This window comes from Struthio camelus, chromosome 18 (genome assembly GCF_040807025.1).
Source record: "Struthio camelus isolate bStrCam1 chromosome 18, bStrCam1.hap1, whole genome shotgun sequence".
NCBI lineage: Eukaryota > Metazoa > Chordata > Aves > Struthioniformes > Struthionidae > Struthio > Struthio camelus.
Genome location: NC_090959.1, coordinates 16,602,632 through 16,724,527, shown reverse-complemented (window position 1 = coordinate 16,724,527; position 121,896 = coordinate 16,602,632). Strand labels below are relative to the sequence as shown.

At 43.1% G+C, this 121,896-nt stretch overlaps 3 protein-coding genes across 10 annotated transcripts; 2 read left to right on the top strand and 1 right to left on the bottom strand.

Annotated features, from left to right (window-relative positions):
* The first annotated feature begins 3,310 nt into the window (after positions 1 to 3,310).
* On the top strand, positions 3,311 to 60,709 carry NKAIN4 (sodium/potassium transporting ATPase interacting 4). 3 transcript variants are annotated; one of them, XR_011135374.1, is made up of 8 exons: positions 3,317 to 3,470; positions 32,655 to 32,792; positions 33,942 to 34,022; positions 42,727 to 42,924; positions 50,414 to 50,474; positions 53,677 to 53,761; positions 58,428 to 58,515; positions 58,964 to 60,709. XR_011135374.1 is itself a non-coding variant. In XM_068912883.1 (7 exons), the coding sequence occupies exons 1-7, from the start codon at positions 3,417 to 3,419 to the stop codon at positions 58,971 to 58,973; spliced, it is 627 nt and encodes a 208-aa protein (XP_068768984.1). In that variant the 5' UTR covers positions 3,311 to 3,416; the 3' UTR covers positions 58,974 to 60,709. The 3 variants fall into 3 exon arrangements, 2 of the variants coding, with proteins under 2 accessions (XP_068768984.1, XP_068768985.1); XM_068912883.1 differs by lacking the exon at positions 58,428 to 58,515 and having other exon boundaries at positions 3,311 to 3,470; XM_068912884.1 differs by lacking the exons at positions 53,677 to 53,761; positions 58,428 to 58,515.
* BIRC7 (baculoviral IAP repeat containing 7) lies at positions 60,072 to 83,291 on the bottom strand. 5 transcript variants are annotated; one of them, XM_068912862.1, is made up of 10 exons: positions 81,619 to 82,843; positions 80,781 to 80,932; positions 75,642 to 75,720; positions 70,004 to 70,532; positions 67,716 to 67,815; positions 66,389 to 66,470; positions 66,248 to 66,293; positions 65,005 to 65,223; positions 63,964 to 64,035; positions 60,072 to 63,490 (listed from the first exon to the last, which is right to left on the bottom strand). In XM_068912862.1, exons 2-10 carry the CDS (start codon positions 80,816 to 80,818, stop codon positions 63,288 to 63,290), a joined length of 1,368 nt encoding a protein of 455 aa, XP_068768963.1. In that variant the 5' UTR covers positions 80,819 to 80,932; positions 81,619 to 82,843; the 3' UTR covers positions 60,072 to 63,287. The 5 variants fall into 5 exon arrangements, with proteins under 5 accessions (XP_068768963.1, XP_068768966.1, XP_068768965.1 ...); XM_068912865.1 differs by lacking the exons at positions 75,642 to 75,720; positions 80,781 to 80,932; positions 81,619 to 82,843 and adding an exon at positions 82,854 to 83,291 and having other exon boundaries at positions 60,072 to 62,584; positions 63,280 to 63,490; XM_068912864.1 differs by lacking the exons at positions 80,781 to 80,932; positions 81,619 to 82,843 and adding an exon at positions 82,854 to 83,228.
* Positions 83,292 to 83,615: 324 nt separating this feature from the next.
* YTHDF1 (YTH N6-methyladenosine RNA binding protein F1) lies at positions 83,616 to 100,503 on the top strand. Of its 2 annotated transcripts, XM_009670853.2 has the most exons (5): positions 83,616 to 83,822; positions 84,241 to 84,265; positions 85,832 to 85,911; positions 90,770 to 92,296; positions 99,012 to 100,503. In XM_009670853.2, the coding sequence occupies exons 1-5, from the start codon at positions 83,796 to 83,798 to the stop codon at positions 99,036 to 99,038; spliced, it is 1,686 nt and encodes a 561-aa protein (XP_009669148.1). In that variant the 5' UTR covers positions 83,616 to 83,795; the 3' UTR covers positions 99,039 to 100,503. The 2 variants fall into 2 exon arrangements, with proteins under 2 accessions (XP_009669148.1, XP_068768961.1); XM_068912860.1 differs by lacking the exon at positions 99,012 to 100,503 and having other exon boundaries at positions 83,659 to 83,822; positions 90,770 to 92,451.
* The last annotated feature ends 21,393 nt before the right edge of the window (positions 100,504 to 121,896 follow it).

Here is a 121,896-nt window from a genome sequence, read left to right as displayed (position 1 = left end):
TACACACAGCAGGGATCAGTATCCCTGCTGAGAATCCTTCAGACCCCATCCAGAACCACTTAATCATGAGCAAATCTTATTGTCATCTATCCTGGACTCTCAAAGAGACATTTTGCTAGTCAAAAGCTGAGGATGAGGTTATACTTTGTGAAGCCAAAAGTTCAGAATACTGAGTAGTTTTAGTTTAGTTTAGTTTAGTTTAGTTTAGTTTAATTTAGTTTTGGTTTTCTTTTTGGCAAGTTTACAGTTGTAGTTGTTTTATTTAAGAGTTAAACTCGCAGGGTAGATATGTAGCCCTGTGGCATGCCTGCAGGAATTCAGGCTGAGTCAGGGCTTCACACAATTTTTAGCAGATGCTGTTAGTGGCAGCTGCTGTGCCAGTGTCACGACTGGTGACAGTGACTCCCAGTGCTATGCCAAGCCAAGTACCACTTTAAAGCAGTACATGCTACATCACTGGTGGTATACTGCACTTCAGTGATGGTACTGTATTTTGGTAGCCAATAGACTTGCCATCCAATGGTCCCTTACTAATCCATCTACTAATTATACCTAATTACAGGCGAAGCTCTACATGTTTTATTCACTGGAGTCCCAGTTCTTCTAAGTTAATATTTTTTCGTTCTGAAATGAAGGATTTTCTGGAGGTCTGCAGGAGATTTTTTAATTGGCCTGCAAAAAGTAACCAAAAAAAGCAAACTTCTTGTCAGGAGACTCAAATTTAATGCACCTCCGCTGGTGTCCATGATCAAAAGAGGCTGAAGACCACAGTACTGAAGTAAGTGTCCAACTTTCAACGTGCAAGCAGCCCTACTAAAATCAGTGAGGCTATTTGGATGCTTAAAGGCAGATACCCACTGAGGCGAGGCCTTCTGCTGTACCAGTGCAAACAAGAAATTGCGTGAATAAAGACTACAAGATCAGGTTTCAGGCCTCTCCCTTTGAGATAACAGTTACCTTATCATAGCAGTTTTACCCTTCTTAGTAGACTAAGGAGATTGAATGTGTTTTTCAGATGCAAGAGGAGTCCTAACAAACACATAGTTGTCTTCTACTCCCATCTTAGTTTATCGAGATAAAAAAGGGGGGAGGGAATCCTATCTGTGTCAGTAGCAGTATCTTTTGCTGTTTCTCGTGTCTCCTTTGTATTACAACTGAGTTGGAAAATAACTGCTTGTGGGAGGTTTTCAGAAGCAGGAGTCCGTACAAAAGATGCGGGAAACCTTAAGAAACTGTACAAAGACCAGGTACTAACCTGCCCAGCTGCAGTCCAACCTTTTACGTGCTGTTCCCAGCAGTTTCCAGAGCAAGTAACACAAACCAGCCTAATCCCAGCCTGCTCTTGGCAGTCTTGAGCTACTGTTTTAATTGTCATGTCAGGTTGCCTGACCCTACAGTGCAGAGTGAGACTTCTCTGTTCAGTTAACAAGGAATGTTTCATCTGCATTCATTAAAAAATAAACTGATCTTTGTTCCTCTCACCTCCACCATCCAAAATCCATCTTCCTGTGAATACAAACGCTGCCAAAGCTGCTTCAATCCACAGCTTTCTGGGTGAAGTAAATTGGTTTCTTCTCTGGGTGTATTCCTTTCACCTATAATATGTGTCATTGTATCTGACTGCGGTAATTGCTGCACTGGTTATGCTCAGTGCACAGGTCAGATAATCAATATGTTTTACCATTTAAAACCAGAGGGATTTATGATCATTTTAGAGTCTGTCTCCTGATCTTAGCTATTCAGAGTTTGTTTGTTTGTTTGTTTGTTTGTTTGCTCTTTTTCTCCTTATGGCTGAGTGAATAACAATAATGTTGTTAATATGAGGTTTTTACGATTCGTAGCACTTTGGGAGGAATCCTACTTCCTTAGAGGCCAGCGATGCTTTGCTGAAGTAAAATGATAGATCCTCTATCATTTCAGGTACCATCTCATTTTAATACCACTGTGATGAGCCGCGTTGCACGCTTACTTAAAGGAATAGGTCATTCAAGATACCAAGGTCACACCCTACTTTGGAGGCAAGAACAAAAACCCTGACTTGCCTCAAGGGAAGAAAGAACAATCTAAGAGTAACAGAGCAAACTTTGTCATGCAGCCACTGAATTCACTGGAAATTTCAAAGACACTACATTGTGAACAAATGCCTCCTTTCCAAAGCTTCTTATCCTGTTGTGCTGGAGCTTAGCAACAAGTTTGTCCCAGTCACAGCGTATGTGTGACCTACCCCTTGGGCCTAACTGAAAATGCGTGTGGCAGGGAGGAGTGATGTGATCCCCATCTTCCCGACCCTACTCTTCCTTCTTGGACTCAGGGATGTGAAGGAGGGGGATTACACTTTCCTATGCACAGGACTATGCTTTCATGGCGGGAACGTGTGCTCATTGATTTGCTCTACCGTTTGCAATTTAAGCAGACTGACTTGCTTTGCTGTAGATACAGCAGGATGTGGTGATTGGTGCTTTGATGGTCTTCTGGAAGAAGCTCTTTAAGGAAAAAGAGGCATGCTCCCCTACATCCTTCTGCTATTATTCAGGTGTGATTTATACCCAAACCTGGGTAAATACATTACAATAAACACAAATGTGCATTTTAAACGCATTCCTTGTATTATCCCCCTTTTGGAGTGTGTCTTCCATGCACATTCTAGCTGACAAAATTCATGGGAAGAAGCGTTGCATTTCAGGCAAGTTTTGAGGCTAATGATTTTAGGGTGAGTAGGCCTACACCTGCACAGGGGGCAAGATGATGGGAGTAAGCGTGTGGGGAAGAGAAGGTCCCGATTCCCTTCCCCTCAGGACGCCCTGTAGGCTTTTTGTCTGTAGCCCTCCTGGTTAGCCCATAGCAGGCACCCCCGGCCAGCAGCAGAGCCAGCGCTGTCTAGGGAAAAGTGTCACATCAAGACGACACGGGAAAAAGTCCGGGGCTGCCCCACGAGCACTCGCAGGGGGGAGAAGGAGCTGCCCCCGGCGGTGCGCGTTTCGCCTGGCCCACCCTCCCGGGGAGGAGGGCTTTTGCCGGCGGGGCTCCCCTCTGCAGGGGGAGCGGGAGCATCCCGCCGGGGGCGGGGAGCGCGGCAACCCCGAGTCAGCAGCGAGAACCACCCCCCCCCCGCCCCCCGCTCCGGCAACCCCCTCCAGGCTTTGCGATCGGAGCCGCCGGCAGGGCATTGCCCTTTTAAGCTGTGGCCCCACTGCCTCCTCCCCGCCGCCGCCGCCCCCCCGGTTCCCGGAGGGGCTCCGGCAGCCGCCGCGACCTCCCTCCCTCCCTCCTTCTGTCCCTCCCGGCGGCGAGCGGCAGCTGCGGCCGGGCGCGGGGCCGGAGAGCCGCAGGGCGGCGGCGGGGCCGCAGCGAGCCGGGCTCCCCCGCTGCCCCGCTCTCGGCCGCGGGGCAGCGCGGCGCCGCCGCGCTCGGGGACCATGGGATGCTGCACCGGGCGCTGCACCTTGATCTTCCTCTGCACTTTGCAGCTGGTAAGTGGCAGCGCTGCCCCGGCGAGCGGGGCCCCCGGCAACGCCGCCGCCGCCGCCGGAGAAAACTTCGCGGCGGACGCGGAGCGGGTGCGGCGGGGCCGGGGGGGTCCCCGGGGCAGCGGCCGGGAGCGGCGACGGTGCTTGGGCTGAGCGGGGTGGGCTTGGCTCCGCGGGACGAGGGAAGCGGGGGATTTTGGCTCCCCGGGACGGACCAGGAGCATCGGGCTGAGAACAAAAGCCTCCCGCACCGCCGTGCCCGCTGCCCTCCCGGGCGCGGGGCGGCGGGGTCACCGGGGCCGCTGAGCGCTCCGGTCCCGGCTGAACTTCCAGCTTGGCGTCGGCTCTCGAGAGAAGGTGGGCTGGATGCCAGCCTGCCCTGCTAGGGACTCCAGCTTCCCAGCTTTGCTACACGGAGGTATTTACTGGTCTTCTTAAAACTCGGGAGTACATTTAAAAAAAAAGTCCTTAATTTATAAGTTTGCGGTTTATCTAAAATATGACTAAAAAAATCAGTCCGCCAAAGGAGTCCCAGAAAGCTTGGTGGCAATGTTCGAAACCAAATCAAAGTTCATACGTGCCAAAACATATTGGTACCTTCAGCTTCTTCTATGCAAAGCTGCAAAAAAGGACTCATTTAAGGCATCTGTGTCCCTCCCAGCTTGTTTGCACTGAAGGGGTCTGTGCAGATTTGGAAGTAATTGTTTAAAATGTTCTCATGATGAAGTGCTTTTATATCGTGTGTCTATGTATTTATTACATATATATAAAAACTTAACGATGTTCAGAAAGTGTCGTCCCTTGTGCGCACAGATTCCTAGTCCTCATGACATCTGCATACATGTCAGTGCAGAGCAGTGATAAACAAAGGTCTGGTTGTTTTATGAGGGTCTGTGCATCTAGCTTGGATGTGGAGGGTCCCCTTCTTGTCAATAGCTAATAGGCTCCAGGGCTTCTCCAGCCTTAAAAAGGAAATGACAGCAAGTATATATTTAATTTCATTTAGTTTATCTGAATTGGCTTTATTTTGGGCTATTATCAGTGTGGAGGGAAGGACAGGCTTTCTTCTAAGTTCTGTTGAATAATAAGCTAGTGCCAAGGGGTGATCTAGTTAAAATGCTTTGTTTTGGAGTTGTTTACTGTCACACTAGTTTATTTTCTGTGAGGAGGCAGTGAGTGGGCACTTTCCTAAAGGTAAAAGAGACCCTCTCATTAGAAGAAACTGGAATCCGCTAGTTTTTAAATGTAAAATAGCCTAAAACTGAAGGGGAATAGGGTGGGAATGCAATCCTATTAACTGTGACTAGCACAATCAGAAGATGTGGATGGAAGATTGGACTTGAAGTTAAACAAAATAGGGAATAGAAGTCTGTTTCGTTTTTTTTTTTTTTTACACAAAGAGTATCAGCAGGCATACTTATGAGTGAGTTGAATGGCTGGGGAGTGTAGTTAGTCTGCCGGATTATTTCTTTGATTTTTCACCCATGATCACAGAAGAAAGGAGCTGTATCCTGTGTTACGTTTGAAATTGGTATCTGAACACTCACTGTCTCTTAAACCCGTCAGTATGTCATCCTAATTTAAAGCACACACACACACTCTCTCTCTGTCTCTCTCTCTGTCACACACACACACACACCCCCCAAAAAAAATAGAGACTAAGAAAAAGAAAAAAAAAAAACACGAGCTGCTGGTGCTGCTCTTATTTCTGACAAGCGTGGGAGTTTTCTTGTATCCAAGATACAGGGACAAAGAACCCCTAGCATTTTATTTTCGTTAGGACCCTCCTCCTTGAAGAAAAGAATCAGTTTGGCTCATTCTTAAGCAAGTTTGGATGCTTCAGACCTAGAGATTTCCCATGGCACTTGCTAGGTGAGTTGGTAGAGATGGAAAAATGTAAACTATGGGGAGGGGATTCCCGGAGCTCTGCTCCGATGGGGGTGAGGTCAGGAGATCCTGGCTGGTTCCCAGCAAGTGTCTGGGTGAGTGCAAGATGAAGCCTGATTTTTTTTTTTTTTTTTTTTTTTTTTTTTGCAAACCTTGTCTTTAAATGGTCACATCATTAACACATCAGTACAGCCAAGTGGCCTGCAGGGCTAGCTGCTGTTCATAATGGGTTCTGTTAATACAAAACACTGAAGTGATCAGGCCAGGATCATCAATAAATCATGATGACATGAACTTCCTTTGTTCTTCTTACGTCTCTGCTCTTCTTCATTTGATACTTTGAACTCTTCATATTCTTCCCTATACGTTACCAAGCATCATGTCTCCCACTACTGAAGTCCCAGGGATGAAATCCCAGCTCTTCTATGGTCAATGAATGCTTTGCCTCTGACTCGGGGAGAGGATTTCAGCTGTAGGACTTCCAACTCCAGTTTGCAGTGTACCTTATGTTTCTTTACTAGAAACTCTGTATTTTCATGTCTGTTTGTCTAGGCCTCATTGGGGCTTTTTATATATGATGAATAGAAAAACAAAAGAACCCCCCAAAAAACAAAAAGAAGAATTCAGGTGACAATGGTGTTCAGATATTGTTTTATTATTAGGTGTAAGTAGTTGAGCGAGCGTGTGGGGGAGTGTTTGCAAACTGCAGTTTAAGTATTTGTCTGGAAAAAAGGCAGAAAACAAACATATTAATCATCGCTGTATATGCTCTCAAAGAAAAAGTTTGTGATCCAGTCAGAGCGCAGAACAACATGTGAATGCAATGACCTGCTACGCATCGCGAATACCAACTAGATCCTCAGCCCCCCACAGGCTGAGAGCTCGTGGCGGAGACAGGCAAGGAGAACCGTACGCGTCTGTCTGAAGAAAATCAGGGCTGACTCCCCAGTGGTCTGCTAATCAAGAGGTGGGGAAGGGAAGGCTGTAGTTTGAATAAATAATTTGCCAAGTTCCAATTTTAGGTTATTGTTGCCTTGAAATGTCCAGGTTAGGATCTTGCCGTTTAGCTGATTAGTGCTGTAGAAGGGAGGCTACAAGAAGATTCTGGCTTGGGTTCCCTCCCTTTGATCCCAGTGTGTATCACTGTCCTAAATCCTTCCATTCTTCCCGATCGATCCCTCCCTTCAGTGGAACAATCTGGGTGAACTGCCAAATCAGGGCCACCCTGTAGATGAGCTTAGTCCCAAGTGAAGAGCTGTTTGGAGTTTTTGCATCACAAGAGTAGTAAAAAAAGCCACCACAGCCTCCTGCTCAGGACCTACCAGCAAAGGGGAAATGAAAAATGCGTTTCTGACCCTATCATTACGCTGGTCAGGTTAGGGTGGATGGTCTTTCCTATTAATTTCATATAAAGTTGAAACATTTCCATGGATATGGTCACCTCAGTTCTCACTTTGTCTAAACATCTCTGCCATTTAGATGCTAATGCTACCTACAGGGGCTTTCTAGCCCTTGCTCACGCCTCCCAGCCATCTACCTTGGTGCAGCTGGCATATTAAGAAAGATTGGTAAAACTTAACTGGGGCATAGGCCGCCTCAGTAGAAAAATAACACCTGGACGCTGCAGAAGGCCTCTGCAGAGAGTTAAGAAATGTGCCCTATAGAAATTAGTGTTGAAAAAGGTTTGTCAAGGGCAGGATTTCGGAACCTTTGCAGTATGACAGAAAGGGTGTTGCACCAGCAGGGCCAAAGAGGACTGTGGACTGGGTGGGTCATGGTGAGAAACCACAAATATTTCCCCTGAGACCCAGCCCCCGTTTAACATATCATTCCCTTGCTCCTTTCCCCCCTGGCAGCGTGAGATTGCACCCAAGTGGTATATTTCCTAGGGTAGTAAGTGATTGTGCACTGAAAGCGCCATGTGAATTTATTTCCACCAAGCTGAGCATGGAAAAATTCCCCATTCCTCCCTGTGCCCTGTCCCAATAAATCAAACAACTGTAGTTTCTTTACATTCTGTCCATGGATTTGAGAGCTCAGATGCCAAGCAAAGCCTGGAGACAATTTTACAGATACAATTATAAATCCCCGTAGAATAAGGGGTTCTAATGGAAAAAGTGACTAATACTTCAAATGAGCACAGAAGGCGGTGCCCCGGGAGAGGACTGCATATTGAGACTAACCAAAAGTAACTATATACCTTTATTTATTTATTTTCCCATGCTCTCTTTCTCCCTCACTCCCTTCTCGCCAATACTTTTTTTAATCTCTTACAGAAGTGGGTGACCAGTTCTGGAAACTATTTGAAACCAGCACAGATCCTTCTCTAACAACTCTTTCCTGTATCTAAGTGGCCATGTCAGTTTGATCAAGACATAAAGTGATGAACAGCATGCTGGGGGGTCAGGGCAGAAGGGGATCGTGGCAGATAGGCCTTTGGAATTGCACAGCTTGTTGGGCAAGACAGAATCTGGGCAAAAAAAGCATGAGTGAAAATAGGTATGCTCGGTCCAATAAGCACACTCCCCTTCTTTCCTAAGCTCCAATGCTGATTTTAGGTCCTGATATGCACCCCCATATTGATAACATTTGCATTCACAAATGGACCCTGGCTTTCTGCCTGGATTTTGGGGGCTCCATCTTCTTAAAAGAATAAAAGCCCGAATTCTTTGGGGAATTCCAAACTGAGTGCCTGTTTGCTGTCATTCAGACTTTCCTTAGGGCATGGCCAATGTCTGATTCCCTGCAGGCTCCCTAGCCCACTGTCTGCTAGATCTCATAATCAAGCATTGCTACGTGGGCCTGCAAGAAGGAGGTAAGCAGAGCATCTTCCTACCCAAGGTAAGGAGCAAGCAGGATTACAGCTTCTGCGCTTTGGGGGCTGTGGAAACAGCTTTCTCTTCTCTGTCGCAGGGACATTTTGAATTGGAGGCAGTGTATGGGAGGCAGAGTCCATCTCAGCCCTCCTCTACAGCTGTCTCTGGAACTGGGGCAGCTTGATGCATCTCCTGAGGGAGTTTTGAGCTCACACAGCTGTGGTATGGCTGAGCGCAGAGCATTAAAGGAAGAGCAGGTGCAAGGATAAGCACAGTGTCCCCCTCTTCATCATGCTGATCAGAACCAGTCCACAGTTACCTTGTGCTCTCCCCATCTGTTTGTCGTCTTCAGATTTTGCGCTTAAATTATAATCCCTCTGGGGAAGGGACTATCTTTCGTGTATATGCACAGCACCTAGCACAATGACTGCTTGAACCTTTCCTGAAGTCCTTGAACAGTGCTCTAGTCTCAATAATAATATAAGCCTGAAGACTACATTTGACAGATGCTGTCTTCTCTGTGTCTGTTCCAGACAAAGGAAAAGTAAAGCTGTGCCAATAATAGAGCTCGTCAGCATTTTCCACTGAAACTGACTTTCAGTAGAAACCTGGGGATTTGACTAAATGAATATTTTCATGAGAAGTATCTGCTTTCCATAGACAATTCTGTGTTTTTTTTTTTTTTCCTCCACAGTTTTGGCCAGAATATTTTGGCAAAAAATCAAAAATGTGCTGGCAAATGTTTGCTACGGTTGCAAACATTTTAAATTTTGGAGTTGTGGGGCTTTTCTTACAAAAAGTTGAATTTTTGCATGAGGAAATCTTTTCTTTTTTTCTTTTTTTCTTTTTTTCTGAGCAGCTGGAGTCAGAAACACTGTAGCACAGTGGTCTAACCCAAAAAGCTTCTGAGCAGCACGAGGGAAGAGGGTTTGGGGGTATGCGCAGCACAGGGTATTTCAAACGTACCCCACTGCAGATTGCACGTTGCCAGGCAGTCCACATCCAGGCTTCCCGTAGTGGTGGCAGAAATTGCAAATGATTCCCAGGAATCTAGTTTCTTTGTGTCCTCTGACCAAACCTATGCAGTGTTTTCAGACCAGGAAAGAAATATGGCAAAGACCAAGACAAAAATCAGCCCCCTTGCACTGCTTTTTCCTAAGGTGTTTTGGCAGAAGTGTGGTTTGATTCTTTCATGATCTGCTAGTCCGTTCCAGACAGACTGGGAGTGCAAGCAGTGGAATTGACTGGCAGGAGTTTTCTTCTGAGATAGTCTTGCAGTGTGGTTTAAACTGTGTGCGGACCCGTAAACTTGCCTTGCAGGATTGTTTTTTCTAACAGAATTTTAACCTAGCTAATCTAAAGAATACTGATGCTTATTTTATCAAATTTATAATGAAACCTAGAACCTCACTGGGAAGTGTCCCATAGCCTGATTTTATACCATCTCCAAGAAATGTAGAAGCCTCTGACCCTTCTGTGCACAGAGGGTGAAGCTGGCCAGGCTGTGCCCTGGCAGCGGTTCTGCTCTCCTTTCTTCTTGATTCCCACTGTTTCCTGCTGAACTGGATCTCACAAGTCCTAGGAGTAACAGGACATTCAGCATGAAGGAGGTGGGTGGAATTGGGCCGACTGAGAGAAACGGACAAAGATTTTTGGCTTTGATCAACTGATTTTTTTTTTTTTTCTCGCACCTAGACCTAGTGAAAGCTGAGGGCAGGATAGTACTGAAGTCATCTCTTCTTTGAGTCCTGGCTCTCTGTTTCAGCTGATGCAGTATCTTTGACTGACCACTTTCTGATTTATCTGGGCCACGCTCTGCTGCTTGGCCTCCCCTTTTTCTCTGTATGAGCACTAGGGTCATGCAGGAGGGCAGGGAGCCGTCGTTCCCCTCGCAGCGAGCCTCTCCCGCGGCACGGAGCCGAATCCGGTGTGGGGTTACGGGAAGGCCGAGGGGCCAGACGCGCTGCGCCTGCCAGCACGCCCTGCACAGCGCGGGGACATTCCCGGAGCGGGGCTGACGTTGCTCCATTGTGTGCTAATAATATAAGGAAACTAAGATCACTTTGGCTAGGGTGCAAGGTGGAGCTTTTCCAAGAATCTGCTATAGGGGCCCTCAAGTAGGAATTCTTGGAGGATAAACTAGATAACAAAGGCCAGATTGTGGTCTCTTGTTCTCCAGAAAAACTCTGGAATAGCCCATTGCTCTTTGAACACTTAAAAAAATGCATATGATACAGCAAGCTCCAAGAGCCCCAGCTGTAGCATCCCCTTTTTCCATTAGCGTATCGCTGGCTTTGAGGTCAGTGGAACTGGATCGTTCTTTCTAATAAAGGAGAGATAATTTGTGATTTAATGTCCTTATGAGTGTGAAGTTCCCTTTGTCCCCACTCCTCCTGTGTTGGACTAGATGTGATGACTGCACCTAACAGTATATGTTATATCTGCATTTTAGTTTGGTAGAAGATAGTTTTCAACAAAGTATAAATTTCCACAGATTTTTTTTTTCTTCTCAGAAGTAGCACATTCTTCTTCCATTCCCCACCTCTGGAACATGAGGGGAAAAAGGACATTTCTGGCCAAAAAATAAAAATACTCTGGCATTCGGCAGTGTTTGCTGAAAGTGATGGGGGTTTTACTGTGCCAAACCCCAAATATTTTTAACTTTTGAAAAGTATTTTCAAGAATCTTTCCCTCACAAAGCTAAAATCTCACTTAAAAAAATCAGATTTTTTGGGGAGGGAGGGGGAATTTTGTGCTCTGACACATTTATATTTTAAATATCTCTGACACTGCTGTGTCAGGAGCTCTGTTATAGCTCCTAAATATTGGAGTTTAAGTGGAGAGCTCCTCAAAGAGAAAACACAGGCTTGAGCATTGCTGCAGTGTGTTGGCTGGCTGAGTTGATCTATAGTTGATCTATCTGTTGCTGTAGGCCAACACTTTTGATATTTTTTTTTGTTGAAGAAAACTCAGTAAATAATGCCCTGCAAAGCTGCTAGTCTGCAATATTTCATAATCATTCCAGAATCATAATATTACCTTAAATTTCATGAGATTTCAATATAATAATAAATGACTTCTGCTTGGCTAGTTTATTGAGCTTTGATGAGGGTCAGAATTTTATTTCATCTTCTCATAGCCAGTATTATTACTAAATATAATAGTAGGGATTAGAAAGGCAGGGATTAATAGTAATTAAAAAGTAGGGAAATAATTGTACTAAAATAATAGTAGGAAAGTAGGGATTAATAATAGGAATGATAAAAAATGAAATCATTGGAATATCTAACAACAATTTTTGAGAAAGGGCTTCAAGAAGGATGCTGCTTCTCATCAGTGTATCACACCTGCATTTCATGACAAACACAGAATGGTCAATGGTGATGTTTCTCTGGCTTCTCACTGGATTAGCTGAGACCAGGGTCCACTTCTGAAAGTCCCTTTAAGGTGAAGAACACCAAGTTTAATTTCATGTCATGTTCTGAGTTTCATAGACCAGAGAGGGACAAGCAACAGTTCTCAGCTGGGGTGAGATCAAAAGATCCTCCCTGGACTTCACTGTAGCTCATTGACATCGACTGTCTTTTCCAAGAGATACTTTTTTGGTCTCATTTCCGGAAGGATTCAATTGCCATTTTCCTGGTGTCAGTGGCGTGTTCGCAGCACAGCTGCTTCTGTGTCAGGATGTTAGACACAAATATGTTGTTTATCAGGAAAGCTCACATTCCAGATTTTCTCTCCAAGGTGAGGACTCACAGAAATTGAGAGCAGCTTTTCTGATCCCCCTTCCCCCTTCCTCCTGGACACTGTTTGGATGAATCTAGCTTTAGTAATTGAGGTGTCAGATTCCCTGACACCTTTTGGCTGAGAGGATGATGGTGTGGCAACGGTGACCTCCACTGCCATCTGCCATGGCTTAATGAAAATATACTGTGGGAATCAAGGCGACAGCTTGCCTCCGTCACCTTCTTGGAGAAAGCAGACGTCAGGAGTCGTTGTGCCAGCTTCCTTTGCCACCTTTCAGCAACTGGCCAGCTCAGCAGGCTGCTTTCCACCTGCTCTCCAATCATGCTCAGGACTGTAAAATATCCCCTTTCTCCCCTATTTTTCCTTCTTCAGTTCTTTCATCCAACACTAGAAACTCTAGAATAAACAGGTTGTTCATCATTGTTTCTTTGCCAGTGGGGCAAGGACACAGACATCCCCCCAGGTGCCAGTTTTCAGAAGTTTGGGAGTACAAATTGCCACCTCATTGCTGCAGCAGGCAATCCTCACTGCACCATCAACAGGATGGAAGGGCTGTGTGTGTATCATCCAACCTTCATGTCCTGCTCTGCATTTCGGGGTAGATCCTCACCATGTAGATTTATTCCCCTTTGCACTGCTCTGAGAGGATACAGGAAAGGCAGCTGTGGACTCCCCTGATGTGAGTGAATCTGTGCAGGCCTGTTCTGTGCTCCCCGGTTGCCTTGAGAGCCCTGTCAGCCGCCCATGAGCTCAGTCACCCAGGTTTAGAAGGCTGCTACTCTGTGACGGGATTGCTTTTCTCAGCACAGTTCCCCAAGGCTATTTCACTATCGTTATGTCATCCTGGAGCGATTTGGGATGTTGCTGACTGAAGGAAGATAGGTCAGAATTGGTGAGTGAACAAAATAGACACTCTCCTTCATTACTGAGCGCTTGGGCAACCAGTCATCCTAATGAAAGACATTAAAGAACAAGAATTGAATGTTACTGAGGAGAGTTTGGTTAAAATTCCGCTCAAGAGCTAACTGCACTTAACAAAATGAATCGTGGTGCTTAGATGAATACACAGTTACAGTGAGTACACAAACCTGGGAAGATGCCTCCTCTGACCCCTCTCTGGGGAACAGGGACCTACCTATTCCTTGTCCATGGTGACCCTTACAACAGTCTTGGACGCATTAAAGTGACTGGTGCTGAATTATTTTTTTATCCAAATGCTATTCCCTGGAGATAGTTCATCTGTAAGCACCATTTCAGCTGAACAGGGAAGGTGAGATAGAGGGCACTAAAGAAGGGGATAGAGTATTTTATTACCCACACAGAACTTATAAAATATTGAGTGTAACCGTGCATGGAGTGCTCTGTATGGTGCGTTCATCCATCATGGATAAACAGCCTCGCCGCAATTAATAGTTTGTCACTGTCTGTCTTCAACTCTACTTGAAAATTATCTCCGTAGTAACTAGAGCTCGGTCTTAGTGCTAAGAAGGTTAACCTACCCGTAGATCAGTAGAAATCTAAATCCAGGTTGGTTCTGTTCTTATTTACTGGGTTTGGGCATTATTTCTACAGTGCTACAATAAAAATATTGTCCTGTGTATTGTTTCGTGGTGGAAATGGTCCTATAATGGTTTCTTCATATGGAGAGCATGTTGGGTTGTACTCTAAACTCTACAAGCAAACTTTTCTTCTATGTGAAGCTCAGCAGACAGATTTTTTGTGTGTGTGTGTGTGTGTGTGTGTGTGTGTGCGTGTGTGTAAGGCACGTGCCAGGGTCTTTCCTTTCTTATTACTTGTAGTCCAGATCCTCAGAAGGCCCTAGCTCCATGCCATGGTGTTGTTGTAGTCATGGGTACCTAAAAGACTTGTTTGCTCCCTTAAGAAGGAATTACTAAGTGAAGCTGGGCTGGAGAGAAACTCCTCTTGACCAAAGACCCTATGTCAGCAGGACAACATAGAGCTGACCTGGCCTCACTGGCTTTGACCTTTACTTAAAGGTCTTGGGAGATGCGGAGACCATATATATTTGTTTTCCAGCTAACAGGCTCAGAGAGCCAAGGTCTAGATATATTTGCTGATTAACCTTGTGATGAATGGCAGCAATCTGAGATGTTAGTCGTCAAGCTCGAGTGGACTGTTACGCTTCCCCCGAAACCAAAACACCTTTCAAGTTCTGTGCCAGATATCCTCTATTTAACTGTACCTCAGAAGAGCTACTCTTGCAGTGCTTCCCTGGGGACTGGGAAGAGAATGGCCAAATCTCTGGACGGATTTGAAGGCTTTGTACATGTAGATAGCTTGAATGAATATCTAAGCTGTTGGCTACCTACCTAAATCAAACCCCGTTCCTCATTTCCCATGACTACTAGTAATCCGTTAACAGCATATTTCCATGTGTGAGATAAGAACGGGCTCTGACAGGCGGCTGGCATCTGTAAGTCCAGTAGACAACGCGCTTTTTGTGATACCATTGTGGGAAAGACAATATACCTGCTTATATTGTATAGGTACAGAATAAAGGGAGAAATCTGATTATCCTAATTACTCAGAAATGCTAAATATGTTCGGAATACAGTTTGGCTAATTAGTCTGGGAGATTGCTGGCTGTTCAGCAGGGAGGAGAGCGGGTGTTGGGAGAAATGTAAGGGGAGTTCACAGTTGTGCTGTTATGTGCCCTCTGCTTTTGAGCATGTGGAGAAAAGTGAGCATGGAGGTTTGGAGATGTGATTGCCAGTCTTGAAACAAATTACAGAGCTGTGGAAGAGTAATTCTTTTTTAAATGTATGCCACTTCTTAGGATTCTGGGCCTTCAAATCTCCCATCTCATCATTCTGTGAGGAAACATTCAAAGGAAGGATGGGCCTGCCTCGCTGTGCAGACAGCTGGTGAGAGCCCATGCAGCCCATGCAGCTCTGCATGCTCTTTATCATGCATTTGTGCTGATACAGATATTCTCAAATGCTCTCGGAAGCCTGAGAAAAAGTGATGGTAGCTGGTTTTGTGAATGGTGCTGCTTCATTTGCATTTAATTGGCTTGTTTGCATGACAGAAGCACGTGTTAGAAGAGGTCTTCTGGCCCAGAAAACTGAGGTGCTTTTTTCCAGAGATGCAGAGGAAGTCAGGCAGCTTCTAGCAAGGACAGTAGGTTGGTTCATGATTAGTACATCTCAAGGTACTAATCTCCCAGGTCTCTAGATCCAGAGAACCATGCTGGAGCATGCCTTTGACTCCGTTCTGGGCATACACACATGAAGGAAACCATGACAGTGCCCAGGCAGGTTGGTGTGCTCCAGGATCTCCTCACACCAGTATGAGGTCAAGACAGCCCACATGCACAACTCAGTGCATTCTTGGATCCTCCAGGCTACACAGATTTTTGTTATCAAACCAGAGCCCAAACCCAGATCTTCTGGATGTAATCAGTGCACAAAATACAAGCTCATCCGTTGTTTCTTCATAACTATATTTCCACATGCTTTTAAGGAATCCTGCATGATTTTCAATCCTAACTCACCTAGCCAGCGACTAAAGTCTACCTCAAGCTTTTCTGGAAAGGTTTTAACTTTCCCAGTCTCAAGCCACTGGCTGTATTTAGTGCGCTCAGGATCAGTCCTGCTATCAGTTTGAAACAACACGAGCTGGGAAGCTAGATAGTTACAGGAGCAGTCAGACTTCCAGGGCTGCCACTGAAATAACTTAAAACTGAGTTGTGTGACAGCCTAAAAGAATAGATAGGGTAATATAAAAACCCTGCAAAGGCTTCAGACAATAAAGACTATGTCTCCTTTCTGATGAATAATGGCTCTTTGTTTTATTCCTTAGATGACAGGGCTGCTACAACTGCTGAGAACTATTCCAGTGCTAAATATATGTCTGTATAATAAAGGCTCTGCAATCTATGAACTGGGACTGAATGGATACTTGAGTGAATCATTTAAAGTGCAATGAATTTCTAAAGCAGCCCATAGTGACAGGAGGTAGAGGGCATAAACTCCTTTGCGGAACACTTACCCACAGGATGCTTTCCTTGAATGAAAAGCATCCCAAGTTTCACATCTGCCAAATCTTTTCCTCGTGGTGGCTCCCATGGCTATGTAAAGTTCCTCGCTCACAGTTTTGGATGCTAGCCTACAGACAAAGGGCATTTCAGGTGGAGTCCCAGCGTTTGATGGTGAGACATTACAAGGACTTTCTAGCAGAAATCTTGGGAAAACTAGTCCTGGCAGACTGAATGGGAATGGGAATGTAGCAGAAAAATCCTTGTCCAACTGTAATCCTAGGCTGAGAGCTCAATGAGATTTTACTAGGTCATATCAGAAAAAATAGTGGTCTAGAACCTGCTTCCTTAAGGGGAGTAACGCTGCTTATTACTCCTGCAGGGTATTTAACATCAGTGAAAGAGGCAATAGGTGGGTACTGTGATCACTCAAAACAGTGGAGTTCAACCCAGTGCTTTTCCAGATTAAACTTCCTTGAAATAACTTAATGGAACAACAAGGATTTCAATTTCCATAATGTGGATTAGCACTTTTCTATTTGAGCTAATCCTTGCAGACAGACCTGCGGGCAAGAAGATTAAAAGACCTGGAAAAACTAGTCAAGAAGTTTGGTGTAGGGACAGGCCAGAGCTGCAGTCATTCTGGGGACTGAAGAATTGTCTCATACTTAGAAGGGGAGCGATAACATTAGGAGGGAGACAGAGCTGCTGGGCAATGTGTGGATGAAGCTTTTTAACACATCTTAATAGAAAGCAAGTCTTTGTTCCCTTCTCATGGCTAGAGGAGATACAAGAGTTCATGAGTGCATTGCTTCTGAGCTACCGCCCCATGGTTAGGAGTTCAGTCCGTGCAAGGTCACCAAACTCTTGCACTGCTGTCATCCAGTCCAGATTTGTCGTGAAAGAACTTCATTCTCCTGAGCTGCCAAAAGTGGCATCTATTGACAAGCCTCTAATTTAAAGGGAAAAAAAAAAAAAGAGAGGGAAAAGAGAAATTCAGCTTTACTGTTGAATAAACCATGAGCCATTGAGGAGCTGCAAGTCAGCAGGGGAGGGGCAGGAGCCGATCTGGGAGAACAGCGCAGAAATGAAGGGAACGCAAACGTCATGTGAAAAATGAAGCACAGGAGGGGCCTGGCCATTGTGAGGGACTCTTGGAAACTTAATTGGAGAGTCGGTTGGTGGGAGGCCAAAAGATGTATACAATAAAACAGAGACACTCGACTGGACTGGAAATCCAAACAAATTGAGTAGCACAACAGAAGAGATAAATTATGCCCATAAAATAAACAATGGCTGAGTGACATTGTATAAACAGTTACATATAATAACACCACTGTTTGTCTCAGCTTTCCTAATTGGAAGGCTGGGCAGCATCCGATGAAAACTCTGTGTTGCACATTTTCCTTTTATAATGAGGAAGATTTTTTCCCTCCCCCATGACAGCCTCCCCCCAGTCCTATTTAGTAGCAAACTGAAAGGTCTGGTTTCATTCCATTTTCCCACAGCAAACTCATCCTGGCAGGAACTGCATTAAGGAGGACAAGTAGAAAATGATAATGAATTGAGGACTTGCTCTTATTTCACCTTGTGACAAATCTATCCAGTGGGTGACTCAGGGAGAGTGATAAGAGTATGAACTGGGCTGCTGCTCTCCTTTTGATGCTTGGTCATGTGGAAAATAACCCCATTCCAGCCCTCACTCAAAAGGCTTTCCTTTAGAAACGGTGTTTTTTAAAAGGTAGTGAATCCTTATTTACACTATTGGAAAGCCAACGGCTAACCTGCATTAGTATGAATGTCACAGAATCACAGAATCACAGAATCACAGAATCGTTTAGGTTGGAAGGGACCTCTGGAGATCTTCTAGTCCAACCTCCCTGTTCAAGCAGGGTCACCTAGAGCATATTGCCCAGGATCACATCCAGACGGGTTCTGAATATCTCCAGCGAAGGAGACTCCACTACCTCTCTGGGCAACCTGTTCCAATGCTCTGTCACCCTCACAGTGAAGAAGTTTTTTCTCAGGTTCAGGTGGAACTTCCTGTGGTTCAGTTTCTGCCCGTTGCCTCTTGTCCTGTTGCTGGGCACCACGGAGAAGAGGCTGGCCTCATCCTCTTGACGCTCCCCCTTCAGATACTTGTACACGTTGATGAGATCCCCTCTCAATCTTCTCTTCTCCAGGCTCAACAGGCCCAGCTCTTGCAGTCTTTCTTCCTAGGAGAGGTGCTCCAGCCCTCTAATCATCTTGGTAGCCCTCCGCTGGACTCTCTCCAGGAGTGCCATGTCTCTCTTGTACTGGGGAGCCCAGAACTGGACACAGTACTCCAGGTGAGGCCTCTCCAGGGTTGAGGAGAGGGGCAGGATCACTTCCCTTGACCTGCTGGCAACGCTCTGCCTAATGCACCCCAGGAGACCATTGGCCTTCTTGGCCACCAGGGCACGCTGCTGCCTCATGTTTAACTTGTTGTCCACCAGCACTCCCAGGTCCTTCTCTGCAGAGCTACTTTCCAGCAGGCCAACCCCCAGCCTGGACTGGTGCATGGGATTATTCCTGCCTAGGTGCAGGACCTTGCACTTACCTTTGTTGAACTTCAGGAGGATCCTCTCCGCCCAGCTCTCCAGCCTGTCCAGGTCCCTCTGAATGGCAGCACAGTCTTCTGGTGTGTTAGCCTCTCCCCCCAGTTTAGTATCATCAGCAAACTTGCTGAGGGTGCTCTCTGTCCCTTCCTCCAGGTCATTGATGAATACATTGAACAAGACTGGACCCAGGACTGACCCCTGGGGGACACCACTAGCCACAGGCCTCCAACTTGACTCTGCGCCATTCACCACAACCCTCTGAGCTCGGCCATCCAGCCAGTTCTCAAGCCACCTCACTGTCCACTCATCTAGCCCACACTTCCTGAGCTTACCTAGGAGGATGTGATGGGAGACAGTGTCAAAAGCCTTGCTGAAGTCCAGGTAGACAACATCCACTGCTCTGCCCTCATCTACCCCGCCAGTCATTCCATCATAGAAGGCTATCAGATTGGTCAAGCATGATTTCCCTTTGGTGAATCCATGCTGACTACTCCGGATCACCTTCTTGTCCTCCAGATCCTTAGTGATGACCTTCAGGATGAGCTGTTCCATCACCTTTCCAGGGATGGAGGGGAGGCTGACAGGCCTGTAGTTTCCTGGCTCCTCCTTCTTGCCTTTTTTGAAGACAGGCGTGACATTGGCTTTCTTCCAGGCCTCAGGCACCTCTCCTGATCTCCAGGACCTTTCCAAGATGATGGAGAGTGGCCTAGCAATAACATCCGCCAGCTCCCTCAGCACTCGTGGGTGCATCCCATCGGGGCCCATGGATTTATGGATGTCAAGTTTAGACAAAAGATCTCTAACCGGATCCTCCTCAACCAAGGGAGAGTCTTCCTTTCTCCAGCCTTCCTCTCTTGCCTCCAAGGTCTGGAATTCCTCAGGACTGGCCTTAGCAGTGAAGACGGAAGCAAAGAAGGCATTCAATAACTCTGCCTTCTCTGTATCCTTTGTCACCAGGGCACCTGCCCCATTCAGCAGCGGGCCCACGTTTTCCCTAGTCTTCCTTTTGCTATTGATGTATTTGAAGAAGGCCTTCTTGTTGTCCTTGACATCCCTTGCCAGATTTAATTCCAGCTGGGCCTTAGCCTTCCTTGTCGCATCCCTGCACGGGATGAGAATGAGAATGTCAGGGGTCTCATTTCATCCTCTACTTGGACTGAAATGCAAAAGCAGAGTGAATGCTACATAAAAAGTAATAAGGCCAATGCAGTAAATACAATTGAGAGAACTTGTTCAATCTTAGCATTGTTAGTGTGAATCTATATTGCTAATAAATCTCTGATCAGGATCTTCTATTTCATAGCACCCTTTCTCAAGTATACCACAGCCGATATCTACATGAAAACAGAGCTGTACGAGTAATGATGAGAATGAGAGAAATAGAGGTGTAGTGACATCCATCAAGGTTAATAGTCATGCTTTGAACCCGAGGCTCTCGGCCTCAAAGCACTTATTTCTAGCACTGGATCTAGTATGAAGCAGAGATGTGCTGTTACGCTTTAATGACTACCCAGAGCAGACTGAGCTTCACAAGCTGCTCAATCAAACAGTGAAACAGAGAGGCTGAAGTTTGGCCTCAATGTGCGCCTAAACTTACCACGATCTCAGCTGTACTTAGGTACTTATTTGTTTGATCCGTTTGAGCAGTTAATGTGTCTCAGTTTTCTTGCTTTTATTGACTTAAGAAAAAGAGAGCTGGAGCTCTGCTTTCCCTTCTGTAATGCTCTAGTGGAGGTCACAGCTGAATGAAGAAGCCAAGGAGCCGGTCAGTGTTCCCCCAACTCCAAAAGCTTTGGGGATGCGCTGCTGGGGCCGTGCCAAGGGTATTAGCAACTCTGGAGAAGTGGGTGGCAACTTGGTCAGGATCAGTCTATGGAGGGACACAAAATTGGCTTTGCTTCCTAGCGTGACTGGAAAACTTAAAAAATCCCTAGTTTAGAGCTCTAGAGGGAGGCAACAGAATCTAGATTTGTTACCTGTAATTACTAAGGTAATTAATCAATTATTCAAGTACAATTGACTTCCTTCCAGTGAAGCAATCAGAAGATGAAAATCTATAGTGATTGATTCATTTTCTAGCCACTCTACAGAAGGGAAGTTGTTTGTGGGAAGTGTGGTTATTGGAAAATTCCTGCAATGGCCTGAAAGCCTCCGAGAGCCCCTATTTGTAACAAAATAGTTGTTTCCTGTTTGTTCCAATTTAAAACTCTTCCTGTCAAAAGCATTTTACTGGAACCAAAAGCCGGATTGTTAAATGTCTTGCACGTCCAAAATGCTGTTTTCTCCCCAGTTCTCTCTTATGTAATGCTTTGGTGACAGGCATGGAAGTTTGTTAGTATTTCTTCACTAATATGTGTTTTTCAACTGAAAAATGGTTACATTTTTTTAAACTATAAATTGCCAAGGGAAATTTTCTTTTTGTCCTTTTCTCACTGAGATACGCACATTTTCATTTTAGGTTGTTGGTTTTTTTGCGTAGGATAATTCCTGCAGGGTTACTAGTTATGATTAAAAGTCAGCTGTCACAGTTTTGGGTCTTTTTATACTGATGACATCCCATATGATATGCAAACAAATCACTTGGGCCATTTGTACTCAAACTCCCGAAACACCTCTGACTTCTAATTTTCCTGAAAACTTTCTGCATATTGCCATGATGTGCAGAGAAGAAAGTCTCCTGGGTCAGTTTTGATGTATAAACCTGATCACTTCTGCAATATTAGCTCATCTGCTCTGTCCTGACTTCCCAGCTGTTTCTTAGACTAAAGTTACTTCCTCTAAACGTGGAGGGCAAGGTAAGATTAATAGCTGAAACAAGCAGCAGTAGGGGGCCTGGCAGGTGAATTTGCTCGGCGACTTTGCTGGGCATTGCTAGGATTTGGTCTATATATCTACGTGCCATGGCAGGGCTGAATTCTGGAGGATGCAGGCATGGAGGCAGGGTGAGTTTACTTCTCTGTTTTGTGATATGACAAAGAAGGGAAAAGTGAAAGGGCTGGTGCTGGGATCAGCAATGGAAGGTCCCCAACCTGAAATGCTGCATCTTTTTATCACTATAGACACTCTGAGATCCAAAAACACCACCGTTACAATGATAATATGGTTTCTGCTGATGCATTAGCATGAAATATTAAAGAAGCTTTTTACAAACATAACCGAAGTCTCCAGCTATCGTCTGTGTAAGTGAGGGTATTATTCCTATTTCCATTATAGAGATGGGAAAATAAAAGGTTAACACTCATGCAGTAACTGGAGCACATTGGTGGAAGCAGTGGGAACAGAGCCAAAATGAGGAGACTCATCAATATTTGGAGGTAACACTCCTTTGGGGTTGTCTGGGTGGCCGAGCCAAGCTGGGTGTCAATGAATCGATACCCAGCCGCAGATAGCATCCGTGTTGTTCCTTATGGGCTTTTCTCTCCCACTCAGTTAGGCCCAGTTTTTACAAAGTGCTTCAGCACTTGACTTCAGCTGGATGTACATTGTACTTCAGGTCAGCAGATACTTACGTGCTTCACTGAATGACAGCTTCTGTCTTTCTTAAGGAGCTGCTGCTCATGGTATCACAATGGAACAAAGAGCATCGTATGTAGCCACCGGCAAGCGGAAAGGGAAAGCCATAAAATCATGGGAAACCCATCCCTTTGGCTTCACATGCTGTCTTTCTCTGACCCCCACAACTTCACAGCTATGCATTAGGAAGCAGAAGTGCTAAGAGCACTTTTCTGTATCCTGGTGGCACAGATGAAGTCTTCGTTGCCTCTTTGCTTTTCATGAGAAACAGATGCCCTATGAAAAAGGGTCCATTTGTACAGTAATTACCAATGGAAATTTCTGAGCGGCCACTCTCTCATCCCTCCTGCTGCAGCATGACTACAAATGGGCTTTTCTTCTCGGAGCAAAGTTGCAGTAAGACTGTGGCAGATCCCAGTTTCCTAGATTATTAATAATAACAATATCATTTTTTTCCTCCGCCATTTCTCACCCACCCTGTGCTTCCCTTTTAATGAATTCTCTTCTGTTGCCGTAGACTGCGCAGTGACACCAGCCTGATTTGTAATGTAAATAGGCAGCCCAGTGTAAAGGCGACCTGCAAGAGCACCGCAGGGCTCTAATTATAATTTTCATTAAACTCCTTCTGTTTACGAATATCCAAGCAATCTGGCATTGCAGCAGGAGCAAGAGGAAATTAAAGCAACACCACTGCTTAGCGACAGCTTCGGGGAGGGGGGGACCCAGCTGTTGAGCAGAAACTGAAACAGGGCACTGCTCTTTCCTATGGACAAAGTTTTGTCAGCTTGGGCATTCATCCCCTCCCTAGCTTTACCCCAGTTGCAGAGCTAGCACGCGTTTTTCCTCCTTGGCCTGCATAAGTGTTTTACGCGTGATCCATTCCTGACCTAATTAACAGGATCAGCTGCTAGAGCTCCCACTAAAATGTGCAGGAATGAGGCAGCGGGGAGAGCAGCCGCTGACTCGGCCTGGATGGGGACAGGGAGGTGAGGAGCACATGGAGAGAGACCATCAAGAAAAGGGGAGAGGGGGGAGCTTTATATAGCATAGCCAAGGTCCTAGGGAATTTCTACAAAAGACCAGTGTCGCAGAGACCTTTTAAGCACACGCACTGGAAAGCAACCTGCTGATTTCAGGAGTGCTGTGGCACACAGACCTATGTGGAAAGCGGGGCTTTGCTTGGCATGCTATATGTTGACTAAGAAACTCCCATCCTTGAGTTCCCCAGGGTGAGAAAAACAGCTTCAGGTGTTCTCAGAGAGGCATTTTTCTAACTCACAGGTTACAGCTGAGCCTTCATGAGGAGAAAGTCCTGGAGATGCCAGCCATGAATTAGATTTGCAAGGGACATCAAATGTGAACAGTTTGCCCATAAAGCTAAAGGTACGGGAAGTTCTCGGTGACGCTAACACAACGAGTCTTACTCAGGCTGTGTGTGGACAGGATGGAGGAAGAACCGAGCTTGCCTCTTCAAGGCTGTAGCAAGAGTTTCTTCCTTCTTTGGGGAAACTGCCACTAGAATACTTAAGGCTATGAATTCAACCTCGGGGTAACCAGAAGCAAAATAAAAGTGCAGTTTGCAATAATTGCCTATAAAATAGTAAGGATATCAACATTTTTGTCTAAATTTGGGGGAATGCAACTGGTATCACATGGGCTTCATGTACCCTTTGAGTTTCCATCCAACTCCTGAATGATTTTGAAGTCTTTGTAGCGCACATGAGAGCTCCCAGGCACTTGTGAGCTGTTGCCAAACAGCTGCTTCCACATCCATGAGACTCCAGAGAGCTGCAGCACTAGAAGACAAGCTGGGTAGTCCCGGACCAAACAGTGACAAGTCTTGTCAGTGTGTTTGTTGTCTCCCTTCAGCATCAGGGCTCCAAGACCAAGTTGTTAGCTGGCTTTTTTAGGTAAGCAGACAGTGCTTAAGATAATAGGTCCAGAGAGCGTAAGGTCAGTCCCTTTAGCCAGCCGCCTACCCCAGCATTGCATTGCACCAGTGCTATTGAATGGAAAATGTTACGATGTCTGGACAAGCCCCTTGCTAATTTTGGTGTTCAAATATTTTCATTTTTTCCCCACATCCCCGACATGTGACCAAACACAAACTTTGGGCAGCCTTTCCTGGCTGAGCAAGGGAAGAGATCACAGAATATAATGCCCTGTTGGTGGGAAATAAATCTCTCTATTAGAAAATTAAATTCCTGCTCATCTCTAGCACTGCTCTGCCTCACAGACTTTATAGTGTTTAGATGGCCTCATAAATGGTAGCGGATCTCTCCCGAGAGATGGCTGGTATGTTAATGGCACATCTTTAATATACTTGACTCAGTGAAATTCATGCTACTGATGGGAGAAGGTACCCCCTCTAGAGCTAGGGTTATCCAGCAAGCCAGGATACTGTTTGTGGGGAGCAGCAAAGACATTTGCCCAGAGTCATCAGTATGAGGCAGCCCAACTAGGTGGACGAAGATAGGAGTATAAGTCATCCAACAGGCGAGGAAAAGCCAAAACTGCCACAAATGTGCAGCTAGTCTGGGATAAGGCTGTGCCTAATAGCTCTCACAGTGCATCTGGCTAACAAATCTTTCAGGCACTTGTTGAAGAAGGAAACTCATTATTTTAGTATTGCAACAAATCAATATCTATACAGTCATGTTCCCTTCATTCCAGTGCCTCCCTCTCTGTTGCAAGGCTTTAGCTGGAGAGCCAAAGCTGAGCTATGAAACTGAGGGAGGAGAAAACGCTGGGCCCAGGCAGGTGGGGTGGATTACAGAGCACAACAGATTAATTTAATTATGTTTGGGAAACTTGGGTTTGAGCATTGATGTAGATTACAAACAGAACAAGTTTGTCATTCTTGTCGAAGTGCTTTTTTGTCTGGATCACAAAGGCGCCTGCTTATTCATTTAGTGTGATTGCTAATCTCAGCAATCAGCAATCATACACAGCAGCATGCAGTACTTAGACCCTATCAGGAAACACAAGCAGGAGTGAAGGAAACAGAGTAGCTCAGGTATCTGATGCTGCCGCAGAGACATCCGTCTGCAACCGCTCAGGTCCAACATATACTTGAGGGCAAGATGTGGTCCAAGAAAAGCAAACAGGCCAGAGGCCACGTGGGATGTACAGAGTACAAGCCTCTCCAGGCATGTCACTGACCCAATTTGGGAGAAGTTTAGGCAACATAGGCCTTCCTCTAGATATAAGTGTAATTCTCAGGCAATAGGGCAATAGTTTTTTATGCAAACGTTCTTCCTGGGAAGCAATCATTTTCCTGGGAGCTGCATTCTGAGCACCTTCAGACAAACAGACCATATTGGGTGACCTCTTTCCTCCTCTGCAACCTGATGTACAAAAGCTAGCTAATTCAGCTCTGCTGCTGCCTACCCTGTTCAGAGGACTGCAGATCAGGAGAGCGGCTGCAAAGCTTGTGCTGCAGCTGGGCATGTTCCATGTTGTGGGACACCGTGGACCATGGAGTCTTGCTGGAAAAAGTAGTACCAGCTACTGCCTTACATCGCAAGACACAGATAAATATGCTTCTGCACCACTTCAGTCTCATCCCTTATGTTTACCAAGGAGCATGCCTTTCCTGGAATGCTAAGCAGCATTCAGACATGTGGGACTGAATAATTACATATCTTTGTAGCTAGGATGTTTCTGAAAGGCATTGGCAGCGGAAAGTATAGGGATGAAGGTCAAAGCACCAGCACTCCTGAGAGCATAGTTCTCAACTAGCACAGTGACCCTGGAGGGGAAACTGCAGAGCAGAAGGGTGCCCAGCCAGAAGGACAAGAGGTGCAGTGAGAAGTGAACACCGAATTGTTTAACAGCTGATTTCTCTGGGCTTCAGCAGGGAAGTTGTGCTGAATCACGCTGAGGGAGGTTAAATCTACCCAGCTGTCTGTCCAGCCCCTCTGCTGGACCTTAACTGGGGCAGAAGAAGAGGTATCTGATCCTCAGCTATCACTTTTATCACTTTTATCACACTGCACAGTCTGAAAGCTGTTTGTTGGAGCATAAAACCCTAGGACCCGCTCCTCAGTACAGGACTGTGACCTGTAGCAGGGGATTGGGGGCTCACAGCTAGGGATAGTAACTTCTCCAGCTACCTTGCGGGAGCCTTTCATAGACATTTGTCTTGCAAGCTGCCAGAGTGACAGAAGGATGCTTCTGAAACATAAGTGATTTAAAGATATAAGGTCTACTTTTGGAGATATCTCTAATGTCTGTGTGAATAAAGGCTGTTTAAATAGCTCCTGAGGAAGAAATGGACCATACCGAGTAGAGAGCAGGGTTTATTGTATCCAGTGGCCATAATGACCAAACATGTCTTAGAGACAAAGTGACAAACGGAGACCTCCTGTTCAATTAGTCTCTTGACCTCTGTGGTTCAGTGAGGGATACTGGGAAAGGAGCTGTGGATCACAAGGCCCCAAGGAAGGTTTCCTTGACAACACTTACTGAAGAAAAATGAGATTTCATGAAAGCAGTATGTACTAGCGCAATAGGTGCTTTAGGAAGAGACAAGGATGCGGTGCCTAGCAGAACTAGCCCCTCAGTTAGGGGGCTGTGAAGTCGTGGCTCAGTGAACAACTACTCTTTTTCAGATACATTAATTGAACAGCTATTATGGCCATTGATATGTATTTAGAAATACAGTCACTGTGATAAAAGCAGACTTATTATTTAAAGTAATAATTTTCTACCCACAAAAATCCTCTCCACCTTGCTATTCAAATTCTGGCATACAGAAGGCAGTTTTCTACTCATTACTAATATTTTCACTATACTGGGGCTTGAGTTTAGTATTCTTTATACCTTGCATTGTTTCACTATTTACAAAAGCAAGAAAACTGTATAAAAGACTATAGTATAATAATAAGATAACAGATCAGGCGGGTGTCTAGTATTGCCAAGTATTTGCCAATACTGGTTTGGTTTGAAAGAACCAAAAATGAAGATACTTGTGTTCAAAACCCAAAGAGATATATTTTAAAATGACACAAGATGTTTGTAATTTCCTCCTGCTTTTTCAGCTAGTTGGAATCCTATTTTTGTCCTTATTTCACATCTTGTAGGGATAGCAGTGCTGTGACTTTGCCCTGAACTCAAGTCATCAACCAATACTTGGCCAAAATATCTCAGGAAATCAGTGCAAATTTTCCCCTAAGAAAAGATCAGTGACCTTTTTCAGTGAAAGTCTTGGCCACTCCGATGATGTTTGCGCAGTGGACAAATAAAAAGCATCTTCTTAAAAAGCAAAGCCATTTGATGGGATATCAAAAGCTGAATCAACGAGTCAGGAGTCAGCCTTGAAAGAAAATCACAGGAGTGCAGTGGCGAGCAAGTGAGCAAAAGGAAAGTAAATATGGGGGTTTAAGTCACAAATCTGTCCTGTGTTTTAGCTGCAAATTAACACACACATCTTCAGGGATCCAAGGCAGCTATGTACATCCACTGAACAAAGGCAGCATAGGAGTTTGAGCTGTCTGTGCTTCTCTCTGTCCTTTTGGTGTTAAAAGACAAGGAGATGCAGAAGAGTTTTAAAGTTGCTTTTTTATAGTTCAAGCGGAATTTTTTCTAAGTTTCTGGATGAAACAGTTCCATTTATTTTTTGCAAGGGGTGTCTCCCTTTCCTGGGGAAAATTCTGATATGTCAAAACCTGAAGCCATCAGTTATACCTTCTCAAACTCACTTCCTGCAAAGTCTAAAACTTTTGTGGAAGAGGTTTTTTTTCTGATGAGCTCAAATCACAAAGACAGGTCGAAAACAAAGACGAACTTAAAATGAACTCCCAAGGCTAAATAGCACTGGATTTTTGGAACGTTTATCTCCAGTAAGAACAAACCGTCAGGCTGACTGCAGGGTGAGCTAGAAGACCTTGACCAAGGCCACAGTGTTCATGTGTGTTGCCTTTTAAAATTCATTGTAAAGCCTCACACCAGCACCTGGAGCCATTAGCACTTTGGAAAACTGAAACTGAGATGATTCAGTGAATTTACTGAAGAAATCTTTCTACTAAGACACTACATACAAACATTCCATGTCCCTTTCTCAAGTCCTGGCTGGCCCATAACAATAGGATCAGCCTTTCTCATTTGCTCCATTTACTGCACACTAGTAACTTATCTCCTAACATTTAGATTAAAAAAGAAAAAAAATCTCTAAGTCAAGCTAAGGTAGGAAAATGTAAGAGTAGCTTTGCCTGCGGGAACTGATACAGATGGATATATGCACGTGTCTGTCCAGGACATCCTGTCTGCATATCTGTACCCATCTTTGGGCTTTTTGTTCATCTTTATTACATTTGTACAGTCATGTCAACATCTTGCAAGTGATACTCGTTATTTTTTGTACCAATTGATTTCAGAAATGCAGTGAAAGACACAGACGCAAAACAAATAAGATTAAATGCTTCAAAAACATAATAAATTAAGAAGAGCAAGTCTAGCTGGTAACGTGGCCTTGATAGTAGGGTGTAAAGGACATAGAGTTAAAGGATTACAGGTGACTCCGACTTGTTCAACAGCTTCCCTTCTTTCTGAGTAGCGCGGAGGCACAAGAGGAACAGGGTGGACTATTCAGCTTATCAGCATGACAGGAGCAACAGAAGAGAAAGATGAGGCTATTGGGTTGGAGAAGATTTGGGGAACCAGAATTTAAATAAGCCCCCTCCTCCAGCCCATAGTGAATCAGCTCAGACCGTTCTGCTGGCATCAACATCCAACAGTGACACTGTCCTGCCAGAGCCATCACAAACACAGTTTGAACAGTTTGAACCTTCCACAAAGATACAGTTCCACATTTTAAAATGTTTCCTAAGATCATTTTCCTGTTCTGCAGTAGGCTCCACCAAGCAAACTTCCCCTCCAACTCAGCTACAGCTTCCCTCCTTGGTGAAGTTTTAATAGTGTGAAGATCTTGAGCATGTCTTGCCAGCTCACAAAGGCTTTCTTTGTTCCCTCTGTGTGAACTATATGGTTGGACTTTCTGTAAACTGCACAATAGCTTCTCTGCCTTTCTTATATTTTGTAGCCATATAAATGAAGGATAGCCCAACAGAGAGCTTTGGTTTGTTTTGTTTGCCTTCCTAACAATTGCTTCACTTGATTATTTGCTATTCCAGTTTCATTCAGATCAGCAGAAATGAGGTTTATTTCAGGAGAGGAAAGTCTGCTGTAACAATTCTGATTTTAGTACTGCAACAAATCATTTAACTTAAGGAGTGGAAGGTAAAAATGTTCTATGGCCTAGAGAAGCAAAAAGAGCAAAAGGAATCCTACTTTTAATAAGAATAGTCATAAAGAAGAAAAATCTCTCCTCCCTGATGGAAGGGTCCTGTCGGCTTTGAATAGGTTGAAACCAGTACCACAATCTGTGAAAATTCTCTTTATAGCCAATACCTCTAGAATATAATAGGATTTCTCAATAGAACATTGTGAATCATCATAAAGAACATTACAGCAAGAATATTGTTCTACAGTAACTCGGTGGCAGCAGCAGAGAAAGATGGCATTTCCCCTGCTCAACAAGATAATCTCGTAAGCTCCAGTTCAGAGTGATTCAAGAGAGCTTCAGTACCAGGTTACACGTATGTCATTACACATAGGCAGGGGCAAATTCACTCCCTGCCCTTTCTGGGCCAAATTCAAGGGACCAGATCTGGAGAGGAGAACTACACTTTTTACATTTACTGCTTTGTTACCAATCCCAAATCAAGACTGTGTTAGCACAAGTATCAGCCCTGTTTTCCTGCAAATCTCAGCAGCATTAAATGGGTATGCTTTGTACACATAGCACTAGTGTAATAAGTGAAAGGATTGTTTATCTGTTCATTTTTAGCAAATGTTCTTGTATTTATCCTGGATTCTTGGAGGATTAGGAGCAAGCTCCGGCTAACTTCAGGCTGCATTTCTGACAGCTGGATCACAGCACAGACTCATTGCTTGGATGCCAGTAATACACTGCTAGAGTTTCATCAGTAACATTTGAACTTGTCATCAACGTACATCTTACAGAAAATTGCTTTTATTTTTACAAAAGAAGAAACAGCTTGCCTGAGCTCTTGCGTCACACAAAAGGGAATCGACCCAGGCTCCTTCTTCCCTTTGCTGAACCAAGAGGCAGGCTCAGCAGGTGTCTCTGCACCAGCTGAGTCACGCTGGCGGCTCCCAGGAACACAAAAACATTTTAAAATGTAGGGAAAGTGGAGAAGGCACCTAAATCAGGATAGAAGCAGCCTGGAGACAACAGCAATAGCAGTAAAAGATAAAAAAGACTGGCAGGTCCTGAAAGAGGTCTTCTCACCCCAGGTTGCAGGGTCTCACCTCAATCATCTCCAGGACTATTGGGCACCTCCCACTTCACAAACCAATGTTTTACCTTGTCCAGACCAGCCAGTAAACATCATTACTGGAAGGAGATATTGAAGGCCAAACTTCCCCCTTTCAGATAACCCTAACAGCAACTGTTCACTTGTGAGAAGGAAACACTTTTCCAGACATGGATGCCTCGACTGTTGAGAGCAAACATTCGTGGCAAGAAGGCATGGGTAGAAAGGATCTACATGTATTCATTTTTTCAGGGTCTAAAGGCAAGAGGCGAAGCTGAGCAGTTCATCCCCTCAGCAATGGTAGGGTGTTATCTCTTTAGAGCATACACCCATTGTGTCCCCTCGGCTAATTGATATACCAAAGTGCTGTCCCTATAGGGCACATACTCCTGTGTTAATGTAACACACAAAGCCAATTAAATGCCTGATTGGATGAAGTGGTCACAGTCAAGGACCGTGCCAGCCAGCCAGTCAGGATTCAAGTTTTCCAAACATCATTAAGTTATGTGCGGTAATCCCCCTCTAAAAGATTAGGCATTTAACCTATTACTGCTGTTTCTGAGGAGATACAGAAAATCTCCTGTGCTTGGTGGGAGACCAAGCTGAACGGTGCAATGAGCACCGCTCGCCCTGCTCTGGCCTCGGAGGCGCAGCGCGCTGGCTGCACGCAGCCATCCAACACATTTCACCGCATCTTCCAGGCGGTTCGAATTGATCAGAATGGGGCAGTGTGTGGTGCTTCAAAGGCAAAACTAAAGACTTTGCAGAAAAGACAGTGTTTGAGATGCCTCCATCTGCCTCCCCCCTTTTTGCAGTGAAAAGAGATGTTAGTGAGGGAAAACTGCTTACCGCGGCACTGACTGATCGCCCTTAGCCAGGGATGCTATGTATTACTTTGAAATACAGATTTTGTTGAATTTCCAACATAGTGTTGAGAATTGCAATGCTTTCTTACCCCAAGAGAGGTGTGAAGATGATTTCACCACTACTTTGGGAAAAAGGAGGAATAATGGTCATTTGACAGATGTGGCTTCCCTCATTGTACAGCTTCAATGGGGTTTGCAACCACTCACATCCTTAAGTGTTTAAAGCCAGTAGAGAAACTCCAGTGCTTGGCACTCAATTGCCATTTAAAAGCCAAGCTGGGACAAGATGTCATATTTCACAGCTGACTACACGCTGGAGATGAGGATCATCCATGGTTAATATCTAATTAGTAGTTAAATTAATATTGACTATCAATGGTAAATTGTAATGATTTTTTAGGTGAAAATAAATATGAAATGTCATAATGAAGTCCCAGTATACTACTATGATAATTAAACACACTTTGAAATCTTATCCTGATAGGAAAATCTCCTGCTGTGCCTTAGCACTAGCAACATCCCTGGGTTGGGGTGGCGGGGGGGGGACGGGGAAAGGGCTGGGGGGAAACGTGCAGCGTATTAGCAAAGAGAAGATCTCTCTGTGTGAGGCAGGGCTCCCAGGGAAAATCTGCGCGTACTCTTCTGCCCCCTCCACTCACTGTTTCACCTGCAAACGTAATATTACAAGGCTTTAGGGATGTAAGGGCTGGCATGAAATTTCATGTTTATTTTGCTCTTATAGCTGCATGCATAACAGTATAAAGCCAGATGACCAGTTACTTGTTTGATACAGAGATGATGGTCACAAATCAAAGCTCACATTTATGCAAATATGATTTGAAAATCAGGCCTAGCACTTCAACAGTAATCGAGATTTATTTCCAGAATATAGTATTAGCCTTGAACCAAGTCCTCCTGGAAAAACCAATGTGTTTGCAGAATTTATTTGCTGGGTGGCAGCATTTTCTGCTGGGAGAAGGTGAAGGAAAGAGTTTCCCCCTCCCTCTCACCCTGATGCGTATGTGCTTGAGAGCAAGAAACACGATTAGTATTGGGAATGATGGAGTGGTGCTGAGGGCTCTAACCAACAAGCTCTTGAAAGTCCTGCTGCAGCCATTTGAGACATTGCGGTCCCCAGCTGCTCACCTCTGTCCTCTGCTGGGGCTACCTTCCCTTTGCAAAGCGCACAGAAGAGAGGCTATGTGCGCACTTAGACGCTCCAGCTTACTGGCTCACGAGGAGGTGGGATGAGCGCAAAGTGGAAGAGGGGATGCGCAGGCACATGTCCTGTCCTAATGACTCTGCACAAAGGCAGCAAATTGCACTGGGAAGGGGGCAACATCTCAGCTGCTGCAGTGATTTGCTCAGCGAGCACGTCAAAACCTTGAGCAAGAATGTCATGAGTCCAGAAGCTGTAACTCTTCTCCTTCTCCCTTCCAGCTTGCTGCATTAGAGAGGCAAGTGTTTGACTTCCTGGGGTACCAGTGGGCCCCTATTCTAGCCAACTTCCTCCACATCATCATTGTCATCCTTGGCCTGTTCGGCACTATTCAATATAGACCTCGCTACATAGTAGTGGTAAGTACCATCTGTTTTAAGAATCAGAGCCGCTGACAGCCATTCACAGCCTCTGCTCTGGTGGGATATGGCAAGTGATGAGGAAGTGAGCAAAGCCCTTTGGAAAGTGGGCACAAGCATTGCACACAATTTTAGCAGGAGGTGTCTGGCTGTGCTGAGGAACACATTGTTCAGTATGCTGCATTTTTGCTATACTTACTCAAAACTTGGAAGACTTCAGATATTTAATACTGGTACCAAAGTAACACCTAGATGCTATACAACGGGGAGGGAGAACTAGATCCTGAACAAACGCATAGCAAAAGCTCTTCCACTTCCTCCAGGCTTCTGGCACTGCATCTCTTACCAGGCAAGGGACCTCCTGCATATGGGAAAGTGCTCTGACAGTAGAGGAGCAGCATGATCATTGGGTTTGCCTACACATACATCACTTGTCCTTGTAGCATGTGTGCTCTTTACAGCAGAAGGTGTCCCTATTTTGGTGCAACACTCCGTAGGCTAACTATTATTGGAAAATTATATTTTGCATGTCTGGTGGTAGCATTCCTAAATGGAAGAGCCCTCTAGATTCAGCCAAAGCCCCGAATAGTTTTCTGTTCCCCTAATTTTTCTCCCTGCCTGTCCTCCAGATCAGACACTATCATCCCATCAAGCTGAGCATGGCTCCCCTCACAGTCCTCCTCCTCCCCTCCTCTCTGTCCTAATGAACAAAACAGCTCTTTCCATTCCAGCTTCCCTCTTCAGCCTGCCCAGAGAGGGAACAGGCCTCCAAAGGGGAAACCTCTGCATAGCTCTATTGAACCAGGCACTGTGATTTACCTCAGTTGCTAGATGCCAGCCTGTCTTAGAGACTAAACTCATTGGGCTGAAAGATGCCGCTTAGGAACTTGGCCCCAGTGCTGCAGGCATGTCACGCTGCCCTGCAGCCACTCGGCTCCTGGATTTAGGAAGCAGATCGGTATATTCTGCTCACAAGAGAAACATGGGGATGTTGAAACTCAGGCTGGAAGAAAAAAACAACAGAGGAAGAGAGAGTGACTACAATGCTAACTCTGGGCATTTAAGTGTCCCCAGCTGGATCACATATATATGAGCTAATTGCAGTGACTTCCTAATGTTTATTGCTTCTCTCTCCCATTCCCTTTCTAGTATGCCATCTGGACTGCAGTTTGGGTCACCTGGAACATCTTCATCATCTGCTTTTACTTAGAAGTGGGAGGACTCTCAAAGGTGAGTAGGAGTTTTATGGATGAGTTTACAGCCTTTACATCAAAGGGAATAGAGCTTAGCTGTGAGGGAAGGTAGTGATTGGCAGGCTGCTTTGTGCTTAAAAGTGAGAGGCAGGGGGCTAGCTGGGAGCAGGTCTTGCCTTCTTGCATATGGAGGGGGCTGACTTCCTTGGGGATGGAGGAGTAGTGCTTACTGTCTGGTAAAAATAGGGGGAGGCAAGTATTTCTGATTTCTGGAGTCCTTCACCAGTCAGCATAGCTAATGGCTGGAATAAGCCCTGTCTGTCATGGGGGATAAAGTATATTTGCTTTTAAAGGTAAGAGCTAGCCTGGTGGTAGAACTATCCTGAAGGGAGATGGGGTTTGAGGGTTAATTTCCAGTCATTATTCAGTGGTGGCTGAGGAAGGGTACAAGCTAACTAGACTATGGCTGATCCCCCCCTGTGATAACACCTTTAAAAGAAGGTGTGTGACTTGGATGGGAAGGCCCTCAGGGTGGGAGTTAATGTTCTCTCTAACAACCTGTCCCAGGGAAGAGCTGCAGCTGGGGGCTCTGGCCCAGACCAAGTACCTTCCTGTAACTCCCTCATTGACCTTCTCTTACTATTTTTCTCTCTCCCACCCTTGCCAAAGACCTAGCACAGCTGAGTAGCAGGGATAGGTGTCTGATTGTGGCTGCCCCAGGCAAAATGTTTCCTATCGCACCTTTTGGAAGAGGATCCTCTTCCTAGGTTGAACAAGAGAACAAACCAGAGGGACCTTTTGATGGCTGGCACATCTCCTTCCAATGCTGCCTCGGAAGAGATGCAGCTTTCCTGACCTTCTGTAATAACAGTGGTAGTTACCTTGGCCCTTATCTAGGGATGTTGTGAGTTAATATTTGTGAAGCATTTTGAAGATGAGAAGCTAAGTATTGCCATCTGCTTAATGAGGGTGAGTCAAAAATAATAATAATTATGGGAGGTATGCCCTAAATTACGCCTGGGCTGTAAGCAATGATTTACTAAGTGTTGCTGTAGCTTAGCAGACTTAGAGTGATTATGGGATACAGGTTCACTTCAGAACACTCTATATCTGGCCTAAATTCCCAGGTCATATGTCTAAGTTGCATTCTTAATTGGAACTGCACTAAGCTTTGTTTTTGTTTTTTTTAATCAAGCTTACAGTAAGTTGTGAATGACAGCATAAATCTTTTGCAGATAAGAAAATTTAACTTCTTAATTAATCTCAATTGTCCATCACAAGTATCCTTAGACACTTTGAGGTAGTTCTTGCCTAAAACAGGGGTGATTATTGGTCTAAAAGCTCAGCCTGAGATGATCTCAGCATTGGCTATAACCAACTTAAATAGTTAAATAGGATTTTTTTTTTAAAAAAAAAGCTCCCTTCTGAGGAGAAACTATTGGCTTGATAAACTGCTCTGGGAGCTTCCCTGACAGCCAGTGTTTGCTTCCAGATAGCCTGTTTCTTGTGTTTGCTAATCCCAACCTGCCCTGCATCACGTGGGGTTGCTGTTCTGCAGTTCAAACAGAGCACAGTAAATTCCACTTTCTCCACTCCAGAGGAGCCTCATCTCATAACCTTGCTGCGTTGTGGCTCATTCCAGCAAAGCCAGCACATGGAGAATCTTTATTTAGCCTACAGGATGACTCTTGTGGTTGGGGACTTTTTTAATAGGAATGGGCTACAGGATATGTTATTGTCTCAGTGGCCTTCCCTCTAGAGATGTAATGAAAAATTCATGCTGCTAGTTCGGTGGCAACTGGCAAAAATAATAAAATAATTGTGCTGGTTCTGTGACAGAGTGAAATCATTCTGCAGCCTTGTCTCTATTCTTCATGAGTTTCTTTTATGTAAAAAGGCTGTCTAGTGAGGGAAAAAAGCACGGTGCTGCTTTCTTTCCTTCCTCCCCGCTCCAACAGAAATTATTTGCGTCCATGTGACCTTGCTGTTCAGGCGTGCCCAACCTCCTGGAAAAACAAAACCTCACTTCCACAGGAGAACAAAAGACATGCTTGGAACCGGAGTGAAGGTTTTCATAAGATCGCGTGGCATTTTGCAGGCAGGCTGGACTTGAGAGCAGTACTGGTCTCTCCTTGCATGTCTAGAAACCTGATCCAAAGCCAGCTGACATCTGCAGAGTCTTATCGATCTCAGTAGCTTGGGATCCAACCCCAAGATGACACCTAGGCTTGGATAAGCGTGTGTCAAATAGGCTCTGGGAGGTGGCACGGGCAGTGTAATACTGGCTGGGGTGGGTGGTTATAGCAGCAGTGCTGCAGAGGAGCAGGTACTTCTGTGTTGGCTCAGAGGCCCTGGGAGGAAGTTGTCCCTTAGCTGATAATTACAAGCTTTGACTTGTTATTAATCTGGCAGTAAGCAGGTAGGTTGCAAATCTTAGAAGGAAGAACTTTGGAGGAGCAAGGCTGACACAGGCTGGTCAGGTAAACACTAAGTCATTAACCACTAGACTAAGCATGAATGTGCTTGGGAGTTTTTCGGATCGTGTTGTGTTTCCATGCTAGCCCCTTCGGGACGGATGGTTCTGCGGAAGGTCTTCAGCCGCGGGGTTTCCCCCGTGGTTCCTGGTGAGCCTGCCGGAGAGCTGGGGGGGGTGGCGAGCAGCGTTCTCGCCCCCCGTGTTCCTGACAAGGGCAGCCTGCCACGGAGATCTGTCAGCAGCTAGCTAATGTATAATGACAAAATGCAGGAAGGGCAGTGAGCTAGAAAGAAAGGAGTTTGTTAACTCGGTGGCTGGTAATGACAGCCCAGTGCAGCCGAGACAGGCGATAACTCAGGTCGGGTGAGAAAGGGGAGAAAGAACCCAAGTGTTTCTGCTGTAACAAGCTTAGGAAATGCCTGGAGAATTGAAAAAAAATGAGGCAATTGTGACATGCCCTTATTGCAAATAAGTCTTTGTGCTCTGGCGCCTAGATCTGATTTCGCGACAGAGGGTGCATGTGATGAGGGCAGGGAAGTGCCGGGCACTACAGACCAGAGGCAAGCGAGGATGCTTGTTCTTGTGCCCCCTTTGCTTTGGGTGTCTGATGCTCTAATAAACAGCAGCCAGGGACTCCATGCTTGTGGGGTCGCTGAGGTGAGGGGAATGACCTCTCCTATGTCAGCCTGTAAGCAACTCAGCAAAGATGTCTAGAGACAACCTCCGAGTTATAAATGCCATATCATCAGTAGAAAATGGGCTGGGAGATATATATTTGTTGAACTGCATCCTATGGGGCTGGCTATTAGCCTTCCTTCACCAAACAGTTGCTCTTCCACCGCCTCTTTCCTCCTTTGCGTTGTCTGCCCTTCACCTCTCACTCTTTCCTCCTGTCTTTCACAACGTTTCCTGAAGTGCTCCTTTACCCACCCAGTTTCCTCCAGCAGCACTCACTCTCGCCTGGCCAAGGAAACCCTGAGGATGGCTGTTCTGGCCAGCAGTGCTCTGGCTAGTTATAACTAGTGGTTAGTAGATAGTTACAACTTTGAACGAGAGCAGCTCAGGATAGAGAAAGGGCTTTCTTTCCTTCTATTTGCATCCATTCTCTACTTTTTGAAATCGCTAAACTGACAACTGTGCCCTAATTTTTACTTTTCTATCCTGTCTTTTTTTAATCTTGAAACTTTTTCATAGTAAAAATAAGAGAACATGAAATACAGCACAGCAGAACTTCATTAGGTGAGCAGGAGATAAATGGATCATCAGAGAAATGCTTAAGAAAGCACTTCCTCTATTGCTGGAAAAGCCTCTCTAAGCATGTTAGGCTATGCCAGCTTTCCTGTAAGTGCTTTGCCAGTGAGCAGGCAGGAGAATAAGCAATCTGGATTTGGAAGGTTGCTTCTCTGCACCAGCCATGAGATAGTGATGCACCTCTGAGCGGGTTTTGGTGGCGGCGCCTTGCTGTCTCTCCTCCCTCGCGGTTCTGAGCACGCTTGCAGCATCGGGGTGAAATACTGCCTCTCTGAAAGTGCCGCACCACTGCGCTGTCAGTGTAACTGGTGGCACTCGCAGATAGCCTGCCTTCCAGACTGCTGTTTCTCCTCCTCTCGTCTGTTCATGCTCTCTTTTTTCCTTTTTGTCCATCTGGCCATTTAGCTAGGTGAGCTGTTGAGAGCTATCTCCTAGGTATCTGGACTGTGCTTGAAAGAACACGTTAAGCTTCTCCCTGTCTACGCCAGTGTGAAGCACACACCTCCCTGCAGCTCCCCCAGCAGGAATTGTCAGCCTGAGTTAATTATTAAAATCCTGCTGGTAAGACATAGGAGCATCTGTCTGTCCAGCTGCCATGCTGACGGACTCTTCATCGTATATTTGAGAAGCATTCAGAGAGCTTTCAGGAATCGGTGTTGCGTATTTCAACCTACTCCTCTTTGTCTTTGCTCTCTGGAATTATTCATCCTGGAACGGGTGTGCGTGTGTTTCCCCTCCTCCCCCTCTTCACTCTCTCGTGCCTGCCCGGTGCTTTGATGTGAATCCAGAGCTGTGGTGGTCTAAACCTCCTCTTGAAATGGAGACAGCTCTTATTCATCAGATGGGGATTTGTTTGTATTCCAGAGGAGAATCTGGATGGCATATTTGGGATGACTTTGTACCTGAATAAATACTGTGTGGAGGAGAGATATAAGCACAGTTCATTACAACTATCCCTCAACTCCACTTGCATTTAGAAAATAGAGGTCTGGGATTTGGCCTTTAAATGCTGTGGCATCGTCAGCAGCCCTGCTGAGCACCTACGAAAGTGTTTCTCCGGTCGCCTTGGGGCGATACAGCTATTCGGCACACGTGACTAAAAGATAAAGATTATATTTTCCATTCTGATAATAAACGTTTCCGACTCGAAAGATGTAAGATGATTCTGCCTTCAAGCTCTGGGGGCTCCCATACAGGGCTCCATTTGTTTCCAGAGCCATTATAGTGCTGGCTTGCCTGATAATTAAGGAAATACTGGGGGAGGAGGTTCACAAGGCTGCTAACAAGAAATAAAACTGCTTCTGACAGGCTTTTCCAAAAGCTTTTTGAAGAGTGTTTTAGAAAGGGAAGCTTTCCAAACACAGCTGGTTCTGTGGGTGTCAGAGCTGGGTGCAAGTTTCCCCAGAGGAAACAGGGGGTTGAGGCTGGGACTCTCTAAAATGTGTGCGCTACAGTTTTAGTGCTGTCTTCTTCCTTCCCACACGGTGATGCCAAATGGATAGCAACCAGGTGCTACAGCAGTTCAGAGTGAAATGTGATTTTTGGCTGGCCTTCAACATGCTCCTGAGAGCAACTCTTTGCTCATATTTCTCTATGGGCTGAAGGTTAAAGAGGAAGCGATAGCCCTTCAAATAGCAGCCTGTCAAGGGACAAGGGGAGAGTGGTTACATCCAGATCACTCTCCCTCCCTACAGCAGGGCTTGCTCGCTCCTGGGACTGATTAGTCCCTTCCAAGCTGCTTCCTACTTCTGAGGGGATTTCAGTGTGTTTAAGCTTCAAGTGCTCTACAGAGAGGTTTTGGTAAACAGCTGTTTCCTAAAATTTCTTGCTACCAGTTGTTTCTTTCTCTTTTCCTCCTGGTTTTAGTACATTGTTCCTGCTTCATAGTTTCATTTCTCTCCAGCCCTCTCCTCACAAATGAAGCTGGCAAACTGCAGAAGGCATCCAGGGATCATTTTCTTGGTCTTCGAGCAAGCACTGAACAACTGGAGATCAATTGAATGTTTTCCTTAAATGCTCTTTTATTGTGATCCCATCCGTGCCAGTATCTTCCAAGGAGACCCAGCCAGGGATGCAAGCAAAGGAATGGCATTGCGCTGCATGTTGAGACCCCTTCATTTGCATTGTCCTCTTGCCCTGCAGTGCTCCAGAAAGATGCCTCTTCGAAAGGTGTCTCTGCGTGGTGAACCCAAGGGCATCCACGATCCCCGTGTGCAATTGGCATTCGTGTTACATTAGTGAGCTGTGAGAGGGATGGCTCGTGTGTGCCAGGCATCGTGGTGCCTCTAGAATTCAAATATGCTCAGCTTTTCCAAGCTGTTCTTAACTGGAGTATATTTTTTGCACAGAGCTGGAGCATGATTTTTGGCAAAAAGCAGTGAGTGCTGTTTAGGACCTACTGTTCCTCCACCTGCCTACCTCCAGCCCAGTATCCAGCACCCATCCTTCTGCTTTTTTAGGCTTAATTCAGCTTAATTCAGTGAATTTCAGCTTCTGCAGAAAAGTTAAGCCAGAGCCAATCCTGTAAGGGCTGTCAAGAGGGAGATTCAGGAAGGAAAACAGCCTGTTTCTTGTTTTGCCAGCTGCATATAGATGTGTCCATATGGGGGTAGCAAGGAGAGGGGAAGGATGCTGAAGGGACTCTTTGCCTCTGTGAGGCAGAAGGTCTGAGAAAGCGCCATCTGCACGCGGGAGAGAGATGCCCTGGAGACAGGGAACAGGACTGCTATAGAGTAGCTTTGTTTCTGAGTGAATTAGGGGAAGTCCTGGGCAAAGAAACAGGAATTGAGTCCTTTCTTAAGAGAGAGGATTCTGTCCTTCACTAACTGAAGCATCCAGTGGCTTTTAAGAGGGAGAACAGCAGAGCAGCTTGGAGGGCTGGCTGTTTCCTGGAGGAAGAACTTTTTCTGGGGAAGAACCACCTGTCCCAGGACAGGCAAAGTTGGGAGAGAAAGCAAGCGTCTCAGAGAAGATGCAATTTATTGGGTATGTGGGAAATCTGTGGGCCACAGAAGAGCAATGCCCAGCAGAAGGAGCAGGCCAAAGACTTTTCTGCCAAAATCACAAGAGGCTGCAAGAGAAAACTGTCTCTGGAAGTCTTTTTTCAACAGCCCAGTGCCTTGCACGGTGTACCATGTCCTGTAGCTGCCAATCTAATTGTTCCCCATAGCCTTCAAAATGCTGACAGCTCCCTTCAAATTCTCAATTGTTAAAAGTTTTCCCTGTTGTCTTTCCTTTGCTATTAAGGCTGCTTTTGCACTGGTGCCACGCTTCATCCCCCATGCCCTCCTCCATCTACTGTAAAACACATCCATCCCATCTGTTGTGGGGATTATGTCAGGAGTTTGGCAGCTGTCTTCTTACTTAATTGTCCACATTTCTTAACATGTGCTTCCTGCAGCATATTTTAATAACAGCTCCACAAACTGTTATTCAGTATTTGCTGTGGATTGGAGGCTATCTACACAATGTGCAAAGGAGGGTAGCTGGTTTTTGTTCACAGGTTATCTGTCTATCATTCAAGCTTGCTGCTCTTGTAATTCAAGTTTGCCCCGGTGACAAACACGGACATACAGAGGTGTCTCTGCAGGCCTACCTGGCTAGGTTCCCTGTACTGGCAATGGAGATGAGTCACATCTCCAGTGATAAGTCAGAGCAGGAGCCTAGATTAGCCTCTTGTTCCCCCTTGACTCTACGTGGAGCTAAGGCAGAGGAGCTTCCCACATGAGTTTTTCCAAGTTAGAAAGTGTGACTACTCCCAGCTCTGAGTGCTGCTACTCTGGGAGCTGGGCCCTTCCCATAGGGACTGAGTAGGACCCCGGAATGACCAGTGCTAAGTAGCATATAGGTACGTGCTAAAAGTCTTAATAGTGGTTAGATTGGATACGTATATCCAGTGCTTATTTCTACCCTGTAGAGTCACGTAGATTCTGTGCCTGATCCATTTTATAATCTACCCTACCCTTGTAACCCCCTACCCCTCTTTGTGGCTGTAGTCAAAAAGGGTTGTTGATTCTACCTCAAAGTGAACAGAGAGGCTTGCTAGGACATCCAGCACTTAGCACTTATTGGTGAAGTGATGCAGCTGAGCTCTTTCCTGCCCTGTTCTAATTTGCGAAGTTTGTCTTTTACCATCTGCAGGGAGGGCTTTGCAATGTCCTGAAAGCTGAAAATCCCAAAGCACGTGCCAGTTTTCTAGGGGGTATCCCGCTCTTCTCAAGCGTGAGGAAAATGTTGTCATTTTTACGTGTGCACCTGGTTGCAGAATTGCTAGAGAAGTGTTTGCAAGGACAAGCAATCATCACAGTGAGGTTAGCTCAGCTGGGTAGTTTGACATGAGGCTGACAGTGATCAAGAGTCAACAGAAGACCCAGAAACCTGTTAGAGTATGGGAGGAGACTGGGGAGTTAGGAACGGTAAGAGAACTTGTTAGACACGTTAAAAGCTGGGGACAGAGGAAGAACTGTTGGTTTTGGAAGTTCATTTTGGGGCTATGAAGTTCATATTTCACTTATGCTTTGTGTGGATTTGAGTTTGGGGAAGGGCATACCTGTGGACTTGTGATTCGGGGATGGGATGCTTAGTGCTGCCTTGTCTACCCTTTTTTTCTAAATTTGCAAGGTTAATCTCCTAGACTCAAGTCTTGAAGGTTCTTTTCTAGGTGCAGGAACCACTAGCAAAGTGTTCCTGGACCTGGAGCCTAGAAATTGTTCTTTCTGCTTTAGGAGCTGCTCAGACCTGCTTCCAAAACTTGCTATGTAAAGGTGAAATGGCTTTGTTGGAGTGTTACAGGGCTGCCTCAGAGGTGGTTCCCACCACAGAAGCCTATCTGGGAAATATTTTTAATAAGAATTATAAAGCCAATGTGTTTTGATCTGTGCTGGCATTTCCTGAGGGTGGGGATTTTAGAAACTTTAGATTTTTCAATTGGTTTTAATAAGACCTCCATTAAAACAGCATGTCAGATACTCTTGTATAGTAAATGGAGATGTTTTTGCAACTTTTCTCTCTTTAGGACAGTGAACTCCTGACATTTAATATCTCCCGGCATCAGTCGTGGTGGAGTGAAAATGGCCCTGGCTGTGTAAGGAAGGAGGCTTCAATGTCTGGCATCAAGGGGTTGGACAGCCATTCGTACATCTCTGTGATAGGCTGTGCCCTGGAGTATCGCTACATCGAGGTCATGCACAGCTCCTTCCAGATCCTGATCGCGGTGAGTGTACCGGTGAGCGTGCCACAGGGCAGCAGCTGTTGAGTGGATACTGTCTGTTTTTCCAGGCACTGAAACCAGCCCATATTTTCTGCCCCACTTTGTCTCATCTGATTGCAAAAGCCTCTGTAAATGTCATTGAAAGCTAGCATTTTTCGTTCTCCTGTTCCCTTACCAACATCATTGCTAATAAGAATTGGAAATTAATGCCAGCAACTTGAAGTAATGTATCATATGCAACCTTACAGTAACAACTCATTGTGTATCCCTGTCAGGGCCAGAAGAGTCATGTGTTGACAAGGACAGAGATCCTTGTTCAGAAGGATTTCTTCAGTTCCTCAGGATTTGGTAGCGGGTAGGGGAGCATGTATTTGTTTGTGGCTGCGAGGAAATAAAGGTGAGAAAATCCTTATCTCCAGAGAATGCAATAAACTTTAAGGAAGCAGAAAGGAGCATATTTTACTTTTGCTGACACCTAAGATTTGCTCTAAATGTTTCCATGAACTGTTTCCTCATCGGAGTCTTCCACAGGCTTTTTAAATACTCTGCAGTAATTCAATCTCCTTAATGTTCACTGTTAATTAATTGTTTCTCATTTGTCTGTGAAATTAAGTGAAACAACTACCCATTGTTTCCCTTACTTCACTGGTGCTCTTGCGTTTTGTAGCTGCTTTAGAGTTAGCAGCCTGCATCTTTCTAATCTGCTTCGGTTTGTTACTTTGTGGTTGATGGCTTTAAACGTAGATTAAGGTGTACTGGTGAAACGTTCACATTTCAGCATTTCAGGTCTGGCTGAAAAAATAAGGGTAACTTGCTTTGATTTAAATGTTAAAGGATAACGAATACAGAGAAATTCCAAGCTTCTGGAATCCCAAGTGCTTCTCAGCATGTTTTTGGTACAATTGTCTACTGTCTTGATCCTGCATTTCCTATTGGCTGAGATGACCTGTATGACCCAGCAAACTGCAGGGAGGGGGAGAAGACTCAGACTCCTCCTTGCTATGTCACACAAAACAGGCGGACAGAGAAATCCTTATTTCCTTAGTTGGCTTGTGTGCGGGCTGTTAATATTTGGTGGGTTCTCCTTCAGGGAAAGTTGTCCGAGTTAAAGTGTCTGGGAGTTGCTTCACCACATATGTATGAGAAATGAAAACTTAGGTATCCAAAATAACAGAGCCTGTTTTCTTTTGAAAAGGACTGTTAACCGAAATAGGATAGATGTTGCTGAGCTGGTGCTGTTCCTCCAGTTTAGTGAAACAGTTGGCAGATATTGAAGTTGGAATATCCCAGACCTCTGAAGTGCAGAAGTGTCGCTGTTAGCATCCTTCCCAGATGCCTGAGACGGCTCATGCCCCTGTGCCCCAGGCCACAAAGGTTCAGCCAACAAATGGTAGGATCTTGCTCTGAGTTTGTTTTTCTAAACACAGACCTCTGTTTTACGGCATCTTACTAACTCAGGACATAGTCCTAAGCTGAGTGGTGATATCGATATATAGGAGGCAAAGGAACTAGTCTGTGTCTCTGGGAGTGTCTTCTCCTTTGCTTCACCAAGGCACACAGGAATATTCCTTCTGCATCTGCAAAACACCACAAGGGACCAGACGGGGAGAAATTCATGGGAACTGTAAGATAAAATAGGAGGTAGTTAAATATTTCCTCTCTCCTCCTTCCTGGGATTTAAGTTGCAGTGGATTTTTGCATCCTAAACCCTGGAAATGAGGCCAGAACACCTGGATGTGAGAAGCCCATACGGGCTGAGCTGTGCAGAGTGAAATAACATCCTACCTGTCCTGTAATAAAGTGGAATATTGAAGCCCCAGGCCTGTAGCTACTGCCAGCTCTGAAATGCTTTTGTAATTTTTTCATGTGGAGGGACAAATAGAGTTTTTTCTCTCTGTTTTGCTGAGGTAAGACAGAAAGAAAGACATATTTTCACTTAAACCTTGCCTGAAAACAGCCAGCCAATCCTCTCCCTTTTTAGTCTCTGAGGGTCAAACTCTTTGATCCCTGCCAGTATTTTTTTTTCTATTCTCTTTATCTCATTTTAAGGCAGATTTTATTACAGGCTGCTGTCCTTCCCAGAGCGCCTGGCAGGTAGTCTGTGCTGCAGACAGGCAGGGAGACCAGATCAATAGTCAAAAAGCACGACTAGCAACCGAAGACTTGGGGGATACGGTAAGGGACATGACCTAGTTCCCTCCTTGTCTGCTAGGTATTTGAGACAGGAGTAATCAGTATCCTATTTAGAAGAGGAGGGGCAAAATTATCCTTTTCTTTCTGTAGTTTTGGCTTTGGTTAATGTTTTGGAAGTCTTTTTTTTTTTCTTTAATTCCAGATACAGTGAGGAGAAGTCCTTTTTCTTTAACAATGGAGTACCCAGTTGAGGACTTCTCATTTGTTTTCTGGAGATATCAATTCTTTGAGGCTTCTGAGGAGCTGTAGTGTGCCATGTTGGGTAGCTGGGTTAAGGCTGAGCTCATCCCACTGAATTTGATTTTATATGCCAAAGGAGAGGGAAGGAAAACCTTAGCCCATATGGTGAGTGCAGTGTTGGCTGTCACCTTGAATTCTGCTGGCTGTATCGTTCTGGCAATATGGTCCTGTGCCTCCATTTGAAGGAGATGCATAAGGTCTCAGTCTGCTTTTGCTCAGAGCTTTTCTGTACTCCTTGAAGGGAAGAGCAACTCCTTTAATCCGGAGTGGGATCGAACAGGGATATCGGTCACCATGCATGATACAAGTAGCTGTTGGATCTAGATAAAATCCATCAGATATCTCAAACATCCTCTTGTTGAGATTTGAACCCACACCTCTCTTGAAGATGGAAAGGTTAGAAATGTTATTGGGACAGAGCTGATGGTAAATTCTGTAACAGAAATGCAGGCATAAATCCTGCTCAGTGTTTTAGCACAAAAGACATTGGAGGAAAAGGCTTACTAGAATGAAACCTCCTAAGCAAAGTCAGTACTTATATAGAAATGTCATTGTAAAACTAATCCTACCAACCCAATTAGGAAATTCAGCAGAAACCAGTTTGTCAAGAAAAGAAAAAAATCTGCTTTGTTTTTTATCTCAGCAAGGATCCATCTTACATCCCCTGAACTTGACAGCCAGCAGGGGAAGGAGTGTTTTCTGGTTTTGAAATACCTGGCATAGTTCTGGTCTGTCCATATGGTAGTTCTGGGAGTGGGGAAGGATAGGCTTTTCCTGAGGCTCCATTGAACAGGATGGAAATTGGAAATGTCTTCCCAACTGAGAGAACTCATTGCCTGCCTGTCTGCTGTTTTCACTCAAACTGACAGGTTGGAAGGTTCCCAGAAAGGAGGCAGTGCAAGCTTTGACAGCAGATGTTATGTGAGAAGCAAGGCACAAGAGATGCTTTGCTGTTGGCAGAAGCTAGATTTTGAGTGGCCGTAACTGCATCCAAAGAGCAAAAAGGGTCAAGGAATCAAAGGATTTTGATTGCCTCTATTTGGCTATCTGATCATAGTAGCTTTTTCTCAAGCCGGTTAGTACCTTCTCACAGCTTGGGAATTGGGCAGAAATCTCTTCACTCTCCCTCTCACACTGATGAGAGCATGTACACTTCATTCACTTTGATTAGAAGTGAAACCTAGAATACATCTGCCCTAAAGAAGAGGAATCTGCACGTTTTCTCTGTAATGAAAAAAACAATGGCAAGTTTCTCTCTTCTCTCGAGAGAAGAGTCAAAGGGCCCAAAATATTCACTAGGATAAATGTAGACTAAAGCTAAGATTTTGCACAAGCAACAGGTGACACCTCCTAAAATCTGCCTTCCCATCCTTCATATACTTAACACGCTTGCAACCAGCTGGTCCCTTTCTCTAGATCTTCCTGTAATTCACTCTTTCTAGCTGAAGCACTTTAGTTCAATGCTGCTTTGGGGGGAACACTTTTCAACTTATTATTAAAGTTAACTTCAAATGACTGGGAAGCAGAAAGATGTTCTGACTTCCATTTTCCTGGCTCCTTTGGGCAGATTTGTCCCTGCCTGTCTCCTCTGCTCTGCGCTTTTGCCTGCAGAACACTTGGGACATTCCAACTCCATCCTCTTTTTTGTTCGGCAGTGTGTGTTTTTCCCAGGCTGTCTGACAGGCTGACTGAACACACCTGCCTACAACATGTGTTCCTAATAAAAAGCTTAATCAGATACTTGTGCAGCCTGGAGGAAGCTGGTACTGAACATGCAGAACAAGTGAGGAAACAGCAGCAGAGGCTAAAATCTGAGAACATTCTTTGGGGAATTAGAGCAGAAGCTTAGTGTCATTTTATGTCACTGACTTTTTCCTCCTCGCCCACCTCCCCTACACAGTTTGCAAAGATCTAAGAATTATTGATATTTCACTGGGATAATACAGCTTAAAACCCTCTTTGTTATTGTAATTAGGAATGAAGATGGCATTCAGAGCAAAAGTGAAATTACTTCCAAATTTTTGACATTAGTCAAGCTTTCTGCTCACAGTTAATCACTTCTAACCTTGGTGATGTTCTTCGGCTTGATACATCTTCACCAAGGACGCAGTCAGAAGGGAACCGTTGGTGTCTCTTGGAGTCTGCTCAGCCCACGTTCTAGCAGACTCTTCCAGTGAAAAGGATGTGACAAAAGGAGTAGTATTTCTCCTCTGTAACTATATTTCATTCATAATTCATGAAGGAGGCAAGACACAGGGTAGATCCCAGGAGTTCATTTCATCCCAGAGGTGATAGCTTTAATTATAGTTTAGTTCAGCCACTGTGAAAATGCAGCTCATGTTCATATTGTATGTCTCTTCCCTCTTTGCCGCTGAAATTTTCCTATTCTGACTAGCTTGTGAGTCTCATAGAACTTATTTGAATAAAAAGAAAACAAGCTGCTGAATAAACAGTAATTTATGACTGATGAAACTCCTACCAAGAAGAAAAGGGTTATCAGGTCAATGCAGAGTAATTCTTAAAAACTAAGCAAGTCATTTTGAAACAAAGTCCAGGGAAACAATAAATAAGTAAGTTTCCACAGAGCTGGGATTAGAGATTTTGGAAAGTTGACTTACTCTACCAGCTTCTTTCTTGTTTGTTTATGAGTGTAAAAGGTCACCTTGGCTGTAAAAGGAAAACAAATGTGGGGAGAGAAGAGTGATGGTTGGGGGTTACGAGGCATTAATTTCTGTGCAACATAAGCTTTACAAATCAAACTTACTGCTTGCTTGCTCCTTCTGAAGTCAGAATGCAGTTTTCAGAGGTTTAACAGGTTGCCCGTAATAGTGCAGCTGATACTTTTGTGTATTCTACCCATAAAGTGGGCAGATAAGTCATTTTCATTGTTAAGACCGTCAGGAGTTCCCTGACACAGCTATCAGGGACGGCAAACTTAGCTAGGGTTTGCGTTCATGTGCTGCCGAGTGTCATACAGTGACTGAATTCAGGGCTGCCGCTTCGCGTGGCTGCGAACCCGGAGTTCCTCCTCAGAGCCGTGATGGCAAAGCCGAGGAAAGGAGAAAACCTCAGCGTCAGGACGGATCCTCGCCCAGCACCGCGGCAGCGGCTCAGCACCGCGGCCAGCGCCGCTGCTGCGTCCCCCCCCAGCGCTGGCAGCAGGAGGGGGCAAAGGCTGCCGCTTCGGGGTTGTCTCGCTGTTAGAGCTGCAGTTCTACTCGAACTAATTCTGAAAGACACCAGGTAAAATTGCATCAGCCATTGCCATTGCTTTGCGGTTGCCATTGCACCTGGAGGGGTTTCTTTCTAAGTTAAGCACCCTGTGGCTAATGGAAACTTAGCGTGAAACCACCCTGTCTGGGAAAATACAGAGCAGGAGAACGAGTGAGTGCACAGAGCCACCTCTCTTCCCCTGCAGCTCTGGGACAGACTTCCACAGGGCCCACCCAGGAGCAAAGGAGAGAGCTGGCTTGTCTCTCATACAATTATAGGAAATTGTAAAGGAAATACGAGGTTTAGTGATGCTAAAAAAAATATTCCATTTCCTTCCAACAAGGTGGTTTTTTGTCTAGGAGAGCTGCAGAAATCAAGAATGCCTTATAACTCCCTAGTAGAAATCTCATTATCTTGCCTTTTGTTTTCTGGTGTGATGTATTTTTCTGTCATATTAAAAGTGAATGGACTCTACTTTTCAAGTCCCACCATGCATCATTCTGTCTTCCCTTGGAGTGAGTCACTGTATGTTACGTTCTAACTCTTGTTCAAGAGAATTGAGTTCACAGTGGAAAACAATTATGTCTCACAATAACTTTACTAATAGAGTTAGTGTCAACCAAGATTTTGCTAAGTGGGGTGTTATGTAAAGATGTAAAACGAAGGATGGAGAGGATATCTGATAAACCCTGCTGGATCCAGAATGCTCAATTCCCATAGTACCAGAAGCTTCTGTCTTTATTCAGGCTGGATAATGGCTTGCTACTGAAGCTGAGCAAGGACAGCACAGCCTGGCTCTGACACTTTAGAGCTTCTACCAACTATCTGCTAGGTGCAGAGCCACTAGGATACCTTAACCTGCTTTTTTAATGTTTGTTCTAGTTTTCTGCCCTAAACACTGCTCTGGGCAACTGCTTGGCACGTGGGCCGCACCGCACCGGGAAGGCTGTTGTTTGAGAGACACCCTGTTGTATCACGTTACTGTTCCTTCGCTGCTTCTGTGTGGCTCCCCCGGGGGTGGCGATTTACTGCTAGCCTATAAAATTTGTGAATTAAGACCATCGCTATGATCTTGGTTGTTTCTCATCATCCTCTGGCCCATTTCCTTTGCAAGTCCAATGCCTGATTAGTCCATGCAGTTTTCATTCAATTCCAAGGATCAAGAGAGCCTTACAAATTTAGAGCTAAAGTAAGACTAGGATTTCATACCAATGAATTTTTGATCGCTAAGCCTAAGATATTAAAGATTTCAGGGCTTCTGAGTATGTGCTGCCAATAAGTCACCATTTGTATGGTCAACTAAGTTTCTATCTCATCTGCATAAAAACTGGTCTCGTCTTGTTGGCAGATCCTACACCAAAGTAGTGTCTCTTTCCTTGCATAATGCTTGTGACAGGATTATGGGCTGATGAGTTCTTGTCCCTGGACCTCTGTTAATAAAGCCTACACACGTGTCTGTGTGTCTCCCTTGTATGTACTGGTCTCTCTATAATGTTACATCAGGCACTCTCCTGCATCCCCCTCACTAAACGTAGCACGGTACTTTCAGTGTCAAGAAAACCAGGCCATTTTCTTGCCAGTCATTCTAGCAGCAGCAGGCTGCTACTCTGAAGGTAAAGATGGGTCTTGCAATTTCTGAGTTTTGAGCTTGGAGTCTGCCCCCAGCAGTCTCTTCTCCTAAGCCTACCCCTGCACTGCTTACCTTAGAGCAAATACAACTTTGCTCCACCGTTACAGTAATGCTGCCAAGTTCAGAGCAAATACTGGCTGCTGCAGTTGTGCCAGGCAGATATTGACCAGCCCCACAAGAATGATGCTGAAATGATTTCTTCTCTGTTTTTTCCAGCTGGTGGGCTTTGTCTATGCCTGTTACGTTGTTAGTGTTTTTACAGAAGAAGAAGACAGCTGTAAGTATCTATCAACAGAACCCTTGGCAAAGGTTTTATTAAATTCTCTTTCTCTCTCAGACGTTGGTCTATCAGCAATGTGTTGCAATGAGGCTTCTTTCTGTCTCTCCATCTACCTTTTACAGCAGTAACCACCTTTCCAGGACCAGCTGTTTTTACTGTGAGACTTTTTTTCCTGCATCATTGTGTGTTGGATGCTATAATACTGTTACGCTTTCAGCACAGAAAATCCTAGTGTTGGCTACTCACTTAGACTAGGCTTCAGAGAAACGGGGCAGCATAATGCCAGTGAAATATTACCAGTGCAAGTAGGAGTACCTACAGCAGAGAATACAGCCTGGTACTCAACTAAGCAGGAAGGCCACCTGCTGAGTATCATATGCCACAAGCTGAGGATGAAGCAGAGAGCAAGATTTCTTGCCAAGAACTGACCTGACTACTTAATTTAAAAGCAGAGGAAGCACTGAATTACAGGAAGGATGAATGAACTGACTCCCTTGCGCCTGGTAGGCAGCTCTCTTAGGTGTCATGCATTCACTATGAGAGTGTCAGAGCAGAGCAAACAATCAAAGAGAAAGCACATGGATGGCTGGCTCTGTGGGATCTATCCAGATACCTATCACCTGGTCCTGGATTACTTTGCTCTTCTAAAACTCCCTTTGAGACCAATACTTGTGCATATACAAGGATGGATGCATAGGGTTCAAATAAATGTGAAGTCTTCTTTCATTGGCAATATGTTGCTTTCTGTGTTTCAATTCTTAGCATGTTTGAATCGGTACTTTTATTCAAATCAATGGCTCTAGGCCAGTTTACTGCAGCTAAGGATCTGATTCAAAGGTTTCATACCCCAGTATCACTTCCTCAAGACGCTCGTTAGGTTTGTGCAAGTAGCTCTGTCCTTGTAAAGAGCGGCTGGCGTGGACGTTAGCTGAAAAATAACAGCTTTGAACTGGATATTTGAAAGCATGCAAAGAACGCTATTCCAAAGGGGTCAGATGAGATGAACTGCTGGTCGGACTTGCCTGCATATTTTTCTGTTGTTTCCTGTGTGGTTGAACTGATTCTACTGGCATAAGTTGATTATTTGGAGCTTAGAAGTGCACTTTGTGAAGGTGTTACATTACAAGTAATATTACTTATAAACTGCCCTATAGCTCTCCCTTTACCTAAACAGCTTGAGTTCTGAGTTCCTTTTTAATATTGTAAAATAATAACTTGACAGAGCTCATTTTTATGACAGGGATCTGTTAGGAGAAGCAATCACATGCAAGAAAGCATTATCTAGAAATGCAGAACTGTTAATTTCAGGATACATATTTTTTTCCACTAGCAAATTCCTTTCCCCTCCCAGTTTCCCAGCTTGGAGTTAAAATGCCAGCTTGAATAATTAACAATGACAAACCATCAATATTTCACACTCACAGTGGTAGATCCTTCCAGTGACCCGAACAAATTTGAGCTGCGTTTTAATTTTCTCTTCCATTTGTGGTTTCTTCTAAATGTTCCTTTGATATGCAGCATGAAGTAATTATAAGTGCTGAGGCACATTAATCAGGAAGCTCATGCTAACGTGATTTTCATGAAAAAACACAGCAGTGGGGATCCACTAATGCTGAATTGTGAGCAAGAATATTTTAGATGTGCTCATGCATTGTAATGTATGGCTGGTAGCGACAATGAACTACAGTTAAGATTTTTTTTTAAGTGACTCGGATTTTGGGTGCTTCCGTAGTTGGGTGCTCAGATGAGGTGACTCTGTTCAAGGAGCTAATAGTTACTTAAGATTGTGTGTCTGTAAGGTCTCCCAATTTAGACAGTCCACAACTGAGGTAATACAGTTAGTAACTGTCTTTTAAAATACTCAAATAAACATTTTTCAAAAGTGGCTGAAAAGAGTCCAAGTCTCATTGGAAGCCACCGGGAATTCTGCTCCCAATTTACTTAGGACCTCTACAGATTTCACCTATTAACTGGCAGTGGTTCCAGAATCACCGTATCAGCATGAAGCTATCCATCAGGATGCAATTTGTGAGGATACATTGTCCTCAAAATTCTACTTTAGAAATTTATTTTAAGAGGTTTTTTTTTCACTTCATATTTATAATGAATTTTTTCTGATTTTATATTGTTTGATTAAAAAATACCAAAAATCCTTAGCAACATATAGCTAAAACCTAAAATAATAGTGCCACCTTCAGGAAAAAAAAAATGAACAGGCATTTATATAGTTAATAAGACTCTCCAGTTGTTTTTAAGTGGCATTTGTATGGGATATAAGCTTTCACACTTCCAAACAAAATATACTAAGTTGGCACTGAAAAGTGGTCTAAACTAAATCTATTTGAAAGGTTTTTTTTTTACAAGGCCTGCTAGGTCAGATGCAAATCACACATCATACCCCTACTGACCTAGCTGTGTTGGCCAGCTCAGTAGTATAGATTTGGCCAAATTTCAGCGGCTCCAAGAGAGACTTGGAAAAATTCTTCCATGGGTACTAAGGGTATTGTCACTTAAAACATCCCTTGTTTAGTTACACTGCCCTTTTGTGAATACTGGAAAAGGGAAGCATTGTTCCTGTTTGTACACATTTAAAAGAAACTGAGTTGGCAGAGAGGACCTGAAAAATATCAGAGCTGAAGATAATGAATGGGGTATTTGCAGTTCTCCAAAGCTGCTGTTGTCTGTCTTGCAAGAAAGACAAGTGGGGCAAGAAAATTCCCACTTCAGTATATAACCTTCATGGGCATTGCTGTGCTGCCAGCTTCTTCGCTGGCATCCACTCACATGCCATTCCCCCAGCTTCCTCCTTTCAGCACACTGCTGAATGGCCGAGGCTTTGTCAGCTCAATTCTCATGTGAAGTTGCAGTGTGGAGGTAATACCCAAAGAGGCCGAGGGAAGCCCTCCTGTTTATCTGGAGTCTTGTTTTGGTTTGGTTTTTTTTGTTAGCTCTGTGCTTTAAGTACTGTGTTAGCTGAAACTCCTCCTTTGGAACACTTTCCCACCCCAAGAGATGGAGGAAAGAGGTCATTAGAGGCAGAGATTTCCAAATAGCACTGGACAACCCATACCCAAAAAATCATTTTTCTGTTCGCTCATTAATTTTTGTGTTGTCATGACAGGCATCGACTTTTTCTTTCATTTCCTTTCAACATCCTGGCCATGTTTGTTTGTTTATTTCAGTTTTGATTTTTTTTCAGTTGATTTCATTGGTGGATTTGATCCATTTCCTCTCTACCATGTCAATGAAAAACCCACCAACCTTTTGTTCAAGCAGACATACCTGTAAGTATTGTGTCCTGTGCTAAGAGGCTACACATCCCTCTTAGTTTGCCTCAAGGGTGCCATGGGCTTGGGTTTGTTCCTCCTTTGCAGGTTGATTTCTCCAGCAGGTTTTTCAGATGAGGGCACAATCAAGCAGCAGAACACAGAAGGGGTGAGACCGCCTCTGTTCAGCCCCAGGCTGCTAGGGTGAAGGTGGTATTGCCATACTTAGAACAGTGTCATTTGACAAGAAGCACTTGCGCCAGCTGTAGGACAGCGTTATAGACAAACTACTGGACACTTTTCTCTTAGAGAAAGCAAAGCGAGGCTTTTCAGCAATGAACGCTTTACCAAACAGGTAAAAGTAGGAGCTGTGGGGAAGGAAGAGTCAGCTTCAGTGGTTGCTGGGGATAAGCCATAGCAACACCAGAATGTAATTCTCCATCTCAAGGTTGAATTGTGGTCTGTCAAGCAGAGCCTCAACCACAGACCTCTACACAGGGAAAAATATATGCATCTTCTATGGTTACTTAAGCTCTGTCTTAGGTCTGTGCGCAGGCAGTCACAACTGAACTCTGATCTACGCATCCATGTGATTTTGATTCCTGGCCATGTCTTTGCCATCCTCCCATAGTCCTCTCTCAGGGTGGCACCAAAAAAAAAAAAAAAAAAAATCTGCGTCTATCACTGGCACCGGGTTGCATGGTCACCCTTTATCTGCTTGGATTCCTAGGGGATCTGTAGAGTACAAAGTTAACACACCAGAGCTGAATTAAACTGAGCATTAGATGGTTCATATGCAGGAAGGTTTCATTTTGTTGGCCTTCTGTTTCCTACAAGAACAGCAGCTCCCCTCATGCAGCTAATAGAGCCTCATTGTTGAATCCTAATTTCTGCCCTCTGATAATCCCCTTCCACTATTGAATGCACAAGAGCTTTCATGCAGTCCACTTGAAAGCTGGTTCTTAATGAGATTCTCAGACATAAAGGCCAGCATTATCTGTTTAAAGCAGCAATAAGATCTGAATTTCTGATACTCCTTATATCGAAGCTGCGAGAAGGCAATTCAACATGCAGAAATTTTTAAGAGCAGTTGTCAAGGGAGGCTGTTTTTTTGAAACTAATGTTACCAGAGCTCTGCCAAAAAGAAAGATTTGAGGATGGGGGAGAAAAGTGAGGCTGGGAGAAGAAAAACTGTCCCCAAATCGATTTGTGGATGTGCCTCTGTAACACAGTACAGACTTACTACACACTTTGTCACTGCAGTGTGCAGCACAAGTCCAGGAGGACGAGTCATTTCTACCAAGGAGTTAAACTCCCTGTAAGTTTAGGGGTGCAACAGCATTATTATGAGGGATGCTACAGGAGATTAAATATTGATTTCCCTCTCATTTTGTCATGGTGAGATGGAATTTTCCATAGTGTGCAGAAGCTGTGGAGCGTCAGGCAGCTCCCTGATTTACTAGCTTGACACAGCAGTGTAGGGAAGAAACATCACACTTTTACAGTATAGGATTTGGGCTGCTTGTCTTTAAAAATGATAGTTTTGTCTGTAAAAAAAAGCTAGTACTTATCAATTGTTTTCTATAGGGGGAGGTCATAATATGAACAGAAGCTGGTAATGTAAAACTTCCCTACAGGGCACCCATTAAGATGGTAAGCCACTAATAAAGTGCATAGGTACTTCTGTCACTCTTCGTTCCCATTCTTCAGAGCATCATTCATGTACTGATAGCTTCTGTCTGCACAATATAATATTTCTTCCTGGCTAACTGGAAATGAAAACAGCTGCTTAGCAGTAGATAAGGCGACCCTCTATAAATTTCACAGCAACCACCAAACAGTTATTTTTGTTTATTCCAGCCTAGTTCTGGCATCTCTTCTACATGCATGAGCAGGAGCAAGCAGTTGATGACTGAGTAGAATGATTGTCACCTAATGACGCTGCAGAGTTTTGCATCTGGTCTACTGAGTGCCGGATGCCCTTGTTGTCCTGCTGTGAAAACGGTTCCATGATGACTGAAGGCCTTTCCTTTTTTTTTTTTTTTAAATCCTGTTCAAGAAGATGCAAAACAATAACAACATCCGACTTCTTTCAAATTTAAATTTTAAGAGCAGCAAGGGGTCAGGAACATGCATTTTCTGTCTTTTCTACCTTTTGTTGGAGGAAATCTAAAATGAAATCAAATTCATTCTGAAACTACTGAGTCAGGGCAGACAGCAACACCAAACCTTCATTTTTCATTTTAGGACAGCATCCCCCCAAGTCAATGGTCAGCTGCTCTCCTGATAACAGCCTTGCCCTGTTGCTGCAACCCTCCCTCCCTCTAACAGGATCACTTTCATTCACTGACTGTCTATTGGGATTATATATATATATATATAATTATTATTAGTTTTATCTACCCTTCTCTGATGAGATCACCTTCCTTCCTCTCATCCCAATGTGCCCCTTCCCTTGTCCTGGCATGCATATTCCCCTTGTCTCTCTTCTTCAGCTCTCTGAACACTGAACCTTCATTGATCTTTAGGCCCAACAGAACAATGATGTTGATCTAGACTGACTTGCCTAGCGTAAGTCTGAAACCCACCCCCCCCCCCAACCAATAACCTCTGTATCAAGGCCACAGCATCTGAGCTAGCTTGCTTTTAAATATTCTGTCACAGTTCAAAGATTTCAAATGGCTTCTCCTGTCTTCCTTGCTAACCCACTTCAGTGGTTATCAGCTGGTAAATTCACTATTCAAAATGTGCACCCCATTTCTGGCGATCAGCTTCCAGCCACTGAATAGAAAGGTGTTCTTAATGCCTTTGTCTATTAGGTTGAAAAAACACTTCCCCCCCCAAAGCAGTTACGGAGATAGGTACTTCCAGACAACAATCCAGTCATTTCTTAGTTTTATCCTGGATAATCTATTGAAAGCCTTGATTTTGGTTGCAAGTTAGTGAAAAAGCTTGCAAATGATCAATAGTTATATATTTCTTTAAAAAAAAAAAAAAAAGACTCTAACTGACATTTTTGCGTTGTTGCTTACAAAGGCATGATTTAAGTATGTTTCATCTCGGTTAGCACCTCTAACGCTCACACAGCAACAGTAGTGTTCTATAAATACAATTATTTCTACTTCAGGTTCCACAATTGCTTCTGTTCTACATTTCATTGACTCTAGGGGTTTTTGGTCGTGACAATTTGTTTCAAGTTACAAATTTAACAGGCTCAACTGAGCACGGAAAAAGGGTTTAAAACTTTACTGTGTAAAAGAGTTGCCCTTAATCTCATTGCTACTTCCCAATCAAGACACTGGACTGTTAGCTTTATCAATAATATATTGGGAATCTTGATAGGAAGTATGTTAAAGTCTTTAGTGTGTGTTTCTGGGTCAAAGTACTTAACCAAAGGATAATACATCAGTTATTGAAAACAGAAGTCATGTTCTCCTGAGACCAAGAGACAGAACATTCCCAATGAGTTTTCAGGAAGGAAAACCTGAACTCTTACCCTTCATCGGCTAAAGCTCAACCTCAGGCCATGCCTGCTTGCAACACTGTCTCCTCTTGGGCTTCACAGGAAAGGACAGCATTTCAGGCTTGCTCTTCTTCCTGCTTGTGGTAATAGACCTCTCATTTAAAACAAGGAGGCACTCTTGCAGCAATAACCCGCTAAGGGTTAACCAACACTACTTGGAAGTTTCTGACTAAAGCCGTTATCTCCAATATATTGAAATACCTGCCAAGACACTAGGAGGCCCAGATCATCAAGATAACTTGTCATCATTTCTGACCTGCTAAATCCATTCAGCATTTTGACTGAGAACATCATCCTCCACATTTGTTCCAAAAAAGTACTGTGTAGTCTTAGTTCTAACCCAGAATAGTCTTGATTCATGATTTTCTCCTTGATTTAGTGCTAAAGCAAAAACCTACTGAGTGACAAGTAGCCGCCTATGTTTATTTAAAGGGCAAAGAGATAGGCAATAGGTCCCCCTGCCTTTGAACATTTTATTTATCAAACCAAGCAGTGAATTCCACAGTTGTGAGGTTTCTATCCTTAGCACTTACTGCAATCTAGCACATGGGATACCATTATCATATTAATAAGTTGAGAGCTTTAATTTGATCTTAGTTGCGTAGCCAGATTTCACTGACTTTGGTTTCCTCAGCTCTACCATTTGGAAGAGGTCACAGGGTAACGCACAGGCTGTGACTTTTATCAGCCGGAGACTTTAGGACTGACATATTAGCAACAGGAAGCATTGGTTGATTGAATGATCTAAGGTTCCAATCAGCAATTGCTCTCTTTAATGCTCCCTAATCAATTCTTTTGTAGCACAGTCTGTCCGCTAGCCACAGGCATGAAGCAGCCGTGAGCATGCAGTATTAAAGGACTAAAACCCATAAAATAGTCATCCACTTATTGGTTGAACACAGGTTCTTCAGTAGATCAACTGGCAACTGATAGGTACAAGTATGCAAATAACAATCTTCAGTTCAAAATTCAAACTGAAACACTGGGTAACAGGGAGAAACAAGATTTATTTTGGATTGATTTTTTTTTTAATTTGTTTACTGACCAGAATACTTTGCAAAGGAAATTGTTACTTAAATGGGAAAAAAATCTCATTCTGTTTTTTTTTTTTTTTGGGGGGGGGGGGGAATCAAAACAAAATGCTTCTGCTTTTCTTTCTAGGTAGACTTTTTTCCAAACAAACAATTTGCTGAACATCAACATGAATTTGCAAACTCTTTTCATCAACCTGAAGCTGCATGCTTAAGAGGTGATGTTTCAGCTGAAAACATTCATTCATGTTTACTGAAAAGTAGATCTGCTTATACTGCATCTACACCAAAAAGCACATCACTGCAATTTCGAGAGGTTATTTTTGTTCCAGAGATGATCCCCAGCTTCTGAAATTCCTCGCCAAATTTTATAATTTTATAAGCACCAAAGGCTGGGGACATATGGATCTAACACTTTGGTTCATACCTTTTTTTAGTCTAACTGCAGTATATTCAGGTCTGTTATATGCATAATATTCTTTCCAGACTTGAAGACTACTTAACCACATTACATCTGATCCTTCAATCCTATTCTTCATCTGCAGTCAGTTGTACTAAAAGGAAAAATAAATTGTCCTCATTATGTCCACATCATTTCTGTTATTTTAAGTAAACAATTTTCTACTTGCTCCAGGTTGATTCCCTACCTCCACCTTCTTTCTACAGGCCTGCGTAAATAAAAAGGAGCCAGAGGATGGATAAGCCTTTCACTCCACCATCAAAGGTGCTGCAGGAAACAATCCTTGTGGCCTGGATCTGTGGCAGAGAAAATGCAGAATGGTGAACTCCATTCCATTTTTTGTTTCTTGTTTTCTTTTCAAATGCAATGAATGTACATTGAAGAACAGCCTTGCGGTTTGTCTTTAAATCTACAAGTGCCCTGATGAGCCATTCCTACCATAGTCTGGTCACTCTAGCCAACAAGTGGCATGGGCCTGAAGGCTGAGGCAGAACAAGTCCACTGGAAGCCTCTCTCAAGGGACACAGTTCAAGTAGGAGCTGCTTCCTTCTACCACGGATCCATAAAGAAGGAAGTGCTGCATACCACCTTGGGACACTTCAGAAGTTCTATAGTTAGCTTTTTCCCCTCTCCTTTCCCCTTGTTCTGAAAGGAGCCTAAATCTCCTAAAAAAAATTTCATCTCCCTCCTGCCTGTATAGAACTATGTGGGGGCTATTTACATTTCAGTTGTTTATATATGCCCCCCCCCCCTTTTAAGTTATAGATGAGAGCTCTTCCCTTTTTTATTTCTCTCTCATCCAGGACTCCCCTCCTCATTCTCTGTTCCTTATAAGCAATGGACTCCTCAGCAGTCAGAATTTGTCCTAGATTTCAATGATATGTGACCTAACTACTACAACACTGAACTGCTAAAACCTAGTACAAGTACCAAATCTTTACTCAGCATGGAGCTTAGCCCTATTTCAACATGCTAAGCCAATCTCAGAGCAGCAGCAGCTTACTCGAGGTTTGCCCAGCTACATTAAGTTAACACTGCTGTAGCCATACCTGCTGCAGGACACTGGAAAATGCCTAGTTCTTCATGGCTCACAGACTTTTTGTGCCCGCTTTCCTCATCGGGCAGCCACACTTATATCACACACAAGCCTGACAACATCATTCTGGAATTTTTTTTTTTGGTTTGTTTGCACAATGGGTAATTTAGAGGGGAGTAGGAAATGAGCAGTATAAGTGTAATTCAGTTGCATTAATGAGCTGCAGTAATTAACTGGAAAAAACCCATATAGTATCAGTTTTGTTAGCTACATCTCCCAGCATGTAAGCGTCAAGTGGAGAAAGAACACTTTTACAGCCATCCCTGTTATTCTTTGGTTGGTATATTCTAAAGTGCAGTTGTAATTCTTTATTGTCTTGCCTAATCAGTTTAAGATCACTTGGAATTTCTGAATAATGCTCTTTCAGAAGAGTCAAGCCTGAAGCCATGCTGGGGAAGGGAAACACGAGGAAGAATTAAAGGAATAAACACATTAAACGCTAAAAATCAAAAGAGAATAACGCACCTTTCTCTTTCCCCTTCCAAAGGGCCCAGGAGGCAGAATACTGTTCTGCAATATTAAAAGTATGAGCAGTAAGAAAACACACACAGTTTCTGCACAATTTTCCTTCAAGGTACCCACAACCATCTGAAACCTGAAGACGCCGATATAAGTGAAACTATTTCAGGGATGTGATTTCTTCAGAGGTCAGTTTTCCTTCTCTCACCAGTAGGAGCCACAGCTTCTGAGTACATACCTAAAAGGATAGCTGACATGGCAGCTGCTTTGTCACCTGTTTCATCATACAATGAAGAAAAAGCTCAAAGCTCAGCCTTCCTTGAAGCAGATCTGCCTGACAAAACATGCTGCCTCCCCTATTGGCCAATACTGTGCCATGGGGGGGGGGGGGGGGGGGGGGAGAAACACACACACACACAGCAGGACACAGCTACTATCCCATTTGACAACACACATAGCAGTGTGGGTATATGGTCCCTTGGCACTTCCTTCACCTCTTTTTCGGTTCAGTTCTTTTGTGTATTACATTCCTTCATAGATGCCCACCTGATGTTTCCCGGAGGGGCAGAAAAAGGAACAGCAGAACAAACATGTTCTAGGCAGACTGTTTCCCTCCCCCCCCCCAAAAAAAAATCTATTTGGGGATTTTGAAATTAAACTTCTCTTTCCCAATTAAAACAAAAGTGTAAAGTCAGTATTTTTTTAATGAGAACTCTTTTCCTCTCAGGAAGAAGACTGTTGAAGAGAGATATGTTGCCAGTAAGATACCATCATTCTTTATTGGCCTTGTTTGAGGGCAACAAAAACTCAGCACAGATGGTGGACAAAGCATAGTTTTAGTTTTGAACAGCTAAAATATTTTACTAGTCATTTCAGGAAGGAATTATTGTAGGTATGAAGTCAAAAAGAATTCTTCAGATTATTTTCAGGTCTGCAGGTTTTTCACACAATACCTCTTAAACTGACCAAGCCTTGATGCCACTTTTACAAAGAAAACTGAATCAAAACATCTGCTCAGTATGCTAAAGAGGGTAGGTACCAGTATTTCTAGAACTATGGACTTAACATCATACTTCTTGGCTTTGACATATACCAGTAATAATCAATTAAGTAAATACACATGTCATGATCTAGTAGTTTCAGACCACCATCCCCCCTTCTTTCTGTCCTATGAAGTATACAGATAAGTATTTTTTACTAGAAGTAAAATAAAGGTTCAGGTAAGCCTGCAATATTTAGTATCAGTGAATGCCTTAAGTATCAGGGAATGCCTTAAATCAAAGGCCAGTATGAGACGAGACAAAAAAAAACAGACAAACTACTAAAAATCATATTCCACACTTAATTACCTCCTCTGGTTTTCAATGCAGTGCCATCCACCTTGCAAGCTCTAACATCCTTTCTTCCTGGCTACTTGTGCCATACCTGCTCTACAAGTATTGTAGGTCTGCGCAATACCATGTTTTGTTAAGGTACCAACTCCCAATGCTTCGCATCTCTCATGCTGTATGAAAAAAGAGCAGTTGAAGGTTTTGCTCAAGTGGTTCCCTTATTGCCAGGTTAAGAGTGCCCTCTATTGGGTACAGGCATCACTTGGGACTTGCTGCTACTGAAAAACAGTTTGCAAAGGGACATTTTCCCTCTTTTGCAGTTGAAGAGTTTGGAGCGCGCGCATACGCACCTCACTTCCTTGTTGACTCCAAGGGAAACCACTAATGGATGCTAAAAACAGTTGCCTCCTTCACCCGTGCCTACCTAGTACTTAAGGATGGAAGTTCAATTATCTACTGCCTGACATCTCGTCTATTTTACAATTTTCCTCCTGCCCCTCCACCCCCCCAAAATCAGGGCATTTTACTAGAATCAGATACTTAGACCTCTGTAAGATAAACAAAAGAAAAACCTTTTATTCCATAAAAAAAAAGAACACTTTAAAAACATACATTCCCTTTCCCCTACAGCCTGTAAACCTATTAACAGGCTATATTACTGACAAAACTTCCTTCTTTTTTTTTTTTTTGGGGGGGGGGGGGGGGGGCTACACGATAAAATACCATATGTGAACTAAAAATCATCAGTTTAGCCAGCAAATAGAAGTCCTAAAAAAGGTAAGTTTCCATAGCTATCTTCTAGCAGAAGGGTAGCCTGTAACAGCCAGGGAAGAGGCTTTACAAAGAAGCTTCCAGGAGATCATCCAGTAACCCAGATCAAAGAGTCTGTCACCTTCTGTCTAGTGAGGAAGGTCATCAGCTGACAATAGAGATTGAAGAATCTACAAACAGATAAGGGTTTTCACTTAATTATGTGGATGTGGATATTACTGAAACATTCCTCAGTTGTTGACAGTTCAACAAGACAACTCCCCATTTATGGTTTCATTTGTTCAATCCTCTTCCCCCTCAAAGCAGGGCTCAGAGCAAAGGAAAAACCCACTAGACTCTCCCTGTTTCCCCACAATACATGCTGCTAGGTATTTTAGTCTGAGGAATGTGTCTGTTATAAAAACAGTCTGATTTTTAGACTTATTGAGGGAAGATATCAACCCAAGAAGGACAAAATTATTTTCCATCATCTCTAAGCAACTACTAAATAGAAGAAAAAGAATCAGAGACAGGCCACTAAAAACAGCCCTCGATTTCAACACAGAACTAAGATTCGTTTGAATATGCAAGACTTTGGAGGAGGAGAATCTCTTTCAACAGAAGTCTGTCCCTTTTGGTGGGTAAAAGAAACTTAACAGCGTTTTCCAGGAGCAGTCTTCCAGCAAGGTCAGTAGAGTACAGCATATCAGCAACTCTTATTGTAGGCGCTGTGCATAGGAACACATTCAAATCTGGTGAATGCCTTCATTTAGGCCAAGCTACCCTGCAAATATGTTTGCTTCAGCATCAGTTGAGTTATTTACTTATTTTGTTCATCTGCTGTGTTAGGAGTGGGTTTTATAGACCTATCTTTCCCCTTAAGTACCTCATGCTTCAGGACATGAAAGTCCTCACACTTCCCCGAATGACCGCTCTGCAGATAGGACACAGACTCAAGTTGGGGGCACATTCTGCACATGCTACCAAGTGACCACAAGGAACAAAGACAACAGATACATCTCTGTCCATGCACACTTTGCACATCCTCTCCGCTTGCAGGCGTCTGAGTTGCTCTTCTGTGCTCAGTGGAGACTTGTCTTAAAAAAAAAAAAAAAGAAAAAAGTGTTAGCATTGCAATTATTAGAGAGTGCCAATTCTATGATCTCCAAAAGTCATATATTCCTGCAACTTGCTCATCACTTTGTTCAGAGACTGGCTGGGAAAATGGCAAAAGTACTATAAACGGGCAATTTCTTTTCAAGCTGAAAAGATACAGCTAGTCTAGACTCTGGCTTCTACATTTATCTACATGTGCTGGACTGGCTGGGGGAAAGGATCAACATCTTTATACTACATAATGTAACTCATCCCCAGTAAGCCAAGTTTTTGGTATCGGTCTGTTTTGCAGTGGACCCCTAATTCCTGAATAAGGTCTCTGTTCAGGCACCATGCAAACTAGAACACATTCCTTTTCAGGATTAACAAACGAACATAATGAGTGCTAATAGTGCTGCTATAGGAGCCATCCTAGTTATGGCCTAATTTCTTCACTGCTGTCACTCCAGTGCACCTGATTCCTTTTGCTGCGCAAGTTGCCTTTCTTCTCCTGAACACGATGTTTCAGTCTCTCTCTGAACAGGGTCTGTATAAACAGGAAGAAAGACTGCATTAATTGCTACCCCTTTTCTCCCTCTTCAGACAGTGCTGTGCTTAAAAAAAAAAAAAAAAAAAAAGCAATATTCTGTGCTTCACTATCCTCAGGTCAAACACCTCTTTACAGAGTGTCAACCCTACATACAGCCTGGCCAAGCTGATGCTCCCAGGTGACTTCTCAGGCAACTGAACATCCTGGTAAGGAGGTTAACATACATGTCCACATTGCATTCTCTCCTCAGAAAATCTGGTTTAAAAATCTACTGGACAGTGGGAACCATCAGCTGATCATTCCTGCTCCAGTGCTAAAATTTAATCATTCCCTCAGTTTGATGGGAACCATTATATTTTTTGCCTTGACATAGAGCAAGCTTGCTATCAAAAAAAAAAGAAACCACACACCTATGTGGAACTGTTCCTTCAAATAAATTCACTCAGCAAATAGATGCAGGTAAGCTGAGATCCGTTGAGTCTGTGTCATTGAGAACGTACGTTATCCGAATAAATGAAAAAACAACTATTTCTGACCAAGCCCTTGGCTTGACTTTAAACAGGCTTGAAGTATGCGTTCACCCTAGAAGCCCTCCCTCAGACAACTGCCTATGTCTACCCGTCTGCACCAAGAGACTTGAATTTATGGGCAAGCCTCCAAATAGGCAGCTGCCTCCTACTTTAAGGGCAGCAGAAAATACTGAGGAAGAATATCTATACCACACCCTACTGGAGACAGATACAGTTACTAGAACTCCAGTAATCAAGGCCTTTTCAGGCGTCATGAAAGCAGAACCTCACTCTTCAGCCTCTTAAAGAGGGGCAGGATTGGGTACATTACTACTCTGAATTCCAGGCTAGGAAGAGAGAATGCAGACCTGCAAGACAAGTTCACAACAGTGCTCAAGATTAAGAGAATAAGAGGTTAAACAACCACCAAGAACATAGGTGGGCAAGTCAGGCATACCTCTGCTTTCTTCTGCACTGCTGCTCCCTTCCCAGTCTGTCTGAAGCAGATCAGAAATCAGTTCAGACTCAGACAAGTAGTAAGTCCCAGTCAGCACGTATTTATTCTCTACCAGGTTAGCCACCAAGGTGGGGTCAAAGCCCATCTGCAGGACATTCTGCACTATGAAAAACTGATCCAGAGCAGAAAGAGACTGCAATTCCCAATTCCTCACCGGATCTGTAAAGCAGTGAGCAGATACTTCACCAAAAAGAGGAAAAGCTTTTGGGCAACAAAATATGCCACTCCCTGAAACTGTTATACATAAAGTAGCAGTAACAGCCATGTAGTATATTCAAAAATCTATATATAAAAATATATATCAATATCCATATTTACAGTTTGTTGTGACTTTTTTGTGAATTGTGATCAGAAACTGCAAACAATTTCATAGAAGGCAGAAGATTTTAAGTTTCCCATGTTTCATTCTGCAGTGTCAGTGGACCAAGTCTTCCAGGCTTGTCACCAGTCCAGAATCTTTGTTTTCACATCCCAGAAAAAGAAGGCTCAAAACTGCTTTCAGGGAGATCAAGAGGAACATCCCAGCTGAAGCCTTTCTCACTTCTTCATCTAGCTCACCCACTCATAAGTAAAGACAGAAGTGGGAAATTCAGCTGGCAATCCATTCAAAGGTTTAAGGTTTTCTTAAACTGGCTATATATGAGAGGTGAACGAAGGTGCTGCAACTCTAAGTCAACGAGGCAGATCAGCTTCCCACAATTTCAGAAACCAGATTTTACCTACTGCAGTTTCCAGGAGCAGCCAATGAATGGGAATAGATCCCCAGGATCAACACTTTCATGAACAGCTGGACCCTCTAGCTATTCCCAGGTCTTATACCAAATATGTTTCAAATGCTGTAGTCCGACAAAGACTCTTCAAACAAAACCACCGTAAACGTGGACAAATCAAAGGAAGTTTAGATTAAAAAGACAAAAAACTTCTGTGTGTTTAAGACTAAAGACATTTAGGTAGTCTGGATATATATAGATGCAAAAAGATCTCACAAGAGCAAGCACTTTTGCTTCTTGTGCTAGAATAGACTTCCTAAAAATAATGCAAAACAGCTTCTAGAACATCAAAATATCTCACAAACACCAAGTCTACATAGTGCACAGAAGCTGAGGTGGGGGGGGGGGGCCTAAGAAAAAACTACAACACTTTCAACAGAAAGCAAAACACCATGAAATTACACAGCACCAACCTTGGGAAGCAGAAGAATCTTGGTGAGCCTGGTGCCAAGAGTCTCTCTGAAAATGTCACAAGATAGTCACATAAGAGAAGCACGTGTTCAAAACTCCATCTTCCAAACTCCCACCCGCTATATAAAAAAAAAATGACTCACTGGAGATACCAGAGTGCTGAAAAAGGACTCCTGAACACCGCTAACAAATTCTCTTCCCCTTGATTGCAACAAAAATTCACATCTATGAGCAGAAAGATTTAAAAATGTTAGTACAGGATCTCTTCAAGTGAAAGCAGTAGTAGTGGTTTGAAGTTTAGGAGGAATGGGCGCTCTTAAGGTACAGGCAAACTGCTGTATTTGGGGTAAGGAAGAAGGATTATGGTCTTCCTGTCCATCCTTGTATAAGGAAGGACAATTTCAAGAAGCTCATGGTCTCCCTTAATTCAGGGTTCATGTTTGGCCTCTGAGATTAGGTCAGTTGCAACATCCTATGGAACAGCGCACAGAAAACACGATAATAAACCAGTTCACAGTATCTTTCTTTTTGTACCTGAGAAGAGTAGGAACCCAGGTTGTCCTTTGATGTCAAAGACAGTGATAAGAATTGACACTGTAGATAGCGAACTCTAGATCAAGTCAAAAAAGCTCAGGTCTGAACTGTACCATTCCATCTCAGCCTGAAGGTTTGCTCTTACTTCTAAAGAGCGCGTCTAAGCGTGTAGACTTTGTTACTTCTGTTCATATAGATCTTTTTAAAAGCTAGTTACAGTTTAGATAACCATCACCAAGCAGGTTTCATCATTAACACAGAAGACTGCGATGGTTAACAAATCAACCTCGCGATGAAAAAAAATGCGGCCTAAGGAACTGAAACGGACTGAAGTCAGTGACTTATTGTAATAGATACCATATGTTAGAGAGACTGCAAACACATATAAATCACTTTTTCCAGGGTGCGGAGGGGGTGGGAAGGGGTGCAAGAAGGAGATGATGATTAGGTTTGCCAGGAGGCCTTTTGAGCCGACTATTGATTCTCCCACTTGTTAGAGGAGAGTGGGAGGTGGATGCTTTTGGAAGACTACACAAACTAAAGACAGACCTATAAACAAGTTCTTCATCTTTACCCACTGCTAGGATTTAAAGATTTTTTCTTCATGTGCAACTCTGACCTCAGGTACTTAGAGCCTTTCTCTTGAGATTTCAGAGCACGTCAGAAGGTTACAGACTATAGCAGTTTATGAAGTTAAACAAGACTGAACATATCTGACTAGCTGGTCACCTAGTTCTAAATTTTTCTACTTAGCTGGAACTACGCTAATAACAGAGCCTGCAGGTAACACCTACTATTACTAGTACACTTGTGATTCACTTGTCTCTCAACTGGTGGAGCTCCCATCTCGTGAAGCAAGGATCCACACAGTGTGGAACACGTGAACTATCTTTTGGCCTTGCTACAAGGGACATTTGTCAGCCAGGACCAAGTTACCTTGGATACCATTTTGCATGTTCTCTCCAAGGGTCATCTCCAAACTCCCAGTTCCTCACACTTCCATCACAGTAAAAACACCTCACCATATCGCCTCGTCCTGAAAAAGGAAACAGGCATCAAGAAACAATTTGACATCTGAGACACTATATGCTATACTGGCCCAGGATCAGAAGCTGGGGAAGAGATTCAGTACAAAACATAGGCCACAGACAGAATAGACGAGCACATGACAATTTACCAAAGTTATTCAGGGGCAGGGAATCAGATGAGAGGGCTGAACTCTGAGCTGTAGCTGCAGCTAGTTGAGATTATTCCAGAACTGGGTCACAAGTGGCATGCATGTCAGCATCATAGCTTTCACATATGCACATTCCTATCCAATCCCCTCTTACCTGTATTTAGAGTAGAGAAGTAGTACAAACAGTTTGTTTCTTGCACCACAAGCTACTCCTCAGGGTAATCAGTTCCTGGTGCAGTCAGACAACCTATGCTGCTTCTGTTTCATAGGTATAAAGAATTTGTCATAACATGGTCCCAAGCTATCCAGCCTGCTATTGTGCTTATCTTCCCAAGCAGAGGAGGGGGGGAAAAAAAAAAAAAACAACAACAAAAAAACCCACACACACCACACCCAAGCACAGGCAAGAACTGTGCTCGACACCTACTGCTCAAAAGGAGAAGAGGGCAATTCAATTTTACTTCAGTGACAAGAACGCAAGGCATTCAGGATAGGTTTGCTCCTGAGAAGACTTTAGTTTTATGGACCCTGCCCGTCACTTTATTCCATGTCTCAGTTTATTTATGTGTAAATATAAAACCCAATAAATTCCTTCCTCACATGGAAGAAGTCCCATTTGTATTCCACAGAGAAATAGCACTAGAGTATTGGCTCCAAAATACAGAAGAAACCTCTCTCCACCAATAGTTAATCAGAGTTAGGAATGAATATACTGTAAATACTTGCTCTGACTGCTCAGTCCAGTAAACAGTATTTACTCAAATCTACTACCTAACTAGCAAAGTCTTCAAGGGGAAGCAACTGAAATTCAACTAAACAAGAAATACCATTCTGAGAGAATATGCAATATCTTTTAGTTCCGTAACACAAGTCTAGAATCCTTACAGCAACAAGAAGCCAGAATGAAGGCCGAGTATCTACAGGTTTACCTCAGCTTTATGTGAGTTTTTGAGAAGAGAAGGCTGCAGTGCATGACACAAAGCTTATATAAACCGTCACATATCAAGCAAGTCCTTCTAAAAGTGCTAGTAGTCAAGTTTTTTTGTATCAAACTGTACACTCTTCTGCCAGTAAAACATCCATTAAGAACGTGTCGCTTTTTCTGTTCCTGCTGGGAATGACAAGGAAGACCTACTAACAGACCTCTCAGTGCCCAAACAGGAGTTAAGCATGGAACTAAATTCTGCCCAACACAGTAAGTGCAACCGCACAGGCTGAAGAAAGGAACTGGTTTCTAACCACACTCCAAGTGCTTGCAACTATTCAGACAAGCAGTAGCATTAAGACATAGTGACATCTTCAAAAATTAACTTGAAGATGAGTTTAAAATTTAGCAGCTTTCAAAGTAACATCCCAGATGACAAGCATCCTAAATTCACTAGGCTTCTTTTCACGTCTAGAGGTTACAAGCCGTTCTAACATGCTGTACTAATTCATACCACCAGAAGAGAGCCAGAAAAGCTTCCACACCCGAAAGCTTGAAAATGCTCAATATAAAGCCACAAGCAGCATCTAAGGAAGCAACACCAAAAGCCAGGCATGCATTTTTAAAAAAAACACTCCAAGTAATAGCTGAAGAAGCCATTTGAAGATGCCATTGCATCACAAGTAATTATATGCCCTTATCACGGATGAAGATACTATGATGACAGCAAGATAGAAAATAAAGCTGCTTTACAAGAGACCACATTTACTCTGTTGAAACCCTCAAGTAAGCACACCTTTCTCTGTACGTTGGGTCCACCTGCAATATCAACAAGACATTCATACTGCACTATAGCAAGTTTATCCAGATACTAAATCACTCAGTTGCCAGACCCCGCATGGATTTCACTGTTTGTCATTCAGAATGGCCTAGCTGAGCAAGATTTGCATCAAGCTGAGTCAAATCCTCTCCGAGTTCTGCCTAAGGGCTAACACTTCTTCCCAGTGCTTGGTGCACTAAAAGAAGATTTGGCTAGGGATTCCCAAACAGGGATATACACACACACACACACAGTTTTACAGTGTTACACAGACAGAGGGAGATTTTCCCCAGTGTACCCACCTGTGTAAAAGAATCCTGCTCTAGCCAGTTGCTCAGGATGCACCTCCGTATATTGTGGCCAGCTCTGAAAAGTAGATAGTCTCATCTCCTCTGTTCCCATCTCTGGATATTCCGGTTGATTGGGAAGGGCTATCTCCTCACTGTCTATCCTCTGCAAGAGACTGAGGAGCTGCCCATCCACACAGTCAAATATTTCCTCAAGAGGAAACACCTGTTGGCTCCCAATATCCTCACCACAAATGAATTTACAGGAAGGGAAGAACTTCAGGTGCTCTACTACAGGGCAATCACCAGGTGCCCAATCCTTCAGGATGCCACCACAGCAGAAGCACTGCACTTCATCTCCAGGACCCACAAAGAAAAAACCAGCCTTGGCCAAATCGTGGGCAGACACAGGTGAGCTATCTGGCCATTGCCAAAAAGTTCTCAGTCTTCTTGCTTCATTCCTCATGATGAATTTGAACAGCTGGCAACGAGCTGTCCTGAGCAGAGTCTCCTGCGGTGGGACCGCGTCCCCCATGGCCCTGTTCTGAAAGAGAGAATCAGAGGATCCAGAGCAGTCAGCTGGATTCCTGATGTCAGGCAGCATCAGGCTGCCAGCCCGCCTCATGCGTTTTACCCTCCCACAGCTCATCCCGATGCACGTTCTGGAAAGCTCATGGTCTCGACAAAGCCACGCTTGTTCCCGAACTGCGGTTCAATCAGAGACCGAGTGTTTCAATGCTTTGCTGCTTTCCCCTGAACTTTTGCTGAATCCTCACTGGGGTCCAGAGGGAAAAGACTAGCACTTTCTGCCCCCCCGCCCCCCCAATCAATTTACAGGAGAGGTGCTTGCAGGAACAGATGGCAGGGGGGAGGGCAAACCTGCTGCCTCTCTGGCTAAACCGATTCAGCCTTCAAACTGTATGACAAACGCTCAGTCATTTGCTCAAGCCTTTAAACTAACGTTAAAGGGGCTCTGAACTTTTTTTGCCCTTTCTAAACAGCACATTTGAGAAGTCATAATAAAGTAGAGAACAGCCAAACTAAAGCAAACATTGTCTCATAACATCTAGCTTATAGCCAAACACTATCCAGAATAGTGATGGAAAATCCATCACTTTATTATGCTAATTAAATACTGCATATACAGGAATAGCTCTGTAATAGGAGATCTTCTGCAGGAAACAGTCTAGAAATAGTTATACTCAGTTTCTAGAGGGATGTTTTCTTAAATTAAACAGACAGATAAGACATTTTCTGCCTGTGCTAGCTCTGTGTGAGAGGAATAAAACTAAGGCGTTACAGAATCCCTGACCATCTAAGCCCTCATCCTACTTACCTAAGATAGTAGCATCTTCCCCTATACCACTAAGCTGAATTGCAAGTCAGCTGCTCCTTCCAATGCTTTCTATACGACCAACAAATAGACTTTCAAAGGTCATACAATCACACAACTGAGAATCAAGACCAATTTAACTAATACCTAAGGAATTCCACTGAAGTCACGTCACTACACACATGAACAAGCATCAGGTACAGTCAAACTCACTTTCTAAATAAGTGCTCTGACAATCCCTTCACCACCTAACTCAATAGGTGGCTTCATCCCAGGGAAAGGCAGACTATACTGGTTATCAGAGCCAAGCGTTATGAGCAGGCAGATTCAATACATCACATAGGCATATATTAAATGAGGAAAAATAAATGGAGATAGACATTTATATATCCCCCCCAAGACCCAGCATTATAAAGCTGGTATACAAATAAGATAGTTAAGGTGGTAACTATTTCACTACATTCTTTCTTTTTTGAATTGATATAGTAAAAATAAATAAATAAGCAAGCAGATGAGAACTGTACAACATTTAGCCTGTGGTAGACACAGTCGCATGCAACTGTTGAGAGGAACTTGGCTACCAGCATCTCTGAAGGACTATTCCCCCTAGATAAAGCACTGCAGCACGCTTCACGGAGAAAGCGGCAGGATGTTTTAGTTGCAAAACCTGTAGGCAAGGCTGATAAATCCATCCTTCACAGGCATTCCATGTTTACTGATATTTTAAAAGCAAAATATAGCTTGCTCAGCCAAATGCCTCTCACAGTAAAAGGAAGCAAGAAAGAAAAAATGTGTTAGCAAGTAGAATTTTCTTCTATAACCACAATCACAGCAACCAGAGTTGTAAGGACAAAAGGCTCCAAATGTTCATTTTAGGAACTGTGTTTTTACTTATACTGAAGCAGTTACTCAAGAACTATGCTTCTGGTATAAAGAGAAATCTACACAGAAAGAATAGGAACAAAAAAACCCCACCCTGTTACTCACTGAAATGCAGCAGAATTTGCAGACTAAGCAAACTTAAAAGCATGCAGGGCTTCAAGCCTGCGCAGCTGATTTTGCTCTCAGAACTCAGATGACAGAGAGACTTGCTCAACTGAGGAAGTTTTATAACATCAGTTTTGCTCTGATCTTGGGCTCTGTCAAAGCTAAAGCTATTATAACCATCAAACTACAAAAAGTATTGCTTTCCACCTAGGAGACAAGGAACAGTTATCATGGGGTGTTTCTTCTTAGGGAGTACAGAGTAGAACAAACTTCACAGCCAGAGAAGAGGAAGGAAAATGAGTCATCTTACCCAAAACTCAACAGCTGAACCAAGGCTTTTAAGTAAGAGGTGTGACATAAAAGAAGCCCACTATGGTTTACCTGTGCTAGAGACATTTATATACATTCTGCAGGAAATCCAGTAATCTTGGTAACAAAATTCCCCAAAACAAATTAGTATTTTAAAAAGCTACAACACAACTAAAAGCCAATACTCTCCCACAATTCACTACTCATACCCATTGAGTAACACACTTTCAAAGGGATATTGCAACTAATATCAACAATTTCTTACAAGACAGAAGCTTTTAAAAAAAAAAAAACTTACCAGTATACACTTATTAAAAAAAAAAAAAAAACCACCACACCTTTCAACAGCTAAGGCTCCCACAAGCTGTGAGCTACTTTCTTCTTCTCTAGGCAATACAGAAGCCTTTCTCAGAGGATTAAAAATCCTTACAATACATAAGTGATTCCACCTGGCAGGGAAGCCATTTTTAATACTTAATTTTCCCTGATTGGTTGGCTTTGTGTTGAAATCCTCTAACAGCTCAATGGTCCAAATTTCATCTGCCTAAGCAGGTATCACAATGGAAAGAGTTAATGTAAGTCCTCAAACTTGCTCCAGGAAGTAATTTTTTGAGCAGCTAAAAAACATTAAAGCCTTGTCACATCATTAATATCACACGTATTTTCCAGTCATGACATCTTGATTCCTACCATATATTACTTGCAATCTTCCTATTTTGTTATAGTAGCTTTGCTACTACATCTAGTGGCTGAACAAAGAGGTTTGAAGTTCCTCCTTCTCTTTGCTACAGCATCTCATAAGCATACTCAGCCTTTCCGGTCTGTGTTCTGAGATCTCCTAGGAAAATCATTTTTAGTCCTTTTTACGAGACTTATTTTGAGTTAGTAGCCATAACTTAAACCTAGTATGTTTGTTCTTATGAAGAAACAAAACGTATTTAAACACTTTCAGAGACCTATGGAGAGTAGATGAAACAGAGACAAATGGTAACAGCAGCAGTGAACGTGGCACTGCAGTACTGCTCAAAGACTCCACCCTGGGATGGCCCTTTCACACATTCCAAGTATCAGGAGCATCAGCATGCTCCTGATTTTGCAGATACTAAAGCAATCTTCTGATATGCATTAAGCTGTTTAGAAGCTTGAAAGACTTAGACTATCAAAGGCTCTGTGCCTCCATTTCCCTGTCCCTAAAATAAGGACTATTAAATTTTCTACTTCAGAAGCATGTCCTAAGGATTAATTAAAGCCTTATTCTGATGTACATTAAGATCCCTTTGGACGCTGGCAACATAACGGAGCGCTCAAGCGGATAGGAATTACCTCTATAGCAAATATACACCCACTTTAAGACTGCTTTCCAAAGCCACAGTGAAACAAAGGAACTTTATTGTCAACTGACTCAAATCCAAATATCACTGATGCATTCAGATACTTTGTGGGAGTTGCTTCTGTCTTTCAGAACCACAGCAGACGACGCGGACCTATTCCATGCTGGATAAGCACGAGAGCCTTGGGAACACTGATGGCTACTGGAAGTAAAATGGTTCTTAGTAGAACTATTTTTTCTCTGAACTGTTAATGTTTCGTGTGACCGTGATTTTCTCTTTATTTTCTACTGATAAAATAACAGAGATGAACATAATCCTATTCTAAAAGGAGACCGCTCAGCCATAAGGTACAACCGTATTAACTATGCTGGAGCATGCGTCAGATGAGACCGTAACAGTTCCCTATAAAGATACTGACAGTTCTCTTAGCCCTTTCGGTGATTCTGTGACTGTATAATAATCTATAACTATATATTTTTCATCTTGCTCTCATGCATATGTTTTGCACTTAATTTTCAGGAAAATGTACTTTAAAGTTAACAGACAACAGCAACAAGAATTTACTCATTACCGCTTTAATGGCTTACATGAGCTTTACCTCAGCAAAAGACAGCAGCGCTTTTGCTTCCACTGCATCTCTGAAATTTGAAGTCTTTCTTTGTTGTCCTGTGGTCTTAATTGAGAATGAATGATTTTAAGGTGAGTTTTGAAAGGTACAATTATTCGTAAATGTGTCTTTTTCCACTGCTTTTCTGTTTGAGAAGATAAATGTAACTACTTATTCTACACTATGTGCTTGACAAAACATAAACTATCCAAGTTAATACAGGTGTTTCACACTTGTAAAAAACAAACCGATCTTTGTGTCTTTTAAGAAAAAAAGAGCTGTAAGCCTTTTTGTTACAGGTAAACCTATACAAACATTTTAATTAAAAAGACTGGTGTTTATACTTTCTCTTTTTTATTTATTTTTAACTAAATATGTTTTAATGAAAAACTTATGAGCAGTAGGGGGCAGTGCTTATTTGCAAAGTTTACAGAATTTTTAACATGTGAATTTGGTTCTTTTTTACTTTTTCATAATGAATTTATATGCAATTCCACATGATCTGCTACTCCACATATCCTGTTCTTTGTAAGTCTATATGGATTTTGAAGAACATATCCTAAAAATATATAACAGACAGTTAACAAAATCTCTTTTACAGAGGCAGTTTGGGAACTCTGTTGATGGGTTATAGGAAAGAACCTGTTAATAGATAAGAAGGATAGCTACGGTCATATGAAGCATTTTACAAGCAACCACCTTGCTTTTAAAATGTGATCTCAGGAGCAGTTGGGAACACAGCATACTCCTTGATCTGCCGATCTCACGTTCATACCTCGGCCTCATAGGCAGTCAGCAAGCAGCTTCTGGGATGCTTTCATGCAACACACAAACAATCTGTCCGCAGCACAGGGCAGCACTGACAGAGTGTTGTTTGTGTTAAAGGTGTATTGAATTGCCAAACCTGTATAACACTGCTTGTTGCAGAGGAGAGCCTCCAGGATGCCTGGTGCTCTGGTTCCACCATCACATTACGCCATGGGCAAATCTGCTTTTGAGAGTACCTGAAGGAAACCTCTCAAAATACAGCCTTTACCCCCATTTTAAAGACAGTGATGTTGAACACAGGGTAACTAAGTAACTTACCAAGTTTATGAGGTATCTTGGGTAGTGCCAAGAACAAGCCTTCCTCTTTTCTAAATCCTCACTTCCCCATCCACCAAGCCTGTTAAAGAGCAAAAAGCTGTATAAAACCTCAGAGGAGCCAAAAAGTTGCTTCTAGGTTAAGGCCCTAAAGCGGAGAAGTCTTTCCCGAGAAAACTGGCTAAAGGAGAATCTCCTTAACCTATTTTAACTACTACTGTTTCCCCAGAGCAAACCTGCTAGTCTAATCCCACACTGCAGTAAAATCTCACTAAGATTACATTATTGTTATGAAACAGATAATACTAACACTACTGAAACTGCTCAGACAGAACAGGAGTTAGAGTACTCTAACATGCCAACAAAGGTATACAGTCCCGTTCGTATTTATTCTGTTGACATTTGACCTCCAATTTGTGACATTTGGCTGATTCTGGCACTATTACATACCATCCTTTTAACTTCATGCAAACTTCAAGACCGGTTTGCTATTTTCTGTGAGGAGACCCTCATGTAAGATTTTGGGGGGAATCACTTCATAAACAAAGGAGAGTTCAGAAGAATCAGTGAGACAACTGTAGCAGGAGAACATGAAGTAACATCAAGTCTGTTGCAGACAGAAACTAAAAATAAGCCAGCACGCTCAAGAAGAAATGATGGGGTTTATTTTAGCAGGCTAACAATGTTTGACAGCATTTAATGTATTAGGTAACGTGTTGTATGCAACTAATAATGTCTTGTATTATAATTATGTATTCATGTTAAAATTTATTTCTATTCTTTTTTAGCAATTTCTTTCATTTCCTTTTTAGAGAACAAAATGTCCTACTGAACTTGTGAACACTTGTTAAACCAAAGAGAGTAATAAGCTAAAGAAAAAAAAAGAATCAGTAAGCATCAAGAGTACAGGTGTCCAGGATAGATCAGCAATAAATGCATTGCTGAGCTCGTTCCAGGGCCAACTGGAAACCAGTGCTAGCCAGTGACTTGAAAGTCTAAGAAGAAAGGAATACAAACATAATTAATTGAAAATAGTTAAAATGTTAATATTGCCCTGATTTGAAAGGAAAGTATTCAATAAATACAAGGGCCAGACAGCATGATGAATAGCTCAAAAGAGCTGAAGTGACTGGAACCTCTGGAAAAACTCCAACGGAGTTCAGCATCTCTAATCTTGAGGCCCTATGCAGCTGTATTCTGACAAAGCTGCTGTTTGGTTTAGCTTAAGGAACACTATTGTGCACTCGTTGATAAATTAAGACCAAATAAGAAACTTCGTGAGGAAAGAGGCTTTTGTAATAGAAAAAAAAAAATCGCGTCAGTTGGTATTATCCATGAAGCAAAGAGGCTGGGAACAGGAATACAAGTGCCATAGCTTGCCACTGCAACTGATGTGTAAGGGGGCTCGATACTGAGGAATTTTATAGCAAAATTCCTGTTTCTGTTTGCTCAGAACCACCCTAAACTTCTACAAGACAACACGGATCCATTTTTGAGAAGAAAACAGGATTTGGTTCAGACTTGGTTGTGTAACTGCTTGCCAGGCTGAGGCAGAAGAGGTAGCATCATCCAATTTGTTGCCACAGAAGTAGGCAACTGCTTCTGTGACTCCATTTATGGCCTTGCTTTTCTTCTTCTGGATGCCTCTTCCTTGTCTGTTGTCCTTGAGCTCCCTTCACACTGAATGGCCAGCTGGTATCATCCTGCAGCAAAACACTCACGCTCTGCTGCTCCCCTAAGAGCTGCTGGCACTGTATTTCCTGCATCGATAAAATCTTCTATGGTGCCTGTCTGTTCAGCTCCAATTTGAGCCTTCCAATGCAGCACTGAGGGACCAAAGAACATTGCTGCCTGTTGACACAAAACTCCAAGGCATTCATAAAATAACTCCACTGTGGACAGGAAGCATGATCTAACCCAGTGAGTAATGACAAAGCACATCAAAAAGTGACTGGTCGCACCAGAGAGAAACACAAAGTCATTCCCCTAGGGCAAAGCTTAAATGTTCATTCAGCTCAAGGCTTTTTTTTTTTTTTAAACCATAACAAGTACTAGTATACATCTAAAGTGCTCTCTTCTCTGCTTGCCAAGGTTTCCCTTGCTGCACTTTCCACCTGATGATTATTTTAAATTCCTTTCCTGAATTTTTTACATGATAATGAAAACCAAATTCAACACAGTTACAAAAAAATTTAACAAAATTTAACGAAACAAATTTAAGACATTACTAACTAATAATAAAAGATTTGTCCCTCCAAAGATTAACAAGCTAATGCTTGGAAGCCTGAAAAACGATGCTATAAAGTGAATACACATACCACGAATATATACTACCAGAACTAATACACAGGTGAGTAAATAAACTTATGATTTAAGTGATTTCCTAAGGATTACACCCTTCCAACCTCCTCCCTTAACTCTTTCCTATGGCCTCTACTACCATAGAATCTGATTGCCTCAAAACATTATGTATTTTAACAGTGGGGAATAGCTAAAAATGTAACTTGCAACACCATGAGAGCGCTTAGAATCAAATACTACTAATATACTAGCTCACAGGAGCAGAGCACAGTAGAGATCAAAAGAAAAATCTGCAAAGTACAGCAGATATTCAAACAGCCAATAGAAGAATTGGCCTTAAAATCCTACTGTGTTTTGAAAGAAAAGCAAACTAGCATGCTAGTTCCTTGGAATAAGGAAAAGCAAAGCGTTTCTCACGTGTCATTACTACGTTTTATTCTCAGTTTCACAACTTTCTGAGTTTGGGGTTCAGCCTACTAAAAAAAAATTCTTTGTAAGGTATAGTGGATTTAAAAACTGTGTTTACTAGGTTTTCAAAAGGTAACAACCAGAATTTTTGTAGAAAGCATTTTATTTCTCTACATGGCTTCTGAAGCTCAAAAATTTGGCAGCTTCACTTTCAAAGATATTTTTCTCTTTATTTCTTTTTCTACCGTGTCTTCTTTTTGCCAGTGAATACAAACATTAGGAAAAAAGGAGAAAAAAAAAAAGCACACAAACAAAACCAACTCATTGTATACTTTATTTTTGTTCCCCCCAAAATTCTGAATGCCTAAAAAAGAAGAATCCCTGAAAAATTTCAGTACTGCCCCAAATTTAATGAATTATTGCTCTGCTGAGTGGCAGCAAAGTGTGAGAGTTGTAGAAACTTCCACAGTCAAAAAAGTTAGGAGATTAAGAATACAGTTTAGTTTAAGGAGAGAAATGAACAGCTACGAGCAATTCTCACAGTTAACATTGAAGTATGAAAAATATTCCCTTTCTGCCTCCCTTTCAGAGTAGAATCTGGCTGACTTTCCCAAAGATCAGTCATACCTTCTTTACTCCTGCCTCTCCCTCTCACCTCTCCAACCATTTCCTGCTGCACTTCAGCTCCAATGTGGAAGTGTCTTACAGTTGTACTGTATTCCCTCTACCTACTCAAAGCCTGGCAGGAGATACAGGGAACCAAAGATGAGGTAGCTTCATCTAAACTGTGTGGCATTGCTACTCCAGATTGTTCAGGGAAAAAAAAAAAAAACCATAATGAAGCTCTTCAGGAAATATTGCTATCAGCTTGTGACTAATATATGTTCCACCATTCCGCCATTAATTACCTTTAAAGAAGGATTTGTCAGGCATTGTTATGAATCTAATGGAGCTCATCCCACTTTTTAATCGGTGGAAAATCAGCCGTCAAGGAACACAGAACATCTAATTTTCCAATTAAATTCTGCCATAGCTTGGAACATGTTTATATTGCACAGAGATGTGCCTAGCTGCCTGAATATTATTTGGATAATAGGCAAAAGGTATATTCCTGAGCTATTTACACTAGCAATCATCTGTTTCTTCTCTTCATGTAAATTCACTCAAATAGGTTGATTTTGTCTACCAGTAACTGATAGCAAGAATGACAAATGAGGAGCATGACAGATCCACCTGAAGGATGCTGCAGAAGTGAAAGATGCTGAAGTGAAAGATGCGTGACCCAATTCTAATAAGTGAGCAAAACCAGATTATCCTTACAATTTAATGGAAACTAGATGATAACAGCAACAAAGAGTTGCCAATGAAGAAGATCAAGAGGAACACTTGGGAGAGCCATGTGGCCAGCCCTCGTTCCGCTGAGCTTCTTGCCACAGCTTTACAATGAGGTTGCCTTGTAAATAACAGCAGGTGTGTGACGGTGATATCATCTGTTCACAGGCCACACTTTGGATACGATTCCTCTTCTCATGTTTTCACAGAAGACCATGCCAGCAACATGAAAACAGAAAAGAATATACTATTTTTGTGTGTGCCTGCCTTTATTTTTCACCTTAAAATGATGGAAATTAAAGCTGAATCTATGCTTCGGTTACATTCCGTAAGGGGACAAGGGGCAACAGAGAAGATTCCAGTATGGTAATGTTTACCCCTCATGCTCGAAGCAGAAAGGGCTGCAGCAAATCCCTGTAAAATCTAAATAACAAAAATGATCTTCTGTAATTTACACATTAACTCTTCCGAGATTTCAGAGCATTAACCAAGCAGGGAAAAGGTATCCTTACTAAAACATAGGTCCATCTTTCACTCAACAAAGCCAAAACTAAACAAAAACCTGTTATACTAAAGGTTACAATGTAACTCTCCAAGAGTAGGCTGGGTTTAGATGAAATGATTCTGTTTAGTTGATATCATTCTGAATATTGCTTGCATCTGTATGGTTTAACATAGACCCTTTTTCCTACTGGTTTTGTTTCTAAAAGATCGTGATTTCTTTATGGATGGGTGGAAGCACTCTTAAAGTTACCAGGAAGAAGAAATAACTCACAATTTCCTAATGCCAAAGAAAAAAATGTTCCTACAAATATGGAGTTAGGGATAGAGTGTGTGTGTGTGGGGGGGTACACAATATATATACACACAAACACACCTTAATATACTCTATATTTGAGTCTAACATAACAGGTACAGTCTAATAGCTATAGTCCCCCATACCTTAGGATTCTGAAGAAAATATAGTTCTAACGTTCTGCCTACACCACAGTCATGGCTAGGATGATTCATAGTCACATAGTTTCTATATCAAGACTACTGAACATATACAATCACATGGACTTCAAAACAGCGCTCATCACCCAAGTACCCTGGACAAACCTTTCCCTCTTCCTTTCAGATAGATGGCCCACTCTCATCTCATGCTGCTTGCTTTCTTCTCACACTGCTTTCTGAAGTTCTGTTCCTCAGGATAGCCTTTCCATCTCATCCAGGGACTCTCAAGAGCACAGACTCGCCAACTCTGTCCATAGCTATACCATATGGCAAACAGAATTAAAATGAAACAAACCAATTATCACTTGCAAACTAAGCTAACGCACAACCTCAAAGTATCTCCAGGTGCTGAGGTTTGATGCTATAACCTTTCTTCCTTACCTCGTGGCGACTGACCAGGAAAACGACAAAAAGAAATTGGACTAAACATTCCAGGGCAGTGGCCCAGTCTGTTGCTATAAATCATGATATTCTATCAGAATGACAAATGCAAACCTCAACAGTTCTTGACCTTCTGAAGACAGGGATGACTCTCTTTCTAATGTAACTAAAGAAAGGATGATTGAATTGTTTTGTATCTTTCAAGATGACTAGAATTTTATACTTTCACCTCTCAAAACCGAACACAGAGATGTTACAAGTAAGACCTTAGAAACTCCGGAACTGCTACCCGTTACGTCAGAGTCTTTCCTAACTTGAGCAGAGTTCTAGCTACTTGCATAACTCAGTAATAAGATATCAACAGATATCAACATCATACAAGTTAGTATTAGGCCCACTTTGGGCATAACCCAAGTGACAAGACAATAGCTCAATTTCATACGATGTATCCTGTTGCTTAGCATGAGAAAAACCATAGGAAAGGCTTCCTGACTGTAACAGAATTGGGGCATAACTTGGATATGCTTCATTCAGCACCCCAAACTATCAAATAAGTTGTTACCTCAAGCAATGACACAACATATTATGCATATGTTGGCAGCCTGATCTTGATTCATTTCCTCATGCGCTCTTATACTGCTCACATCAGGTAACCATAAATTGTGCGCGTTTGTGTCAAGAAACCTGCAAACAAAAGGCACGTCCAAAGGAAAAAAGAGAGTGACCAAACTAAATCTCTGCAGGTATTTTGATAAGAAAAAAAAAAAAATCAGGTTTCTAGCTAATTTATCGACAGTTATTTCCATTCCTTAAAGAGTCGTCAGACAGCTATGTAGTATGTTAAAACATAATTTCGGTGACATATTATTAATCACTGAAAATTCTTTGCTATAAGTTCTGTTACCGCACCGGTTCCCAAAGACGTCAGAGAAAATTATATTCTACCAATTGCCAATAGTTGCCATTTCTCCCCTAGTACCATTATCGTTCACAAGAGAGGTGTTTTCTTTTGTTCTGGCCTAAGAGGTTCCCAGTCCACCATACTCTATTTGGGCACTGAGTGAGCTACCATTTGCTATATTTACACGGACAGTAAGACCTCTGAGTATTACGACAACATAAACAATAAGAAAGCAGCACAACGCTGATTCCTGTTTCACCATGAAACATTATGATTTAGTCATTTGAACTGAAACAGATATGAAAAAGATTATCATACATATTTTTCCATATTATAACCAGCCATCCAAGAGACTACAAGACCTTGGGAAGGGCAGGGGCTGTCTTTCTGTTCTGTGCAAGGTCTATAAACAGTCCCTTGACCCAGGGACATTAAGCACTACCAAAAAGCTAACAAGAACCATCAACTGTTGTGGTCATTAGATATCCTACCCATTTGAAAATATATATTTTTATATATGCGTGTGTGTGTGTGTGTGTGTGTGTGTAGGAAGAAGCAGAGAAACAGCTGGAACATAAATATTAGAAATAAAAAGGGCATTCCTTTCATCAAATCTGATTTCTCATTATGGAAATGCCAAAGCCTCCCTAAAAAGTACTATCCAGCTACTGATGCCTAACTCGGTATAAGCTAGTGCTGACCATGTGCTTATTCTGTGTGCTTATTCAATAAAGCTTCACGTTCCCACGTCCCCTCGGCAGGGCACGCAGGGGAACGACCAGCCTCCCTGAAAACCACCGGCTGAACCCTTGGCCCCACTGAAGTCAACGCAAGCTCTGGTCGCGGGGCCTCAACTTCACCCAGCCCAGCTGGAAGGAAAACAAGAGTGAATTAACCTGGTAAAAAAACACGGAGAGAGCAGCTGCAGCGAGCAGGTGGTTGGGTACTCTCTGCCCGCGGCTCCGCCCGCCCCTGCGCAAGGGCCGCGCGTTTGGGCGGCCGCGATGGCGGCTTCTCCTCGGGCTCGGGCCCGGGCCCAGCCGGGCCTGGCCTGGCCTGCACCGCCATTTCCTCAGCAGCCGAGCCCGGGCGGACCCCGAGCCCAGCCCGGCGGCCCGAGGCAGGCCGACAGCTGCTGCGCGGCCCCCCTCGCCGCCGAGCGGGCTGCACCGTGGGCGTCTCTGAGCGGGGAGAGCCCGGTCCGGTCCAGCCCGGAGACGGCTGCGAGGGCGCGGAGGACGCTCCGGCCGCGTGGGGCGAAGCGGAACCTCCCTCAAGCCGGCAGGGGGAAGGGCCGAGAGGCGATGGCGCCTCCCGCCCTCCTGCGACTGCGCCTGCGCGGCCGGTGACGCCCCGCCCCGCCGGCCCACCTGCCCCTCCCCCCGCCTGCGCCTCGCCGCGCTTTCCCGGCGTGCCGCGCGCGCGCTCGGCGCTGACGTCACCGCAGCCCGGCGCCCGCCGCCATTGGAGGTGGAGGCTCCGGCTCCGGCTCCGTCGCTCGCTGCGGCCCGACGGCGGCGGCAGGCCCGGGCGGTGCGGCGCGGCGCGGCGGGGCGCGGGCCGGGGTTATGTGAGGAGACGGGGCCGGCAGGGCGAGGCCAGGCGCGGCACGGCACCGGTATCGGCGCCGGCCTTCCGCGCCCCCCTGAGGAGACGCCGAGCGGCGGCGGCGGCGCGCGCCAGCGGCCCCCTTCCCTCCCCTCGGCCCCGGCGCCGTCCCCTCCCCGGCCGCCGCCTGAGGGGAGAGGCGCCGCCGCCCCTCCGCCGCGCCCCGCCGAGCGGCCCTGCCTTCAGCCCCGTCCCTCTCTGCTGAACCACGGCGGCCCTGTACATGAATTATGTCTGCCACAAGCGTTGACCCTCAGGTAAGCGGCGAAGCGGGGCGCAGGGCCTGCCTCCTCCCCGCCCCGGGGCGGGGGTCCTCCTGCAGCCCGGGACTGCCCCGGGCCCGAGAGAGGATCTGCCCCTGCCTCCCGGCTCCTTTTTTTGGCTTCATCTTTCTTGTTAGCTAACCCCCCAGGCACCTCGCGTTCCCGTTGCCTTTCCAGAGCCGTGGCCATTTCTGAGGAAGGCCAGTGCCGAATGATACCTGAAATGAACGCCTCAGCCCCGGTTTAAACAAACCTCGATTTGTCATTAGCCGTTTTTAAGAGACTTTTTCTGTCTCTATAAGCTGCGTGCTTTGCAGTGACGATATGAGCATTTTTCCAAAATTAACTTTTCTTTTCTGTCCTCCCCCCTCCCCTTTTTTCTTTTACTCTGTCATGTGCTGTGGCTTCCCAGAGACCGAAAGGGCAGGATAATAAAGGTAAGGAATATGCTGAGATTTTGCTGTTTAAACTGTTGTTATAACAGATAAATCATGCAGGTAACTGTTCATAAGCAGATAAGTATTGCTGTCAGTCCCCACAGATAACATCTGGAACAAAGGAAGTTGTGCTTTGTTTCAAAAATAATATTAACCGTTACTCTTAGGAGCACGTTTGCATCCTACTTATTGCTACCGAGTTTATAGTGGGAAGGACTGTGGGTTAGCATTAAGCATATTTATAATAACGCTCTTAATTTCCTTAAAGTAAAGCAGTTTTCAACATAACAAAGTCACAGAGACCTCATACTCAAGATATATTTTCACATACTTTTGCATACTGTGTTCTTGCTATATAAATACAATTTTGTTAGTGTACTGCTGTTGACATATATATGCTAATTGTCATAATACGAACTAAGTAATTCGAAGTCTACAAACTAAGTAATTTGAAATAACAATAGTTAACCCACTTCTGATGAGGTAAGACTTTTATGACAATTCCTGTACTTAATCTGAAATTAAAATTAAATAACAAGTATTTTAAGTAAATACTCTGATTATTATTGTGATTGCTAATAAGTGTGTAACTGTTGAGGCTTAGAAACTAACCAAATCTTGCCATTCGTTTAGGCTGGTTACGATATTTAAACAAAAAAAATTTAAAATTCAACTGCCTGGAGTCTCCAGAAGTTTGACTCTATATCCCGTGTTTATCAGTACTCTCTTACATGCTGTTGTCGCTGACGGACTTTCTCAAAAATCTCATAAATTCCCAAACTTGTTTGTTAAACATCTTATTTCATATAGCGTTATTTTTAACTTAGCTGTTCTATGAAACAGTTGCTTTATTTTCCCACCACATAGTGTGTATGATCTCTTTTTTAAATTTAAAACAAACAGTGGAAATTGCTTGAAGTGACCTAATAACAATTTTGCTTTCGTATAATATCTTTCAGGAATGGGTTTTGAATGCTTTTCACATTAATTTATGCTTATATAAGCCTTTGATTAAGGTATAAATCTCAGTCTCGTGGATACCTCCATGAGAAAGGTGAGACTTGTGTTTTGCTTGCAAATGTTGTCAGGATATCAAGATAATCCGCAGTCATTTTTTAAAATTAAATACAACCTCACTTGATTTTCTTACTTTGGCCAACTTAACTTAAACGAGCAATAGATAGTACATGCAGGGAGAGTTGTTAATTAGTTTCTGAGATTTCTAATCGTGGACCAGGGCCTTAGATGTGATTTCCCAATATTTTTCAACACATTCTTGTCGAGGATTGTTGTTTTTTGGTTCAGAAATAGTTCACATGAGTTGATGATTCACTCATCTGTAGAAAAATTAAACTTTTTAAATTTAGAGGTTTAAATTAAATATATTCAAATTGTTACAAGCAGTAATGCAAAGATTATATGGGGATGAGTATGATCCTTTTATCTTTGAAGATTCTTTGTGCCATGGAGAAGAATATGACTCTTCATAAAGTAACATTAGGGTGGAACTGTTTACTGAAATGCTACTAAGCAGTGTTGTGATTTGTTGTAACTCTCTTCTTCCAGTACAAAATGGTTCATTACACCAGAAGGATACAGTTCATGACAACGACTTTGAACCTTACCTTTCTGGGCAGTCAAACCAGGTTAGTGTATTTGTAATTTAGTTTTGTTTCTTGGGCATGCTGGTAGGCATCCTACCAATTTGTAGGATTGTATTGAAGGAGCAAATTACTTAAATAGAAGCAGAAAAATAAATGACTAGCATGTTGTGTTACTTAGTAATGCAACTAGCGTTTGTACTCCCAAAGCTAATACAGCTACGTGTATCCAGATGGCCACAAGTGAAAATGAAGTTAACGCTCCAACTCTTGTCTACTGATTGCTTCTCAAATTGCAGATTATTGATACAGTTGGACTATGACAGATGATTTGATCTTGCAGTTCTTTGATAGATGAGCTACACATGAGACTCTGGAGGTTCTGCTTTTGGAGAGTCTCCTGGTTTGTCTTTAAAATAAGCCTGAAAATTACTGTAGTTGAAACTTATTTTCAGTGCTTTCTAGAAAAGATTACAGAGCGATTCCACTTATAACCCATCAGCAAATATTGCTCTTCCTTTGTGTCCTCTGAAATGCCTTTAAAATGTGGTATTTTTTAAGAGTAAGGCACTGGAATATGATCTAGTTCATTATCATGTACATCACTAAACATCCATGACTTAAATATTAATTATAATACAAAATATCTTCTAGTTCAGGTAACTTCTTATATCTTTAAAATGAATAAAATGTCTAGGAACTGGAAGCTAAAAAGAGGTTTCATTTCACAAATATAAAATACAGTGTGAGAAAGAGACTTAGCAGAGGCACGCTGTTATTTCTTGGCAAAAAGGCTAAGAGGTATGTCTTAAATGGGACACTTCAATTCAGCATTATGAAGCTGGTAGCTGATAGATGCCACTGTTAATATTGGTGACATCATTAAGCTTCCTTGCAGAAGAGCATTTTTCTACGCACTGAAATAAGATAGTATGTAATATGACTTACTCTTTCATGTGTGGAAATTGTGACTGAATCTTGAATGTGAACTCAAGAGCAAACGTTGTCAATTCGTATACCGTGAATTAGGTATTCTCCAGGCATATTAAACACTGTGTTAGGGCAGAAAGATAGATGGAACTGTGTTACAGATTTAGTTTGGATCATAGCAGATTACAGGAGGCTGCAGATTGCAGTGCAGTGTAGAGATACCTGAGCTCATCTCAGTCCTGGAAGCAGTCTAGACACACCAGCGCGGAAGTCAAGGCAAGCATATATATGATAACATGAACTGTGCTCTGAGCTCTGCGCTTTGAGGCTTCTGGTTACTGAGCTGCGCTCAGAGGTCTTCATCGTTCTCTGCTGCATAGACATATTCTCCCGACTTCTGCAAAGTTAATGTGATTTCTTGGGGGAATGTGTCCTGTTCTCTGTAATTGTTATACTGTTGCAAGTACAAATGCAGGAAGTTTAAGATGAAAAGAAGTGAAATTCCCTTTATGCAAAATCAGTTTTGAAAGAAAACTATGCATGTTCTTGGTATCTTTCTTCTTCTCTCTGTGATTTCTTGTCATCACACTTCCTTCTATTTGTATGTAATTTTTAATTATTTAAAACCAAGATATATTTTCTAATGTAAATACATTTAACCTTCTACTTGATGTAGAAGAAAAATAGAACCATCTCTTATATTTTAATTCCAAGTAATGTATTTGTTAGCTCTCAACAAGCCCAATTGTTAGGATTAAATGTACAAAGTTGGTACGATTTATAGAATTCCATGATTTAATTTTCATAGTCTAATAAAGTGATGATACATGAAAGCATAGCTCTGCTGACTGACCTGTAAATGCAACAAGAAACTGACATGCAACAAGAAACTGTGGCACGCTGCAAAAAAATGATTGTGTAGGTTGTCTTATATTTTTAAGTGGGAAGCGACAGTAGCATTAGTTAGGATTCTCTGAGGTTCTGCAATAAAGACAACCATATCTCTGAACAAAGCCTATTTCTACTTACTCAGCCAGATGTATGCCCTCTAAAGTTACTGTATAATATAGTTGATTTAAAAGAAAAAAGTTTGAAGCAACTGAATTTTGAAAAAATAATTAAAGAAATTAAGAACCTTGCTGATAAACCCAGTATACTAGACATCAAAGATCAAACATAGGATGATGATACTGTGTTAAACTTAGTCTTGTAAAAATACAAATTAATCTTTAAAATGAGTATTAAGCATATGAAATAATCAAATGTGATTTGTCTCCTATCTCTGTATAGAAAACTGTACCTAGTTAAGGGCGGCTGTCTTTTTCTTTGCCAAAAAAAGGTCTAGTATTTAAATAGCAGTAGTTAATGCAGATCAAATTTGAAGTGTGATAGCTGATTGTTATTAAGCACACTAAAAGTGTTTCTCAGTGCAGAGGGAACTGAATGAGGTACAGTGCTCACATAAGATATACTCAAAGTAAGGAAGGTATCCCAGATGTACTCTCATCCAGAAGCAGAAGATTTTTTGTGAGAGTGTATCATAATACAAGCAAGCAGAGTACTCGGGGAGAAAGAAGGATTCTCTTCCTAATTAACACAAAGATTGCTTTTAAAAAGCATGGAAGAAGTGCAGAAAGGTCAAGGATAAATTTGTTGAGATAAACTGCTGCAGTGAAGGACTTCCATCAGGGTTTCTCTTACACTCTGTGGCCAGTCAAAATAGATTGAATGTTTTGTAAGGATGTCTGCTGAAACTTTCCCTTAATCTTGTTAGAACCCTTGTGGAAACTTTACAGGCTGTGTGTACAGAAGGTAACAGTCTAAGGAATCGTGTCGAATCACTAAAGAAATATTGTGGGACAAAATACTTGCCTTGTCTAGGCTTGTTCTTTTTGATCTTAAACTACATCTGTAGAACGTACAAAAGTAGTAAGTATTAGCTAGGAACTATTTACAGCTCCCCCTTCCACCAGCATTTATTGTTACATTTTTCTGATATTAACACAACAAGATAAAACACATAGATACCAATCTCAAAGTGACTCAGAAAAATGATGTTTTGGTATGCTAAATATTGACTCTCTTAGCTTGAGAGACTTAGAAAATTTAATACATTTTGGAGAATCATCTTATAGCAAGGTGGGTTGTGTACCTCTTGTTAATGATAGAACTTGCACGTTAATAAAGGCAACAAGAGAAGTGGTAGAGGTGATATGTCTCTTGAATCAAAAAAAGATAACATTAGATTTAGGCTATTTAAATTTCAGTAGTTTCTATGGTGTGTACATATAGGTCTTGGCGACTTTTTATGGAAACGTTCTTTACATGGAAAGTAAGGATGTTGAACTAGTCTGGCTTTTGGGTTTTGTGGAAGTCTGTCATCACTGAAAGATGAGCAATAAAAATGAATCTAATGTATCAGGGTATTATGCTTATATATTTAGTAAGAAGTTTCTTAGTTTTTCTGACTGAGGTGAGAAATAATCTTGTGTTTGAAAAAATTGCTAAAATGTCAATGCAGTTTAGCTGACTTTGTGAAATATGTTTTTTCAATTTTGGAACCTTAATTAAGGTTTTACAGAAGTCTTAGTTCCTCTTACTAAAAATCATCTTTCTCTGTGAGTAAGGGAAGATTAGCTACTGTTTGACTCATTAACAGGAGATGTTGACCTTCCCTCCCCCTCACTGTAACTCTAATTACATTTAGAGTTTCATTTTGGAAGGTCTCCAGTATCTGTGTTTCAAGTTTTATAAGGAAGAATAATACCTCTTTTAGAATAGTCTATATTTGCTCTTTTACATTGCTAACTATGAGAAACGTTATAGAATACTTCAAAAAAAGGTGTCAGTTGAAGATTTGGAGTGGAAGGAAAGACTCTTCAGGTCTAAAAAGCGGTTGAGAGGGAGAAAAGAGAAGAAAAGCTAGAGCTTTAAAGAGGGATCTGCTGGTTTATAACAGGTCAGTCTATTTCATAGAGTGGAAAAGATGGGCGGTTTGGAAGGCCTGTCAGGAGCAGTCCTGCACACTTAAGACTTTACTACTGAGGGAAGAAGAGACTTTTGCTGAAGCTTGAGTGGGATCAAAGTTTGGATGGCTTGCTGGCATATATTGCATGCTGTATTTACTTGTGTTTATCTCTAGCATACCAGTCACCTGTAATCTGAGTTTCTAGTAATTAGGTCTACTTATACCGAACTGGGCACACTTTGTATCTGATCTCACTGTGGTCTTGCGTCTGTGTCAGAAGGAGCCTTTCAATGTTTTACCACTTGAGGTATGTCTCGCTTGTTAGGAGCAGTTGGTCCCTCAAAGCAATTCAATAGTAAGGACTGTAATCATGTTTTCTATTATATATGCTGTTTTATTAAAGCAGTTTCATCTAAAACTGTTATGCAACTGTCTTCTGGCAATCAGAAAATATTTGCTATCACAAGTGCTGTGTGATACAAAATATATTCTGTTGTTTAAGTGCCTTGAAATATTTTGCTATATTGATAGATTAAAACATTCTAGATGAAGCCACTAAATACCCTGTAGTAACGTAACTGAGCTTACATGGTCTCAAAATCTCAAGTGCTAAATTTACTGTGAGGCAGTACTCCTGGACCAAATTTTAAATGTCCAGATACTACGTTTTAGCCATGAATCTTTCTTTTCAAATGCAAGAAACGCAGCTAGCATGGACAGGAAGATCATGCTGCTTTGATTTATGGAGCTACAAATACTTTAACTTCTTACTTGCTTAAGGTGTGAAGAGTGCATCTCTGGTGTAGAAGTGAGCAGGTTTCAGCAGTACCCTTTTAAATGGACAGAGTTTGTGGAATAGCAAACCTGGAGCATGAACTAAAAATCTTTAGCTAGAAATAAAATTACTTTGGCCCTATCATTCTTTTCTGTTTGATGCACAGTGTTGTGATTTTTTTATAAACGATGTTTTTATATCTGAAATTACCTTTTTTTTTTCTTTAACAGAACAGTAGTTATCCATCAATGACTGATCCCTATCTGTCCAGTTATTATCCACCATCTATTGGGTTCCCCTATTCTCTCAGTGAAGCACCGTGGTCTACAGGAGGAGATCCTCCTATCCCATATCTCACCACCTATGGACAGCTCAGTAACGGAGATCACCATTTTATGCATGATGCTGTTTTTGGACAGCCTGGGGGTCTGGGAAATAATATCTATCAACACCGGTTTAATTTTTTCCCTGAAAATCCTGCCTTCTCAGCTTGGGGAACAAGTGGATCCCAAGGACAGCAAACTCAAAGTTCAGCATACGGGAGCAGTTACAGCTATCCACCTAGTTCACTGGGTGGTACCATTGTGGATGGACAAACAGGATTTCATAATGACACATTAAATAAAGCTCCTGGAATGAACAGTATTGAACAGGGAATGGTTGGACTTAAGATTGGTGGAGACGTTACAACTTCTGCTGTGAAAACAGTAGGTTCAGTTGTCAACAGTGCTGGGATGACAGGCGCCCTCTCTGGTAATGGTGGATCTAGTGTAAACTTGCCAGTATCTAAACCAACCTCTTGGGCTGCTATAGCTAGCAAGCCTGCAAAACCACAGCCCAAAATGAAAACGAAAACTGGACCTGTAATTGGAGGAGCGCTGCCTCCACCACCTATAAAACACAATATGGACATAGGTACTTGGGACAACAAGGGTCCCGTGGCAAAAGTTCCTGCCCCCCAACAGATACCTTCTCCTCAGTCTGTTCCGCAGCCACAACAACAAATTGTTCAGCCTGTTCCAGCTCAGCCTCCTCCGTTGACCCAACCACAGTATCAGAGCCCTCAGCAGCCACCCCAAAATCGCTGGGTAGCTCCTCGCAACAGAAATGCAGCTTTTGGCCAAAGTGGAGGAACTGGTAATGATAGCAACTCAGCTGGTAGTACCCAGCCTAACCCTGTTCCAAGTGGTGAATCCCATCCTGTTCTTGAAAAACTGAAAGCTGCTCACAGCTATAACCCTAAAGATTTTGAATGGAACCTTAAAAATGGACGTGTGTTCATAATAAAGAGCTATTCTGAGGATGATATTCATCGTTCCATTAAGTATTCTATTTGGTGTAGTACAGAACATGGCAACAAACGCCTGGACAGTGCTTTTCGTTCCATGAATAGCAAGGGCCCGGTCTACTTGCTATTCAGTGTCAATGGCAGTGGACATTTCTGTGGAGTAGCAGAGATGAAGTCGCCTGTGGACTACGGCACCAGTGCAGGTGTCTGGTCTCAGGACAAGTGGAAGGGGAAATTCGACGTCAAGTGGATCTTTGTGAAGGATGTGCCCAACAACCAGCTCCGACACATCAGGCTGGAGAACAATGACAACAAACCTGTTACAAACTCCCGTGATACACAGGAGGTGCCCTTAGAAAAAGCAAAACAAGTGCTTAAAATTATTGCTACTTACAAGCACACGACCTCCATCTTTGATGACTTTTCTCATTATGAAAAGCGCCAGGAGGAGGAGGAGGTGGTGCGGAAGGTAAACTTATTAAAAAATTTATTTTATACACAGATATGGGGAAAATGAAATGTGAAGGCTGCTATGGTGGAAAAATGTAAGTAGGAATTCAAGATGTTTTCAATCCATCTCAACTTGACAGTTTTATATGTGTTTAACAACACAAAAAACCAATCTATGTATGTATGTTTGTTTGTGACATCTCATAGGTTAATGAGTTGCAAAGCAAAAAGTTCAGCAGTGGTGCAGGTAAAAATGTTACGTCCAATTTTTTGGACTTTGTTTTATCTTAAAATGGTTACTAGAGCAGAAGCTGGTTTCTGTTTCAGAATGGGATTGTGCCAGTGATTGCCACTTGACGAGCTTTTTGCCTCGTGAATATGAGGTGTTTAACGCTATTTGACTGGAACTGGGCTATCAAAATTGATGCCCTTGTTGGCATCTGAAATTTGTACATCAGCTTTAAGAGGAGCAATCAGACTGCAGCCTCGTCTTCTCTGTTCAGTTGGTCTCTCTGGAAAAGAAAGAGTTGCATCAAATTGCTGAAATAGTGCTAGAAAGCTTGTGTTTCTTCTGCTGAAGATGCATGTATTATTATTTGGGTAAATAAAGGCTTTCAGTTCCCAGGTCTAATCTGTCTGTTCTTGAAAAGAAGTCTTGAGTGAGGATGTAGTAAGAGAAATTTGGACAGTAACTGGGAAGGTGTAATAAAAATATTTACATATGCTTTCATGACCCTCATCTGCCCCAGGAATCATCTGTTCCCTACCCATCTCACAACCTCAGTTTCAAGAATGCTTTTCTCTAAGCCATCTGAGAGTAGCGGACTGACAGAATAATAGGGGTTGGGATGTGTAGTTACTAGTGAAGTAACACTTAGAGTTGCTTGATATTTATGGTATTTCATACACATTTTTGTATAGCATTTTAAAGAAAGCATTTATTTGACAGGCTGGTTTAGTGCAGTTCACGTTTGCTTCAAAATGTTTTTGAAGCAGAGGCTGAGTGCGTGTTCCTGGAGCTGAAACTGAAGTTGGCATTTTAAAGGCTTTATTACCATTTAAAAGTGCAGATATGATTGCTTTGAAGCGTCTTCCTAGAATATACCTTAAGTTTTGAGAGAAAAGGAGATAATGTGTCTTAAGAACTTCAGCTCAGGTTCTTCTAGCCATCTGGTATGATGTGCCTAGCGTACCTTGATACAGTAGGGTAAATGAGAGTTTTAGATTTGAAGTTTGTCTTGTGTGCTTTCTGTGGGGGTTCTACAAGCTAAAACTTAAATGCCTTTGTGTCAACACTTCATTCCTTCAGCAGGCAGTTACCAGTTTCTATGTTTAATGCAACCTGTACCTTGAGAAGAGCAGTTTCTTTATGCGGGAGAGAATCCTGAATAGGAGTCAAAAGGCCTGAGTTCCTCTGTCAAGTGTTGACAGTGTGTCCAGGGTTGGTTTTGTTTTGAACGCTTAGCCTCCCTGTGACTTGCTGCCAAGTCTGGAGGGGAGAATAATGTGTGTGTTTGAGGGGGAGGGAGTACCGGGAAAGCTTCAACAGTCGGAGCGTTTTTACATTAAGTAGTGAAAATGGTATGAGATCTGTTCTTCTTGAACAGTTGACTTACTGGACTAAGGAAGATCAGATGACTGGCTAAGTGCTGAAAGCTGAAGCGGTTTTGTAGTTACTGTGCCTAATGCTCAGCTACTGGGCTGACCCCACTTTGGATTATTTTAATGTACACCACTGTTTCCCCACTTTCCGTTCAAGTGGATATACAGTATTCTTAACCAGGTCACTGCTTTTTAACAAGGTCAGTTTTTCAGAATTGGGTATATTTTATGCGTCATTTAAAACCAAGGATCTAGCTGGTGTGATGCATCCAGAAGTAAACTCTTAAATAATTTAACATTTCTTATCTTCACCTGAAAAACTTAGAAAATAGGGCAATGTGTAGACAAGGGAAGATAATAGTGCTAGAGAAATGAAGCAGATCAGTAACGATGGAGTAAAAAATAACAGATACTGCTTATTGTATTGCAGTCTAGAAAACTGTTGTCTAGGAAGTTAATTATTTTTCCCCCTTTTTGAATAAATGATTAAAAGTCTAGTTTACTACTAGAAGAGTTTCTTATAGGACACAACTAAATTCTTATTGTTGAGAAGTTCCTGCTATTGAAGTTGAATCGTCCTTGCCATTCCAAAATTAACCTTTCTGTGACAATTTTTGAAAAATCTGAGTGCTAGTTAAGAGACCTCTCTTACAACCTAAATGGCTTCTCTGTTGTTTGTATGTGTGCCATCGTAATTGGTTTTCAAATTGCCATATTCTTTTATTCTTCATACTTTATTTAGCAGTAAAGTTGGTTGTTAAAAATCTGTGCTTCCATTTCATCCCTGTCATCGTTACAAAGGGCTGGAATTCTTAAAAATCTGCACATGGAATGCTTGAACGTTGTTTCGTTTACACCTTCAGTAGGAAAGAATGATTTCATGTAATCTATGCAATGCAACTCACTAATATTTAAATTTCTTTTTAGATGGTTTCAGTTTGTTGCTGGCCAATATTTCCTTAACTAGTATGTGCAGACTATGTTTCAGTGTGTATTCTGTGAGTTTAACTGATCAAGGAGCCTTTGTGTTAACTCTCAATTGTCAGATGAGGATTAGACAGCTGTAATGTCATGTTGAATGAAGTTTACTGAAGTGCTAAAGGTTCGTCAGCATTACCAGCATTGTTTAAGGACTGTATCACGTAGAATTGGGGAAAGATTTGTTCATGGCTAGCTTTTGATTTGCCATAGTAATAAACTACCTTAGCACAGTTTAGTGGCCCAGAACCTGGTAAAGGAGTAACAGAAGGATACTGGTGTGTAGAGTGAAATAACCAAAGAACGAGGGGCATGAAATCTCTCCTGACCTCCACTTTCCTTTCTCAGTAAATTCAGTGCCCAGAGCCAGCGTGGTCTTACTTTGTTGCGACAGAGTAATTTGTGTCATCAAAGTGCATGCTCTTAAAACAGAACAAAGAGTTGCAAAGTTTGTGAGAAAGCTCATTTAAAAAGAAAATGTGACATCATGTAATATTAATTATTTACATTTCCTAGAAACAAGCTTGCATGCTCCTCACAAAGTTGTCTTCCAAAATCAAAAGAGCTTAGTAAAGAAAATAAACTTGTTGCAAAAAAACCCCCAAAAACCTACAATCTGCAGCTCATGTGGCATGTGATATGACAGAAGGGTTGACCTACTGTAAAAAATCAGCAGTTCGTCTTCACAAATCTGTATTTAACTTGATGGTTCTAATTATCGTACGAGGACTGCTGTACTGTCACCTTTGTCTACGGTCTGTGTCAAGGCGCTTGGCTGTTCTAACGTATAGACGTTGGTGTTATGTTGAAAGAGCTGTGTAGTCCATCTCGGCTCTTGAATTGCCAAGTTTATCATTTCTTCTTTTGGATGATACTTTTATTAAATACGGTAAAGTGTTAGCTAGTACCTGTTAGCCGTTTGGAATACTCATTTTCTTCTAGCTTTATTTAAAGATTTGCCTGCAATATGCTTTTTTTCTGAGCATATTCATTGGTGCAGAACTTCTAAGGATGGAGTACTTTCCTCCTCCAAAAACTAAAAATCAAATTCACTATTTTAAATTTATTGATCTTCTTTGCTATTTTAAATTCATTGCTATTTAAGATTTATACTAATTGTTTTTCCTGATTTAAAGATAGGATGTGTATTTTTGTGTCAGAGAAGCTGAATACTCTCATTCTGCTGATCTTGACAGATAAGGCTTAGCAGGAAGGTTGACAGTTCCTTTGGGGCAGAGTGTTGGGGAAAAGTTTGACAGGGATAGGTGTCTCACAATGGAAGTTTCTGCAAGTTCTGTGAAAATCAGTCTTTCCTATATCTGAAGACTATACATACTGATGTCACCAGTGAGAATTGTGCAGCAGGAGGTCTCCTCTGAGATACCAGAGAATTCCCAAGGAGATGAGAACTTCTGAATGCTCCAGTTGGATCTTCAGAATCAAAATGAACAAAGCTTTGTTAGGTACTCAGAAAACTGCTTGTTCTTGCTTGCAGTAGTGCTAAACAGCAATCAGGGAGACAAATTGAGAGTTAGATCTTCCACAAAGCAGCCATACTCAAGAGCATGAAGAATTTTTACATCACATTCCTGTCAGTTTCTGTGGTTTCAGACTTTTAAAAAGGAAGACTCAGATTAGCTCCTGAGAGAAAGAGAGTAACAAGGTAGGAGGGAACTACGTAATAAATTTGCTCAATAAATAGCACTTTTTACTGAATTATAAAGCCTAAGGTGACTCTCGTAATGCCATGAGCCTCCCACCTACTTTTCAGAAAGTAAGCGGAAGTGTCCGTTGCTAACGCACGTCCCTTTTGTATGAGACTAGCCCATGAGAATGGGAGACTTAGACTTTTGAAGAAAGCGGGATTATGAGAGTCAGTGGATGACTACGAAATAAACTTTAAAAAAGTTACCTAAGATGGAAATGAGAAAGAATAGACTGAGAGTGTGACAGAGCAATGAAATGAAGAAAGGGTATTTTTCTCACCTGGAAAAAAGGAAGTAGAATGAACAATTGCCTTTTTTTGGAAGCCTGAAAATAGGTTTGGTTTGATGCAGTTTTATTCCAGGCATGCCTCTTTCTAACCATCTTTTGTTTGAAATGGCAAGCAGCCGTAAGCTCTTTTCATTAAGAGCATACTACCCCTAATGTTTTGATGCTCTACAGTTAAGAAATGAGTTTCAATGACAGTTGATAATAAGTCAACAGTTAAAAAGCAGAGGGAGTATAGATTTAAAAAAAAAATCTATACTACTTTATACAGTCTGTTTTACTGATACAGTAAAAGTTCAGTATTTTTACTTGTGTCTTAAGTCTTATATTCAGAACTTTTGCTAGACTTGTGTTGACTTATATGCAAATATTAATATTATTCTGCCTGGAGGCAGAAACTAACATAGCCCACTTGTAAGTGTAATAGACTGTATTTACTGCTTCAGTTGGTCACAAAATAAAATCAGAACTGTTTTTAAGTGTTTGGTAAACTTGTAAACAAGCTTTACATTCCAAGGGAAATGATTAGGAGATGAATTTTATATGAAGAGACTTCACAGAACAAGTAAAACCTGAGTAAAAGCTGAAGGTGTTTGGGATTTGACTGTTGTTTATGCTTAGACTATTTCACAATCCGCTGATTTGAAATGGAGGGTTTTACTTTACTAAGTAGATTGTGCCCCGCTGGGGACCTCAGCTTGTCATATCATGTAACAGCATAAAGTCTGCTAAGTTTAACAGGTCCATCCAGTAGTGTTTCTTCCTTTTGGTCATTGAATATAGTGCTTGAAGTACTGAAGACCGCGGTTTGATGCCGTACGGAGATATTAAATGTGATATTAAGTGCAGTGGGTATTCAGGTTGAGTCTTTACATGCCTATTCTGCAGTATATATTTTGCTTTAAAGGCTATTAGGATGAGAAGAAAATCAGTAAAGCAGAACCCTTTCCATTCAGTCTGCATGGTGTCTTAGCTAAAATAAATTGGAAAAATGCACTGGCCTAAAAATACTGCAACATGTTTTATGGTGCTTATGGGGATTTTTTTTAGGATAGGGAAAATATAATTGGGAAACAAAAGCAAATGTCAGACTATCAGTGTTCTGCTTATAAATTGCCGTATTCTAAGAAAAATAAGATAATACTTTTGAATTCTTAATAACAGCAAATTACCATTTCTGGAGCTCTAAATTTGAACCTGTGGATGCTTTTTGGGGAGTCTTCTGGAACTTACAATGCTCCTGAAGCAATTACAAAGTTCTCCTTTACTTTTCTTGTTATTGTATTGCTGAAGAGCCTGTATAAGCTCTTTTCTAGTGCCTCGGCTCTAAATAATTTTGTTTATGTTACTATGAGACACTTGCTCTTGCTATTTACTGCTTTTGGAGCACAAGTTAGATGAAGACTTAGAGTCTAACTGAGGGATGTCTGCAGGTCTTCCTTATCTGTTTTCTTTATTTGTGATTAGCAGAAATTTTTGAGAAGGACTTCAAAGAGCTGCTGGCTTGCAAAAGCATTCTAATTCAGAAGTTTTGGGGTTGGTCTGACTAGCCACACTAGTTCTATCAGACCATGCAAAAGCGTGTAGCTTTTCTTCCACTTAATGATTTTTTTCCTGGGGCTTATCAAGTATTCCACAGCATCTCCCAGAGTAGTTAATAGCTAGAAAAAATTGGGAACAGATTTTTTACAGAGCTCAAATCCTCTCGTTTTCTGAACCTGACTAAATGTCTAAGTCAGTTGTATATGTTAATGAATTCCACAGGAGAAGTATGATTTTAATTTACTGTCTCCTTGCTGTTCTTGTAGTGGCTGTGCTGCTACTGCAGTAGCTGAAGCAATCCAGAAAGTAAAATATGGAAGGTCCTGTTTCTACTTGTGAATGTTGATATTTCATACCTTTTTTGCTGTGACCTTCATCTGCTGCCAGCTGGGAGTGACTGTGCTGCTCTATATGAAGCAGCGCTTCAATATTAGAATCTTATCAAATCTTTCGACTCGGGTATATATGATGTATGGTAAATAATTGCTACTACACTTTATAAAAAGCATATAATCACGCTTTGGGATCACATCAGTCCGATTATACTTATCTAAAATTTTTTGCATGTTAATTTGACTAGAAACTTTCTTAACTATTTTTTAACTTTTTTCTCTTTGCAGGAACGTCAGAATCGAAACAAACAATAAGAATAAACATATACAGTTTGCTATATATACTAGAACTGATACTAAATTCGACTATGAGAAACAAAATTTAAGTGTTCTGGTGCTGTATCCTGGCATCAGGACAAACTAAAGCTTTCAGCTCCAATATTATCTTCTCGTGCAGGGGAAATTAAGTTGTTGCATCTTTAAGTACGTTGTAGTTTATTTTTGCCCAAGTGGATCTGCATTAATTTGTATCTTTTTCTATGTAAAATTCTGTAGAAATCATTAATAAAGGTGTGTCTGTTTTTATTTTTTTAAGTTGGTAAACAGTTATATTAACCTACTGTGGACCTATACATGAGCATATTAAAGTGTTGATGCTTCCCAAAGACTTTATTTTGGCTCAAATTATGTTCCTAGCCAGTTAATAGACGTTATGGAGAATACATGACAAATCTTTCTTTATCTTCACCCCAAACCCTATTTCTTCATGGCAAATGTAAGAAACCACGCATTGATTTTTGTCTCTTAATAAACTTTACAATACTGCACTTCAGAATTTTGAAATGAAAAAACTAAATTTCAGATCACTTTGTGCAGCTGCTATGCCTCTTTAGTTATCTGTACAATTACACTTCTAAAATTGCTAATGCGCCATGTTGGTTTTTTCTGTCTAGTAGAAAATCAAATTGTCAGTGAAATTGTTTCTCTGGAAAATATTTCCCTTTCACATTCTGTTAACCAGTGCTTCAGTGTGCATTTGTTATACCATATCCTGCCGAGAGTGAGCGAGATGCTTTCTCTCAGCCATAATTCTGCTTTATGGTTTTTGTAGCTTAATAATTAAATAATAATGCGATGCTATCAACATTGCAGGGGTTTTGGACAATGTGTTTAAACCTGTTTCAGCTTTCAGGTGTTATTAGTTTAATTGCAGATCATTTTTAATCTTTCCCTTCATTACTCCCCCCACCCCCCCAAATCCTAATGCCATTTAAAGTTTTTATACCAATAATGCTGAGCTTTAACGTAGGAACTAATAGTACGGATAATATGATGGATTATGCCTCAGATGTTTAAAATTGACAGTGTGTATGTCTAATTTTTTTTTTTCTGTTGGATGAGTAAAAAAACCTGTTTTAAGAAATTGAATTTGCTGTCATGTTTTTGTGGAGTGAGGGGACCTTCGGAGAACCTGTCACCAACTGGAGTTCCAATTAAGCATGGAAATGGTGCTCATGTCCGCTGCTCTAGCACACTGATCTGCACGTGTTTATTGTAGAGGATCTTTTACTATATTAGAAAGCAAATATCTTCTGAAAACTATTTACTCCAAAAGGACCTCCAATTTAAATAAAGTTTAAGCTGTATCATTTAGACTTGTATTTAGAACGTATAACTCTGTCTCTGGACTGTTACTGCCTGTAAGGGGTAATGGACAGCATCAGATTAACTTTTTCCTCTAGGAGAATACAAGCCTTAATAAACAATACGTATTTAGCAAGTTTGATGTCATTTTCATTTTTTTCTCTACTTTCAGTTGTCTTCCTGTGTTACAGTAATCCCTTTAAAAAATTCATGAATTGAGACTGATCTGAAAAAAATATTGATACAATCCAGTAACATAGATGTTCACTTTCAGCACACTTTATATTTGCTAAAATCTTTCACACAGCTCTGCAGAGAACATTCAAGCTGCTTTGAGTGTTACCATTCCTCCGAGGAAATATATGCACTTACAATGGTTGTCACTTGTGCTTTCCGTTCTTGTATGGCAGAGAAGCTCAAAGATTTGGAAGTTGACCTACAGCGTTCACGAGAAGGTATTAAGACCTGGGTCGCTGGCATGAGAATAGAACTTTTCAAATAGAAGTAAATCTCTCTGGACTTTGTTTCTTGTATGGGTGTTGGCTGTATTTCACAACTCGAACTTTCATAATTTGACTTGCTTGATTTTTCTTTTTTAACTAACTTCTTTGAACAGTATTGCATTTATTAACATGTTACTCTCCAATGAAAGCACATGGTACTATTTTCTGTTTTTATAAAAAGACAGGACACTTGTAACTGGTAATTCCAGAGCCAAAAAGAATTCAGTTCCATCTAGACCCTGGACAGAAAAGTTAATTATGCAACTATCCTATTTTTTTCTCTCCTCCCTCCCCCTTTTTTTTAATCTGGAAAAAAGAAGCATCATTGTTGTGTTTCAACTATTGACTTAATGTAAATATTCTCTTAAAAAAAAAAAGAGGAGAGAACTCTTAGCTGAAACCGGTTTGGCTGTATTATTGAGAAAAGTTATGATGGGTCTCAACCTGCTGTCAGTTTTTGTGGGTGGCAGAAAAAAATCATTACAGCTTCAATAGGCAGAGATTTCTCTTCCAAGTACTGCAGTGCTGGGGCTGTGTTCTACAGCGATATCTGATTGAAAGTGGAGGAAAAATGTTTAACAGAGAATGAAATAATCCCTTTTTCATTATTACTGCGTTCAATGGTAAGATAGCTCAAATCAAATAGACTGTTAGTTGTGTCTTTTCAGTTTAAAGATGCATTTTTTTATTCACTAACTTTTGATTTCTGAAGTGTTTAAATTACACTGGGGATGTGTGTGGGGGGGGGGGGGGGGGGAGGGACGTTCTTCCAGTGTCTGTTCTCCAATAACCTAATGTCGCAGGGCTTGTTTTATTCTTTCTTTAATCCAAGTAATAGTTCTAAAAGAATTTGTGAGTATGTTTTGGGGGGGAATTTGTGCTTAAATTCACTCCTTTAAATGAGTAAATTTTGATGTTTTTTAGAAGAACTACTGTTACATATGTACACATTCTGCCTACTACTTTTAAGCCGAATGCAGCTTACTGTACTAGATAGCGCCAAATACTCATTACAGATTTCAGTGAAGTTGTTTCTCTGGCTCAATTACTGGTCAGACACAGCAGCACATCTCGCTACTCTGAAGTGTTAAATGTTTTATAGCTTTGAATATTATATCATTAGAAGAAAAATGTTTTCATCCACAGAGAGTCATACCACATGTAATAGTACTTCATACTTAATCTTTATGAAGATTATATTTATTGCTGTGAAGGATGGTTTCAAGTGATTTGAGCTTGTAGAGAAAATGGCCAAGATAAAGCTATCTTGAGATGGAGTGAAGGAAACGGGCAGATAAGAGTAAACAAACTCATGTTCGAGGTTATTGCTCTGCCACAACACAATGTGCTTGTAAATTAAGGTCAGAGTTTGCTTACCTCACTCATTCTTGGAGATGAAGAAATACCTTGGGATGTAAAATTTTAAAATCATGATTTTTTTTCTGTTCTTTCAACTTTTAAAGAACTGCTGACTTTAAAGCGTGGAATTGTTTCTTACCAAAATTGTTTCTTACTCCTCCTTACGATCAAACTTCTTACTCTATCAAAACAAAAATAACCTTTGTAATCCTACTGCCTTTTTCTTGGGTACCTGTTGAGAAAAGTAGTTGATAGAAGGGAAGGAAGCTTAGTTTAAAAATACAAAGCACAAATAATGTGGGAGTGGGGGGGTGGTCCAGTACTCCTTTTCCTGATCTTCCACAGTACTTTGAGTTCTTTATATTGAACAATCTGCTTTAATGGAAAATCTCTGACTTTTTCTGACAATAGTGATCAGCATCTACTCCTTTGATGAGAACAAACACTGCGTGCTATTTTTGGAGAAATACAGTTATTCAGTTGTGGTTTGTGATACTGTCCAATAATAGTGCAAGTGTAGCAGTGTTTTTGTTTTTTTAAATAATAACCACCTCATTTGTAGCCTGCCTTGTCCTCAGTCCTTTTGAGAAAGGGAAACGGCTCGTATTCGGCCTGTTTATAAAAGCAGAGGAGTTGGGTCAGAATGTTGAAATGACTTCATTAGGGCGTGACATGGCAGAGAGAAATTCTGGATTTTGTGAGTTGTATGGTTTAGTCCAAAGGACTATTTCACAGCTGTCATAATTTGCACACTAGTACCTCCAGTTCACATGTATTGGCGTTTTGACCTAACGGTAGGGTGAAGGGGATGATTTCCCAGCTTTCTTGTCCTCAAAGAAAATCTGAAAAAAACATAAATGTGACTTGCCCATTGCTTTTGCGTCACTTGTGGGGTGGAAGTCAATAACGTTTCTCGTTTACTAGGAAGTGTAAAAGTAGGGCAGGGCTTTAGGAATATGAGAAGGTGTTGTGTTTCCTGGTATGCTACTGGATTAATTTCCTGGTTTATGTAGGATGACAATTTCAGGGCACCATGGAAAATCCTCCGTAGAAGCGTGCTGACTTCTCTTCCGTGGCATCTTTATTCTAACTGTACTGTCCTTGATCTTTCTTGTGTTCAAGTTCCTGAAGTGAGCGAGTGATAGTATGAGGTAGACCTCGTAGAAGTGGTTTCTTCAACAAACAGAATTTCATAGAACTTGCATCTAAACTGTCTTTTATTGACTTTCTTGTACTTTTGAGAGTGTAAGAGAAGGTTTCATGCCATCTGTCGTGGAAACGATGTGGTTTATAAGTTGTTCAAGAAATTATTTTTACCTGAGATGTTACCATGGCAACAGACAGTTCATAATGTCTTCATGAACTGCATTTCTAAATGTTGTCCAACTGCTGCTAAATCAGTAGGATATGGTGTTTTGCTGTAGTTTCAGTAATGAAGGCACTGTGAAAGGGGTATGGGTTTTGCTGAAGCTTTCTTCACATATTTTTAGAATTTTAAGTGCAATGCTGCATGGGGTAGAAATAACAAATTGCAAGCAACCGTCTTGATTTTTCCCCTCTTCTTCAATATTCTGTGGGATGAGAGAAATGGGAAGAAAGCAAATATTACAAAATAAGGGATCTGTCTATCTAAATATATATATTGGTAGGGAGATTTGTATCTTCTGTGTAGTCCCTCTGTTTTAATTTCAGTTTTACAGCATTGCTGTAAACTATAGCACAGTAGTTCTTAATCTGTATACTTGGCAGGCCAATGAACTGCTTCATGTGGATCTGTAAGTTGTAACTAAAGCAAGTCTATTACTGATAGTATCTAACTTAACGCTGTAGAGGTCTGCATCTACCTGGAAAAGTTAGTGGTCTACAAACGCTCTTTTTGAAACCATCGATATAGGAAGCATTCCTGCTGCTGTCAGCTCTCCTGTAGCAACATCTTTCAGTTTAGTTTTCTGAAAACGCAGTGATGGCAGAGACACTGAACATACTACGTTGTTGCAACAGAAGGGACTGTGCTGAAGTAATACTTAGCCCACTTCTATTAAGAATTTGAGGCCGGGGAAACTAATGAAAAGCAAAACAGGCCCGTATCTGCACCTCACCAGAGATTCACTTTCTAATTAAAGACCATGTGCAGGTTAAGAAAGAGCAGCCAGTGCTGCTTGGCTGTGGAAACTCACATGCCTAGAAGTAGGGCCAAGGTCTACAAAGTGAAAGACTCAATTGGACATAGCAGCTCATGATAAGGCAGCTCTCTTTTGGGCTGAGAAGTTTCCTTTTCGGGAAACTGAAAAGTCGGAACTGAAAACTGAAAAGTTCCGAAAGCCCAGTTGGACTTTTGGAAAATGAGCACGTTTAGAAATAAGAGTGAATTTAAGGAAGGCTGGGGATTTATGGAGACTTAGGCAATCTTATGCCATTGGTGTGTGTGGAAATCCTCTTCAAATAGAAATCTGTTTCATGTAATTTTTAAAGAATAGGTTGAATACGATTATTTGACTTCAGTTATTCCAAGTTGAGGTGCGGGGAAGAACTCTTAATTCTGTAAGAAAATAATGCTTTTGTAATCTTGACAGCTGTCAGCAGAGGCTTTTGGCCACCTTTAAATAAAGTGATTACCATAGCCTCTTGAAAATACTTTTGTGGAAGGGCAAGGTACTTTGATGTTTCGGCCTGTGATGATCTTCATAAATTCGGCAGCGACATCTATCCTTATCTAGCGTGGAAAACTAGAAATATGTAAGTGCCACTATCCAGTAAGCTTTCTAGACCTCTATTCCAATGGTTTAGTCCTACAAAATCTTTCTAGTGCTCTGGAATATGCTGCAGCTGCGATCCTTCCCACTTCTGTTCCGTTTTGAGACAGGACAAAGCTTGGAAGGCAATTGCAAGTTAGGTTGGATAAGAAAGCGCTGCATTGCATAGGTCTTTGTTAACGATTCTGCTTAAAGGTTGCACAGTTTAGTCCTTAAGTGAGATATTTTGTACTTTCCCGTAGGTGATCTGAGATTAAACAGTGAATAGGGATAACAGCCTAAAAAGGGCAACCAACAGCAGCTGAGGATGGGAGGCTGCTTGCTATCAATGAGATGTTATGAACGAAGAAGTTAGCAGTGGGGACTCGTTTTCTAGGATGGTATTAGATTCTGAGGTACTCGAGCAGCTTTTCTGGCATAAGCCACTGGTAAGTTGTGTGTGTGTGTGTGTTGGTGGGGGAGGAGTTTAATACTTTACTATTTCCAGTTCACATCAGGGTGGTTGCTTAACTCATTTAGATCTCCCTTTAAATCAAATTGTGGAACTGTGGTCTATTGAAACTGAACTGTGTGCCGCAGTCAGGCAGTCATACACTTAATCTCACCAAATTTGGTGTCTTTTATTTATTTAATTATTCCTTGGTTTGTATGCAGTACCAGCCTATCTAAGCTAGCTTACTTTCCATCATCCACAGTCTTTTGAGCCAGGCTGTTGTAACGATTTATGCTTTTTCATTGACACCGGATCAGCCAAGAGAAATTTAGAACAAAAGAAACAATTAAGGAGGCATATTGATGTGCTGCATAGGTGTGCAGCACTTTAAATGTGAGGGAGAACGTTTTGTGTCCTCTAGCTTGTTATGTTTGACCTCTGTAAAACAGAAATTACAACTAGGACATCAACACAATAGTAATTTCTTGTTTGATCTGACAAGGGACAAAGGAAGAGTTTTTAGTTTTAATGTATTAGTCTAGTAAGAATATCCTTCATTATTCCTTTGCTGTACACTTGGTTACATAACTTGACAGTTAATTTGTTATCTTCAGGGTCAGAAGCACTAGGGTTTTTTTGTCCCCAAACTCCCTCTTTCTAAACATACCACTTCAGATTTCTAGTTGGCTGAAGAGGGGATGACGGGAGAGCATTAAGTCAAGAGACGAAACAAAAAAAGCAATTTTTACCATCTGGGAGTAAAGAGAACTCCAAAAAATTTCCTGACGCTAAGCAAAGAGCAGCAATAATGAGCTCCAATGGGAAATGTAATCTGCCAATGGAGAGTAAAATGCTAAATGGGGAAGAAGAGTGATTTTATGAGCTAGATCTCTTTTCAGATTTTTCCTTAACATACTAAAGCTGCTGAGGATAGGAAAACACTGGATGTTGCTAATTCCATTATACCAAAGCATGTGATAATTGAAGACAAAGCCTAGAAGAAGTGAATTCATGAAAGACTGGCAGATAGTGTGACTTTTTATATGGATTTTTTGTTTAATGTATGTGGGTTAAATAATAAATATAACCAGAGATCTGAACCTGGAGAAGAAGACAAATCACATGGATGTTCTTCCCATTAAATTTCAAAAGACTCTAGTGAAATGAGAGTGGATCGTGAGATGTAAACGTCTTCAGAAACATGTATAAAATTATCCTCGGCTTCTGTGAATATGGCCTTTAGAGGCCATATTAGCCTCTAGACTAATAGGGTTAGCTTAGTTAAGGCTTTAGAGCGTGCAGCCCATTTTCTCTTCAGCACTTCCTCCAGCTGACCAGTAGTGTTCTGGGAAGTAACTGGTCCATAGGGGTAATGAAGAGGGTAAGTAACAAGATACAAGGCATTTATTCAGTAGTGCTTTTGTGCTTTTCAGTCACTGAACATATGCAGTTTTTCATTCAGAAGTACTCTGGGCATTAGGTCATTAGTAGTCAAAAGCCTGCAGAAAAGATTACGTTGCAAGCAGAGCGTAAAAGATCCCTCCCTATCAGTTCTGCAGCGTGAACAGAAAGTCACAGCTGGGGGCCAGGGAAGCTATACCTAAGCAGAGCGAGTGGAATAGTGGCATCTACAGAAGTAGTTTTGTGACTTTTGTTCACGTTCGTTGTTTCAACTGCGAGGTTGTGGTTATGTTGGAAATAATCTTAAATGGAAAGATGGGAGGAAGGGAACAATGGACATCAGCTTCTCCAAAACGTCTGCAGTGGAAGCCCACGCATGCCTTCCTGAGAGGCTCATGGCCGTTAAAAGAGTGCCTCAAGTTGTTGCTCATGTAACAATAATGAAGCTATTTGAATTATTCCCAGGCACCCAGCTGTGCCATTAGTCAATCTGGTAAAGTTTGTCTGGAGACAGAAAGCATCTCTAGCATAGTAACTATAGCAAACCTTGGATCAGCTTGAAAAATAGCTTACAAGGGCCAACATATCACAAAGAGGAGGAATTTATAGACAATACCTCTCTGCCTGTACTGTCCACAGCTCCTGGAGGCCTACAGGGAAGAAATATTGTACAAACAGGAACCCTATGTTTTTGATGATTTAAGTTCATCATTTCCAATTCAGTTAGTTTTGTAGCTTTCCTGGACTTAATTCTACAAGGCATTTTTCATCCTCAGTAAAATAGGAACGTTCTGTACCATATGAGTGATTTTTTTTTTTCAGGGAACCCAAACTCTGGAATAAACATTGGGATTTCTCCCACTGGATAATAGCGTGTTTTTATGTGTGTATATATACACGTTTACACACTTTAAAGAGAAATACAGTAAGAAATAGTGCTGCCTTTTCCTTTTCAACAGTGACTGTTTTGCTATGTATCTGAGCCGAAGTGAATGGACGTGGCCTCAAACACTGTGCAGATTTCCACCAGCTGGTGATCTGACCCTTTTTTTTTGTATGGAATGCATTTTTCTACTAGGTCACTCACTATCAGTCGCAAGTAGGCAGTTAAAGTATTCATGATAACAAAGAGAAATGTGGAATGTTTAAATAGGAAGTAAAATTGCAGAGGAGGGAGGAGGTCTGGAAGGCTCAGTGTACCTCAGAGACTATTTTCAGAGATGCAAAGCAGGGAAACCCTTTTTCACCTTTTTGAAAAGCCTTCATCAGAGAAGTGATCTGATGTGATCGCCCAGGTGCCCGCACTGTAAAAGCACATCAACCAATGAGTGATTAGAGCCCACCCGTCAGAAAGGGATTCTGCAAGGATGGGCTTTCCTTCTTGCAGGAACTCGCAGATAAATAAAAAGCAATTGGTTTGCAAAGCTCTGCAATTCTTTTACAGCGTGAGAAACTGATAAGATTAGAAGGATTTTATTCAGTATTATCTTTTCTCTAGTAGTAAAGCTGGCTTAAGACACTTCAGCTGTCTGTCACTGTGGACCGCTCCTCTTCCCATTAGTCTTGCTCATACCTTTTTTTTAATGCCACCCTTACTTTAAAAAACAAAATACCATATTTCAGTGGTTGGATTTACACCGTAGGCTCCACAGGTAACACAGCTAGTGCATGGTAAAATGTCAGAATTAGCAAGGCTGGAGAAAATGTAGTAGCAAACTACGTGCCAGGAATCCTACTGCAATGATTCTGATTGTCAGTGTGTTGCTAACTTGACTGTTGCTGAAATGGTTAACAGCATTGACGTTTCACTGACGGTTAGTAGAGGTCAGCTAGATGAGCCAAATGGAGCTAGACAGTGCTTTTTGACTTTTCGTAGGTCCCACTGTACATTGAGGCTGCCTTTGGAGAGAAGTTTGTGACAGGGCAGGTCCACCACGTTAATTTAAATATATCTGGTAAATTGTTACAAAGTTCTTAACAGTTCTTGGAGGGAGAAATAAGTTCACATGAAAATAATATACATCGTAGTGAATTGTGTGACTGCGTCACAGAATCTTTTGGTGACAACCCCTCCTCCCCAATGCTTTGCATCCTTCTCTGACAAATAGGCGCATTAATTTTTGCAGCCTCTGCTGCTCTAGGGTCACGGTGAGTTTCTTTTGCTTTGTGCTGAATGCTCCAGGAGTCTAGAATATTTTACATATTTTTTTAGTTGGTCCAATACCATGCTTGGTAATAGGAGCTGACAGATTAATGAACTTGAATCTTGGCTGCCACAGTAAGATGTCCTATAGAAATGTGACTTTCAGGAAGTGCGGGACCCCTTTGGTTAGGATCTCCAATCAATGTACCTAGAGTTGAAAAATTGTTCTTTATCTCATAACAATCAGACAGTGAATTCAAGGAATATAGCTGAAAACCTCATCTTTGCTCCACATGACTAAGACAAGCGTTTCTCTTATCAAACAGGCACAGAAATAAGAATAAACAAAACCAAATGCTCAAGAGCTTATGGCACATCAGGTACTTAGTTCAGGCATGCAATCTGTTACAATTGTCCCAGTCTAGTCAAAGGTTCCCTGTTTTGTACTGTAGACTTATTGCACACATATTGGATGTGAATTAGACCTGTGCTTTGGGCATCAATTTGATTACTTCACATTTTTCAAAAGCAAATCTATGGTAATAAAATGAATATCCTTTCAAATTTGTTCCTCTCTTTTGCTATACATCAGACCGTTCAGGCAGGCTGAGTCTGAAAGCAGAGGCTAAGGCTGAAACTTCTGACTCCTTTAGACAGCTGTGGAGAAAATATCTCTGTCTCTGCTTCTCAGGTTACAAAACCATGAGAAGTTAGATGTGTCACCTAATCTTAGCTGTCATTCACCTGGAATTTGTTCCCATATATATCACTTGCAAAGCTCCGTCCCTACTGAAAATAGCAGGGACAAAATGAGGTCCTTCCATCGCTCACCTACAGTTCCTATTCATGTGCAGATTTACAGAATGCAGAGAGGGAAGGATAGCACCAGTTAGCACCATCTGGCATAGCTCATGCTCCTGCTTCACGTGATGTGATCACAGCCACACAACTGTTCCATGCCCATTTAGATGGGGCCTATGTGTGTGCCTCTGGCACTGTTTGTTCTGAAAGGAGGTTTTGCTTTTGTAACAAATCCATTAGAGTAGAAAAATGAGGGAGAAAATAAAAAAAAAAAAAAACGAATTCCAACAGCTCCGTTCAGGAAGAGGAGAGTGTTGTTTGTGTGGAGCATGAGGCGTCATGAAACATGATGTTCAGAACCGAATTGCAGCTCCTTGCCCTGGGGAGCTCTCTGTCTTACCTTACTGCCCCCTTTGTTCTGCTCTGGACAAGCTGGCTGTATCACTCCATCCTAGAAATCATTCCCTTCTGACATAGAAAGTTAGCATTAATACCTTCCAGCTTGCATCTTTGTTTCTGGGCAGTTTCCAGAGCATTAAGCCACAGCACATCCACTTATTCTGGGACTCCCCATCTCAGTCATTAGCTTCTTTTGCAAAGCCTTGTCCACTGCACGCTGTAAGCCTAATTGTGCTCTGCCTGTTTCCTGCACTTTGACTGCTGTAGTAGTTACAGCCTCAAAGAGCTCCATCGGATTAACCACAAATGTTTCTACACTGAAACCACCTTGGTCCCTATTACTCAAGCTGTGCTTTTGCATTTGATCTTTTAAATGCTTTGTAATGCTTACGCCAAGACTGATGTGAAGCTAATTGGAATGTAACTTCCTGCAGCAGTTCTAGATCTTTTCCTGTAATGATGCCAAAAGCTCTCCTCTCTCTGGGGTCTGCACCTGAGTTTAGCTGGGAAATGGCTGGTTTAGAGGAAGTAAAGTTTTGCGTCAGGATTTTGGCAATATAATCTTGTGACTTTGTCACCTTTGCCTAGCCATCACTTGTTAGCTATGCTGGGAAAAGAGGGAACCTTCAATCAGAAGGGTTTGTGAGCCAACGAGCTGTAAGAGCTCCCCAGCAAAACATGCAGCAAAGTACGTGCCCTCGTGCTGCCAGCGTGCAGAGCCTGCAGGAGAAGGATGCCAGGCGGCACGGTAAAACAGTCCTTGGGGTCCTCCTGCTTGGACTGGCCACTTTGCAGTCCACAATGCCTGTTTACTGCATCCCATCCCCCCCTTATTTTATTTCCAGACACTCAGGTGTCAACTTGTCATGCATTATGCTGTGAGCCTGCAACTTAGTTGCCCCCAGACTTTGCGGCCTTGTTCCTTGGCAGCAGCACCATACAGCCTCCCTTGCTGCAGGACCCTCTGTGGCCTAGCTGTACCCTGGAGAAATGTCCCCAGGCAAGAGAGGCTGGGATGTCTTTTACAAGGCCACTCAGCTACTAGTCACCCCTCTAAAAGGGACATTGCCCATTTAAAAGCATGTAATACAGGTCCTCTCTCTTGACCTAACGTACAAGCTTTTGACAAACTGCATCATGTACAAATACCCTCTGCTTTCCCCTGCTCCTGCTCCTTTTTGTGCCATCTAAATGGAAAAGATTTTTCTATGTCAAGGCTTTGGGTAGTTTCTGTAGCTATCCCCACTCGTTATTTAAAGATGCTATTTGGCAAAAGGGTAGCTAGGAAGAATCTTCTTATGTAGAGCAATAGTTAAAATTAAGCTCGGCAGTTACAAGCAAGCCTTATTTCTTTGCACAAAACTCGTACATCTTTAACTCAGCTGATATTTCCATATGGGAAGTGATGTAAGCTTTCGTTGAATAAGGTGCTGAGGGCCGATTGGCAATGACCGTTGGGCAGGAGAGGGTTAAAGAGCATCCAGCCAGCCTGGAGGCTGGGTACCTGGGAGGCCTAATTAAGTCAGGAGGGGCAAGGCTGTGGAAGGAGGCTTGGGCTGCTTCTGGGGGGTCTGGGGAACAGCAAAAGATCATTAAGTTCTGTACATGAGTACTGTATGGCTGGAAACCTGTGGAAGAAAGGAGTGAGTGGAAGGAGGGAGAATTAGTAGCTCAGCTGAGGGTGAGCCAGGTGAACAGGGACCTGCTGTTACCTTCCACCCTTACAGGGAGAGAGGGCTTCAGATAGTCTGTATGATCTCAGCACCAGTTTGCAAACCTGGAGGAAAGGTTGCGTTCCCTTTCCTGCTTCCACCCTTGCCGTTTCTAGACAAGAGTTTTTTGGCTAACATCGAGTGCATCCCTGGAATTGGCATCCATAGCGTTGCTGCCTGTAGCTAGCCTTTCAGTCTGTAAGATAAAAGACGTATGCCTAAGCAGGTAGACTGGTGCTTTGAGTATCCAGAAAGGGGCTAGGGCATGCAGGAAGGGAACTGGAGCTTGTATCCCCGGACACGGTGGAGCAATCCAACGCCCGCTTTGCATCTTGCATCGGCAGCTCCTTTGCCGCAGGTTCCTGCTGCCTCTTGGTACGATGGAGAGCTAGTGCCACCTTGTGCACAGCAGCAGCCGTGCCTCCCACCCAAAGGAAAACCGTGCAAGTGCTGCCGGCCGTCTTCCCCGCTGCCTCTTGCGCTCTGCAAAGGGGACGTCAGGCCCCAGGGGGTAGGCAGAGGTGATGGGTAACACTGCTAACTGCAACATGCTTCCCTTCCTCTGGAAGGCCCTAAGGATTTCAAAGCTAGGTCAGACGGAGGAAGCGTGTGTGTGATTAACTAAAGGGCTGGAGGTGAAAGAATATGGTATAACATCGCTTCTGCTGCTTGTTTCTATAAGTGACAGAGCAAAGAGAGGGCTCTCACCACTGAGAACACAGGACTGGATTGAAGGAAGGAGGCAGAATTGCTTCAAACTATATTCCCAATTCCAAGTGAAGTTTAATTCAAACCACAGTCTTGAAATTAAATTTGTAACTCAGTGCCTGTATAGATCAAGGATCCTGAATCATTCATTGGTGGTTAAGTGACAGAAACACCAACTGGGAGGCTAAAACACTGGGTAATTTATCAGCGGAGAGTGGTGCATGCAGCAGACCTCTCTGTTTCCAGTTTCTGGCACAGGCTGCAATGTAACTCAAGAAGAATTGGCAGTAGTGCCCTCCTGTGGTCACCTGCACCTTTGCAGCAAGGAAAGCGGCTTTGTCCCTCTATTGTCTTCTCTGGTTGTGTAGGAGCTGGTTTTATCTCGATTCTCTCTTTGTAATAAAGGTGATAAAAGTTTAAAAAGGTACTGCCTGCTTAAGCTGGGCAACAGCTGCCGATGGGGTTACTTTGAGGGTTGTGAAACTCATCTTGTGAAAAGGATTCCTCTGCTCTGATAGTCCTGTAGCTATTGTGCAAACAGCATGGGGAAATCTACTCTAAAATGCAGACTAGCTCTGCAGTGAGCGAGGCTATCTGGCTGACAGAAGCACATAAAGACTCCTTTACCTTCTGGTATCAAAACTCTGACAGCCCAGGCTGGGAAAGCTGTGCTCCGGATGAGGTGAAATCCAGTGGATCGTCCTGGCATCCTACAAAACAAGTATTCCCTCTCCGGAGAGTAGGAAGGCTGAGTGCTGAAGCCCAGGGTGGGTGCTTAGAGTCCTTCCCTCTGTGGTTCTGCAAGTCCCCTGAGTATGATCTTTTCAAAGGTCAAGAAGAAAGCTGTAGAAGAGTATAGCTTTATACCTTCCTTTATGCCAGTATACCCTCCTATACACAGTCAGATTGATGCTACTTTCTTCTTTTCCCGAAAGCATATACAGGAAGGTGTGAAATTGGCTGGAAGTGGCCTGTCAGGAGGTCAAAGAAAACAGTCCCTAAAGGGACTCGACTGCCTCCTGAGAGGTATTATTTCTTGGTAATGCTGTCGATTGTCTTTGAGCTGACTTGGGCCAAACAGTGTGAGGAAATAATCCAAAATGTTTCACAGAATTGATTTGATGAACAAGACAAGACTTGAGCTCTCTTTTTGCAGATCATGCACTCTTCAAGAAATGTGGAGTTATCCTAATAAATCAACAGACTCCCTGCCTATTTCCTACTGTCCATAAGATACGGAAGGTACATCCACTCAGACAGCAGTCTATAGTTGTCCTATCTTTATGGAAAAAAATGATATGTGAGTTCTCATGATGAAGTAGCCATATGTCTTAGGGTAGATGACCCTTTTCGGCAGAGCGGTAGCAGAAGCTCTTCCACTGTGTTTGTTGGCTGTGCTTCTAAATGACTGACATCTGCTGTAAATGAACACTGCAGAGTTTGCTACTGTGTTAGGCAAGGCCTATTCCTTCTCCACACACCTGCAAAGACCATAGCTGTTTGACTACATGCGCCGGCTGTGACTGGCGCTGCCTTGAACTCGTTCGCTTCTCTAGGGGCGCTGCCTTGAACTCGTTCGCTTCTCTAGGGATACCTCAGCCCTGCTGTTACATCAGAATGGCAAGCCTGGACTTTTATAGACACTGTGTGCTCTCTCATTTCCACTCAAGCACTGGTATCTTTCCTGGTCTTTGTGAGGAGACAGACAAGCAGTTTGGCTTAGGAAGACACAGGAAGATTGCTGGATGCTCTTCCATGCTTCCTTGGGAAACAGATGCATGATGCTAGCTGAAAAGTCACCTTTATGCTAGTGGCATCTTCTGTGTAAGGCTGGAAGGGACCCCAGGATCAGTGCTGCCTCAGGACTCCTGCTAGATGCTTCTCCAGTATGTTTCCTAGGCTGGAAATTCTCATCCTTCCCAGGCTATTGCAATGCTTCACTAACCTTTCTGCTGGAAAGCTTTTATTGTAATGCCTGAATCATTCCTGCTGCAACTTGGGCCCATTACTACTTACATAACTATGGAAAATGGTGATTCCCTCCCCTGTACAGCAGCCTTTTATGGATCTGACTGTTAACATCTTTTCCCTAACCTCTTTCTTCTCAGGCTCACTGACCCATATCGTCAAGAGATTGGGCCTTCTAGAGCTCTGCACAGACCTGTTTCTCCTTATCCTCTGCAACAAGTCCACGTATTTCTTGATGTAGCCCAAACCTGAGGCCTTAGTGGTATGCACGGTGGGATGACAAAACAGTTCCATCTGCTGTGTGGTGACTCTAGAGCAAATGAACATATTTTTTAACCTGTCCTTAAGGGCCGATGTCAGGATTTGTACAGGATGAGGCAGTCATAAATAAAACCTTTCCCTGATCAGCTGTCATATGAATAAGGAAGGATGACTTGTGCTTTGTGTACATCTACAAGAAGGAGGGGGTGCTTCGGACATTGAAGGTAAATCTTTCTTCTCACCCCCAGCTTGGATGCAGCCGTGTTCTCTACCCTAGTGAGCATGGGCAAACTAGGCAGGGAAATAAGATGGTAATTTGTCCTCTGTGGTGACTCCATTATGGAGTGGCCCGGTCCAGACCCGTTGTTGCAAAACCTGGCTCGTTTTCCCCAAGGCTTTTCCATCGGGAAATTGGACTTGACCCCATTAAGCCTGTGTCTGGCACAGGGGTACATCTGATCTTAGATAAAGCCTCCTTCTGAATGAAAAGGATCTAATGCCTGAGGCCAGAGATGACTTGGTGTCAGTGCTCTCCTTACTATGTGACTAATAGTGTTGCTATGGGGGCTTTTTTCACCTAACTGGCCTGCAGAATCTGTGACCTCCTGGAGGAAGTGTCCCTCAGCTGAACCCTGGAGAGACCTGGCCTCTGAGCCAGCTGGGAGTCGCTGTGTGATCATTGGCAACCAAGTCTAAAGAGCAGGCTTTGACAGGGAACTGGGACCTTTGCCTGAGAGCATGGGATCTTGTCACTGAGAAGAAAACATAATGGGCCGAGGCAGGATTTGGGGCAGTTTTGTGGACATATGGGCCTTTGTAGCCCATCAGTTTTGGTCTCTGAAGAAACCTGCCCTCCCAGGCATTTAAGGCCTGACTTACATAAACAAGCAGGGGTCACTATATGAGCAGGAAATATGCAGAGTGAAAAACTGTGGCCTCTTCCATCACCAACATTTCTGGCTTTTCCATCCCCCAGCTGGTAGCTGCTGTGACTCTCTATGGCTGGCTTGACCTCTTGTCTCCCTAGATTTCAGATTATAGGGAAAGGCTCGTTGCAATGCAATAACCTCAGAGCCCAGGAGCCCATGACCACGGTCATGAGGTGTGTGTGTGAGCCAGTCTCCCTTAGCTCTGCCGTGGCCATTGACTCTGGTTCGTGTGCCTACAGCAGGGAGCATGTTAAGGCCAGTTGTCCCACAGGGGGCTGCTCTTGCCAGACGCGCTTAAGCAAGGCTCTTTGTTGCACTGGAGGGGGTTCAGTGGGGGGGAGGTCAAGCCTATCTATTTCCGGTGGTACCCAGCCTCTTGAATTCCCTCTTGGCTAAGGAGAAAGGGACATGTAGGAAGTGCAGGGGAAGCAAGAACATTTGGGAACAGAGCTAGTCCTGTTTGCTGAGGAGTCTGCACGGCTCTGGCCTCTGTGGACCTGGGTACCCAACCTTGCCTTTTGCACAGGCTTCTCAGCTGTGGCCAGCTAGAGGAGCAATCTGGTTTAGGATGAGCTTGCAGTGTCTTGGCATCTTGAGTTTTGATTTTCAGTCCTCTTCACACCCCATTCTGGGGCAACAGGCCACCTTCACCACTCAGCTGTGGCTCTGGGGTTCCCCCTCCTTCTCTGCGCCCGCAGGATCAGGCCCAGTCCTGTCTACTGGGTCCTGCGCAGCCCCCAGTTACCTGTGTTCCTTCAGATCTGTCCTTGGCCTCTTCATGGCCCCTGGAGGGAGCCAGCTGCTTTCCTGCTGCAGTGCAGATTACCTTGGAGTGATTCGCTCCCTCTGTCTCTCAGTGCCAGCTGAGGTTGCTCTAGGTTTAGCGGGGTCTGGCTCCCTGCCTATGACTTCTTATCCCCTTGCTGCCTGCTTTGCAAAGAGCCAGGGACTTGTGCAAGAGTAGAACTGCCCTGTGGCTGGAAATCTACCCCCACAGTGTTGCGTGGAAGAGGCCGGAGTGGTACGAATGTCCCTTCCCCCAGCAGGAAATGCAGTGACCGCATAGCCCCTGACATGTTGAGGGCAAATGAGGTCAAAACGTGTCCTGTGACCTTGCAGTGCTTGATGAACATGGGAGCAAGCAGGTCTCCGATACCTTGGTACTTGCGCTGATCTACTGGGAAGGAGGGAGGGGGAAAATCCAGCTTCTCTTAAGGATCTCTGTGCCTCTAGAGCCCTCCTCATGAGCCTGGGGCCTGCTGCACCTTGCAGCCTTTTGCCCTGTGAGCTTCTGCAGGGTTACGCGGTAACTGGCCCTGCTGCAGCAATGCTCAGTGTCAGGTCCACAGGAGCGCAGTGGTTTGCTGCACTGCTGGCTGTAGCCGTGTAAGCATCGCATGCTTGCTCACGCCTGCCTCTTCCCAGTGTTGGAAGCATGACCCGTTCTCAAATGCTTGGTGGTGCGACGCATCTGCTGCGGAACAGCTTTGAGAGCTGGGGCAGCTACCTTTCTCAACACTGCGCAGCTTTCCTCCAAGGCCTGCGTCCTCTGCTTCTTACCTTTCCTTGTCCCACTTCCCCCAGAAGCCCTACCTAAAAGTACTTGCTTTTCACAGGCAAGCGTGAAATCAAGCAATCCCACAAAGTACGTTAAGGGTTTTCTTTCTCCCTCTCCTAAACAAGGAAATTGTTCTGCTACAGACATCTCCGTTGCAGACAAGGTTGTGTGTCCCGCATCAAACGCTGCAGGGATAGAGGATGGAGATGTCTGTGGATTCGCTTCCTTGGACAGACGCAATGCTGATAAAGTGGAGGAGAGATGAAGAGGGGAGGGGGTGCGGAGAGTTGTGTGTATGCGGCTGAATCCAGCTATGTGGCTTTTTGCTGCCAGATAATTAAATCTTCCCGTGCCCAAGAACAGATCTCGGGAGGCTCAGAACTCAGGGCTCGATGAGTCTTTAGGAAGCTGAGAACACAAGTCTTACAACAGAGATTTATTGAGATCTAAAGCCTGACTTAAGAACCAGCGTAGGCACTGCACTCTCGCTGGGAACTGCAAAAGGGGAGTCGTGCCGCCTTGCAGGCTGCGGTGGCAGAGCCGGCGGGGTGCGAGGCTCCCAGGCCGCGGGGGGCCACCGGTGGCACCGGCGGAGGCTGCAGTGCTGCAGCCCCTCTCCTTGCTGGAGCCATCCGGCTTGGAGGAGAAATCAAGCTCCTAATTTAGTTCCGGGAATAGTCGAATAACAAAGGGGGACAACAGGACAGCCGGACAGGACGGGAGCTGCGGAGCCGGCCCACGGCCACCGGGGGAGGCGTCCGCCGCGGGCGCGCTCGCCCTGCGCCCCCGCAGCCGTGCCGGGGCTTGCGGCTCCGTGGCGGCTGCGGGGCCTGCCTGGCCGAGCCCCTGCGCGGGGCAGGAGCGGGGTTGCAGGGGGGCAACGGCAAAACAAGAAAGAAAAAAGGCAAAAAGCAAACCCCCCTCAAAAAAAAGCAACCTGGTTTATTCAGGGAGCTCCTGAAGGGCATTGCGGCAGCGAGCGCTGCTCTCGCTGCTTTCACAGCGCTGGGGAGGGGGTTCCCGTTGCGCTAGGGGGGTGCCTTGCCCTGGGAGGGGGGGGTCCCTTGCTCTGCAGCCAGAGGCCGCTTGTGACCCCCTCCCCTTCCCCGCACCCCGCTCCTTGGAGAAGCCTCTGCCCGCGGCCCCCCCAGCTCTGCCCGCATTGTCCTGCCGCTCCTCCTGCCCTTTGTACGCCGGGAGCCCCCGAAACCTCGGCAGTCTCGGAGCGGGGCCTCCCTCCCCGCCTCCCCCCCTCGCCCCTTTTAATGCGAGGAGACAGCTGCCCCGCCAGGCGTTGGAGGCATTGTTACTCCTATTTGTCAAAAGGCCGAGGATGCTCCATAGATCGCTCCGTGGCTGTTGTTAAGTGTAATTAGAGGGTTTATGTCCCCAATTTCCATGAAAATGAAGCTGTGAGGCTCCTCTCTTGGCATTCACCGCGTGCCTTAATTGTATGGACATTAAATCAAGGTCCGCTGTGAACACGCAGAGAGGGGCTCGGGCTGCCGCCGCTTGGAGCAGGGCAGGCGGAGAGCGGGGCTTGGGGGAGAGAGAAAGAGAGAGAGAGAGAGAGAGGCTGTCAGTGCAGGGTTCACGGCGGCGGGCTCAGCCCGTCCCCGCCGCGGCGGCCGGCGAGCCCTCTCGGCCGGGGCGGAGCGCGCAGACCCCGCGCCGGGCGCCGTCCGTGCGGGGGGCAGCGAGCGGCCGCCGGCAGCCGCCCGGCCGCAGCGCGCCCGGCTCGGGGCGGGGGAACCGCCGAGAGCGGAAAAGCCGCGGAGGCGAGCAGACAAGGCGGACACGCATCCCGCGATCCAGCCCTCTCTAGCAGTAAAAACGAGGGCGGTAAGGACGGCCGAGAGCACCGAGCGCACCCCGCCACAAACCTCCGGCTGCCGGGGAAGCGCCGGTGCCGTGCGATGTGTCCTAGCACAGAGGCGCCGAGCAGCGTTAAACAGCCTGGAGACACTTAACAACGCGCCGGGATTCTCGTGCAGGGAGTAGAGCATCCTCCCGGGAGGCTGCCTCCGTCCGAGCGCAGGGTAGCCGTGTCAGCACCGGCTGACTCGCCTCTGGCTGGTGCCTTTAGAGAACAGGGCACCCCCGCTCCCTCCCTTGGCTACAAGAGCAAAATTAAAATCCCGCTCGTGTTTTCTCTTTCAAAGCGCTCAAAATGCGGAGGAGCTGATTTCTCTCCTCTCGAAGGGAAACCGGCAGAGGTTAAACATGCGTTTCCGATCTCTCAGCTCCGCTGCGGTTAGGCACAATAATCGCTCCACTTTTTGAAAAAAATAATAATAAAAAATCGAGAGGGATCGAAAAGGGGGTAAAGCAATTAAAGCGGTTTCGTTGATCGCCGTCGGACTTACAGGCGCTTTATGAATTTAGGACGATTTCTTTCGATACCGCATCTGAAAATCCTCACCCCCTCCCCTTCCTCCCTTGCCTTTTTGTCCAAAAAAAAAAAAAAAAAATCACAAGCCCATTAAGGTCGCTTGCAAAAGGGGAGAAAAAAAATCCTGATGCTCTTCCAAGTTAGCAATAGAGCTGGGTTGCTATCCCACCATTGTCGCCTAAACCCCATAATTACAGTACGGCAAGACTAGCTCTTAGCAGATTTACCCATTCCAATGGAAGCAGCCCTCTGTGGCTTCAGCGGCACAAACTCTGCTGCCTTTCTCAGATCCAGTGCAAACGCCCTCCCGTGGTTCAGGATGCTTGTTTTTGTGTATGCAAGCTGGAGATGAATAAGAAAGGCGCCTAGTCTCTCATTATCTTTGAATTTCAGACTTTTTTCTCTTTTTCTTTTCTTTTTTTCCTTCCTCTCTGTTTTTTTCTCCTCCTGCGCTGGAACAATGCAGAAGGACCTCATCAGAGTGAAAAACAGGCTCCCGCTAGGCTTTAAAAGCAAGATGAACTTGGTGCACCACCCATCTTTCTCTTCTCTTCTCCAAAGCTCTTTAAAGGGGTTATGAGGCGTCTCTCTCAATTTATCCCTTTTCTCTTGATCTTCCTAGCAGAGGGGTTTGGGGTCTAGTCCTGGCTGTTTCAGCTGATCTCATCCAGTCTAAGGGATTAGAGCTTCTTCTCTGCATCCAGGCTCTCAGCACATCTGCTGATTGGGTTCAGCACAAGAGGATTACATTGGGACCCAATGACGTCACCGCTAGGACATAAGTTCTCCTCCATTAACCAAATCCTCATCAGCAAGATGTCCTTGAAACTATAGGAGTAACATTCTAGACTCCATCGCCAGCCCGTCCCCACCTTCCTCCCGGGCTGGGTGCTGGGGCTTTCGGAAAATATTGTTTAAGCTTTGAGCACTTGCAGCTGCATCAATAATGTACTGCTCCACTACAGGGCTGGAGAATCGAGTCATTATAGGAGAACGCGTACCCTATAAATAGGGTTCTGCACCTAAACTGTTAATCAGAGGAGCTTTATATATTCTGTTGCTTTTTCTTTTTTTTTTTTTTCTCCTTTTTTTTGTTGGAAAGGGAGGGGGTGGAGGGACAGAGGGGGAGGGGAAAGCTGCATCCTACAGTTATATTTCCAAGCTCAAAAAGACATCAGCGATAATTTTTGTTTAAAGCTGACATGGATGTAATTTTAAAACAGATTTTTTTTTAAAGAAATGTGTAGGATTTCACCCCCGTTCTCTCAGAGAAGAGACAATGTGTCCTGAGTTATATAAAGTAAGAGGTTCCCTTTAAATATATAATACAAATTTTAGATTTTTGGTTTTAATGCTAGATTTTTCTTAATATTACATGAGCACAGACCCATAGGAATAAAGATCTGCTTAGCTGAAGGGAAATTGGTTTTACTTCCAAGTGATAAACCAACAGGATTTTTTAAGTTAAGACTTGCACCCTGGAAAGCACAGAAAACACCTATAGAATTGCTGCCATCAACCTACTCTAACTTATGTCATTGAATACAACCCACTGTCTCCCTTTCGCACCGTCCCTCCCAGGTAGTCCTGCGCTTGCATTTTTAGCTAGCGTTTCATTATATGCTTTCACCACATCCATTTTGCTAAATGTAAAGCGTTCAGACATGATTTTGCTGCGGCTGCTGTTATTTAAACTTACAGACCTCATCACGGGGCAGCTATTACAATGGAAATGAGTGCCGTTATTTATTTATTTACCTAGAGTCGCAGAATTTCATCTCTGGGGAGAGAAAATGTATTTAACAACAATCAGACTATGTCCAGCTAGGAGAGATCTTACTTAGAAGCCTTACATGTGTTTAATTTTTTGGTAAGCAAGCTACTTCTTCATTGCTGGCTAGTTATTTATCCCTCCCCCCTCCAAACATGCACACACAAAATGTATGTGCACGCACACGCACACACACACACACACTCTGATTTTATGATGAGAAGTGCAGGTCTGTGGGTTTCTACACTACCTTGTGCCCTGTCTAGAGTAACTTTTATGGCCAGCAGCACTACGCGTTCTCAGGGTAGAATGGCTTTCAGGTGAGGATTTGTTTTTGTGTGTGTCTTTCCATGCACTGTGGTATTTTACTTCTTCTTAGGAAGGGGATGGGGAGGGTGGCAGGATACAATTGTTTTGATGGAAGGCATTCTTGTTCCA

Coding starts and splice junctions, on each gene's coding strand:
- NKAIN4 (XM_068912883.1), top strand. CDS start 3,417: ATGGGATGCTGCACCGGGCGCTGCACCTTGATCTTCCTCTGCACTTTG. Junction 32,793..33,941: donor GACCTCGCTACATAGTAGTG/GTAAGTACCATC, acceptor TTCCCTTTCTAG/TATGCCATCTGGACTGCAGT. Junction 34,023..42,726: donor AAGTGGGAGGACTCTCAAAG/GTGAGTAGGAGT, acceptor TTCTCTCTTTAG/GACAGTGAACTCCTGACATT.
- BIRC7 (XM_068912862.1), bottom strand. CDS start 80,818: ATGAGAGTGGGCCATCTATCTGAAAGGAAGAGGGAAAG. Junction 66,471..67,715: donor CATGCAAAATGGTATCCAAG/GTAACTTGGTCC, acceptor TTCTGCTCATAG/ATGTGAATTTTTGTTGCAAT. Junction 66,294..66,388: donor TCAGCACTCTGGTATCTCCA/GTGAGTCATTTT, acceptor TGACATTTTCAG/AGAGACTCTTGGCACCAGGC.
- YTHDF1 (XM_068912860.1), top strand. CDS start 83,796: ATGTCTGCCACAAGCGTTGACCCTCAG. Junction 84,266..85,831: donor GAAAGGGCAGGATAATAAAG/GTAAGGAATATG, acceptor CTCTTCTTCCAG/TACAAAATGGTTCATTACAC. Junction 85,912..90,769: donor TTTCTGGGCAGTCAAACCAG/GTTAGTGTATTT, acceptor TTTCTTTAACAG/AACAGTAGTTATCCATCAAT.